This window comes from Rhinolophus hipposideros (genome assembly GCF_964194185.1).
Source record: "Rhinolophus hipposideros genome assembly, chromosome: 24".
Lineage (NCBI taxonomy): Eukaryota > Metazoa > Chordata > Mammalia > Chiroptera > Rhinolophidae > Rhinolophus > Rhinolophus hipposideros.
In genome coordinates, this window is record NC_138070.1 from 19,226,282 (window position 1) to 19,364,883 (window position 138,602).

At 50.6% G+C, this 138,602-nt stretch overlaps 7 protein-coding genes and 1 pseudogene across 21 annotated transcripts in view; 3 read left to right on the plus strand and 5 right to left on the minus strand.

Annotated features, from left to right (window-relative positions):
• Positions 1-50, plus strand: part of MTFP1 (mitochondrial fission process 1) — a 3,289-nt gene extending 3,239 nt beyond the window's left edge. For both annotated transcript variants that reach the window (XM_081037572.1, XM_081037573.1), the window contains exon 4: positions 1-50. This exon is cut by the window's left edge and continues 588 nt beyond it. The gene's annotated coding sequence lies outside the window, so the exon portion shown is untranslated.
• Positions 51-13,202: 13,152 nt separating this feature from the next.
• Positions 13,203-26,803, minus strand: SEC14L3 (SEC14 like lipid binding 3). Of its 2 annotated transcripts, XM_081037510.1 has the most exons (12): positions 26,628-26,803; positions 24,468-24,543; positions 24,168-24,211; positions 23,978-24,037; positions 22,780-22,968; positions 21,742-21,837; positions 21,106-21,166; positions 19,860-19,943; positions 17,572-17,678; positions 17,057-17,196; positions 16,792-16,961; positions 13,203-15,958 (listed from the first exon to the last, which is right to left on the minus strand). In XM_081037510.1, the coding sequence occupies exons 1-12, from the start codon at positions 26,679-26,681 to the stop codon at positions 15,837-15,839; spliced, it is 1,203 nt and encodes a 400-aa protein (XP_080893636.1). In that variant the 5' UTR covers positions 26,682-26,803; the 3' UTR covers positions 13,203-15,836. The 2 variants fall into 2 exon arrangements, with proteins under 2 accessions (XP_080893636.1, XP_080893637.1); XM_081037511.1 differs by lacking the exon at positions 19,860-19,943 and having other exon boundaries at positions 13,254-15,958; positions 26,628-26,760.
• Positions 26,804-34,873: 8,070 nt separating this feature from the next.
• On the minus strand, positions 34,874-47,517 carry LOC308492455 (SEC14-like protein 4). Of its 4 annotated transcripts, none has more exons than XM_081037508.1 (13): positions 47,360-47,517; positions 44,671-44,746; positions 43,289-43,332; positions 42,917-42,976; positions 42,605-42,793; positions 41,130-41,225; positions 40,797-40,857; positions 39,753-39,836; positions 39,321-39,427; positions 39,110-39,249; positions 38,850-39,019; positions 37,565-37,723; positions 34,874-37,352 (listed from the first exon to the last, which is right to left on the minus strand). In XM_081037508.1, the coding sequence occupies exons 1-12, from the start codon at positions 47,411-47,413 to the stop codon at positions 37,584-37,586; spliced, it is 1,221 nt and encodes a 406-aa protein (XP_080893634.1). In that variant the 5' UTR covers positions 47,414-47,517; the 3' UTR covers positions 34,874-37,352; positions 37,565-37,583. The 4 variants fall into 4 exon arrangements, with proteins under 4 accessions (XP_080893634.1, XP_080893635.1, XP_080893633.1 ...); XM_081037509.1 differs by having other exon boundaries at positions 39,110-39,201; positions 47,360-47,492; XM_081037507.1 differs by having other exon boundaries at positions 39,321-39,448; positions 47,360-47,492.
• A 7,225-nt stretch (positions 47,518-54,742) lies between these two features.
• On the minus strand, positions 54,743-61,222 carry LOC308492630 (putative SEC14-like protein 6; annotated as a pseudogene). Its single transcript has 7 exons — positions 61,208-61,222; positions 59,542-59,610; positions 58,923-59,018; positions 57,432-57,498; positions 55,198-55,299; positions 54,997-55,121; positions 54,743-54,906 (listed from the first exon to the last, which is right to left on the minus strand). The product of its transcript is annotated as a putative SEC14-like protein 6 (transcript).
• A 10,231-nt stretch (positions 61,223-71,453) lies between these two features.
• On the minus strand, positions 71,454-84,674 carry GAL3ST1 (galactose-3-O-sulfotransferase 1). 6 transcript variants are annotated; one of them, XM_081037515.1, is made up of 4 exons: positions 84,539-84,674; positions 80,112-80,277; positions 75,074-75,213; positions 71,454-74,275 (listed from the first exon to the last, which is right to left on the minus strand). In XM_081037515.1, exons 3-4 carry the CDS (start codon positions 75,202-75,204, stop codon positions 73,135-73,137), a joined length of 1,272 nt encoding a protein of 423 aa, XP_080893641.1. In that variant the 5' UTR covers positions 75,205-75,213; positions 80,112-80,277; positions 84,539-84,674; the 3' UTR covers positions 71,454-73,134. The 6 variants fall into 6 exon arrangements, with proteins under 6 accessions (XP_080893641.1, XP_080893640.1, XP_080893638.1 ...); XM_081037514.1 differs by having other exon boundaries at positions 71,460-74,278; positions 80,112-80,186; positions 84,539-84,673; XM_081037512.1 differs by lacking the exon at positions 80,112-80,277 and having other exon boundaries at positions 71,460-74,278; positions 84,539-84,668.
• Positions 84,675-86,581: 1,907 nt separating this feature from the next.
• PES1 (pescadillo ribosomal biogenesis factor 1) lies at positions 86,582-101,474 on the minus strand. 3 transcript variants are annotated; one of them, XM_081037667.1, is made up of 15 exons: positions 101,119-101,474; positions 98,470-98,549; positions 97,614-97,767; positions 95,957-96,066; positions 93,546-93,717; positions 93,366-93,455; positions 90,697-90,813; positions 90,508-90,582; positions 90,227-90,313; positions 89,939-90,069; positions 89,444-89,569; positions 89,125-89,309; positions 88,552-88,700; positions 88,305-88,466; positions 86,582-87,085 (listed from the first exon to the last, which is right to left on the minus strand). In XM_081037667.1, the coding sequence occupies exons 1-15, from the start codon at positions 101,140-101,142 to the stop codon at positions 87,002-87,004; spliced, it is 1,746 nt and encodes a 581-aa protein (XP_080893793.1). In that variant the 5' UTR covers positions 101,143-101,474; the 3' UTR covers positions 86,582-87,001. The 3 variants fall into 3 exon arrangements, with proteins under 3 accessions (XP_080893793.1, XP_080893794.1, XP_080893795.1); XM_081037668.1 differs by having other exon boundaries at positions 86,588-87,085; positions 88,305-88,463; positions 101,119-101,261; XM_081037669.1 differs by lacking the exon at positions 101,119-101,474 and adding an exon at positions 100,074-100,190 and having other exon boundaries at positions 86,588-87,085.
• A 10,838-nt stretch (positions 101,475-112,312) lies between these two features.
• Positions 112,313-125,886, plus strand: TCN2 (transcobalamin 2). Of its 2 annotated transcripts, none has more exons than XM_081037222.1 (10): positions 112,313-112,430; positions 112,716-112,929; positions 115,912-116,104; positions 116,923-117,092; positions 118,060-118,221; positions 119,311-119,483; positions 119,596-119,782; positions 120,717-120,888; positions 122,815-122,930; positions 125,283-125,886. In XM_081037222.1, exons 2-10 carry the CDS (start codon positions 112,866-112,868, stop codon positions 125,342-125,344), a joined length of 1,299 nt encoding a protein of 432 aa, XP_080893348.1. In that variant the 5' UTR covers positions 112,313-112,430; positions 112,716-112,865; the 3' UTR covers positions 125,345-125,886. The 2 variants fall into 2 exon arrangements, with proteins under 2 accessions (XP_080893348.1, XP_080893349.1); XM_081037223.1 differs by having other exon boundaries at positions 112,314-112,430; positions 112,719-112,929.
• Positions 125,887-129,877: 3,991 nt separating this feature from the next.
• On the plus strand, positions 129,878-136,364 carry SLC35E4 (solute carrier family 35 member E4). The gene is made up of 2 exons (XM_081037407.1): positions 129,878-131,157; positions 135,397-136,364. Exons 1-2 carry the CDS (start codon positions 130,539-130,541, stop codon positions 135,828-135,830), a joined length of 1,053 nt encoding a protein of 350 aa, XP_080893533.1. The 5' UTR covers positions 129,878-130,538; the 3' UTR covers positions 135,831-136,364.
• Positions 136,365-138,602: the final 2,238 nt, after the last annotated feature.

A 138,602-nucleotide genomic window follows, 5' to 3' on the forward strand; every position in this document is an offset into this window, starting at 1 on the left:
CCTGCCTGGAAGGCAGGACAGCCCTGGTCCAATAAATCCTTACGACATTGCGTTTTCTTCTCCTTTTCTGTTGGGAATGAGCAGCGATGTGGTGGTGAGCAGGGCTGGGGCTGACACCACGGGCCAGGCGTCACTCTGTCTAGCACCGGGTCTGTCTGGCCCCTCCAGTCCACCGGCACTCTCCTGCAGTGGCCTGGGAGTCCACCCTTGGCACTGCAGCTTCCGTGGGGTAAGGCATTGCCCTCTTTCTGCAAGCCTCCTAAGGCACCCACACTTCTGGGAGGGGAGCCTGTTGGGCAGATGCCACCTGAAGTTGCCTGAGATGAAGACAGCCCCCATATGAGTATCACATGGGCCTCCCATTAGGGGACTCAGGAATCCTGGAGAAAAGGGTGATCCAGGGGCTGTCCCCCACCCCACTTACCTGCCTCTCTGCCTGTCCCCCCTTGAAGGTGGGACCTGGGCAGAAGCAGGACCGGGACCCTCATGCTCAGCCCTGCCCCAGCCACAAATCAGTTAGGGTGAAGACCCTGTGGCCCCACCTTCACAGCTCAGGGGCAGCCCACTGGGCTAACCCGTCCCCTAAGAGACCAGCTGATCCTGGATGGGGACTTACAGGGGCTGGGGGGCCATGTAGGACTGTTGGTTAGATAGGACGGGGGCTGGGGGGTTGTGGCTCCTCCTGTTCTTGAGGTGTCTGCAGCTGCAGGGTGAGTCCAGTGGCCTGCCCCAGAGTTGGGGTCCCTGAAGGGTCAGGGTGGGCCTTTCTCTGCGCCCTTTCTCACCCTGCACTGGTAGGGTCCCTTTCCTACTCCCCCATGACCTCTGCCCAGTTTCCTGCTGCTCCCCCAGCTCCCTTAAATGCTCTGAGCCCCCTTACTCCCCAACCCTCTCTCTCCCTCCTCCCACACTGCTCTCTATTCCAGTATCATCTCCCCCCAGGGCCACACCCACACCTGCATCCCTATGACATCTGGGTTCTGCCACCAATTGATGTTCACTTCTCTCCACCTTCTACCCTTTGGGCCCCCACTAAAGCTGGGAGCCATCCAGGTCAGAGTCAGGCTTCTGTGCTCTTGGGCACAGTCTAAGCTCTCAGCCTGGCCCCAGCCTTGTGTGCCTACCTATCACCTGCCATCAGAGCCTCTTCCCCCGCCACGTTCCTCAGCTGGAAATCCTTTTCCTCTTGGCCAGCACTGAACTTCCTTCAGAATCTGCCCCAATGCCCCTTCTGTTGTTGCCCCTCAGCTCTGCCCTACTATGGGTCCCCTCTAGCCTCGGCTGCCCCATTGGTGGTCCTGCTTAGTAAAGAACTACTGGGGTGCAAGTGCCTAGCACATAGTAGGTGCTCACACTTGCAGGCATTCTCAGACTAGGCTAGTGGAGAGAAGATCTGTGGACGGAATGTCTGTGGCAGGGAGAAACTCCCCCCAGCTGTCCCCCAACACACACACCTTACCCCACTCCCTGCTTTGTTCCAGAGATGGACAGGTTGATAGGGGAAGGGCACACTGGGGAAGGTTTCTGGGCAGGGTCTACTGGCCGTGTCCTCACTAAGGCCCTTCTCTGGCTGCACCAGCCTGGGCTGGACTGCCAGGGGATGGTCTCTTGCAGGCATGTAATCAGACGGACATCATCCCAGCGGTGAGGACGGAGCCCCAACTCGATGCCTGCCACCTGTGCCTTGGCACCTGCATGCCCTCCTCGGCCCCTGTCATGCCTGGCTACGTGGTTTTTGTTGCCCCATTCAAAGCTTGTGGCTTCCTCCAGCTGGTGAGGCTAATGGGGACTGCCAGGAGCTGGGGGTACCTGGGAGGTTCTGGGGGAAGTGAGGCAGAGCTGGGGTGTCTGGGCTGGACAAAGGGGTGGAATCAGATCATACTGACTTGCTCTGTGGTCTTGGACAAGTCAGCTTGTCTGAATCTCAGCTCCTTTCTCTAAAAGAAGCAGAGGCCTGGATTGCTACAGAATTGGGTAAGCAGGAGGATGATGTACTCACCATTGATCATCTGTGTTTACATGTGCCCACGACTTGTATTGTTCTTCGCATCCTCAATTAGCCCCACGAGGAGGTAGACCTAACGCCCCCGTTTTCCAGACAATGAAACAGGTTCACCGAAGGGAATGCCCCATCGTCTAACCACCAGCTGCAACTTAGCACATCATTCTCCAGAGCAAAACAGGTTTTTGAGCAAGACAGGGATCTTGAACAGGACTTAGACAGGAAACAGGCCCAGGAAGGGTGATGACGATCAGGCGAGGGCCAAGCTGGGGTTGTACCTGTTCTGGCTTTCTGCACCATCTTAAGGAGCTAGTGTCCCCCCAGATATTCAGGAAGATTCTTTGCTGACATGGTCCATGCCTCCCCACCTACACACTTGGAGCAGACCCCTATTGCCGCCTTTGGCCATCGAGTCCACTGTACAGTCTGGTGGTGAGCACTGCCCAGCCCTTAGCCGGGCTTGGACCCTGACTCCTGGAGGTCCCACAGGAGGAAGAAGGATGGGTTGGGTGGGGTCTTCCCCTCCAGCAAGCGGGGCAGTGGGCACTGACACATGAGCCTCTTGGTGTGAGCCTGATGCAGAGCCGGGTGGGCTCACCTGGGAGCCTGAATTTGGAATCCTTGAATTGTCCTGGCCCCTTCTCTCCTGTCCTCATGCCTGCCTGGACTGCCCTGGGGGACTTGTCATGGGCCTTCTGTGTTTTCTAGATTAGCCCCTACTTTCTTCTCTGCTAGCCCGGAGCTCCCCACCTTGTCCCAGCCTCCTTGAGGGACTGGCTTCCTGGCTGGGGTTGGACATCTGGACTTTAGTGTGCAACTTTAGCCTGGTTCGTCCCTTCCTACAGGTAAGGGACATGGGCTGAGCAGAACACAAGGGAAAGGGAACCCCTGGCTCAGGGACTCCTGTTCCTCCTCTTCTGGTGAGAGCAGGAATAAAGGAAGGGCCAGGTGGCAGGGTCAGAGGGACACTGGGCCTCAAGGGACCTGGCCCTGGTTTGCCTGCTTTTCTCTCTTGCTGGGTGGCCTTGGACAAGCCCTTCAGTGTCTTGGCTTCATGTCCACCCCATCTGGTTTTCTTTCTAGCCCAGGATGGAGCCGTGCTGGAGGCTCCATACCCAGCCGACACCAGCACCATCTTCCTGGGCTCTGAGCTCCATGTGGAATTTTCTATGATTGGTAGCTCCCATCAGCCCTTACAGCTAGATGGGAACTAGTGTGTCACCAGCCCCAGCCAGGATCTGGCAGTGGTGCCTATGCATTACAGCCTCATCAGGCATCATGGGTACTGGACCTAGGGAAGGGTGCAAGGTAGGATGGGACTATTCAAAGGGTGGTGTCTCTGGGAAGGGTGGGACAGGGGCTGTCCCACCAGCCAGGGCCAGAAGGGAAAGATCCCCAGTTGGTGCCCTCTGGGAGTTGTTGGGTGGTCCCCTCCGGGTCAGGGAGCAAGATCCCTTTACTGGCCCTTTGGCCTCTGGAGCCCCTCCGTGAAGTGGGGATAGTGTCAGAATCTTCCCAGCGCTGTTGTGTAGATTGAATGGGGCAAAGCTTAGCTCAGTGCCTGACATGCAGAATTCTCAACAAATGATGGTGTGCGGTGGTGTTGAAGCAGGGCCAGACCAGACCCCATTTCAGGGTTGCTCTCTGGGTTCTGCTGACCTCCTGGCCCGAGCCTTCCAGGTGTCTGGTGCATGGCCAGGATGCCTGTTCCCACTTCCTGCCCCGAGATATCCCCGAGAGATTGAAGCTCTGCTTCCAAGGCTTCAGTTTTATCAATACTCCTGAGATGATGTGAGTGTCCTTAGGGTCTTGGTTTCCTCACCCCCCACTTTCCAAAGATTGCTCAGCCTAGATCTCCTAGGTCCCCACCACAGGTTTATGTACACTGCCAACCACTGGTCTCGGACCCAAAGTTCCCATCTGATGCTGCCAAGAAGTCCTGTTCCTTCCACAGGGATACAAAGAGGCGAGCCACATTTACCAAAGGTGTATTGTATGCCCTACCCTGTAACCAGCATTCGATATACATAACTTCTCTTAATTGCCGGGGAGGTGAGGAAACTGAGGCTTAAAGTGGCTCAGATTAACTTGCAAAAGAGCTTGCCCCTCCTGTAATAGTTTCCCATGGCTGGCTGGATCAACACAAGTGTCTTGGCCTGGAATGGGCAGTGTGAGGTATGTTGGGAATGGACTTTTGGCCCCTCTGGGGTTTGACCAGCCTCTGCCCCTCATACCAGGACGTCTCCCTGGCTCACTGATACTGATGACAGGGCCTCTGCTCATGGTGGTGTTGACATCTCCCTGGCATAGGTTTCCCCATCATCCATCACTCACTGCTGCTGACTCAGGGCCGAGAGCCTTGTGGCACGTCTAACTACAGGTCTGGACAGCGGGGTCTAAGGAGCCCACAGCACCTACCAGTTTTACAATAAAGAGATGTTCACCAATGACTTCAGCACTCGTGATTTTCCTGAGGCAGGGAAACGAGGCCCCCAGAACAGGGGTGAGTGTTGGGCTTCCTGCGAGGTGATGCTCGTAGACATGAGCAGGTCCTGTGTGTGCCACAGGTAGGTTTGGGCAGGAGCAGTGAGGTGATGGGCAAACCTGTGGCCTGCCTGGGCTCAGGGTGCTTCTCTGTTCTTTAATGTTTGCTCAACGGCCCAGCAGCCCCCTAGGGCTGAGGTTGGGCCTTTTCTGGGCCCTCTTGGAGGTCCACTTTGTACGTTCTTTTGCTGTGGGCCAATGCATGGTATGCTAGAGCTGCTCACAGGGGCCAGAACCAATCATTAACATCTCAGGAGTTTCGTGAGCTCCTGGTTAAACACAGCCATTATTAAAAATTAAACAATATAAAAAAATAAACAATGTATAAACTTAGGCTTAAATACATTATATAAGAAAACAAAGCTAGGAATAAGTTCTCATCACAAGAAAAAAAATGTAATTCTGTGTGATGATGAATGTTAACTAGACTTTGGTGGTGATCATTTTGACTGGGCTTTCTCATACTCTGTTCCCTCCAACATATACAAATATCAAATCATTGCTATATACCTGAAATTAGTATGATGTACATATCAATTATATCTCAAAAAACAATTAAGCCAAAAAAAAAAAAAAGCCCCACAGGTAGTAAATATTCAAAATGTATTTATTTAATTTATTTTTTTTAATTGGGGAATAGTGTGTTTTTCCAGGACCCATCAGCTCCGTGCCAAGTCATTGTTTTTCAATCTAGTTGTGGGGGGCGCACCTCAGCTCCAAGTCAAGTTGTTGTTTTTTTTTTCAATCTAGTTTTGGAGGGCACAGCTCACTGGCCCATGTGGGAATTGAACCAGAGACCTTGGTGTTATGAGCGTTGTGCTCTAACCACTGAGGTAACTGGCCACCCCATCAAAATTTATTGCTTCCTAATTATTTTACTAGATTGAACTGTTATCTATACTTTTGAGGTTATTTACATCTCTTGTATTTATTTGGTGGACATGCCTTCTTGTAGTGTACACACTGCTTCTCAACTCTGTGTACCATGAGTTTACTTGGGTAGCTTGACGTAGGCCATGATGGGAATATTTACACCACGGAGATCAACAAATCAGGGTCTCCCTGCTCTGGGGAGCCAGTGGTTAAACATTTACCAGCGCACCACTGTTCTGGCTCTCCTGCTAACCCAGGAGATGGATCAGTAGCACTACTCCCCTTTCCAGACCCCCATTCTAAATATCAGAGAGGCCAAGTGACCTGGCAGAGGCCTCACAGCCTATAGGGTCACAGGTAAGAGGCAGCCCTGGTCTGCTCTATCCTTTCCCAATACAGGGAGAAGAGAAGGCAGCCTGGGCTACAGCCCCGGCTTGTCCAGAACCCTGGCTCCAGGTTTCCTCCCACCCCTGGCTGCGACCCTAGCACCTGATACTTGGGTTCAGACCCTTCTTCCTCCTCCCTGGCTGTTCCCTCTTACTCCTGTAGCTTCTGTCTCCAAGGTTTTGCTATCACATTTCCTATCTGTCCCTTGCAGGCCTGGATGAGGGCAGCAGCCTCGGGCTTGCCCCTTTCCAAGCTTTTCTATCTGGCTAACCACTTCTTCGAACATTCAGAACCAAGTCCAAACTCCTGTGGTGGCTCTCAGAGCCTTGCGTGACCTGGACAACCCCGTCCTTGTCCCCCACCCCCAATTTTATTTCAGCCATGCTGTCCTTTTTGGTTTCTTGGATTTAGCATTTCTCTTGACTGGGCTTTCTCATACACTGTTCCCTCCAATTGGGGCACTTCCTTTCAGCCTCGCCCTTACTCCTTCCTGCCCGCACACCCACCCTCCTCCACGACAAAACACCCTTCCTCAGTTCACCCCTTTAAGGAAGCCTCAGGCCCCTTAGGGGCTGGCTTGGGAGTCTTTTCTGGGGTCCCTCCACACCAACCCTTCCCCCATTGCCTGGGAAGATGCAGCACACCCCTGCTAAGATTGGGGGAGAGCAGTAATTTCCCATCCTCAGCCTTTGTCCTAGAGCACGCTGGGAGGTGCGTCCCTCGGTGGCCACCTTCATGCAATGCTCATCAGCGCCGTAAGGGGGCAGCACCTCCCAACAGGCTTCTGTTGGCTGTTTCAAATTTCCGCCAGGGTTGTTCAGAACAGTATCTGTTAGTGTGTGCCAGGTCCTATGCTAAGTGCTCCCTGTGATGTATCTCATTTACTCTTTACCACCACATCATGGTTAGGTCTCTGTTTCCTGGAGTTGGCATCACTGGCGCAGCTCACATAGTCCCCTCCCACCCTCCTCTCCAGACCTCTGCTCCCTAACCCAGTACTGATTCCATGCCTACTGACTTCCTGCCCATAGTTCTCTACACAGTCAGGGGCAGAGCTGACTTACAGGCTGTGTGACCACGGGCAAATTACCTAACCTCTCTGAACCGGTTTCCTCACTGTACAGAGTTGCCCTCCAGTCTAGCTATGGGGACCCACTGGGCTGACACACTGAAGCTGCTGTGAGGATTACAGGAGAAATGGCTCCAGAGTATTTAGCCATGGGACTCACAGAGAGAACTCCACAAACATTGGGTATTATTAATGTAGCAAGAGACATTACTCCAGGGTGAACGACTAAATTGTTCCATCACGGATTAACCCAGATATAAAGTATGCCAATTATATGGTTCAGGGATTCCACTCCTGGGAATTTATTTACAGGAAATAATTGGATGATTATTAGATGTGTATCTAAGAGTAATTGTCATGGTCTTATTTGTACGAACTAAAATCTTGGGAACTCCTTAAGTGCCAATGCAAAAAGCAACCTTCTAAACTGATCATGCTGATGGCTGAATCTCCCCAGGTGCCCTCCTCTATTCTGACAGCTGCCAGGCCCCAGTCTGAACACCTCAATCTGGCATTCAGAACCTCCAGGCTTGGCAGGCTCATCTCTCACCATGCCACATCCCTGCACCCACAGTCATGCCTCCGCTGACCCCATTCCCTGGGTATACCGGGAATGTGCCTTCTGTGCCTTTGCTCAGGCCATGCCATCTGCCAGGAATGCCCTCTCCATCCCCATTTCCCTCTGTTCCCAGCCTTGAAGGCCCAGCTGTAAGGGTGCCTGCTCCATGAGCCCCTTTAAGCCCCTCAGACAGAATCATCTTGCTGTACAGCAGCCTACATAATCATGGTCCCTCCTCCCTATCGACAGGAGTTAGGAAATGACACCGACAGAGAACATGAATGGAGCTCCTAGTATGTGCCAGGCACTTTGGTAAGCATTGTGTGGTGTTACCTGCATAAGAGCCTGTGATAATGCCACCATTATCGTCCTTAAAAAAATTAGGCAGTGTGGAGTTTCCTCAAAAAATTATGCATAGAATTACCATATGACCCAGCAATCCCTCTCCTGGGTATCCACCCAAAAAATCTGAAGACATTTATCCATAAAGACACGTTGTCATGCAGGGCGGCCTGCGGGGTCTCTGCTCCCGCTCCCCACTTAAGAATGCAGGACCTGGCGAGGCCAAAAAGGAACACCCACGGAGCCATAGGTAGGGGAGTCATACCACTATATTCTCGCTGGCGGCATCCGCCTCTGCAATCCGCTCTTGCTAGCTCAGCCGCCATCTTCTTGCTAGCCTCCATTTCCATTTTTTCTGCTAGCGTAGCCACAGCCGTTATATTAGTGGCCAATGGCTTACGGGTTACAGCTGACGGCCAACTAGCCACAGCTGATGGCCATCCAATCACAGTTGAAGGCCATTTACTACCTGAACCAGCACCTTTCCACGTGAGGCCGAGAGCCTGGAAACTGCACTCCTGGCTCTGTCCCCAAACATGTGTCCTCCAATGTTCATTGCAGCTTTATTTGCGGTGGCCAAGACCTGGAAACAACCAAAATGTCCTTCGATAGATGAATGGATAAAGAAGTTGTGGTATATATACACAATGGAATACTATTCGGCGGTAAGAAAAGATGAAATAGGAACATTTGTGACAACATGGATGGATCTTGAGAGTATAATGCTAAGCGAAATAAGTCAGACAGAAAAAGCAGAGAGACATATGATTTCACTGATATGTGGTATATAAACCAAAAACAACAAAAGAACAAGACAAACAAATGAGAAACAAAAACTCATAGACACAGACAATAGTTTAGTGGTTACCAGAGGCTAAGGGGGGTGGGGGGTGGGAGATGAGGGTAAGGGGGATCAAATATATGGTGATGGAAGGAGAACTGACTCTGAGTGGTGAACACACAATGGGATTTATAGATGATGTAATACAGAATTGTACACCTGAAACCCATGTAACTTTACTAACCATTATCACCCTGATAAAGTTAAAAAAAAAAAAATTAAGTCCGCTATGCTGTAAGTCTTCTATCAGCATTGACTCTTACTATCATTAAATCCTATGTGAGGGAAGAGGACTGAGGAGCCTTCTCTAAAATCAGGAGACATTGCAGGCAGGTAGGGGGCACAGGTAGGGGAATATGGAAGTACGTGGCCTAGGCCCAGCTCAGCTGTGCTTTGGCTCAACTGTGGGCTCCAGGTAAGGCTCGTTCCTTCCCCAGCCTCCTCTGGGCTTATTTAAGGAGGCTTGTGGGGGGCGGGCAGTGTTTCTTTTCATTATGGCCGCCCCTGGGGAGCTTCTGAGGGTTGCCCTGATCTTGCTGTTTGGTAAGGTCTGGGAAATGGGGTTCCCTTGGGAGCTGGGGTGGTAGATGGGAGTCCTCCTCCTGCCTTCCCTGCCCCTGAGCTAAGCATCCGTCCACCAGCCGTGCACCTGGTGAGTCCTCTGGAGGATAACTTGTCCCATCGCACCTGGCCTAGGCTGCTACAGGAGCCAGACTTGGGATCCTGGGGATACAAGGAGGAGGGGACTCCCATCCTGATGGCCTGTGAGTCACTCTGCCAGTGCCCTCCAACACTCAGACCCATCTCCCAATGCTCCCTTCCCCAGAGTCCCTTGCTGTGTCCCCCATTGAGCGCCGAGGACACCAGGACACTGGGTCACCTGTTCTTCTCCCCAGACCTTTACCCTATGTCTGAGAGCCTTTTAGCCCATCCCAGGCTGAGCAGGACCTTCCGGGAGTCCAGGACAGTCCTGCTTCTTGAAGCTTGGGCTCCCCAGCCAGGCCACCCTGGGGGCAGGACCCCACCCTCACCCTGCCCCCCTGGCCTCTAGGGCAGAGACTGGCATGTAGTAGGTGCTCAGCAAATACTCAACAGATGCCTTAACATTTTTCTCCTTTTTATTTTTTAATTTTTTAATTTTTCTCCTTTTTAAAATTGCTCTGTCCTAGGCTCTCTGGGTCGGGACAGTCCCTCAGAGAGGCAGTGTGGCAAGGTGGTCAGGAGCCCAGAGTGTAAAAAGAATGAGCTGGGGGTCATGTTAGGAGTAGGCTTACTCAGAGGCCAGTTGTTCACACAGAGAAGAAGCAGTTACTCCAACTCCAACTCCAACTCTACGTGGATGAGTGTGTAGGCTCCCAGAGCCAATACCTGAACTGCTTCCAGAGGAAGTACACCTTCGTCTTCAATTAGGGGTCTGTGGATTTGCGGGTGGAAAGGCAGGGAGGGCAGAGAGCTCATTCCTACCGTGGGGTCTCACTTAGCTGAGCTACTGGTATAATCACGTGGAGAGGTCTGTCTTGTTGCACTTGGTGGTAAATGACCCACCATTTTTTGTGTCTGGTTTTAATTTACCTGGGTCTCACCTGTCCACCTGGGCTGTCTTTCCCAGCCAGGGTGGCTGCAGTGGCCTTAGAGTCTTGTCACTCATCGCTGACTTTGAAACTTCTGCCCTTTGCTCAGGCAGAACACATCTGTCCCCAAATTCTAGTAATGGGGCAGATATTCTTTAATGTGGTTTTAAGGAGCAAGAAGGTCCCATAGTGTGAGCCTCTCCATGGCTTCCCAGGAATCTCGTTCTGGCCACTCTCCAAGCTGATGAGTCCCTCTGTCACCCTTGACTGTCCCCCTCTCAATGGGCCCCAGGTCTGGCCCTTGGTCCTGGTAGGATAGTGAGATGCTCATGTTTGATGGTGTGGAAGAGGATGAGGGGAGGGCGATATCCTAGGCCCAGAGGGAGGTGTGGAGATTCTCTTCCTGTTACTCTGCCTCCCCTTCCAGGCCTGCTTTGGGCAGAATTGAGGGTCAGCCTAGGAAAGGGGTACTGGATCCCCCCATAGAGTCTCCAGATTTAGCAAATAAAAACACAAGATTTCTGCTTAAATTTGAATTTCAGATAAACAATGGGTTTTGTAGTATAAATATGTCCCAAACATTACATGAGACATATTTATACTAAATTTTAAAGAGTTAAGTGGGTGTCCTATACTTTTATCTGGCAATCCTGACACACGGGAATGGCAGTGGGATAAGGGATTGAGAGCTGAGACCTAGAACCCACAGCCCTGGATCTGGCTTGAGCTCCGACCAAAAGAGAGGCCCTCACGGTCTCACATTTCTATGTGCACAATTAAGTCTGGGATCAGGTGTGGCCCAAGGATCACCAAGGGGATTAGGAAGGCCAGAGAGCTCTTGATAGATGTGATTACGTGTGTGTATGTATGTGTGTGTAACCTGGGTACCATGGCCTCTGATTATCTGGATGCTAAAAGCCTAGGGCTACTTGGAGTTTGTCCTTTCTTTGCAGTCATCCTATGCAGAGAAATGTACTTGATAGTAAGTGGGGAGAGGAAACAGGTCCTGTAATGGCACATATAACCTTGTCATCACGGGAACTACAGAGCACAAAAGACAGCTTACACTGCTTGGAGATTGTCCCAAAATGTTGCTAGAATTTCCTAAATCCGTACATCTCTTTCTAAGAGCCACACTTTTAAGAGCTGTTCTCAATGTTACTCGTTACTTCATTTATAGAACAGAAAATGAAAATCCTGAAACTCAGAGAATCACTAATACTTAGGCATATGCTAAGGTCGTGTTTTATAAAATAGGGTTATATGTGCCATTATAGGACCTGTTTCCCCCCACTTACTATCAAGTACATTTCTCTGCATAGGATGATACGTACATCTTTGTATTCTCCTGTGAAAGCGAACAGCTACATAGAATCCAAGTGTCTGGCCAAACTGTAACTTATCCGGTGCCATATTGTAAAACCACACAAGGGTTCCAATCTGTGCCTGTTCTAAACCAGGGAGGGAGTGAGGAAATAAATACTTGTGCATAAGGGAAAATCAGAAGAATTTTCCCTCCCTTAGAGCTGTTTGCTTCTTGCTGGAGAAGCAGCCTGGGCTGGGTGGCTGCAGAGAAAGAGGTGCCACAGGAGAGGTGCCACAGGTCCAGGGCCTATAATGGGCTGGGGCTGTGACAGTCACAGGTTGACCTGGCTTCCTCCCTGCAGTGCCCATTTGGTGGGAGATAAATGAGGCATAACATAGTTCAACACGGATGGCTGTGTCAAGGACCATGGGAGCCCAGGAGGGGCCTTCTCACCCAGGGCTGGTGTTCTTCCTTCCAGATATGTCATCTGCTGGATGAGCGTGTGGAAATCCTGTTTTTACAACCTGTCCTCATACATGTGAGCACTCCCTGTTTCAAGCTGTGGGATACTGGGCAAACCCTTTCCCTTTTGGGCCTTGGGTCCCTATGTCTGAAATGAAAGCATTGGCCATCATGATGCGTGGGCCCTGGGTTCTGGAATTTGGGCACTAGGGAGAGGCGAAAGGCCTCCGCTGGATCTGTACCAGGATATTTCACCCACACCATGGAACTCTTTATCCTGGAAGTGCAGGCAGCCTCTCCTTGGTAGAGGTAAACCAGGGAAAGGAAGGTGCAGAGAGGCCAACCAACTTCCTGCTTCCACATGGCTAATATGGCCATGCTGGGATTGGGGTTTTGGGCAGGCCCTCTCCCCTGGGCAGACTGTTGTCCCCCTACCTTCCTGACTGGGCATGTCTTTCTGTCTGGACCATCAGAAGCTGGCAGCTTGCAGATGATAAGTGGAAAAGCTTAGTGTGTGACTGCTGTGACTTTGGCTGTTCCCACCCAAAGATAGGATAGCTCCATGGAAAGGTGGGGTGGGGCCAGGTCAGGGGGGCCATGGGGACCTTTGGCTCTGGGGGTCGATAGATGTCATTGAGTTGACCTGAGCATGGGCTGTGTGCTGGGGGCCAACCTCCAGCAAGATGGTGAGTTGGGGGTTGGGGTGGGGCCATGAAGAGATCATGGCTTGGGTGGGGTCAGCTGTGGGCTAGCCAGTGACCTGCAGCTGCTTCTTCTGTCCTGTGGGTGCTTTGAGGAGAAAGGTCACTCTACTTGGTGCCAGGTTCTAGGATGATAAGCTCATAACTTATTCTCCTTCCCCTCTTTACCAAGAAGAAATAACAAGCAAACACCAGGGGTGCCAAAAAATGTGTACACGTGATTTGTATTCATCTTTTGTTATCGGTATATATTGAATATTACAATTTTAATACAGTTTTTTTCCTTTATTAAAGTGTGTGTACATTTTTTTGGCACCCTCTATATATAACCATCCTAGACACTTCAGATACTTCAAAAAGATAAAATCCTACAACCCAGATCTTTGTTAACTAACATCTTAGGGACATCATATCCAGAGAGCCTTTGTTATATATATATATATATATATATATATATATATATATATATATATACACACACATAATGATGCAGTTTTTGTAATATTTTATAACATACTTGTGTAATACTCTGCAGACAATCTCCTGAAGGTCTGTTTTACATTTATTTGTTTGTTTGTTTGTTTATTTATTTATTTAAAATTTTATTAGGGAATGGGAACAGGACTTTATTGGTGAATAATGTGTACTTCCAGGATTTTTTTCCAAGTCAAGTTGTCCTTTCAATCTTAGCTGTGGAGGGCGCAGCTCAGTTCCAGGTCCAGTTGCAGTTGCTAGCTGCCGGGGGCGCAGCCCACCATACCTTGCAGGACTGAGGAGTCAAATTGGCAACCTTGTGGCTGAGAGCCCACTGGCCCATGTGGGAATCGAACAGGCAGCCTTTGGCGTTAGGAGCATGGAGCTCCAACTGCCTGAGCCACCGGCCCAGCCCTTTTTTACATTTATGATGCTATAATAATAATAATCCATGGAATGGAAGTACTGGAATGGAACTAGTACCATGTAAATGGATATTTGTGTTGTTCAGTTATTTTCTCTTAAACCTTGCTAAGGTGACACCTGGCTGCCTCCTGCCCCCATTTAGCAGATAAACACAAACCTGCTTAGGGGAGTAAACCAGCTCTGGGCATCTGCCAGGGGCTGGATGGGGAGGAAGATTCGAAGGCTAACAGCTTCCCCTCCAGAGTTCCTGGGGGAAGAGGATACATATAGGGTAGTGGTGAGGCTGCTGAAGGTCAAGAATCTTCATGGTTTAAAGATAGGTGCAGGGCTGGGAGGCAGCCTAGGCCCTAAAAGGACTGGTCCCTCGTCTACCATCCAGATTTATAGATGTTTGTTCTTGCTCCTGTCCCATCCCCAGCCACACCCAGCTTCCCCACACCCTCCCAGCTTTTATTTTTCTACCTTGGTAATTCTGGGGTCATGGTCAGCTCTAGCTGCCCTGTATAGTCTGCCCCACACCTCCGGGCTCCCCAGTCCTCCTGCAAGATGCTGTTAAACATGCTGGTTGCAGTGCTGGCCTTCAGCTATGTCACTCTGTTGCTGATCCTGTTCCTGCTGAAAGTGCTCAGGGCCTCCTAGCTGTGCTGTCCTCTTGGCTGCCTGGGGACCATGCTCAGGGGGGTGGCCCTGGCCGACCTGGACTTCCAGGAGATAAGGCCAATGGCTGGGGCAATGGAGAGACCTTCTGAGGAGGACATTGATAGGACGTCCCTGTCTAACATCAAGGAAAGCTGGGGTGCGGCGGGCCCTCAAAAAGACAACTAAATAACCCTTTTATACATGTAGAATCAAGTTTTCTATTTCTCTAGTGCTCTGGCCTTGCCTTAGCTCTCGTGTGTTGGTACGATGTGTTGGGGGACAAACCTGACCTCTTAACTTCATGATGTGAAAGTGGATTCTCTGGGGAGGCCACTGTCGCAGAGGGTTCCTGGTGATGGTGGTGGTGATGGTGGTGCAGGCAGGATCTGTTGCGTAATTATCACCAGCGGGATGTTGGTTTATTCTCTGCCCGTGGGTTGCCCTGGCCTGGGGTCTGCACAGTAAGTGGCCTAGACCACCAAAAACATCCCCTCTGCCTAAAAACTGGGATTGGAGAGGGTGACATCCAGGGCACTTCTGGAAGATCTAGGACAAACAAGTTATTCCTTCTCTGCTTAGTAAAAGTAGGGCCATAGGGAGGCCATATTATGGGGCAATTAAGAGCAATGTCTTTGGAGCACAGAAAAAATAATAATAGTAAAAAACCCTTGGGTTTTGGGTCTGCTACTTAAGAGCTGTGTAACATTGGGTGAGTGACTTCACCTCTCTGAGTCTTCATTTCCTTATTCATAAGATGGCCACGATAAATGGCCTTGGAGAAGGCATGAGAATGAAATGAGCTAAACTCATAAATCACTTGGCACCATGTATGGTACATAGAGAGCACTCACTGAATGATAGCTGTGATTTTCTTTTTTTTTAAATTATTATCGCCAGGCAGCAGCTAGAATCAGATGTGACTTCCTTTACTTCCAGGAAGATTCCTTTAATTGCTTCAAACCTCAGCTATGAGTTCCAAGAAAAGGGGACGAGGGTGAGAGTGATGGGTGGGGAAAGCTGTGCGCCCTGGGTCAGAGCCTTATGTAAGCATTTCCTACCTAGGGGTCAGCCACTGCCAGAAATCTGGGGGCTGATTGAGTCTTCAGGAGAGTCCATCATCTCCTCCCTGGCTCTGTTCCTGTCCAAGGTGCTGAAACATGCCCAGGCCCTTTCTTATCATGCATGCCCATGAATCACCAGCTCCCTACCTCCATTTAATTTCACAAGAATACACTGAGCACCTACTATATAAGGGGTAAAAGTATTAATAAAAAGAATTTAAATACAGCTCTAATTCAGGTTGCTCATAGCTCATAGGGAGGGGATTCAAGCACACACAAATGCCTTAAGAGAAGTGAGGGCAAAGGCTAGGGGATTTACTTTCCTATTTCTTGGGTTTCAGTGACATCCACTTCTTGCCTTTTACCCTTGCTTTTTCCTCTTCTGTAACCTTGGTATTCTCCAAGGCTGTGCCTTTCATACCTTTCCTGATTTGACCACATCATATGACTGTTCTCCAAGGCAGCTCTTTCTCTACTCACTAATGTCCGAGAGGAGAACGAACAGTTTCGGGGGGTGGAGGGTATGATATATAGAGATCAAGCAGAGGGTCAGGGGTCTCTGAGAAGTGAGGGAGCTGCCTAGACAGGGGTGAGCTCCTCGTCGTACTTCTGCATGCCCTCGTCTGGGAGCAGCACCTCCACTGTGAAGCTGACTTTCTTGGCATGGACAAAGCTGTAGGTGTTGTCGAAGCGCAGGACATCTGAAGGGACAGAAGGACAAAGGGGTAGTTGGGCCTGGCTTTACACTCCCTGTGTTCCTGCCCCAGCCATGGGGGAGGACATGCTGTTTTCCCACCTGCTGTTTGCCAAGCTGGGCCAAGTTTCCACCACTCCTGTTCCTTTCCCCATAGGAACTGCCACCCCTGAGCGGGGCTTGTAAACGGACACTGACCTCCTCCTGGCATGTTTCCAGACTGGCTTTAGTTTCACAAACTAATATGAGAACAATGGCCACTGCATCCCTTTGTTTCCACACCTGGACACTCGCATAATGGGGGGGCAACGGGGTACAGTTGGGAACATGAGAGGCCTCCCAGCCCCCTTAGATGAAGTGGGGTGCTGGGCCAGGCCTCCTTGTGCCTTCTGCCTCCTCAAAGGCACCCTGAGAGGCAGGGGTTGTAGCCTCTGCTTCACAGGTAAGCAAACCAAGGGTCCACACTGGTAAGACTTTTGCCGAGGGTTACACAGCTACCACAAGGTCGAGGTGAGACCCTGGTACCATACTCAGCTGTGTGACTTTGGACAAGCTGATTTACTTCTCACAGCCCCAGTTTCCTTCTGGGGAGAGTTGCACCTGCTTTATTGTCCCTTGTCGATGTTCTGTGGCCCAAGGACTCTCAAATCCTTCAGGGCCTGTGGGTCGCTGGTGCTTGGCGCACAGTAGGTGCTCGTGAGTGTGGACCAAATGAGTGACTGTGAGAATGAATGGCACTAACCTAGGCTGTGTGTCCCTGGAAGGGGTCCACTCCCCCTCTAAACCATGGACGGATGACTTCAGGCTTCTTGAACTGAGGCCCAGCTGGGGCAGACTTACAGACACCAGCTTCCGAGCAGGTGAGGGACCCATCCTCAGGCACCATGTGGGCATTGTAGCGCTGGCTGGGCAGCACCTCCATCATCTCCCCTGCTCGCTGCCGCTCCCCCATCTTGGTCTTCAGGAAAACCCCGAAGCCGATGTCGGCGCCATCTGATGCAAACTGCCACCTGTGTGGAGGTGGGGGGAAGGGAACAGGTTATTGCTCTAGGTGTCCCTGAGGGGCTAGGCCCCAGCCAGGGGAGGGTCGGTGACCTGTCCCTACCTGAGGACGCAGCCTGGGAGCAGGATCTCATACTCCACCTGGTGCGAGGAGCCGCGGCTGATCTGCACTGAGTGCTCATACTGAGTCTTGACCTGGTCCCGCACGTACATGGCCTTGGGGATTTCCCCACCATAGTTGATCTGTGGACATAGGATGGGATGGGGTTGCTCCCCTTCTCTAGCTATTGCGTTGTTCATGCAATTTCATGCTGTTTCTCCTGCCTGAGACACTTTCACCATCTCCTGGAAGTATCCTGCTCATCCTGTTCTCCCCAACCCCCTGACTCTCCAGTCTGGGTCAGGGCCTCCTTTGGGAGCTTCCTTTTCCAGCTCACCCCTCTGGTTCAAAATTCAGCGAGCTGCTGAGGGCTCCACGAGGGCAGGACTGGGACTGGTTAGTTCAACACCTGGCTAACAGGGGTCTCTCCATAGCATAGACATTTGTGGAATGAATGATGGGTGAGAAAGAAACTCAGATCTACTCCCCTCCCTTTCCTTGTACTGGGGCTCTTGTACCTTAGTTAAACATTTGGGGTTGCCATCTGGGTCTGTCATGGTCCCCCCAAAATGGGCAGGCAGTTCCTCAGGACTGATGAGTTTCAGCAAACCTTCTTTCCAGTTGTCTGGGGACAGAGGAGTTGAAGGGCAGTTATTGGGCATGGAGAGGACATATCACCCCCCGTTCCCACCAGGAGGACCTGAGCTTGGGGAGAAACCATACAGGAGCTAGGCTGCCAGGGCCAATTTCCTGGCCTCCCAGGACTTGGGCTGCAGAAAACATCTTATAGCATGGTGTTGCTATGGAAATACATTTCCTTCTGGCTGATGGGTTTGCACATTTTTGAGGGTCTCCCAGTCAGTACTGAAGATGAGAGTTGTCTAATTGTCTCAAGGAGACTTTAAAGCACAGTTAGGTCAAAGACCTTGTTATGGGCTACACGGTGTTTACAAGGTGTGACAATTAAGTTTGCGAACGTGTTGCAATGATGCTGCTAACCTTTGTTGATATCAGAGGAATTATTCATTATGAATTTGTACCAACTAGACAAACAGTTAACCAAGTTTACTATTTGGAAGTGCTGAAAAGGCTGCGTGAAAAAGTTAGATGACCTGAACTTTTCGCCAACAATTCATGGCTCTTGCATCACGACAATGCACCAGCTCACACAGCACTGTCTGTGAGGGAGTTTTTAGCCAGTAAACAAATAACTGTATTGGAACACCCTCCCTAATCATCTGATCTGGCCCCCAATGACTTCTTTCTTTACCTGAAGATAAAGGAAATAGTGAAAGGAAGACATTTTGATGACATTCAGGACATCAAGGGTAATACGACAACAGTTCTAATGGCCATTCCAGAAAGTTCCAAAACTGCTTTGAAGGGTGGACTAGGCGCTGGCGTCAGTGCATAGCTTCCCAAGGGGAGCACTTCGAAGGTGACTGTAGTGATATTCAGCAATGAGGTATGGAGCACTTTTTCTAGGATGAGTTTGCGAACTTAATTGTCTGACCTTGACCATGTAAGTGGCATACCCAAGTCAGACATCTTGGTGGGGGCAGACAGCCTTGGGTCTTTGAAAGGACACCCCCTGCAGTTGTTAATCACCAACAAACATAATGCCCACTACTGTTCTTTGTTCCCTATGCAAAGCTCTAAGAGTTCTGCGCCCTGGGGTGTCTCTATGGCCCCGGCCCTATGATCAGCCCAGGCTATCTCCCCCACCACCCCACTGTGGTCATGGGAGATTCTTTACCATCAGTGGGATGAGGGTAAAGTCACAGTGCCTGGCACATCGAGGCCAAATGCAGAGCCCTGTGTGCCACCAAATAGGGCAGAGGTCTGGACTTGGTCCTGGAATGTGGTAGTTACTCATACTGCTCGAAGATTTGGTGGGGGGGCTACCTTGTGATCCACCCAGGTCCCTATCCCAGCGGAATTTGGCAGAGCCAGCGACTAAGGAAGGGAGAGAAATCATGGGTTTGTAAGATTCCCCTCCTAGCCCCCAGATCCTCAGATCTCCTGATTTGATGATCTGACCATTCTGCTTGCGAGAAGTTATCCTTCAAGCTCAGGATAATTGGCTTGAGTTTAAGAACTATTTCTCTATTTCTTTCTCTTTCCCTATCATTTAAAACTATAACAAGATTTTCTACTTATAAAAGTAATACATGTTACTATAAAAACTTAGGAAATACATAAAAATACAAAAATAGATTTAAAAACCTCCTGATTTCTTGGCATCCACAAATCAACATTTTATTGTAATCGCTTCTAGAAGTATACTTTTGTTTTTACAAAAATAAGATCATATTATTCACGCCTCTTTATAATCTACTACTTTTTAAAAAGTTACTGACATTCCCCATGACATTCAACCATTTTTCATGGTTGCCCAGTAGTTCACCAAATGGATGCATTATTGTCCAGTCCCTTCTTGTCGAGCCTCCCTTCTCTGAACCATGTCTCCATATCCTGCTCTTCTTCCTCATCCTCCTCATCCCAAATAGCCTTTAGAAGTACTGAGGTGATGAGTGTTAAAAGGAAAGTGAGGCCCATAACTCAGGCTGACTAGCAACCAAATTGAAACCAATAAGGAGGAAGGTGTAGAAAAGCCTTAGTCACCAAGGGCAGGGAATAAGGCAGAGGTACCTGGATAGACTCTATAGTGTAAGACCCATCTCACTTTTGAGAAGGGAGGAGCCTTTGATTCTAGGTGATATGTGGCTCTCTGGATGGGGTGATGGACCAACCTCACTCCAAAGCTCATGCACAGAGGTCAGGGGAGGGAAGTGGAACTACTTACTTCCCAGCACTATAATTTTTCTACGAGTGTCCTCACTCAGGAATGGCTTCATGAGGTTGTAACCCACAGGGAAGAGTTTGGTGGCTGGAGAGATATAAACAAAGATGATGGGGAGAAAATAATTCCATTGGGCCATTCTCTCTTTAATAGTCATAGCCAACAATATGGAGGAATCATGAATTACCTTGGCAAATTCCAATGCCCTCCACCTGACAAATCATTCAATCAACTGGTCACTGGTCAACCAACAAACAAGCAGCCAACTAACCAACCATCCAATCAATCATCCAATCTATCAGCCAACCAATCAACCAGCCAACAAATAGCCAATCAATTAATCTTCTAATCAGCCCACAAATAAGCCTACCAATCATTCAGCCAACCTATGAAATAGTCAAACAACCAATCAACACATCAGCCGATCAGCAAACCAATCAGCCATTTATACAGTCTGCTAACTGCCAAACCAACTGCTCCCTCCAAGCAATGAACCATTCAAACAATCAACAGCCAAACATCCAAGATCAAGCCAAATAACAAACCAGCCAGCCAATGAACCAATCTGCCCACTAGCCACTCACCCACCCACCCAATCAAAATGCCAACTACTCAATCAGTCAAACAAGCTAACAACTATCCAATCATTCAACTATCTAACCAACCACCACCAGTCAGTCAACTAGCCAGCTAGCCAACTGGCTGGTCAACTAGACAACCAACTAAACAACTAATCAACCAGCCAACCATCAGACACCCACCCACCCAAACAACAACCATCCAAATACCCAATGAGCATCCACATGGCTCCAGGCCTGTGAGGGATACAACAAAAGTGGAGAATCAGAGGCCCTGGCTTCAAGGAGTAGACAACCCAGCAAGGGAAATAGGATGAACACACATAAGACAACTGGTGACCCCCAGAAGGGAGCAGACAGAAAAGGCTAGTCTGGGATGTACCAGCTACCAGTGCCAGAGATAGTTTGGGGAGGGAGAGATCAATCTGACAGGAGACGTGAGGGGGCATTCATGGAAGAGCTGGGGTTGGAGCTGCCTCCTCTTGTAGTAAGGCCAACCATAGAAGTTACTATTTATGGAGCACTCACTCTGTTCCAGGCACTCTAAATGATTTGCCTGTAGCCACCAAACAATCTGCCTCCCACAACCCAGGGAAGAAGGCACAATTATCATCCCCAGGGAACAGATGAGGAAATAGAGGCACAGGGAAGTGAAGTCACTTGCTACACACCTTTCACAATGAACATGAACTTCAGAGTCTCTGGATAATTCTCTTCAAGGAGGCCAAAGAACTGTGGAACCAAGAAATACCCCATTAGGGCCCACTCCTCATCTTCTCCTACCCCCATTGCCTTTGCAATCTCCTTTTTGCAGGGTTCAGAGGGCTGTGGGGCATTTCCCTTCCTTCCATCACCTCCAGTGGCACCAAGAGGAGACCTTCTCACCTCAGACTATTGTAACACGCCCTAATAATAATTACATAAAAATTATTTTTAGAGTAGACATTATAGTAATAATGACTACTGTTTATTAAATGTTCACTATTTGCCGAGCTCTGTGTATACACTTTACATATCAACTCAATGAAACATCCCTATATCCCTTTGAAATACAAATTATTGGTACTCCCCATAACTTGCTCAAGTCACAGACTTAGGGATGACCCTGTGAAGGGTTTGGTGGAACCTGGCCCCTATGGTCTCAATACAGTATTGTCCCTGGGGTCTAGGAAACATATTATCTTTGGTTCCTGAATCACAGTGACCTTTTACTTTTACTAAATCTTGTCTGTGAGTAAGCAGCCAGGTCACAGCATGCAGAGCTGGTCATTAAAGCAAGGAGGGGGTGCCTGGGGCTTTCTCCTTACCTCCTGGTACACTTCCACCAGAGGTTTCCAGAAGTGCTTCAACCCCAGGCCCTCACAGTCAAATATCATCACAATGGTATCAATCTTCCTGCCCAGCTGTGAGGATGAGAGCAAGGATCAGTTCCAAGGTTCAGAGTGCAGGCTCAGAACTTGGGCCGTGGTGACCCTAGCACATGACCCCTCAGGGTTTCTCCAAGAATGAGTGGACAAAACAGTGATGACATTAACCCATCTGTCCATCCACCATCTATCCATCATCCATTATCCATTTATCATCCATCCATTTGTCCATTTGTCCATCCATCCATCCATCCATCTTTCCATCTTTCCATCTTTCCATTAATTGACCCATTCCTTCCTTCACCTATCCATCCATTCATACTGCCATAAATTCATTCATTCATCCCTCCCTCCATTTGTTCAACTGTTATTTATTAAGCACCTATTTTGTACCAGATACTGACAGTATAACATATAATGTTCAATAATTTATACTTCTTGTCCTCAAAGAGTACTCGTACACAGTCTGGCTGGGGAGACTGACAAGCAGCCAGGTCACCACAGTCCTGAATAAGTGCTAGGATGGGACAACATGTGAGCTGTGGGAATACATGTTTACTCAGACAAGGGTCACAGAGAAGATGACATCTAAATTTGAAACCTGAAGCATAAAAAAGAGATAGATAGGAGGTATGTGTGTGTGTTGGGAATATGGTTATCCAGACAGAAGGACTAGCAGGTCAAAGACTACATGGGAATAAGAATAACTAGCACTATTGAGAAATATGTTAGGCCCTGTGTGCTAGGCCATATACTTGCATTATCTCATTTAATCTTTGCAACCAGTATTTATTACTGCTGTTTTGTAGGTGAAGAAACAGGCTCATGGAGGCAAGGTGACTCTCCAAGTCTGCACAGCTGGGAAGTGGCAGAGCTGGTGTTTGATCCCAGAGCCCTCTGACCGTAACAGTGGAGAGAACAGGTGCTCTGGCAAACTCCCCTGCCCCCAGCCACCTGCCAACTCATCCTGGGCCTCACCCGCTCCGTCTGCAGGTCACACTCCTGCAGGATGCGCTCGCAGTCCCTCATCTTGGTCTTGAGCAGGTCCTGCTTGGTGACTGAGTAGAGCAGGCCCTTGGGGTCCAGAGGCCCGATGACGTCATACCACACGGGGCAGCCATCACGGTCATAACCGCACAGGCCCCCCGGCATGTACTTCTGGATCACCTAGGCATGGGAAGGAACGTGGAACGTGGCGTGATGCACCTCCCTGGAGAGCCCCCAGACCAGGCTGACCAGGGCGGCCTGAGCTGCACACACCATGTAAAGCCCTGTCTCTCCTGTGGAGTGCGGCGCTATTGTCCAGGTGAGAAAGCTGAGGGGCCTGCAGGGGAGGACTTTGTTCACAGCAGGTAGGCGTGTACACAGCAAAGCCAGGCCTGCCCGAGACCTCTGGGCTCCTTAGTTCTTCCCCCAACGTCTCCCATGTCCCTTTCCATGGAGAGGAGTTGGGCTTAGTGATGGAAAATATGGATTCTGAAGGTCAACAGACCTGGTTCAAATACAGACATTACTGCTTCCCTGCTGTGCATCCTTGAACAAGTGACACCACCTCTCTGAGCCCCATCCCATCTCTTCTGTGAAATGCTTTGGAAAATTCCTCCCTCACAGGACTGTTGGGGAAAGTCCCCAAGACCATATTGGCAAAGCACAGCTCCTGGCTAGAGCCTATGCTCCACCAATGAAGCTATGACCATTGCTTTACTAGGACGCCAGTGAGGGGACTGTCCTCCCTAGTGCTTCGGTGGGCTAAGTTTCCTTCCCACCCAGGAAGGATGCTTTGAGCAAGGCTCTAGAGATGAGGGCGCAGAGACACAGGCTCACTGTGATGGTATAGAGCCCGGGTTCAGGGGACAGGCAGGTCTGAGCTCGGGGGCTTCGGGGACGTGGAACTTTGGGTAAACTCTGATGGGCCTCAGTGTCCTCCTCTGTACAACAGGGACAATAATACCCACCTTACAGGGTTGTGATGATTAAATAAACTCATGAAGTTAAAGTCAACCCAGGTCTGGACCTCATAAGCCCCCAGAAACTACTCAAAATTTTTACAGGACAGGTACCTGCAGGCCCAGGGCGTTCCTCAGGCCTCTCAGGCTGGCTGGTCCGCAATAACCCAGAGGCTGCTTGGGGGGTATGTCTGTGGCACATGGGTTGTGTGGGGGGGCTGTTGGCTCACCTCTGGGGGCTGCCAGTCAAGGATGTGGTCAATGTCCATGGTTTTCCGGAACTCCATGTACTAAAAAGGAGATGAGTAGTAAGGCCCCACTGGGCTCCCAGCACCCCTGAGGAGGGGCTGGAGCAGGGGCTCAAGGCATGGATTGCTCCCACAAAGCCCCTCCCCAAATCTCAGGGGGGATGTGTCTCACCTTGCGGAGCATGGCTTCCGATTTCTGTAGGTCAAAATTCCGAGCTGTGGGAAGATGGAAAGAAGGTGGGAGGTGGGAAAGAGGCTGCCTTGCAGTTCCCTTCTCCTGGTCCTGGGCAGTGGGAGCTATGGAGGCCACTGGGAGCCTGGAGGGGACCTTTCTTTCCTGCCCCCTCCCCTCTCCTGGACCTGGATGTGTGGAACAAGATGGTATGATTGGATCCCGAGAGCCATGAGTAGATCTGGAACCAGTCCCCTCTCACTGTTCCCTCACCCTGAGCTCTCCCACCTCAGCCCTCACCTCGGAGCCAACGCAGAAGGAAATAATCATCAGGGTTGGGCAGGGCAGGCAACACATCCTGGATATTTTCTCGAAACTGGGAACAGAGATGCTGATTAAAGTGGCTTTCACACTGAGCCTTGACCCCCAGCCTTACTGATTGTTTTCCTCACCCATCCTTCTCTTCTGCAGGCCTCTGGCCCCAGATGATGGAAGGATGGGTGGGTAGATGAATAGGAGACATAGCCCATTGCATGGGTAGGTGAATGGAAGGAAAGTTAGATGGGTGAGTAAATGGATAGAAAGAATGGATGGGTGAGTGGGTGGGTGGATGGGAAAAAAAGAAGGAGAAATCAATGAATGGGTGGATGGAGAGGAGAGATGGGAGGGTGAGTAGAAGGAAGGAGAGATTTGTGGGTGAATGGATAGAAGGAGGAATAGATAGATGTGTGGGTGGGGATAGGAGGATAAATGGAAGAAAAGATAAATGGGTGGGTGGGTAAGTGGATTGCAGTATGGGTGTATTGTATTTTCCCGTTATCTGTGGGGATACGCTCCAAGACCCCCAGTGGATGCTTGAAACCATGCGTACTGAACCCTATATACGAGGTCTGACAATTAAGTTCATAAACTCATCCTAGAAAAAGTGCTACATATCTCATTGCTGAATATCACCATGGTCACCTTTGAAGTACTCCCCTTGGGAAGCTATGCACTGACACCAGTGCCTAGTCCACCCTTCAAAGCAATTTTGGAACTCTGTTTCTGGAATGGCCATCAGAGCTGTTGTCATATTACCCTTGATGTTCTGAATGTCATCAAAATGTCTTCCTCTCAATATTTCCTTTATCTTTGGGTAAAGAAAGAAGTCATTGGGGGCCAGATCAGGTGAGCAGGGAGGGTGTTCCAATACAGTTATTTGTTTACTGGCTAAAAACTCCCTCACAGACAGTGCCGTGTGAGCTGGTGCGTTGTCGTGATGCAAGAGCCTTGAATTGTTGACAAAAAGTTCAGGTCGTCTAACTTTTCTATGCAGCCTTGTCAGCACTTCCAAGTAGTAAACTTGGTGAACTGTTTGTTCAGTTGGTACAAATTCATAATGAATAATCCCACTGCTAGCAAAAAAGGTTAACAACATTGTTGCAACAAGTTCCCAAACTTAATTGTCAGATCTCAGTATACCAAGTTTTTTTCCTATACATACATACCTATGATAAAGTTTATTTATGATTTAGACACAAGAAGAGATTAACAACAATAATAGAACAATTATAATATACTGTACCAAAATAGAACAATTATAATATACTGTAACAAAAGTTATGCGATTGTGGTCTGTCTCTTTCTCTCTGATAACCGATCTGATAGCCGATACAATACTGAGTGACTAACGGGCAGACAGCATCTACAGTGTGGATACACTGGACAAAGGGATAATTCATGTCCTGGACAGGACAGAGTGGGAAGGCAAGGATTTCATTATGCCACTCAGAATGGCATGCAATTTAACATTTACAAATTGTTTATTTCTGGAATTTTTCATTTTATATTTTCAGACTACAGTTGATATGCATTTTGTATTTTCAGACTGCAGTTGAAACCTCAAAAGTAAAGCTGAGGATAAGGGGGCGACTACTGTACTGTAGTCTAAATTCTTTTTTATTTATTTTTTTTAATGTGTTAGCCCACCGAGGCTTCTACCTGTTTTTCATCCCATTTTCTACAAAAACATGGTTAAGGATCATGGGTTCTCTTCCCCATTGACTGTGAAGATGATACATCCTGCCCTGTCTCTCTGGCTCTTACAGATAAGTCATTTTTCAGGGTCCTGGCGAAGAAGAGGGACCAGTCAGAGGGCAGGCCATTAGCATCCTTCAGCTCTCTCCTAAGGGGCCTGGGGGGTTGGCAGCTGCCAAATAAAGCTCTCTGAATCTGACTTCTGAATGAGAAGAAGTCAGGCTTGATTTGGAGCCCACGCTATTGATCGTTCCCTCAGCCCCTTCCCTGGGCAGGGCTGATGACACTGGGCACTGTGAGACCTGACCTTGGGGGAGGTGACAGCAAAGAGACAATGTCAAGGACACTATGAAACAACAGCAGAGTGGGGCAGGGTTGCAGCCACCACCCCCCCCTCTGCCCCTCAGCCCTTTTCCCTGGAGCTCCAGGGGAAGGGGCTCTCACCTTGGCCAGGGTCTCTGCCTGCTTGGGGCTCAGGTCTCCAACTCGGCCACTCATGATGCTGGGTGAGGCTGGAGGAGTGGGGACTACTTACTGCAGGCAGAGGCCCAGCCTGGTCTGTGGCCCTGACTCAACCGGGTCTTTTGCCCCCACTCCTGGGTGTGGCTCCTCCTTGGCCAACCGTTGAGTTGCACATTACATAATTGGGATTAAGTGAAGGCCTGTGTTTGGCTCTGGGGCAGGTCTGAGGGGTAGGCCCGTGTGGGAGGGCGTGCTGTGTGGAGGAGCCTGGGAGGAACCGAAGCTCGCCTCCCATGATGTGGGAGCCCAGGCTGAGGGCTTACAGAACAACCGTCAGTGTTCCCAGGCCTCCAGAGGTCACTGGCCCAGAGAAGAGAGGGATTTCAAGGGGAGTGAGGACTGCTCCCTGCAGGCACCCTTTCTCTCACAGCCTCAGTTTCCCCAACTCACTAATGAAGGGATTCTACACCTAGGGTCCCATCCAGCTCTGACAGATAGGGATCAGGAACTTGGTATAATAAACAACAGTTCATTCACTTTGTCAGGGTGGGAGGCTCATATTCTTTTTTTTTTTTTTTTTTTAAACATGCTCTGTTGAACATGAGAGACATTGGTTTAATTTTAATTTTTATTTTTTTAACTGGGGAATATTGGGGAACAGTGTGTGTGTTTTCCAGGACCCATCAATTCCATGGCAAGTCGTTGTTTTTCAATCTAGTTGTGGAGGGCGCAGCTCACAGGCCCATGTGGGGAACGAACCGGCGACCTTAGTGTTATGAGCACTGCGCTCTAACCACTGGACAAACCAGCTGCCCGAGGCTCATATTCTTTTGCAACAAGTGTCCATATTCAAGAAGAGACAGGCTGGGACAGAAAAATGGAATTCAAGTGTCTTTGCCGAAGATTTGTTTTCTCCACAGGGCCAACTCCACTTTTCCTGATGTCTTTCAAATTTTATCGTGCAGTGCTGGCCCTGCACTTTCAACATGGGGAAGGTCTGAGCAGCCCCCCACCCTGCGGCCCTCCCTTCTCATCGCTGAGGTCTTGTCCAGAATCCTGCATCCCCTGGGCCCTAAGGGAGAGGTGGGGCATGTTGATGGCCTTGGGGCAGAGAGGATGTTTCTTGGGATTTTAAACACACAATTAGTGAGGGGTATCCACCATCTATGCGAGGTGATGAGAAAAGCCCAGAAGGTCCCCCATCCTTTGATTTGTCATGTTGGCTGATGTTCCACTTTCCCATAAGACCTCCCTTTTAAGATGGCATCTCAGAGTGTCACTTGCCTCATTGATAAAATGGGGCGGTCAACACTTGCCCTGTCCTCCTGACACAGTTAAAAGAAAGAGCTAGTGAGACATATAGGGTCACGCACATCTAAGGGAGTATTGTCCTCCAGCGGTCAGATGCTCCGAGAGGGCAGAGGCCATGTTGTCAACAGCTGCCTATAAAGAAATTAAAAGTGCATCAGCTTGAGACCACAGCATGTCCATGTGGCCACATTTTCCAGGCCTTGAGCGTTCTGCGTGGGCTGAAACCACCCTTGGGCTAGCCTTGGCCCCAGCAACTGTGCTAGCCCAAGCCACTCTGCCCAGGGCTCTCCTAGGTCTCCCTACCCCCAGGGCATCCTGGGTCCCCACCTCTGGGCTATCTCGGGGCCTCTTTAGACCACCGGATGTGAGTTAGTGCTGGATACCTTTCTTGCTCTGGGCCCCTGATAGAGTTGGGTCCAGAAGGAGAAGGAGGGGCCGTTTCCCTCTGTGTGAGGCACCGGCCACAGGTACTCAGGAACAGTTAGATAACTCTCCACACCCCAGTCCTGCCCCACTTCACATTCCGGCTTCTTTCTGCAAACTCCTGGCTGCGGTCCACACCCACTTCCTGCCAGACTGGCAGCTTGTGGAGATTTGGTTCCTCCACTGCCCTCTTATTAGCCCCTAATCCTGCCTGTTTCTCACCAGTCTCCTCTCTCACCGTAATCCCTCTAATGTGAGGTGCCTCCGTTACTTCTGGGGACATTAGAGGCTGGGCAGGGAGGGCCAGGAGGAGGGTTTGGGGGGTCTTCCCAGGAGCTGTGCTTTTTGTGATCCAGACCACAAATAGGCACAGAGCACCTACTGTGTGCACAGATTATCATCGTCTACAGAGCCATTCAATAGAGCTTTCTGCGATGATGGAAATGTTCTACATCGAGACTGTCCTTGGACAAATCTAGTAGCCACTAGCCATGTGTGAATTATGGTTAGTAAGACTGAGGAACTACAGTTTGAATTGATTTGAATTTTGATTAATTTGACTTTAAATTGCCCCATGTGGCTGTGGCTTCCATGTTGGACAGCTTCCATATTGGACAGGTCTACTGCATTTGCTGAAGGCGTATTATGTGCCAGGCCCCATTCTAAATGCATTATCTCATTTAAATCTCAGAACACCCTTCAGATTAAGTACCATTATTACACACATTTTACAGACAAGTAAACTGCGGCACAGAGAAGTTAAGTAACTTAGCCAGAGTTAAACCCATGAAATTAACCACTCTGCTGTTGTACTGTTAGGCTGATCCACAGTCTTGGTTCCAGAAGCTTCCACCCTAATCAGGGAGAGGACCTAGGCACGGAAGTCACCCTAATAGGATGCAGGGGCATTTGAGCCAGAAGGAAGGGAGGATGTTGATTAGTTGAGATCGGAGGAGAGGCAAGGGCATCCCAAGTGGAGGTGATGGCATAGGCAAACATGTGGAGGTGGGAAAGTGAAAAGCGTGTGGAGGAACAGTTACCAAGATGGATTAGGTCGCTGCCCACACAGAGCACACAGTCCTCCATTTATTGAGCATTTCCTTTGTGCTGAGAATGTTACATCATTATCAAATCATTTGGAATCAGGTAGGGATATCCCCACTTTACAATCAAAGAAATGGAAAACCAGAGAGATTAAGAAACTTTTCTGAGGTCACACAGCCAGTAAAGGGGGAGTCAGGGTTTGAACCCAAGCTTGTCTGACTCTGGAACCATAACCCAGCCCAGCCTTCCCTTGGAGAGCTTAACATTGGGCCTGGAACATTGTAAGTGTTTAATAAATGGTCTAAATCATCATTGTGTGTCCCCTAGGGCTACAAGTGTCTTGAGGCCAACAGAATTAATTTCCCTTCCTGAAAACGAAGGCCCTAGCACAGGAGAAGCCCCACACCCACGCACAGTACACATTTTCTCCAAGATTGTGTTTAGCTGTTAGTTTGCCAAGCTTTCAGGGGACCATGGTGACAATCATGACATAAGTAAACAACCACAGGAGTCTGCCCACACCACACCCTGGAACCTTTCTTTCTAGGCGGTTACTAGGAAATGTGAAAGGGTTGTCCCTGTGGCCCCACTGCTTGGCACATTCCTGTCTGCCTTCCCTTAGATGGGTCATACCAGAACCAGTGGGGTGGCTACAGAAGGGGCCTGGGGGCCGGGCATGGGGTGAGCATTGCTGAGAAGAGGCAAGTGTGTGAGTGGGGTGGTTCAGACCACAGTAAGCTGAGGTGTGGGTGGCCTAAAGAGGGGATTTGTAAAGGGAATTGGTGGAGGGATGCTTCACCAGTCCTGGTGCTGCTCTGGGTAGCACCCTGGGAGACCCAGCGTTCCATCTTTCACCCTTGGGCAGTTTCATTTCCTTATTTTCTAATGAAAAAACTTTGTGTGATATATTTCACATACCATAAATTCACCATTCTTAAAGTGTACAACTCAGTGATTTTTAGTATATTCAAAGGTTGCGCAACTGTCACCGCCATCTAATGACAGAACATTTTCATCACCCCGCGAAAACCCTGCAGCCATTAACGGTCACTGTCCATTTGCTGCTCCCCTGCGCCAGCCTCCGGCAGGCACTAACCTACTTTCTATCTCTATAGATTTCCATATTCTAGATGTGTCATCTGAAAAGAATCATGTAGTACATGATCTTTGGTGGTTGGCTTCTTTCACGCAGCAGAATGTTTTCAAGGTTCATCCATGTTGTAGCGTGTGTCCGTGCTTCATTCCTTTTTATGGCTAAATAATATTCTTTTGTGTGGATATATGTATCACATTTTGTTTATGCATTCATTGGTTGATAGGCGTTTGGGTAGTTAACACTTTTTAGCTATTATGAATAATGCTGTGATGAACTTTTTTTGTACAAGTTTTGGTGGAAACGTACATTTTCAATTCTCTTGTGTATATACGACATCTGACAATTAAGTTCTTGAACTTGTTGCAACAATGTTGTTAACCTTTCTTTGCTATCAGAGGGATTATTCATTATGAATTTGTACCAACTGGACAAACAGTTCACCAAGTTTACTATTTGGAAGTGCTGAAAAGGCTGCATGAAAAAGTTAGATGATTCCTAACAATTGTCACCCCAATAAAATGAAAGGAAGGAAGGAAGGAAGGAAGGAAGGAAGGAAGGAAGGAAGGAAGGAAGGAAGGAAGGAAGGAAAGAAAAAAGGAAAAAAGAAAAAGTTAGACAACTTTTTGTCAACAATTCATGGCTCTTGCATCACGACAATGCACCAGCTCACACGGCACTGTCTGTGAGGGAGTTTTTAGCCAGTAAACAAATAACTGTATTGGAACACTCTCCCTACTCACCTGATCGGGCCTCCAATGACTTCTTTCTTTACCCAAAGATAAAGGAAATATTGAAAGGAAGACATTTGATGACATTCAGAACATCAAGGGTAATATGATGACAGCTCTGATGTCCATTCTAGAAAAAGAGCTCCAAAATTGCTTTGAAGGGTGGACTAGGTGCTGGCATCAGTGCATAGCTTCCCAAGGGGAGCACTTCAAAGGTGACCGTAGTGATATTCAGCAACGAGGTATGGAGCACTTTTTCTAGGATGAGTTCATGAACTTAATTGTCATACCTCGTGTATCCTTAGGAGTGGAATTGTTAGATCATATAGTCATTTTATGTTTATCATTTTTGAGGAACTGCCAAACTGTTTTCCAAAGTGGCTGCACCATTTTACATTCCCACTAGTGACGTGTGAGGGTTCTAATTTCTTCCTACCCTCACCAACATTTATTTTCTGTTTTCTTTTATAAATTATTGTAGCCATCCTAGTGGGTGTCAAGTGGTATCTCATTGTGGTTTTCAATTGCATTTATCTCACGACTAATTGAGCATCTTTTCATGTGCTTATTGGCCATTTGTACATTTTCTATTGAAAAATGTCTGTTCAAATGTTTAAAATGTCTATCTGTTTTGAAATTGTGTTATCTGTCTTTTTATAGTTGACTTGTAAAAATTATATATTCTGGATATGAATCCCTTATCAGATACATAATTTGCAAATAGTTTCTTCCGTTCTGTGGATTGTCTTTTCACTTTCTTTAGTGTCTTGGTGGACAGAAGTTCTAAATTTGATGAAGTCTGACTTATCTACTTTTTCTTCGGTTGCTTGTGCTTTTGGTATCATACCTAAAAAACATTGCCAAATCCAAGGTCACAAAGATTTACCTCCATGGTTTCTTTGGAGAGTTTTATGGTTTTAGCTCTTATATTTAGTTTTTTATAGGGAGGCACATAGCTCTTGAGTCAGACACCTTGAATTCCAATCCTAGCTGAACAAATGACTGTCTCTGAGCCTTACTTTCCTCCCCTATAAAAAGGGATGATTATATTTATTTCACAAAGGTGTTGTCAACGTAAGAAACATCCAAACCTGTAGAGAATTTTTCTAAGTTTTTTTGAGCCAAACTGATGACAATTGCTGGGAAACAAAATCTCAACAGATTGAGAAAATGCTCTGGAGAATGGTAGGTTTGCAGCTTATTTTAGAATAAAAGGAGGAGATGTAAGAAGGGTTACATGAAACCCATTGGTGGTAGATTAAGGGGGCAGGAGAAAGCAAAGCGGGGGAGGGGATCCTCTGGGATTGGATAAAAAGTAAAATGGTGAGATACATAGTTATTTTACATTGATGGGAACAGGATAGTTAATAATAAATATTTACAACACATGGAGATGGTATTTGGGGAATAAGGTAACAGTGAGGGGTTCTGTGTTCTCTTGCCCTGGTTGTGCTCGGAGGGGTCTGGAGAAGAGATTACTCTGACATTTCAAAGGTATGTTATCTTAGATGCAAAAAGACAATAGACAAGCTCACTTAAGGTAAAGACTGACCTTTGTCAAGAAAGCTACAGGCCTAGGATGTGACTACCTGCCATAACTCCGTAACTCACTTCATGTTAGGAATTTTTATATTCAGACTTTTGATCTCTGAGTTTGTAAGGCTGGCCATGCAGGCCTCCCCTGAGCTTTTCAGGTTTAGTATGTGGCCCCTTTTTCATCCACACTGTCATGAAGATTAAGCAAGGTAGCGTAGGTAGGGCAGCAGGCCTACATAGGTGCTCAGTAAATGGCATCTATTATTTTTTGTGAGGCTTTAGTAGGCATCTTGGGAGTGCAGCCTAGACTGGTGACGGGAGTGAATAGGAGACAGATACAGGCAAATGATGACCCTATGGTGTGATGAGCACTGGTCCCGTTGCTCTAAGAGCTTGGAGAAGGGACCCTAACTCTGCTAGGGTCTGGGTGCAGAAGGGGGTTAGGGAAGGCCTTCTAGAAAAGGGCTCCAGGGGCTTTGAGGTTGCACAGAACAAGATTGGGAAGGGAGTCCTAAGCTGAGGGTGTGGCATGAGCAAAGGTAGGGAGGCAGGAAGGAACTTCATGAATTGGTGAATTCAGATCGTTGGGTGAAACTGGAATGGGGGTGTTGTGGCCAGGTCACAGAAGGCCTTGTAAGCCCCCAATGAGACTGGCCTTTCCCTGGGGGAAATGGGGAGCCACTGAAAAGCTTATGCAGGGTGTGGTGTGATCAGATTTTCACTTCAGAAAGATTTTTCTGGCTGCCCTGTGGAGTCAGGACCGGAGGGGGTAGGATGGGTGCAGGGGGACTCATGGACTCCTTCCTAACAATCCAAGGTGGAGGCCCTGATTGAGGCAGTGGCCTGGGGGAGGGAGATGGGGTTCAGGGGTCTTCAGAAAGCAAGCCAGCAAACTGCAGAGCCAGGATCTGAACCCAGGTCGGACCACCTCTTTCTGTCACACTAGACGGCCCCACAAACAGCCTGGGCCTGGTGGAGTTGGTGTATCAGGGCCGCAACCCTGCAAAGCTGCCCTTTTGGAGCTGAAAGCTGGGAGCCCTGTTTATGCTTCCGCGGGGCACAGAGGCATGGTTGGCCCAATGGCGTCCCCTGGTGGTTAAAGATGGAGGTCCCACGAGGGCCACTCAGCTCAGGCCTGCCACGGCAGCCTCCTGATTCGGTACCTCTGTGAAGTGACCAAGTGTGAAGCCCGGCCACCGAGCGTGCTCATTAAGCTCTCATGCTATCTGGATAGATGATGGATTCAGATTCACGTCTGACCTCCTTCCCTTTGTTGTGGGATGTGACAACTTACTTTCTGCCATGAGCCTCGCTCTCCTCATCTGTAAACCGGGGATGATGTTTCCTTCCTCAGCTCAGGCCGGGCACACAGTAGGTGTGCAGGGGAGCTGGCACCGTCACCTCTCACTGAAAGGCACAGGTGCCCGAGCAACTTCCTCCAGACTCTGGGCCCTCCCCTCACCCCAGAAAGCTAGCACCTTGCTCTGACCCACGTGTGCCACCTGTCTCAGGCTGGCTCTCCCTGGCGGGGCCCATTTGCCCTCTCTTTTCCTGAGTGGCATGGTAGGGGCAGCAAACCTGGGTGCTGTCTCTACCTCTGCCATTGGACACTGAGCCTTTGGTTAAGGCACTCCCCATCGTGAGCCTCGGTTTGCTGGCCTGAAAAATGGGGCTATAATCTGTCTGCTTCAGAGCTGCATATAAAAGGGATGTGTAAACTGTGGAGTGCTGTGCCATGGGGCTCTGGTAAAGACCGGCTCTGGGCGCTGTGACTGTCCCACAGTGGTGTCTCCCTCCAGCCTGGCTCTCGGAAGGTGATCTGGACTTGGGTGGAGATTTAGGGGCAGGGAAACTTTCCAACTGCCCTCAAAACACCCATATAGGTTTCCTTTAATCTCCCCTGCCTCCTTTGGAATATCTGTGGTCTTTCCAGTGAGGAAATGGACCAGGAAGTACTGGCCCAGCCTCCATTCCTCTGGACAGATAAAGCCTGGGTATTTCTAAACACCTCATTTTGAGCAAGAGTTTTGATCTGTGGCCTCCTGCCAAGGTTTTGCCATTCTTTCCTGACAAACAACAGACTGTTTTGTAACCTGCTTTATAAAACAGCTTTATTAACAACTAAGTATGCACAGTTTTTCACAAAGAAATAGTAAACCTCAGCCAGCTGTTACCAGTGTCACCCAGCGCCCTTCTGGCTTTCCTCCAGCCTCAAACACCCCACAGCCACCCTTGCCCCATGCCTCAGTCTGGAAGGCTTCCTCACACATGGTCACCCCCACACATGCTGTTGTTCTTCTTTCAGGGGCCCCTTCCTTGGGCAAAGCACATCTGGGTTTCTTTGCCGGATGCTCCCCCAGAATTTGGCTCCTGCCCCTCCAAGCACATGTGGTGACGATATGCCACTCAATAATAGATCATCAGAGTCACTTCTCTCAATATAGGCGACCTTACTGCTAGCAGAGTCTGGTCAGACCAGGGCCCCTGATATACCCAGGGCCTGCAGTGCCTGGTACTAGACAGATACTCATTAAAAATTGATGAATAATTGGATGAACAAAGAAACAAACTTGGGGCAAGACAGCCCCTCCCTGGGCTATTTCTTTGGTAGCTCGCACCAGCCTCCTGCCGCTCACAGCAGCCCAGCTCTCGTGGATGGCACAGCCACCTGAGCCACCAGGCCGCCCCCCCCACCCCTTAGTACTTTCAAGGAAACCAGATGAGGCTGTGCTGATGGGGAAAATCAGCTGTGGATGGTTAGAAAGACCAGGGTCAGGGGTCAAGTCCATGAACCCCCTGTTCTTAAGCAGAGGGCATGAAGGCTCTGTCATGACAACAGGCAGTCCCAGTGAAACCTGGCCCTGGGTCTTCCCAACCCCAGTTGGTCACACCCTCCATAGCCGGCCAAGGGCAGTGGGAAGATGGCTCTGGGACACCTTAGGGCATCAGGGGGCTGCGTCTGGGGAGGCTGTATGGAGGGTGACCACACAGTGCCCTATGGGTGGTGGGAAAACCTGCCACATCTGTGATATGGGGGCAGCTCTGGGACAGGGGCATGTCCTGTGAATTTTGCCTGACAGCCCCAGACTGCCTTCTTGATATTGGCACAATTTTTTTTCTTGCCAAACTACTCACTCTTCTGGACCAAGAGTGCCTCAAGGCACTGGCTTTTGGCGTTTCGTTTCATTGAGTTAGTTTACTTTTGATAGCATCAGAGCCCCTTTTCAGACTCTGTGCTGAAACCATGAATGACCCAGCTGCCACAGGTGGAGGGGCTGGAGGCCCCAAGGGCCTAACATAGCTCACCTGAAGACTCCTACCTTCCCAAGTCATAATTTTCTTGCCAAAAATAGGTCCTGGGAGTTTGAGAAACCTCTTATGAATTGGAGAAAATGAAATCACAGAATCTGAGGGCGGGAAAAAGGCCGGAGTCCAGCTGCTGGCTGGACAGTGAGTCTGCTGAGGCTCCCAGTCTCTGGGAAGGGCCTTGGCAGCCAGAATGCTAATGCTTTGCAGGGAGAACCCTTTTTATAGGGACATTGGACCACTCATTCCAGGAGACATCAACTGGATAGACAGCATTCCTTTGCCCTCTGAGACAGCAGTACAGAGGACAAACAAGGAGCTCGTGGGCAGGGATCCAGGGCCAGGGGCCAAGCCACCCCGGGGTCAGGCCACTGGCTTGGCCAGCCAGAAGGCAGGGGGCAGGGTGGTGAGGGGAAGGGCAGCACAGCCTGCGCTCACAGGCCCCCTTCAATAGCTTCGATGCCATCTGGAATCAACCCGCAGAGCCACACCCAGCTTGGCGGCTTCCTCAGCTCATTCCAGGGCAAGTTCTGCTCTGTTGGGTGCAGGCCACCCAGCAAAGCAGATGACAGTCCTGACTGTGGGCTGTGGGCACAAGGAGAGCCAGCTTTGGAGAAATAGATGCCATCACCGGCCAGTTGCTGGGTCACATGGTAGGGTTGGCAGCCGACCTTCAGCTGCCGCCTCGGGGAGACACAAAGGTGGAGGAAAAGCTGGATGGTTCTCCAAGAAGAAAGTCAGAGACTGAGACGAGCACTCTGAGACGGCAGCTCCACTCTCCACACATCAGCGCGGTCCACCTCGCTCCAGTTACATGCAGAGAATGGGGCCTCCCTGCTCTTAGGGCCCGAAGCTGTGCTCCCTGCAAGGCTGAGGGCTCATGTACTGAGGGTGCCAAAAAAAATGTACACACATTTTAAGAAAGGAAAAACTATTAAAATTGTAATACTCAATATAGACCGATAACAAAAGATGACTACAAGTCACGTTTGACTTCAGCAATTACAAGAGGTGCTCAAAGTGGTGACCGTCAGCGTCCAGACACTTCTGATGATGGCAAACTACTGCTTGAGCAACGTTGACCAAAGTGTCAATTGGTATACGTGTTTTGGCACGCCCGGTATGTGCCCCCAAGCCAGGATACCAGGCATGGGTGAGTCTTGGGACAGGTGGACCTTGTCAGGAGGGATACAGGGCAGCTTCTGCAGTCAGGACCTTCCTCAGTGGATGCTGGTTCATCCTCAGGGTTCTCATTCTCATTCTCTGTGAACAGGGAATAAGATGCTTGTCGGAATCCTCTGGGTGGCTTATGCACTGGGTGTCTCCTTCCTGCCTGGCTACTGTGCCAGGTGGGCCCATGAGGAGCTGAGATGGCGATATGGGGTGAGTGATCTCTGAGGTCACCTCCAGTACCACCCTCCCTGGGAGAGGAGGGGCCAGGGAGTGGGGTGCTAAGGGAATTGGAGAGCACGGACACAGCAGCAGCCAGCGTCTTCATTGTGCTAGAGACGATCCCGTTGCCTCCAGACCCTGAATCTTCTCCTCAGCGGCCTTGTCGGGGAGCAACACCTCCACAGTATAGCTGACCTTCTTGGCGTGTATCAGGCTGTAGGTGTTGTCGAAGCGCAGGACATCTACAAGGACGGAGAAGGAATCAGGCAAGTCGAGTACGGCCCATCTGCACACCTGGTGCCTCCCAGGATGGTGGCTGAGGCTGGAAGGTCAGCCACTGTCCCGTCCCCAGCCCATTGCCCACTGCCATCTCTTTGGATGATGCCTGTGTTCACTAAAGGAATAATAACACCCCCCAGCAGGCCTCAGCCCCTTCTAGGTGCCAGGCATTACATCAGCACTCCTAGCTCCCTCAATCCGCAAGGCAGCCCAAGGAAGGTGCTCTCACCCCCATTACGTGGATGAGGCTTAGAGATGGGTGATGTGACTTTCCACTGAGTACGGAGCAAGGGAGGGCAGGGGCTGGGATTCCCTTATCTTGACGCTCCAACCTAGAGAGGAGCTCTGCTTTCCCCAGAGGAGAGGGCTGAGCTCTATAAACCATGTTTTCATCAAGCTTTTCGTAGAAGGCATGTCCTTCAATGCCAAGGTCCAATGTGGACTCTGGGACGTGTTGAGTCATCCAGTTTCTGTCTCCACTCTCCTAATTCTTCCTCTCCACAAAGGTGAACTGGAGATGTATTTGTAAGCATTAGTAAAACTTGCTCTCCTTCTCCAGAGGAAATCAAGCGTGGGTCCCCCTTCTTCTAGCTCCCTTCCCAGTAAAGATGGGAGGTCCGCAGATTTGCTGGGCAGTTCTGTTTCTCGTAACACTGACCAAACTCTATTTGGTCTGGGTAGCCGGGGAAGGAAGGATAATGGAAGACTCATCTCTTCAGGATGCCCAGAGTGAGGTGGTCCATGCACCTGGGCAGGCTGAGACCTCTGAAGCTAAGACCATGGCTGTTTTATACCTGTCCAGCCCAGTGTAGGGGCTTCCTAGAAGCTGATTCTGCAGCCCCAGGCTGTGAGTCTTGCTTTCCACAATGTGTCTCTGCCCTTGTACCCACACCGAGGGCCACTAGTCAGATCCAACACCCCAAGCCAATGCCCGTGGCACCCATGGGATCTAGGAGCATGCACAGACCCCCACGCCTTCCCTGAGAGCTGGAAGTAGAGGGGAAAGAGAGAAGCCAGACTGGCAACACATGTCAGCTCATTTCTCTGCCAGGAGGAAGGAAAATCTCCAGTGAACCCTGCAGCTCTTACAGACGCCAGGCTTGTGGCAGGTGAGGCTCCCATCCTCTGGCACCATGTGGGCGTTGTAGCGCTGGCTGGACAGCACCTCCGTCATGTCCCCTACCCGCTGCCGCTCCCCCTGCTTGGTCTTCAGGAAAACCCCAAAGCCGATGTCTGCTCCATCTGACGCAAACTGCCACCTGCACGGGACAGGGCCCTTCTGATGACCACCTCCCTGGGCTCCGGGCCCCTCCCATCTGTGCCCAGGTGTGAGTGGCCACCATCCCTACCTGAGCACGCAGCCTGGGAACAGGATCTCATTATCCACCTGCAGGGAGGAGCCGCGGCCCACGGTCGCCGTGTGCTCGTACTGCACCCTCACCTGGTTGTGCAGGTAATAGGTCTTGGGCACCTCGCCCCCATAGTTGATCTGTGGGTGAGGGTGGGTGAGTGGGACCATGGCCATCACCCCTCCCTCCCCGACTTCTGGACACCCTGTACCTTGGTCATGCACTTGGGGTTGCCATCGGGGTCAGTCATGGTCCCCCCATACTCCATGGGTATCTGGTCGGGGCTGATAAACTTTGATATCTCCTGCTTCCAGTTGCCTGTGGGAGTAACAGTGAGGGCTTCGCCGGGACTCAGGAAGGCTGCCAGAGGCAGAGGGAGCCAAGCCCTGGGAGGGGATCTGATGTGCTTTGGCTTGCTCCCTGGGTGCCTACTCCTGAGAGTACCCAAGAGCTTCACATGGCCATTCAGGTTCGGATACAGGGCCCAAAACCTTGCCTGAGTGGACAAAGGCTGACACATGTCAAGCCAAGGTCAGCACCACAGGAAAGAAGACGAATCAGGGAAAAATGGGGCCTTGAGCACTGACTACTGATTCCTAGGCAGATGGGGAGATGGGCACAGCCAGCAGGCCAAGTCACTCACCTCCTAGAATGACTATCTTCTTTTGAGTCACTTCAGTCAAGAATGACTTGACCAAGTTGAAGGCCACAGGGAACAGCCTGGGGGCTGAAACACATGAAACTGCCTTGGGAAGCCAAACCAGACAGGACTTGGATGAAGTCATGCCCAAGGGCATGGGCTGGACAGGAGTTAGGCAGATCTAGATTCTGCCACCCCCTGCTGTGTGACCTTCAGCTAGTTACTCACCCTCTCTGAGTCTTAGTGCTGTTAACTATAAAATGGAGATTAAATCAAACACTATATCCATAATACTTGGCACAGTGTCTGAGTCCCAATAAATGGTTGGCTCCCCTGCTCAGCTATAAGGTTTTGGCAGTGTGGATTCCCCAGTGGTGCCTCTTCCTTTCCACTCTCCAGTTTTTCCCAGGTTGACTTGGAATCCTCTTGGGTGCAAGTAGGTGGGGCATCTGCATTAGACCTCACGGCCCATCTGAATTGTTCATGCTTACTGGGAGCTTTCTGCGGGCCAGGCTCTGTGCTACGCCTTCTCCACAGACTGTCTCATTTAACCTCACAGCTATCTTATGAGAAGGTGCCATTACATCTCCATTTTATAGAATGGAAAAACTGAGACTCAGTGAGGTTCAATAGCTTTGCTCCAAGTCACAGAGCTCGCTGGATTGGAAGCCAGATCATCTGACCTGGAGCACATGCAGGGACCCCTTCGCTATATCCCTGTCACAGACAGGGACCATTCCTGCTCAAAGTGTGCCCACCAACCTAGGTGGTCCATGGACCATCTATTACCAGCCCACACTCAGATAACTAAAGAAAATAATAGCAAACATTTAGAAATTTATAACCTATTTGACATTGCTGCACATGCTTTTGTATATTCCAAAAGTTATTAGTTTATGAAGGACTGAGCTAAAAACAAACAAACACAAACAAACAAACAAACAAAAAAACATTCTTCACAAAAGATGCTTTGAGAAGCCTTGAACTCAGTGGCTTACCCACTGTCCCCCCACATTCCCCACTCCTCCCCCCACCAGTCATCCTCACCTCGAACAACAAGTAAATGCTTTATCGTCTCAGGATAATTTGCTTCCACGAGGGCAAAATACTGTGGAGTTAAGAAGAGTCTGGTCTAGACCACGCTCCCACATCCACGCCTGGATTTGGTGGCCTCTGAGGTTGTGGAGATGAGCCCTCTGCCCCGCTATTCCCTGACCCACCCCATCTTCTGTGATACACTTCCTCCTTGGAGGTGGTATCCTGAGCCAGTTTCACTGGCTGCTCTATGAGCCCCCTGGGGGCTATCCTCCGTCATCCATGAATCAGAAGCTGGTGTAGGCAGTGGCTCCCTATTGTCCCTGAGCCAGCTGCTTACCTTACCTGTTGGTAGACCTCCACAGCTGGCTTCCACAGGTGTTTCAGGCTCAGCCCTTCTAAGTCAAACACCATCACTACTGTCTCGATCTTCCTGCCCAGCTGCATGAGACAGAACAGGTCCATAGGTCAGACAACAGCTTTAGTTGGGAGATCATGGCTAGAGAGGCCTGGGCACCACTCCCACCTTCCTGCCACCCCCACTCCTGGCTGCCCATAGTGTTTTCCAAATAGATTGGACCCATCTAAGCTCTGACAAGATGCTGCATTTGAGCCCTGGCACGGTGGCCCTTACACTATTTGTTCAACACTATTGCCTGGAATTAGTTAACCGTGGAATTAAAGACAGCCTTGGTTGTCCAGTGGGCATCTTTCTGTACAGTAGTATACCACGTCGGCCAGTGTCTGTAGTAACACAGCTGTGTGCAAGCCAGAGCTATGCTGGCAGGCTGTGTGGCCTTGGGTGGGTTTTTTACCCCTCTGAGCCTTCATTTTTTGTGTGTGTGTGAAATGGGGATAATTCCAGGCTCTAATAGAATTGCTGTAAGAACTCGATGAGCCCATGTGCCTGGCACGTGGCTAGTCCCTGGTAAATATCAGCAGATATTGTTAGTAGTATCGTCATCACCATAATCATTGGCTCCAGTTGGGAACATCCATGCCGTGGAAGACGCTGCTTTGACCTATAATATCAGCCATCTTGTTTGAGACACACATCTATTCAAACCAGGAACTAAATACAGTGCTTTACAAGTCTCTCATGCCTGCCACAAATCTCTGTGGAGGTCCTTTGTGTTTAGCGCTGTGCCAGTTGCTGGGGACACAGGCTCTGCCCATGTCATGTGGAGTCAGCCATTCGTCAAATCATCCCACAGTGACATAACAGCTCCCTCTGGGAGTCTTCTCCTTATGCTCGTTATATACTTAGACTCAAACCAACAAGGCATTAGATTCACTCTGAAGGACACAGGCCAGGAAACACAGAGTTAGGGGCAAGGAGGAGATCTGAGAAGGTGGGTGTGGGTCCCTCTTGGCTTAGAAGCCCCATGTCCCACAAGACTGAATCTTTTTTTTTGAAGCAGCTCCATAGTAGCTTCTAGGGACCCACAGGGATGTGCCCAGTTTCCAGGGTCACTGCTCTCGGGGACACCCAAAGCAATGGCTCCCCCGTCAGGTGTTTACAGTTATGCAATTTACAATCAGTGGATGTCTTTTTCATAAGTAAAGCTGACCTTCCACTGTTCCCAGGGTTGCCGGGAAACAGAATCAGAGGCTTCACTGCACACAAGATCAGCATCTCACTCCGGGTCCGAGGAGAGGGGAAAGGGCTTTAGTGACTCTAGGCTCGTGCCAGCAGAGAGCATCAGGCACGTGTTGGATGTGTGTGGATGGGTGACTGGAGGAGAAGCCACGTCCCAGGAGAGCCTGGAGTGCGGGGCTGGGGGAAAGCAGGGACAGGACCCCCTGTGCCAGTCACTCACCTTCTGACTCTGTAGCTCACACTCCTTCAAAAGCAGTTCAAAGGCTTTGATGCGCTTCCGGATCAGTTCCTGCTTGGAAGCTGACAGGAGGAGACCTTTGGGGTCCAGGGCCCCGACTAAGTCGAACCACACGGGGCAGCCTTCATAGTCGTAGCCGCACAGACCACCCGAGTCATACAGCTGGACCACCTGGGTGAGGTACGGATTCAAACCAGCCCACCGGGCCATGTCCCTGCTCCGTCAGGTGTCAGGTGGCCGGACATGGTTGGGGGCAGTGAAGCGGTGGGGAATCAGATGCTGAATGACGCTCACCTCTGAGGCCTGCCATGTGAGGATGTTGTCCAGGTCCTGTTGCTTCCGGAACTCCATGTGCTGTGGAGACACAGCAGGACCTGAAGGCTGCCTGCCCCAACGGCCTTGAGGGCACCTGGGGACATCGGGCCAGGACTCTCACTCACAGTCAGTAAGAACCTGCCAGAGCATCCCCAGGTCCTACTGACAAGGAACTGGGGGTGGGGATGCCAGGAGGAGAGCTGTGGGAACCCGGGTCTGAAGCAGAAAGGGATCCGAGGAGGAAGAAAGAAGAAACACGACAACGGGACAGGGTAAGGGTCCCCCCTCTTGGTCTCTAATTCCTGGGAACAGCCTGTGGAAGGCAGGATGCTGATGAGAATGAGGGCTTACCTTCCGGAGCATGTCCTCGGATTTCTTCAGGTCAAAGTTCTGAGCTGCAAGAAGAGTCGAGGTAAAGAGGAGGCTTGAGGCCAGCTCTAGAACGAGCCGTTCTCTCGAAGCTCGTGAGGAAATAATGGGTTGTCCCAAGGCTTTTCCTGACACGCCAAGAATATATATTGGGGGTCTGGAAAGTTTGTTAAAATGCAGTGATCTTTAATTCTCTAGATGACTTTGGAGGGCCCTTGATTTCAGTTTCCAGGACTTTTAAAACTCAGAGGTAGGTTTAGCTTGTGATATTTGATGTCCCACTGGGAGCAGAGAGAGCCCCTCAGTGTTAGGGGTAGTGAGGAGTCAGGCAGACTTGGCCTTGAATTCTAGTTTTGTCCTTTTATTTGCTGTGCAACTTTGCGCAAGTCACTTACCTTCTCTGAGCCTTAGGTTTTTAAATCTGCTAAATGGGAATAATATCTTTTTCAGCGTTATTAAAAAAATAACATGAGACAAAGTGTACAAAGTGCTTGGCATGTTACCTGGCTCACAGTAAGTTCTCAGTAAACAGTAGCCATTGTTGTGATCACTTATTTTGAAGAAATAAATGCACTTTAATTGAAAATATGGTACTCTGTTTTAGAAATGCCGTGATTGTTGCTCATTGATTCACTGAGGCATTAGTGTAGTGATGGCCTTCAATCAGATCCAGGATCAGAGATTTTCAAATGGAAGGGGCCTGAGATGCTATCAGGCTTCCTCTGCCTTGATCATGAGATACCTCCAGAAAAAAACCACCAAGGCCACCAGCTCTGCCTTGATTATCAAGTTCAAAATTCATTCCATAGGGTGTGCTGAGTTGAAATGAATTTTCCCTAAGCCCTGAGGTGGTTTCTGTTATTATAATAATTTTACACTGTTGCAGCAATTCCTAGAAGCTACTTCTCTACTACATCCACTTCCTGAAGTGTTTGCTGGGCACCTGCTTGGTGCCAGATTCTCTAAGGGGACCACACAGCTTGTCTTCAAGGCACCAGAGATAGACCCAAAGGCAGGTCCTGAAGACGATGTTCAGTGATATCTGACTCAAGGTCAGGACAGGCCTGTCACCCTGAGAACTTCCCAGGTTTAGCTCTAACCTCACATTGACCCTGTGCCCACTTGATGCCAGGCATTACACCCTCTACTTTAACACTCACAACAGTTGGTGGGGAGGTGGCCTCAGGTGGATTAAGAAATTGAGGCTCAGCGGAGATTTTGTGCCACGCCGATTTGAAGGGGAGTTTAGATTCTAACACAAAATGGGCTGATTCCAGAGGTCGCGTTCTTTACCACTCTGTGGCACTATCTCCCCAAATCTCCCACACCTTCTCTTGAGAAACCTCCGAACCTGCCAGCCTTACCTCGCAGCCAGCGCAGGAGGAAGTAGTCATCAGCTTTGGGCATGGTAGGCAGCAGGTCCTGGAGGTTACCCCGGAACTGGGTGGGGTGGGGAATATGATTGTCAGAAGGTTCCCATGATCCCCCGGCCTCCAATTCCATTCCCGACTCGTCCCACCCTTAGTCAGCCAGTCGGCCCTGCCCAGGGACCCTGCAGGTGAGGACTGCATGATTAGCAGCAGCTGCCTGGGCCATTTTGCCACCTGGGAATGGGGCACCCCCCCAGCCCACCATGGTAGGAAGAGTTGAGTCCTTCTCAAACTTTGGAGGATCTCTGCCCCTCAAGACCCTCATTCTATAGGTCTGAGATGGGGCCCTGCCATCCCTATTTTTGCCCAGATCTCTGGTGAATTTCATGCAGGCCAACCAGAGCATTTGGGGAACATTGCCCCTGATACTGCATCATGAGGGCCTGGATTTGGAAGCAAGTTAGTTAACCTCTCTGAACCTCAGTTTCCTCATCTGCGAAGTGGGAACAATGATAAACTTTTGCCAATCAAAAGAACTTGGGCAGGTAAAGCACTTAGCATCAGGCCTGGCTTGCAGCAGGTGCCACATAAATGTGGGCACTCAGCAAAAGTGGACTGCACAGAGTCCTGGACAGTGGAATCTTTGTGGAAACAATCCAAAGCAAAGGTCAGCAGGTAGGGACTGAAAAAGAGGACAGGGCTGCCTCATCGGGGCCCTGTTGGGGCTGGGGGAAGGAGGACGGCTGATCTGCTGGGGGTAACTTTTCCTACTGGCAGAGTTTGGGGAAGCCGCTAGGAATTTGGGTTTGGAACTGAGGCTCAGGTTTCACATAGAAAAGAGACCTCACTCCCATAAGGATGAAAGGAATGAAAGGTGAGGCCTGGGGGGCTGGGTGTGCTGGGGAAATCTGTGACTGAGAATTTGGGATTAGAAACAGGTGCCAGCAGAGCCATAGGAGCTGTCTTGACGGCCACCCATCAAACAAGCTTTAGCACCATAATGATTTTTTAAAATAAGAATGTATTCATGTATTGCGCACACAATTAAAAATAAATAATCAACTTAAACATCTGCGGTGTTAACAACACAAGCAACGACAACTGCTACAGACACCTGGAATGGAGCTTCTTTCACATTGACCAGCTGTAACCTCTGGGCTCCTGAGGAAGTTTTTTCTGGGGTGGGAGGGGACGGACACTGCCTGAGAAACAATAACTCTGCACCACTCAGCCCCTCCAGATTACCAGCTTCCCTCCTTTGAACCTGAAGCCGGAGGGGCAGAGGTCATATTCCTGCTTTGCAGATGAAGGAATTGAGGCTGGGGACGAGGGGTGGAAGGGGAGGGGGTCTTCCCCAGGAACAGAATGAGGCAGTTCCAAGGCCAGGAGGAGTCCATGTCTTCCAATCTCAAGGCCGCTCGACCCTTGGAGCACATGTCAATCAACTAAGAGAAAGCCACTAAGCAGGTGCTGGGAAGGGCTTGGAGCAACTTGGAGGAAAAACTTATCTTAGGATGATGCCAGGTGGAGAAAGGAGCATCTGGCAGTGTGACCACAGGAGGTCACGACTTAGGAAAAAGCGGGAAGGAAATGCTCCCAAGGGACTAGACCTCTGGGACTATCAGTGGCCTTTCCCCCTTCCGACTTTTCTCTTTTTCCCTAATTTTAAAAATAGCATTCATTTCTTTTAAATAATGGTAAAAAGAAGAATAAACTCTTTTTACATTGTTTAAAGCTCTTTGGCCCACAGGCACCTCCACCACAATTCACCCCCAAAGGCCAGGTGTCTAGTCCCTCCTAGGAGCCTAGTATCTGGGGCATCTCTGAGGCCATTGCCAATGGGGAGGGGAGGATTCACCAGGGGACCTTCTTTCCTTCACCTGAGGACCCTTCCTTATCTGGGGACCCTCTGCTTCTGGAACCTTCTCTTTTACCTTGGAATTCACCAGGGACCCCATCATTCATCTGAGACCCTTCTCTCGTTCACTAGGAATTCACTCAGGTCCCCCCACCTCCCTTCACCAGGGGTTCTCATTCCTCCCTGGAGCACCCTTCGGTCTTCCCCAGGTTAGGAGCCTAAAAAGAACTCATTGTCCTGAAGTCTGAAGCTGCCCTTTCACAGGTCCAAAGTGTGAGGCAGGGCGGTGACCCACCCCCACCCCAAACCTGAAGTCCCAGTTTACTGTCCTGGCCATCTGCACACCGAATTAACGCTGTGGCACCTAAGACTTGGGTATGCTTGTCCTTCCCCATGGCCCTGACACTTCTAGGTGTGGTCTTCAGTATTGTCTTGAAATCACCAAAAACTTCTCCATCTCCCTTTAATGAAAACATTGACAACAGGCCCAAAGAGAAACCAAACAAATGTGTTGCAATCTCGGCAGGAGATCTGGGAGTCTGTCTGCCCAAAGCTTCTCAGAAGCCGGATGGATGGCAGCGCCAGGTCACTCACCCGCCTCTCCCCACAACCAGAGAACAAGGGCCTGGAGCGGTCAGGAGTGAAAAGCTGGATTTGCCCAGAGAAGGACTCCTGTCGGGTGTTCTATACACAGCTGCCTCAGCAACTGCACACAGGCACTCTCCAGGGTCCCTCTTCAGTCACAAGATAGAGACTCCAGCCCAGGTGGGCATCGTCAGGCTGCTCGGCCCCTCCCCAAGCCTCCCCACCCACGAAGCCCCTCACCCTGGCCAGCGCCTCCTGCTGCTGGGAGTTCAGGTCCCCGACTCTGCCGCTCATGGTGCCTGTGGTTGCCTGGCTTTGCCACTCGTGGTGCTCATGGACTCCCGGTTTTGCTGGGCACGTCAGATGTTTGTCCCGCCTCGATGGGAGAGAGCTAGCTTCACCCCGCCCTGTCCCGCCGGGCTCTCCTCCCCTCTGGGGTGTTTGCCAAGGCCAGTCGCCAAGACACACCCTACCTGGGCCAAGGAGGTGCCACTTTCCCTCCCAGAGCACAGATTTCAGTTGGGGGAAGCAGGCACCCCCACCCCCCCATCCCAGGGGCTCCTACAGGTTCTGCGTAGCAGTGAAGGGGGAGGGCGTAAAGGACACTTGGGCAAGTTTCAGAGAACACCAAGATCCCCTTCCAGCAAAATGGAGGAACTTTTTATAAACTTGGTTCTACCTTCTAGGTGGTCCTCAGGACTTTATTCCCAAGGGGCCCCCAACCTTCCTCCCCTGACTTTGAACACAGGCTGCACCCTGTTAGTGTTCACTAACTGATAGGAGAGCCCTTATGTGCAAGAGGATTCCAGGCTTCAAGATGGTCTGGAGGATTAGATAAGATAATCCGCCATGGTTCTGCCTGGCATTGCATACCCGGCAAGTGTTGGCTGGTAGGAATATTGTTTCATAATCGTTGCTTTTGAGGCTGTCACTGGAGCAGCAAGCCACAGGGGTAGAGATCCAGGAACGGCTCCCTTGTGAGGTACTGGGTAGGATCCACAGCCCAAAAGCCAGGGAGAGGGAAGTGGCAGTGGGGAAACCCTGGGTGGAGTGATGGAGGGGTTGGGAGGCCAAAGGGTGTTGGGTGGCTGACACAGGTGTCCAGGATGGCATCCAAGAGTCAGGCAAAGGTCACTGGGGAAGGTGAGAAAACTCAAATTGGTTGGGCAGGAATTTTCCAGAGAGAGGAGCAAATGGGAGGTAAAGGTGAACGGGGAGGTACATCAGGCCACCAGAACCTTTCCCCTCTTCCCTCCCTTGGGCTCAAATAAAGGTCTAGGCCAGCGCTGACCAGCCGGGTGGCCACAAGCCACGTGTTGCTATTGAGCTTTGGGAATTTGGCTTGTCACTAGGGAAAATGGAGATGTGCTGTAAGTGTAAAATACACACCAAATTTCAAAGGCCTAATACCCCCAAAATTAAATAGATTCCATTCATTCATTTCTTATATTAATGACATGTTGAAATGATAAATGTTTGGGGGTATATTGGGTCAATAAGATATATTGTTAAAATGAATTTCACCCGTTTCTTTTACTTTTTTATACTTTAGAATTTCTCAAATTCATAAACTTTATTTTTGGGACAGTTTTAGATTCACAGCAAAATTGAGCAGAAAGCATAGAGAGCTCTCATATACCCCCCACCCCCACACACAGAATGCCCCACTACGGACCACACACACCAGAGGGGTACATTTGTTAGAACTCATGAACCTACGTCATTGTCACCCACAGCCTATAGTTTACGGTAGGTTCATTCCTGGTGTTGTACATTCTATGGGTTTGTACAACTGCATAATGACATGTGTTCACCATTGTGGTATCTTGCTGTATCATACAGAATAGGGTCACTACCCTAAAAATTTTCTGTGCTCTATTCTTTTAATTTTTAAAAATGTAGTTACCAGAAAAGTTTAAATTATGGGTGCGACTCAAATTTGCAGCTTGCATTATATTTCATTTGGACAGTGCTGTCCTAGACTTTAAATCGGAGAGAGAGAGAGAGAGAGAGAGAGAGAGAGAGAGAGAGAGAGAGAGAGATATTACAAAAAGCTAAAAGAAAGTAAAAGTGACATCACATCTCTGGAAGGGCATGGTGTGTGCCTAAAAGCAATGACAGAAATTACAAAGGGACGATCAGTTGTAAGGCATTAAGTCAGTCATTGCTGATGTGAAGTTGGGAAAAATAAAATGTACAAAAACTGATATCTTTTAAAGAACGTGTGCAAATTGATACGAAAAATAGTAAGACACTAAGAAATGGACAAAAGACTCAAAACACTAATTATCAGAGAGGAATACAATCATGTGGATAAACGCTCAGCCTCCAGATTATCAAAGAAATGTGTATATAAATAATGAGATACTTTTTTCCTCCACCAAATTAGTATAGCAACAAAACAAACATACACAAAGCCTTTAAAAAAATGGAGTTAGTTAGTTAGAAGTTGGTGAAATGGAGACATTCATACATTGCTGGCAGGGCTAGAAATTGGTTCAGCTTTTCTAGAAAACTATTTGACAATATGCATTAGGATCTTTTAGTAGTTTACCACTTTGCCCAATCATCCTAACTAACATAAAATATTTTCAGCTTAATGTAGTGTGTGCATTATTAACAGGAAAATTGGAAATATTTTTTCAGGAAACCACGATGCTTAATGTGGTTGATAAAGAGTTTATAAAACACATGGAAAAAAATCGAAGGAAACAAGTTGGAAAAGATAGGACAACATTCCATATGCCATATGCTTCTGAAATGTAAAACAAAATCCACTCAATAAAAGAAGGGCCACACGAGAAAAGAAATTTATCCCCAACTTTCTCCAGTGGAGTAGGAAAAGTGATATTTTTAAAATGCCACACGTCACAAGGTAACTTTATTTAACCAGCACTTAAAGGTATTTTCTATGGGCCAGGCCCTGGTCTAAGGATTTTGTAAATATTAGCTCAGCGCTGTCCAACAGATAGGTAGTGGGAGCCATACAGGTAACTTGAAATTCTCCAGCAGGCACATAAAAATATTTAGTTTGAATAATATATTTTATTTAACATAATGTACCCAAAATATCATTTCAACATGTGATCAATGTGACCAATAAATGAGATAAATTAATAATTCATAGTGAGATACCTTGCATTCTTTTTATTTTTGTATCAGCTCTTTGAAATCCAGTGTGCATGTAGCATACTAGCACATTTCAATTCCGACTAGCCACATTTCAAATGCTCAAATAGCCACATGTGGTGCTATGGGTTGAATTGTGTCCCTGCCCCCACATTCAGATATTGAAGTCCTAAACCCCAGCACTTAAGAATGTGGTCTTACTTGGAAACAGGGTCATTGCAGAAGTAATTAGTTAAGATGAGGTCAAAGTGGAATAAGGTGGGCCTCTAATCCAGTATGACCGGTGTCCTTATTAAAGGGGGAAATTTGGAAACAGACACACGCACAGGGAGAATGTTATGTGAAGATGAAGGCAGAGTTTGAGGTAATGCTTCCACAAGCCCAGGAACACCAAAGATTGCCAGCAAATCATCAGAACCTAGGGGAGAGGCGCGGAACAGATTTTTCCTCATCGCCCTTAGAAAGGACCATACCTACTGACACCTTGGTCTTGAACTGCTAGCCTCCCGAATAGTGAGTGAATACGTTCTGTAGTTGGAGCCACTCAGTCTGGGGTACCTTATTATGCAGTCCTAGCAAACTAATACAGGTGGTCAATCCGGCAGTGCAGTGTTAGCTCATTGAATGTTTCGGACACATTCTGAGGGAGGCACAATTATTATCCCTGTTTTTTGGACCAGGAATGTGAAGTTCAGGAGCCTCCTGAGGTCTCACTGTCAGCAAGCACAAAGCCAGGACTGGAATCCAGGCAGGGTGGTGCACGGCCAGCTGCTCACCATGTCATGTCTGCCCAGCTCTGTGGTTCCAGGTCACGCTGAGGTCCCTGTCTTTCCGACACAGAGCAGATGTCCTCCCCTGAGCCTGCAGTATGCTGCCGCTTGCTCAAACTCCAGTTATCACTGGGTGTGGAGGACTTTTGTTCTAACCACCTGGGAGCCAGGGGTTTGGCAGACAGACGACTCCTCTCTTCCATGGTGTGCCTGTCTGCTCCTGCTATCCAAAAGGTGGCACATTCTTTTGGTGCCCCCTGGCGTGTGGGCTGAGAAGCTGGACTGCAATGATGTGTTGCCATGGTACGTAACATAAGTTCACTCACTGACGTATCTCCTGCCCCCTCACTGCCGCGTCTCTCCCTCCCATCTTTCAGGTGCCCCCAAAGCCGTGGCATAGCTCCATGGCCACAGGTGTCTGGCTTGCAGTCCTAATTCAAGCCTATAAGCTGCCAGCTAAAGGAAACTCGGTGGGGTGAATGGCATCTCCATTATTGGGGTGCAGTCAGGCTCTGCAGGAGCCCACACTGTCCGCACATTATGGCTAGATCAGTGCCATGCAGCAGACGTCTAGGATGGGCAGGTGCCATCGAATGCTCCTCCAAATACATAGGGTTTGGACAGGTTGGGAGGAAGTATCTGCTTGGCACAGATGCCAAGGGCAGGGTGGCCTCATGCTTAGGCCTGCCTACGTGGTAGAGATTAGTCTGTAGGGCAGCTTTTGGAGGGTTTCCTTGGCTCCCTCCATTAACTCAGGGTGACCCCAGGGAAAGGAAGGACCTGGTGTGGCCACATCCCCCCTATATTCTGCTCTCCAGGAAGAGAGATGGTCACAAGGCCCTGGGAGCGAGGAGTGGCAAGGGAACACTGACCCATGACCCCAAAGGGAAAAGGGGGGTCTGAGGTCTGGGGCCACAGCTGAATTTCTAGTTTTCTTCCTCTAGAAAACCCAGGAGGTCCCTGATCTTCCCATGCCACAGAGCATCAGGTGGAGAGTTTGTGGAGCGATCTATCTCCCCTTGTTGCTCCCTCCTACCACGGGGCCTTTGCACATGCTATTCCCTCTGACTTAAACACCATTCCCTCACCTTCTCCTTGTGCACTGCCTAGTTAGTGCATCTTTACCATCTCTGATCCCCCAGTTAAATGCTCCAACAGAACCCTACTCCCCTTTTGTAAGCATTATTCTCATTAGACATTGCTTACTTGAACTATTTGACTCACCCCCTTTACATGAAGACATGGAACATAGTTGCTGTGCTCACCACTGTACGCATATGCTCCAAGCTACAGAGGCTGATAAAAGCTAGAGCCAGGGTTTGAACGCTTATCTATCTACCCTCAAGGCCTGGATCCTTTACACTACCTGCCCTGGCTCCCTGAAGATAGACTGTTATAGTAGAGGCCTAAGCAAGTGCACTGCATCAGGGCTTCCACGGAATGTCTCCCAGAGGAGATGGTATTTGAGCTGGGCTTCTAAGGTAGGAATGGAAGGAAGATGTGGCGTTTCTTTAGGTGGAAAAACTGTCCAGAGAAACTCACAGAATAAGAGGGAAGAGAGATGCTATAAAGGCAGGGAGCTCAGAAAGATTGGAGTCACGTCATGAAGGAACTTCAGGCTGTTCTGGGGACTTTGGGACATGTCTTACAGGTATAGGGAGCTTTTGAAGGTTTTAGAGGAAGGGACCGGTGTGAGTCCACCTGTGCCAGGAAGATAACACTGGGCCACGATGGAAGAATGAGGAAGACAGCAGGAGTTCAAAGCAGGGATACTGGTCAGGAGGCTATTGCATAAATCCATGGTGGCTGTGGGAGAGAACTGGGGAGGAGCAGACAGTGAGCAGGGACAGGTCAGAGCCTCACCTCTGTCTGGAGCAGGGGAGGGTGAGCCTGGAGTGGAGGCTTTGAGTGGGAAGATAGTGGAAGAGGAGGCAGGTGGGGTCAGCTGTGGACACCACCATTATCTAGCCTGGCTCTAGCCTTTAGCCTGTTCCCACGGAGAGTGTAGCAAAGGTGTTGAAGTGGATAGCGTGGTGGGTGGGAGGGGCAGATCATGGGGTCAAAGGGCCAGACCCAAGGAGACCCCTCTGTCCTCATCTTGGTTCCCTGGTGCCCTCTTCTAGCCCACTGGACTACAGCCTATGGGGCATTTCTCCAGCACCCCCCACCCCAGCTCCATGGTACCATCTGTGCAGGAGAACATGATAGAATCATGGAGGATGAAAGGAGCCAGCCAATGGATTTTGGAATCAACTGAATAAACTTGTTATCAAAAGTTTGGAATAGATTGTTGAGTAGGGGTGGATGGTGAGCCCTTAAAAATGAAAGCAGTGAACCCTGGGAGCCTACGTGGGGTCACCAAGAGTAAGACCTGTTGAGTGCCCACATTTCCATGTTTAGATAGGATTTCCACGTTTGGACAGGATTTCCAGCAAAGCGGTCAATTAGGGAAGTAGTTTGGCTGTCTTCTGGGGCTACCACGTTGACAGTAAGCTGGGCAATGCATGTGAATAGTGAATGCTTAGGCAGAATCCCTGCTGATGGCACAGCCAGACCCAGGGGCCAGACCCAGGTCAGGGTCAAGCTAGTGGGGTTATGGGGCCTCTGGGGCTCAGAGTGAGGCCGGGTCTGAAATCTGAATCAGGAGCTTGGATGGAGACCCAAGAGTGAACAAATTCTCAGATGCCCTAATACTGGGAAGACAAGTATGTGTGTGTAAGACAGAAACAAGCATCAAAAATACTTTCTAGATAGGGAAAGTTGTGACATTGAATTTCAGTTCAGAGTGGCAACTACAGAGCTGCTTGCTGGGTAATTGTATTAACCATGTCTTTTATTTTCTATATTCTGATGCTTTGATATCTGGAGGTACTGCCCCTCCCAGGAATAGCCAATTCCTAGAGATTGTAAACAACTCGCCCATGAGTGTGCTTTTTGAATACAAACCAACTAATATAGAACCCACATTCTGACCACCTCCTGCGTCAAGCTCCCACACTCTGGGCCACTACTCCTCTGCCCTTGTCACCCTAGGGCCAGGTGCTAGACAACCAGGGACAGCCCTTGTGCCCCAGAGCCCGCTGAAATTATTCAGATTAGCCAATCCTAGTCCTACTTCCCCTGCCTCACCCATTCCTTCCTGTGGAAACCATAACAAAGGCTTTTGCCACAGTTCCTCCCTCTCCCTCCACCTTATGACCCAATGCGGTGCTTCTCCCCGTGGTCCCCTGTAGTATGGCATGCCGCCTTCTCTTGGGAACTGAGTAATACATTATCCTTTCAATGGTAATTGTTTCCAGATCTGTTGGTCTTACTATATGTCAAATTTTCTATTAACACAATATATTTTAGAGCAAGAGCTCATGGCTTGGTATTGGTTCATAGAAAAGGGCCCACAGTTTTTGCTGAGTGTGTGGTCACAGGAGATAATAATCGGGATAGTGTTTTGTGTTGCTTTGCTGTGGGCATCTGGCCACCACTGGGACACTGCCCCAACAGTTTCTACGACGCAGACCTACTGTGACAGCCAGACCTACAACTGGCTGTTGTAGAATCCCATCCAGACCAGGGAGCCATTGCCACCCCTGAGAGCCCAGACCCAACTCTACTCTGTGCCTATGGGAGCCAGGGACCCCCACCTGGTGGGACTGGAGGCACTAGGCACCTACCCTGCCCCCCATCTCCAGGTGGAGCCATTTCCTGCCAACACTTACAGGCGCCAGCCTTAGGTGAGACGGGTGAGGCTCCCATCCTCAGGCACCAGGTGGGCGTTGTAGCGCTGGCTGGGCAGCACCTCCGGCATGTCCCCTACCCACTGCCCACTGCCCCTTCTTGATCTTCAGGAAAGCCCCAAAGCCGGTGTCTGGCCCGTCTGATGAAAACTGCCACCTGCAGGGGACAGGGCCCCTCTGATGACCACCTGCTTGGGCTCCGGGCCCCTGCCAGCTGTGCCCAGGTGTGAGTGGCCACCATCCCTACCTGAGCACACAGCCTGGGAACTTATCCAGCTGCAGGGAGGAGCCGCGGCCCACAGTCACTGTGTGCTCATACTGCACCCTCACCTGGTTGTGCAGGTAATAGCTCTTGGGCACCTCGCCCCGTAGCTGATTTGTGGGTGAGGGTGTGTGAGTGGGACCATGGCCATCGCCTCTCCCTCCATGACCTCTGGGCACCCTGTACCTTGATCAGGCCCTTGGGGTTGCCATCGGGGTCAATCATGGTTCCCCCAGACTCCATGGGTATCAGGGCTGATGAACTTTGGCATCTCCTGCTTCCAGTTGCCTGTGGGGGCAATGGGTGGGGAGCTCCACAGGGACTCAGAGAGGCTTGCCCAAAGGCAGAAGGAGCCAAGCCCAGGGCTGTCCTGTGGTGTACTTTCCACCCTCCCTGGTGTGCTCCTGGTGCCCATTCCCCCAGGATGGAAGTTGAGAAGCTCTGGTCTAGACTGGGAGCTCAGCATATGCTCCTGTGTTGACAAGTTCCTGCCCCCAGGCCTGCCCCTCCAGGCCCGATACCCTGCCCCCATCTGTCTAGGTATTGGCGCAATGGCCATCTGGGTAGGGACTCAGAACAGCACCTCCGGGAGCCTGAGGCTGAGGACAGGCTGGCGCTGACCTGGGTTTTCTTTTCCTTTGGAGACTGAACTCAGCCTTCCTGTCAGCCCATACTCTCAGCTCCTGCAGCTCCAACACCCTCAGAACAGGGGGGCAAACTTGCGATAGCTCCCCATTCCCCCCCCACCCCATCTTCTCTGAAATAGTCAAGGGGGGTCCACAATCAAAGGAATAAGGGCATTGTGGGAACAAAGTAGAAGAAAGCAGAGGTGAATACCCAACATACCCTAGGATAGGTATGGACTGCTTAAGTATAACAGCAACAAAGGGGCTGGCCCGGTGACTCAGGCGGTTGGAGGGCTATGTTCCTGACACCGGTCGGATTCCCACATGGGCCAGTGAGCTGCGCCCTCTACAGCTAAGATTATGAATAACAGCTCTCCCTGGAGCTGGGCTGCCAGGAGGGAGGGAGCAAGCCAGCTGGGGGCGGGGTGAAGAAGGGGAAAAAATAAATAAATAAAAGCAGCCCAGGGCAGCTAAATGGCTGTTGGTTAGAGCGGGTTAGAGCTTGAGCTCTCAATAACAAAGCTGCCATTTTAGTTGATGGTGTGCCCACCAGCAGCTAAGATTGAAAACTGCGACTGGACTTGGACCTGAGCTGTGCCCAGGAGAAACGCACAATATTCCCCAATTAAAAAAAAAAAGGGCAACAGAGAAATCAATGTAAAAGCACCTCCCCCGAATGTGACGACAACCTAACACTAAGTCAAAAATAAGAAATAACAGGAAAACATAAATTTGGGAAAATGTTTGCCACAAATATGACAGAAAAGTTCAATGTGCTTCATATGTAAAGAGCACCTATAAATCAGTAAGAAAAATACTTTTCTAGATGATGGGCTAGTGGGAGCACAATTTAGGTTGGATTTGAATCTGTGTCTTCTGGGCTGCAGCTCTTTTTGTGTAAATAAATGCTTTAATTAAAACAAAAAAGAAAAAAGAAAGAAAGAAAGTGGGTGAGAGATACCAAGAAGCTGTAAACAAACAAAAAAAGTAAAGCATAAAGGAAAATTCTAATCTCACAAGTGAGAAAAGAAATCCAACATATAAAACAATAATAATCATTTTCCATTTTAAAGATGGCAAGAGTCTTTTAAATTATTAAGGGCCAATGTTGGTAAGCTTGAGGAGAAATGGGCACGTTCAAACATAGCTGATGAAGTTAAATTCTGAGCGAGGTGGAACACTACACTGTAAAACGTGTCAGAAGTCCTAATACATGCATTCTCCTTTGGGGAAAAAAAACCTTACCATTTCTAGGATTTTATCCCATGGAAAAAATTCCGGGTGTGTACAAAGATTTATCTATAAAGATCTTCACTACTGACTTTTTCCTAATGTAAAAACATTACAAACAACATAAATTTAAAAACTTTACCAAAGTGGAAAAATGTTTATCACATGATACGTGAACAAAGGTATGTTGCAAAAGGGTGTATGTATGATATAAGCCTATTTTAATTTTTTCAAAAAGTATTTCTCTGAAGAGACAGTAAATGTTAACAGTAGTTTTCTGAATGACAGGATTTCTGCCTCCATCTTTATATATTTCTATATTTTTTGCAAATTTCCAAACTGTATTAGTTGTATAATTTGGAAAACTTGGATCTTATTCTCCCTATTTTACAGATGAGGAAACTGAGGACACAGGCAGGGAACATTACTTACTTACTTGCAGCTAGTAATTGGCAAAGCCAACCCTCAAATCCACATCTCCCAACTCACATCTGCCCCCCTATGCTGCCTCTGGGGGTCTCTCAGAGGCCTCCTGACCCCTCTGTCCTCTGCAAGTGGGCACACTGGCCTCAGCAGTTGATGCCACAAAGCTGTGGGGTCCACATGCTAGTTGGTCCTGGAGCCCAATGCCCTAGGATGCAGAAACCATCAGGTCTGTGGAGGGCCAGACCCAGCCCAGGCTCCAGGCTGGAGAGGAGGCCCAGAGCTGCTCTCACCTCCCAGTATCACCAGCTTTGTGTGTGTCTCCTCCATCATGCATGACTGGCCAGGTGGAAGGCCACAGGAAACAGCTTGGGGGCTGAAACAGGCACTGTTTCAGGGTCTCTTAGGATGTCAGTTCCTCACTCTATTGCCTCATGTCCCCTGCCCCCAACTGAATATCCTGGGCTGGTTTCTCCACCTTTCATAACAATAAATTCTTCAAAATCTCAGGGTCCTTTTTGCAGAGTGCTGTGAGAACTGTGGGACCAAACGCAGGTCAATGCACAAGCTACAGGTATCTCAATAATGACCTTTGTGTCCTCTCCCTCCCCACCCTCCAGGCACCCCAAGGATAGAGTTCTAGTCTCTGCCACCAGCTGTAGGAGGCACCCCAGACACCCAGAACCCACCAGGCAAAAGAAGCCGCCATTTACCAGTTTCTTGGATCCTAGTCACAGGCCTTCTGAAAGCAACTAGTACAGATTCTTGACAGGCTGCAGGGGGACGGCCCCGCCCACTGCAGACCAGAAAAACCTGGAAGGACTATGGAGGGTTCCCCTGCTTATGGCTTGGACAATAGTTCAGCTTTAGGAATGAGACAAACTTTCTTTAGCATAATAAAGATTTCAAGTTACAAGGCACGGCTTTTTTTTTTTCAATTGAGATATAAATCTCATCTTTTCAAAGTGTACATTCAGTAATTTTTTCAATAGAATCACAAAGTTGTGCAACCATTCCCACTATCTAGTTCCAGAACATTTTCATCACTTCACAAGGAAACCCTGAACCCATTAGCAGTCACTCCCCATTCCCCTCTCCCTACAGCCCCTGGCAGCCACTAACCTCTCTGTCGCTATGGATTTGCTTATTCTGGACATTTCCTATCAATGGGCTCATACTATATGTGGTCTTTGGGGTCTGGCTTCTTTAATTTAGTATAATGTTTTCATGGATGCTCTTAAAAATTTTTAAGTTTTAGGGTCTTTGCTATCCTGGGTTGAGCAGAAAGAAAGGGAAGTGTAGTCTGGCTGCTCCTGGTATCCTTGCTTCCTTAGGGCCTCCCTCCCCTCCTCAGAGCTCCTAGAGCTGACTTGCTCCCAGCCCCCTCCCAGAGGAGCAGGAGGGACATTCACAGGGACCCTGGTAGGCCGTGGTGACCTGCTAGGTATGAGATGGTGCCCATGAGATGGTGCTGAGCTGACTTGGTACAGCCCTAAGAGATTGTGGGGTTGAAAACATCCCTGCAAACAGGAAGTAAGCAATGAGGATCCCACCTCCACCCCACATCAACAAGTGGGGTGCAGAGGCCCAGATGTGTGAACCACTCTGCACCCCCTGGTGGGGCTGCCTCACCTCCCGGGCACACTCCTTTTCTGGCTTCCACAGATGTCTCAGGCTCAGACCCTCAACATCAAAAATGGCCCTGATTTTCTGAACCTTCTTCCCCAGCTGCAAGGGAAAGAACGGCAGGGGGACCTCATGAGAGTCTGTCCCACGCACCTGACCCAAGATAGGGTTGGGCCTGAGCTCAGGGCACTAGCCTGGCTTATCTCAGCTCTACCTGGCATGGAAGTCTCATGCCAGCAAGCCAGGTGCCAGAAGGGGCCATCTCAACGGGCATCTCCACACATCTGTCCATGGGTGGGCAAGTCTCTGTGCCTCAGTTTACTCCTCTGTCCAGTGGGGTTAAAACACCTGTCTCCCTCCATCAAATGAAACCACAGAAGGCAAAGTGGTCCAATGGGTTGAGCAGAGCCTCGAGGCCAGTCAAGGGGGAGTGAAACCTGGCTTGGCAACTTACTGGGTTCCTGGCCTCTCTGAGCCTGTGTTCACTCCTCGGTCTAGGAGGAACAAAGGAGCTCAGGAAGGCAGGTGCTGGGTGTGGCGCTCAGGGGAGTGCCCAGTGCCAGAAGGCAGCCTTGGAGGGTGCCAGGCTGAGGCTGCCCAGGGGTGTGGAAGGGCCCCCTGGTACCCTCCCCTCCTGGTTCTGCCACTCCTGCAGGAGCAGCTCACAGCCCAGGAACTTATACCTGAGCAGCTCCTGTTTGGAGACAGAAAGGAGGAGGTCCTGGGGATCCAGGCCTCTGATAACATGGTCCCAGACAGGGCTCCTCTCCCTGTTGTGAAAGCAGATGCCTTTGGTATTGCACAGCCTGACCATCTGGATATAGGAGACAGAAGGCTTGGGGAGCGTGGGTGGGTTTGAGAGAGCGCCAGAATTCCAAAGGGCAGACCATTGGGGACTTGGGGGCTCACCTCCGGTGACTGCCACACAAAGATGTTTTTTAGGTCCTGTTGCTTTCAGAACGCCACATGCTGCAGGCACAGCAGGACCTGAAGACCCTGCCTAAGCTAAAGCTCTCCACAGGGACACCAGACCAGGCCCTCCTGCTTACACCCACTGATAGCCGGCCAGAGTGTAAAATAGAATTGGAGCTGGGGACAGGAGCGGGAGGAGGGAGACATGGTCTGTCTCAGAGGAGGGAGAGAGAGATAAGTGAGGCCTGCACTTGCCAGCTGCTTCTCACTGCATTCTTCTGTCTGCTCCCCACACTCTACGCCCCACATGGCCACCCTGGGAGCTCTGCAAAGCAGGAGTTAGACTCTTCAGTCTCCACCTTCCAGTTGCCCTTAGTCAAAAACCTACATCCCATAAGGAGGCGTGGCGGGCCCGGGGGATGGGCCTGGGCCATCCATGCTGCCTCACCTCTTCCCTTTCTTTCTACAAAACCTCCCTATGTTCCTGGAATACACCAGCTCTGCCTACCTCAGGGCCTTTGCACAGCTGCACCCTCTGCCTCTGATCTTCACATATCTGCCTCCTCTTGGGTATTCATGTCCTAGCTGAAATGCCCCACCTCAGCAGGAAAGGCCTCCCCAACTTCCCTTCTTTCTGTTTTACTGTCTTTGTTGCACTTTCCACGATCAGGAATTGTCTTGTTATTTGTTTATCTGGTGTATTTGCTCTCTCTTTCCACGACTGCACTCTCCCCAGTGCTAGCGCAGGCCAGGCTCACATTGAGGTTCAAAAAATGGGCATTGCATGAATGAATGCCTCAGGCTTGGGATAAAAACCAGGGCCAGGCTAGGCTGGGGGAGATGTTGTTTTCACCTTCTGAAGCATGTCCTCTGATTTCTGCAGGACGAAGCTCTGAGCTCAATGAGGGGATGGAGCTTTGGTTGTGGAATCCTGGAGGCTTGTTCAGGTGTCTGGAGAGTGAGGTCCTTCCTCATCTTCCCATCCAGCTTTGCCTCCTCTTATTCAGAGGCCCTGTTCCTGACATGGGGACCCATGGTGGGGCTCAGTAAGAGCTAAGATACCCTGAACCTCAGGGAGACTTGGATATAGGCCACTTGATTCCCTGGGCTGATGGCAGTGGGCATGCCCTTGTGTAGGACTTGGTGGCCGTGGTAAGTGGAGAGAGAAGCCACTACCTAGGAGAAAGCTAGAAAGAGAAGACGTCCAGAAGAACAGCTCTTTGAATCCCTATCACATCCACGGCCACTGTCAGGACCTTGGAAACTCATGCTGTGCTTGGGACTCTTTTCCTATTGCTCTAGAAAAGTCATTAAGAGATCAGACCCTAGAATCTGGTAGAATCACAGGGCTGGGAATTGTTTAGTCAGGGGTCACTTACACTCTTAAAAGTCATTGCGGATGCCAATGAACTCTTGTTTATTTAGGTTATATTTGTTGATATTTACTATATTAGAAATTAATATTGAGAATTTTTTAAACACAAGAATACACGAGCACATATTTCCTTAGATTCAGAGCATTGATCTCGTTACATCATGTAGCTTCTGGAAAACTCCAGTGTACACTCATGAGAGGATGAGAGTAAAAAAGGCAAATAATATCTATGTGTTATTATGAAAATAGTCCCCCTAAAAGGGTCTTGGGAACCCTTAGGGGTTCCAGGACCACGCTTTGAGAACCACTGGTTCAACTTGTGAATGATTTAAAATACACAGGGAAGATCACCCAAAAGGTCATATTTCAACACTGTCACCAACTGGCTGTGTGACTTTGAGCCACTCCCTTCCCTCTGAGTGCAATTTCTTTACCTCCTAATTAAACCTGCCCGTGACCCAGCAGCCCCATCTCTTGAGGTCCATCTGAGAAAAACACTCACATTTGTGCAAAGGGACGTGTACAGGTTTTCCACACTGAAGTGTTTATAATAACGAGAAATTGGAAACAACCTAAATGTCCATCCGTAGTGGGCTGGTTAAATAAACGTTGGCCCCTGTATGTTGTGAAATACTATGCAACCATTAAAAAGGACAAGACAGAGTAAAATATCCTCATGGACAGATCTCTGAGTCATAAATATTGTCTAATGAAAAGAGTGAGTTGCAGAATACTTACAATATATTAAATCATGTATTCTAGGCATTTCTATTTTATTGTATTGTTTATATTTTGTATATATTATGTGTCACAACATTTAATATATATGTATTTATATATAAATATATATTTTTTTGATATATATTTCTGAGTGTATACATGAGAATGCATTGAGAAAAGTCAGCAGGAGCCATACAAACTGGTGACAATAGTTACTTTGTGTGGCTTAGGAGGCTTCACTGTTATCAGTAGGAAGGTTTGGATTTTTTACAATGAGAATATATTCAGTTGTTCTTTGTATAATTAAACTTTAAAAAAATAACATAACAATAGAGCTTTTCACCATTGCCAGCCACTCTTTAATCCTCAGACCTATAATTCAAATGGTTCATGGAGCAGATGGGACCAGCTCCGTCCAGCTGAGAAAGTAGGGCTGCCAGGAAGGGAGCGTTTAAATCAACCACATAGAGTCAACCCTGCCCCCAGAACATTCCATAGCCTTACAACTACACTAGAGTAGAACTTTTTTAATGACTTGGAGAAATGTTCCTGAAATTACAGTATCAGTGAAAAAAACCCCACAGTATATACAGTATATGCACTCAACCATGTTAAAAAAATTTTATAGGTAAAGTTATCTCATGGTGGTGGTGGGATTACGGATGATTTGTATAACTCGTTTTGTGTGTTTCTTTTTCTACAGTTTCCAATTTTTCCATGATAACCATATTATAATCAGAAAAACACCCAGTGGATGTTATAAACAAATGGGAATTGTGTCCTACTTAGCAGTCCCTGGAGGCAGGCAGGCAATCCAGTCCTGTAAACAATAACAAACACAGCCATTTTAAAATGGAGTTGGAGCTGCCATCCCAGAGGAACTGCCTTGTACATCTTATGCCTCAAATCTTTGGAATGTTAAAACAGGGCATTGTGCCCCAAAAATTGTTTGCAAGGGTAATAAGGAAGTAGTTATTATGACTACTGGAATGATGACTACAGGGCTGAAAATTAAAAACATTGTTTACAATCAGGAAACACTATGTTAGCTTTTCTGCACCCTTAGAAATGTCTTCCTTCTATTGATGTAATTGTTTTCCTCTCCTTCTCATAAATACCTCTTGCCTTTGTTTCCTAATCAGAACACTGTTTGGGTTTCTGCCTGAATCAGTGCATCCTGAAGAGCCATTCTTATTGATCTCAGTAAATGCTTGTTGCCTCTCATTTTGAAAGGTCTTGTTATTTTTGGGTTAGCAGTCTTTTGCCCAAGGCCAGCCCAGCTGCTAGGGCCATTTCTCGGTTCTGGGAGCCAACATTGTCTCTCTTGGCTCACTCCACTGTGACCTGCTTTAGCAGCACTTCCGCTAAGTGCCCTTGGCTGGTGAGAACTGAGTGGTTTCACTTGGTTCCCAGGGCCCCAGGACTGGTCCTCTCATTGCCTTCATTTGGGCTTTATGACAACCTTGAAAGGTAGGACGGGGAGAGAGTCTAGTTCCCCATAAACAGACAAGGAAACTGAAGCCCAACAGTAAGAAGTAACCTGCCCCAGGTTCCATCCAGCTAGTAAGAGGCATAGATAGGATTAGACCCAGGTCTTTTGGGGCTCAGTCAGGATTCTCTTCTGATTTGGTGGCAGTTGAAAGGGCATTCTAGGTGGCGGGAACCACCCAAGCTGGGAGAGTGTCATAACTTATAAAAACTACACACCACGCTTAGGGGCAAGGCTCCCGCACAGGTTTGCAAAGGCTTCTCGTCACATACTAAATATTCTGGGCTATGTCTGTACACTCAGGGAAGTGAATTCCTGTGTAGTCTGAAATAGTTAGGGTAGGTGTGACAATCAACACGGTTTCCTAGTGGTTTCTTCACAGCAACTGAAAACAATTCCAGCCTGTCCTTGTCAGAATGAAGACTGAGTGTGGGAATTCCAGCCACATTCTCAGGGCTGCAGAGAAAGGGTTTTCCTGTCTGCATTCAGATTCCTGGAATTCCAACATTTATCTCAAGAGCAAAGCTCATCCCTATCCTCATTCCCAAACTCTTTCTTTGGGAAGATGTTAAACAATTGGCCTCTAAAGTCCGACTGACCTAGCTTTGCCACTTGCTGACTGAGTGACTTTTGTCATGGCATAACCTCTCTGAGCCACAGTTTCCTCTAGTGCAAAATGGTACCTACCTCATTGGGTTACTGTGGGGGGAAAAAAAAGACAATGATAAACAAATATTGCTTTACCCAGTGCCTGGCACAGAATATGTGCTCAAAAGATGGAAGCAAGCAGCCACTTCCAAGATGGCCCTCAATGATCCTTATCTCCTGGTCTTCATGTCCTTGTGCATTCCCCTCCCACACTGAGCAGGGCTGACCTGTGTAGCCAATAGGATATTGCAAAATGATGCAGTATGAATTCAAGGCTTGGTCATAAAAACATTGCCACTTCCTCCTTGTTCTCTTGGATCATTTACTTTGGGGAAACCAGCTGCCATATTGTAAGGACATGCAGTCCTCTGGAGAGGTCCCTATGACAAGGAGCTGAGACCTCCTGCCAACAGTCAGCACAGACTTGCCAGATACATAAGACATCTTGGGAGCTGAGCCTCCAGCCCAGTCAAATCTTCAAATGACTGCAATCCTGGGTGGCATCTTGACTACGGTATAACCTTATGAGAGGCCCTGAGCCAGAAGCATCCATCTAAACCACTCCATAATTTTTGACCACAGAAACTGGGAGATAATAACTGTTAAAGCTTGTTTTTAACAGCAATGTTTTGGAGTAATTAACTACACAGCAAGAGATACCCACTGTGCTCTTTTTGCCTTTAACCTTCATCCCACTTCACCTCCTATCCTTACCTTGGAGCCAGCATAGGGAGGAAGTAGTCATCGGAGCTAGGCAGGACAGATAGCAAATCCTGGATGTTCTCCTGGAAATAAGAACGGAGCAGGGAGAGACCTGGTCAAAGGGGCTCCAGAGTGCCCTGATGCCATCCGAGGATTGGCCAACCACCCTCAGGCCTACAGATCTCACCTGCCTTTAGGAAAAGGGATGTCTGAGTAGAGAAGGCCCACCAGTGCTGGGAGAGCCAAGCCCTGGGTCGAGTCATAGCAGTTCCCTTTCTCCCTCTGGGAAATGGGACAATAATGAGTCAGCTGTCCAAAGCTTCAGGAAGGATTAAATATGGATTAAATATGGGAGGAGGGGTTTCTTTGCAGGACCTTGATCTCCATCATCAGGAAGCCTCCAGGCCAATTCAAGTGGGAGGGTAAGCTACATGGAGTCTGAGTCTCAGCGAGGTTGAACAATTTGCCCAGTGTCACACAGCCAGCAAATGGCATAGTTGGGGGCAAATCGTACACCTGGTCCAGAGCCCATCATCTAGGCCTGAGTGAAGGGTGGCTTGACGCAGCCTGGGAGACGACCCTCCACAGACAGGTCCCAGGATTTGGTTAGGGCAGTGCCGCAGGCCCCTGGCCCACGCTGGAGGGTCTGAGGGCTGAGGGTGCCACTGTTGCATGAATGTCACTGACTGTGGGCCAAAGCCAGCCTCCAATACTGATGAATCTGGTAGGAGAAAGAGCATTGAACAAGGAGTCAGCAGTCCCAGTGTGGCTTTGCCAGAGACACTTCCGCTGCTCTGGGTCTCAGTCTCCTCAGCCTCCAGATCGGGGCTTGAAGGACTGGCTCTGGGCCACCCACCCCAAACAAACTGGTAGTCTTTTTTTGGGGGGACATGAGGGAGCATTTGGCTCTGGGCTAAGCATTAAGTCAATCCTGACATGATACTGCTATTATATCCATTCCCCAGCTGAGTAAACTGAGGCTTGAATTGATGGTGTGATGTGCTGAGCCAAAATCTCAACCCAATTTTTTTTTTTTAGATTTTTTTTTTTTAATTGGGGAAGGGGAACAGGACTTTATTAGGGAACAGTGTGTACTTCCAGGACTCTTTTCCAAGTCAAGATGTTGTTCTTTCAATCTTTGTTGTGGAGGGTGCCGTTCAGCTTCAAGTTGTTGTCCTTTCTGTCTTAGTTGTGGAGGGCGCAGCTCAGCTCCAGGTCCAGTTGCCATTGCTAGTTGAAGGGGGCGCTGCCCACCATCTCTTCCAGGATTCGAGGAATCGAACTGGCAACCTTGTGGTTGAGAGGATGCTGGCCCATGTGGGAATCGAACCAGCAGCCTTCAGAGTTAGGAGCATGGAGCTCCAACCGCCTGAGCCACCGGACCGGCCCTCAACCCAATTTTGACCCCAGATGTCTCATCAGAGGGCTTATTCCTGACCTGTGTGGAATATGCAGAACCCTCCATGGCCCAGTTACTCCCTCCTTGCTCTTGGAAGTGTGTGAACCTACCCAGAGCCCATACTTATCGTGTACAACCATGAGGGAAAGACCCAAAGAACCCACTGAGGAACCCCTCGCTGGCCAGAGGGGAAACTCATGCCTGTGCCTGCCTCCCCTGGGGTCCTCACTAAGGACTTGCCAGCCTCCCCTACTGGGCCAGCCCTCACCTGCCTTGTCCGATATGATAGCCACTAATGCTTGAAATGTGACCAGTCCAAGTTGAGATCAGCTGCGAGTATGTAGTACACACAGGACTCCAAAAACTTAGCACAAAAAAACCTCAATAATAATTTTTATATTGATTACATGTTGAAGTGATAATTTGGCTCTACAGGGTTAAATAAGTTCTATTATTAAAATTGATTTCACTTGTTTCTTTTTAGTTTTTTAATGTGGCTACTGGAAAATTGGAAATGACATATGTGGCTTATATTTATGACTCAGTTTATATTTTTATTGGATACAGCTTGTGTAGCCTTTGGCCACCAAGACCCTCAAAATTGGGAAGAGACCCAGAACTGCAGATTTCAGAGGGACCACAGGGGCGTTGGGTGCTGCATCTCCTGGGGCAGAAGGAGAAACTGAGGCCAGTGCAGGGCTCTCTTCCCTGACTCACCTGGGCCAGTGTCTTCTCCTGCAATGGACTCAGGTCACCCACTTGTTCACTCATGTTGCCACGGTGATGGGGCTCTCTGCTCCTGGTTCAAGCCCAGTTCTGCCACTTCCTCCAGACCTTCTACATTTGCCCAGCTGGCAGCCCTGCCAATTCCTACCCCTGCCCAGAAGCCCTGCCCCTTCCTGCCAGGCCTCTAGAACCTACCTCCAAGGGCCCTTTCCTCGCTAGGTGCCCAAGGCACTGGCCTGTGGACTGAAGGCCCTTGGTTCAAAACCTCACTTGTAACATGGGGACAGTGATGCTTGCCCCACAGCATTAATGTATATTGAAAGTGACACAATCTGTGTCACATACACACACACACACGAGATACACAGGCTGCTCTCTATCCTGTGTTTCTGTCCCCCACCCTCTACTCCTGTAGTCCCATCAGATGCCCCCTTGAGCCAGCGCAGGCCAACTCTCACTCCCAACAGAGGCCTGGAACCCACTATCATCGTGTCCCTGAACCCACTGTCCTCGTGTCCCCACGCGTCCCAATGTGTCCCAGACTCCATCTACCACCTGGTATATCTGGAGTAACTGCTCATGATTGTTCATAGCTGTTAGGGCACAGGGCTGCAGGGGTGAGGAGAGACTTCCCAGGCCCAGGCCCAGCAGGTGGATGTGCAACCCTGAGCTGGGCCACACCTGGCCTGTGGGGGAGGGGGAGGGGTGGCTGGGCAGTCCTGGCTACCGTCCGCTCCCCCTGACCCAACCCCTGGACAAGCAGAAAGTCATGACCTAAGACGAGGACACGCGAGACCATGCTGTGTGCGTGCGGCCTGGCACACAGTAGGTACTTGTCGTCATCTGTTTCCCCCGGGAGCAGACCCTGAGACCGGAGTTGATTCCCAAGGTGATCCCAGGGAACATAAGTTGGGGAGTGGGAAAGTTAGGCAGAGGACGGGAGGCAGCTGTGCAGGGAAGGTAGTCAAAGAAGTAAGGAAGAGCTCAATCCCACGGGAACAAATGGGAGACCGTGTGGGACACCTCAGAGTCCCCTCCTAAGGCTGAGGGAGCTAAGGGTTTTATACACCAGCTCCACACTGTCCGGGGACTGTCCCCTCTGCTGGCACTTCCGGCCTGCTGTGCACGTGGCTCAGGAGGCTGAAGAAAGGCCGTGGGCAGAGAATGGCGGATGCAGCACTGGGAAGTGGTGAGGTTGACAGAACAGGGGCTGGGCCCCGGCGACTTCAGCTCTAACAGGGGACCATGTGTTTGGCTTTGTGCCCAGTTCTAGGCCAAAGGCTTCACATGCTCTGTGAGCCTCAGACCGTTCCTTTTCATCTGACAGAGCCTGGAAGAGGGAAGCAGAGTGCTTGAGGCCATGCCGCAGCTGGGTAACAATCAGGACTGTCTAACCTTAGCACTTATTCAGGATACTGTATCCCACAAGCACGCACCTGGGTGGCCTGATTGAGCCTCCTGACATCTCCCCTTGGCCTTGTCTGGGGGTAACTGGAGCTCATCTGCCTCTCCTGCAGAATGGGACTCCCTGGCACCCACAGACCTACAGGTTAGAGCTTTAGCCCAAAGGGCAATGCAGGCCACCCTCCCCTGCTCCTTCCCTGGCCAGACCCTTATCCTCTCCCCCTGGTTCCCCACCCCAGCACCTCTTATCCATCTTCTTGAAGCCCGCCTGTGGGTTCATCTCTGCCCTGCTCCAAAGCCTCCTTTGGTGCCTGTCATCCTCAGGAGAAACTACTACCCCTTAGGCTGGAGTGCAAGGCCCTTTGGGGTCCATCCTGAGCTGACTTCTCCTGTTCTCTTTCCTTATTCCAGGCCCCTTACCTCTCCACCAATCCCTGTCCAGCTTTTTCTTATGCTGTTCCCTCTCCCTGGAATGCCCTTCCTTGTGACACCCTGCAGCCCAATCCCTGCCTCCATCAAGCCTATTTCAAATGCCTCCTCTTCTGCAAGGAAGGTCTCTTCTGATTGGTTTAATTTGCTGAAAAGTGGATCTCTCCTCCCTGAAATCCTGCACCCCACTGTTATCTTCTATCTGCCCACAGATTGTGAGCACCTCGCAGGTCCACCCTTAGGCTACTTGAGAGACTGGTTCATCTTTGCACATCCCCACCCAACACCCACCGTGGCATGGTATATGCTCAATAAGAGCTTGTCAAAGGTGAGTTGGCAAGGGAAGCTGAAAAGGGCCACCTCTCCCTTTTTAACTAACCCTATCATTCTCTAGTGCCCCAGGGTGTTCCCAGCCTGCCCAGGGCTTGCCCACTCTCCAGTGCAAGCATTACCCAGGCTCCCTGCCTCTACCCACTCTGTCAAAATTTACCTGACCTGTGTTATGTGGGTTTTCACTCAGTGAACTCATTTTTGCACTTGTGTGCATTGGCTAACATGTTACCCTTCCCAGGGATATGAGGCCATGTCAGTTATAGTAAATATGTTCTGGAAGGCCCTCAAGAGTGGAAATATCTCCCTCTCGTCCTTCTGCCCTATTTTCACCCTCCCTTTTCTCTCCTTTCTCCCTTCCTCCTTTCCGTTCTTCCTTCTTATTTGTCTTTCAATATTTACGAAGAACTGAATGTGTGCCAGGCACTGGACTGGGTACTGCAGGCCAATTGTGTCAATAAGACCCAGTCCCCATCCTGGAGGAGCCCACTGTCTGGAGCTCGCAGACAAGGAAGTCCGCAGGTCTGGCTCTGGGTGAGCAAACTAAGATGGGGGAGCCCGGAGGCCCTAAACTAGACTGGGAGCTGGGGTGCCAGGGAAGGCTGCCCAGAGGAGGCATCAGAGCTTGCTTTGAAACGTATAGCAATATTAGACCTGCAAAGGGAAGGGGGACTTATGGAAGGAAAGCAGCATGTGCAAAGCCACAGAGGTTTTCAGCTGCAGGGCTCATCCCCAAGGGCAAGGGAGAAGGATGGCCTCTGGCATCAGGGGAAGGGTGGCTTGTAGGGGTGAGCCTGGGGGAGGGAGGAGAAGCGGGAGTCCAGGTGAGGGGCAGACACCTGACCCAAGGCAGGCGCAGGGCTTGGCGAGTGTGTTAGTGTCCAGGGGCTGCTATAACAAAGTACCAGAAACTGGGTGGCGTAAAACAGTGGATATTTATTCTTTCACAGTTCTGGAGGCTAGACGTCTGAAATCAAGATGTCAGCAGCCATGTTCCTGCTGAAAGTTTGGGTAGAATTTTTCCTTGGGTCTTCCAGCTTCTGGAGGTGGCCATGGATCATTGGCATTTTTTGGCTTGCAGTTACATCACACAGATCTCTGCCCGTATTCACATGGCATCGTCCCTGTGTGTTTGTCTTTACATGTCATTTCCCCTTCTGATAAAAACACCAGCCATATTGGATTAGGGCCACCCTAATGATCTTGATTACATGTACAGAGACCCTATTTCCAAATAAGGTCAGTTATAAGGAACTTGTGGGGGTAGGGGTAGCATACCAACATATCTATTTAGGGGATACAGTTCAACTCATAACAGAGGAACAGGTGGTTCCACTGAATTTTTCGCACCCATGACCCTGGTTTTGGCTTTCACATGTCAGGCCTACAGATGACTGGTCCCCGTGGGTGTCCCCAGCCCCGACCTGCACAAAATGTCAGGACTGGCCAAGACCAAACTTGGCACCGGGTGCCCCCTGCTGTCCAGGTGTAGCAAGAGCAGTCTGGCTCCTGCAAGACACAAATAGCAGAGACCCTTGGAGACCTCATGTTTTTTAGCCATGGAAGAGCCCCCAGTCCTGAGGCTGAGGTGGCCAACTAGAATGGTATTGAAAGTTTAGAGGCCATGAGTATTGCTTTGGCATCTGACTGACCTGGGTTTTCATTTTACCCCTATGGCTGCCTGGCTGGGTGACTCTGGGGTGGTTGTTCAGGCTCTCTGTGTTTCAGCCACCTTCTGAGGGAAAAAAGGGGATAGTGCATGTTCCAACATGGCTCAGGGCTGGGCACAGAATGGTTGCTCAGTACACGGCAACTACTTACTATAAAAATATTCATTACGTTAACAAAAGAGTTAATAACTACAGTGCTCTTAAAACAAACGAGGCAGATGATAAATGCTAATGAAGTAATTTATATTCTTGGCATCTACGATCTGTCAGATTTGTTCTCCTTGGATCCCTAAGGGCCTAGAAGTGCCAGTATTAATAATAATGAATAATGTCATTATATGTATATTAAAAAAGAAAAAAGCTCATAAATACAGAGAACAGATTGGTGGTTGCCGGAGGTGGAGGGTGGAGGGTGGGAGAAATGGGTAAACTGTTTATTTTTTTTAGTTTAAGTTTATTTTAAAAAACAATATATAATAATATTATTATTGACATTTCTAGGCCCTTAGGGGGATCCAAGGAGATATAATTATGGTGTTCCACAAACCCAGGCTGTTATCATATTGCACTAAGTCACATCTTTGATTAATAAAAGAGAAGGAAAATTATCTCATGGATTTGGGGTCACTAACATTTTTCCTGAGAATAGTCTTAGCTATTGTCAGTATTTACTTTTTATTTATTTATTTATTTATTTATTTATTTATTTATTTATTTATTTATTTATTTATTTATCCTTAGGTCTCTCCTCATGAACTAAATCAAGACTTCAAGGGTGTGCTTATTTCTTACTGCAAAGAAGATTATGAGGGTGCAGGCAATGATTCTAGGGGGTTAATGGGGTCAAACCTCTCCTAGGCTGACCCACCGTCCTGGTTGCTTGGGACCAAGGAGTTTCCTGGGAATGTGGGAACTTTCAGTGCTAAAACTGGGCCCGTCCCAGGAAACTGAGACACTTGGTCACCCTAACCCCTTTATATCCTGCTTGGACCAGAAGCTCACTTCCAGGAGGAAGACTGACTCAAGCCCAGGGAGAGAGGTTAAGAGCTGACTGATCAGACTTTGAATTCTGGCTCTGGCACTAATTAGCTGTGTGACCTTGGGTAGGTCACTTAACCTCTCTGACCTTTGAGCTATAAAGCTGGGAGGCTGCAGATATTCCAATAAGTTGTGCAAGCACTTGGCTTGGAGCCTGGCACAAACAAGTCCCCAAAGGGGTCATTTGGCTGTGGTTTCTGCCTTTCATGTCTGGTCGCTGGCTCCTGGTTAGAGACCCAAGAGTCCCAGAAAGGACCCCTGTTCCCCTGGGGAGGCTGAGGAAGGAAGGTTGGTTAGAGCAGATGCATTCCCACCGTGGTTGGTCATACCTGACTTGCCTTGGTTGTTTGGCCGCCATCTTCCTCTCTGGACATGAGCTCCAGGAGAGCCCTGGGCCAACTTGCTAATTGCTATACACTTAGGGCCAGCTTAGGGCTGGGGTGCACAGAGATATCTGATGAATACCAAATATTTTTGAATTAATATATGAAATCGCAGAGTGTAAGGGGAAAACCAGGGCCTAGGTAGAGTTGGAGCACAAGGATTGGTCGGTGGGGGAGAAGGGGTGAATAGGCACTAGAGATGGAAGGGGTTCAGGGTCCCAGGGAGATGGTTTAGTTTTGGGTTTGATACATGCCCTTGGGCAAGTTCTTTGCCTTCTCAGAATATCAGTTCCCACATCTGCAAAATGGGACAGTTACTGTGCCTGCCTCAAAGGGTTATTGTGAGATTAGAGATTGTACAAAGAACCCTTAGCCTGGGCCCTAGACCTGCTGCTCAATGCCCACAGAGTGCTTCCCACCTCCCTGTCACACACACACATGCACACATATATCACACACACACACACACATGCACACACACACACGATCTTCCAGGTCCTGGTAACTTGTTGGAGTCCTTCAACCACACAGGGCTTCAGCATTTTGGCGCACACCAAATCCTTGCCACACCACGGGTATCTGTCTCACAGATATACTCACATAGGCACCATCGTGCTTTCTTGGGGTCCCCAGTCCCCACCACTCATCACCCACCAGGACCCTGCCAATCACCACCACTGAGGCTGGTTAACAAAAACACAACATCAAATGCCTTTACTTCTCAGGTCTTCCCTGTAAGGGAAGGCATGAACTAGAACATTCTTTTTTGGGAAGGAAGAGGATTTAAATTTTTAAAATTTTAAATTTTTAATCAAATACTGATCTCAGGCCTTCCCTGTGTGCCATGGGCCCAGTGCTGGCTGGCTGCGTCCCCACAGCAGCCCCACCTTACCCCAGGGACCGGGGTGGCACCAGGAGGGGCATGGGGGAGACCAGCAGGTCCCTGCCAGGCCCAGCAAGCAGGCAGGGTGGGGCCGCTGGACTGGCAGGATGTCACCACTGCAGAAAGTCCCGAATGAGCTTCCAGAGCTTGGTGACCCACAGGTTGACGCCAAGGTCCAGCAGGTACTGGATCTCGGGTGTGAGCATGCGACGACAGAGCTGTGCGTGCCTCTGCCCAATGCTCTTCTTGAGGTTGTAGCCCAGGATGGACTTGGCGCCCAGGGGCTGCCAGGGCTGCATGGCCGAGTCCTGGATGGCAGCGGCGTCCACGGCGTGGCCCCCATCGATGCAGATACGCCGCATGTGCTCATTAGCACGTCGCAGAGCGGCCACCTCACGGGCCATGCGCTCCCGCCCGAACGCCTCCACCTTGCGCCAGAAGCTGGCGTTGAAGTGGCGGTAGAGGCGGGCATCCAGCACGTTCCAGGCGGTGGCACGCTGGTACAGCTCGCCGGACAGGCGGGGCACGGCCGAGGCACGGCGGGCATTGAGCTTGAAGTAGAGCACGTCCTCCAGCTCCCAGCACAGCAGGTCTTTGAGCAGCACCAGTGACTCGTCAAAGTACTCCTGCAGGAGCACCAGGTGGAAGCGGCGCTCCACCTCCAGGATGTGCTCCTGCACCAGCGGGCTGCTGGGGTCCAGGCCGCTGTCGTAGCCCAGGTCGAAGAAGAGCAGGTTGCGGAGGTAGTGGGCATTGTAGCCGTTGGGGTCATAGTAGCGGTCAGGGTCCTGCAGGAACTCGGCCAGCTTGTCGTGGCTGGAGAGCTTCCACGTGAAGGGCACCACTGAGCCGAAATAGTGGAAGGAGGACTCAAAAAGGCGAGCAGGGTCACGGAGCACGGTGATGAAGGTGGCGTTGGGTGGCACCAGGCCCCGCACCTCGTCGTAGTGGAAGCGCATATGGTTGCAGATGATGTTAAAACAGGCCCCCGGATGGTAGTCCTGCACCAGGCTGCGGGCGAAGAAGGCTGGGTAGTCGAAGTCGTTGCGGCCATTGGGGAAGGCGAACTTGAGCCCATGCTTCTGGCCGAAGCGGAACAGGATGTTGAGCAGCGTGCTACTGGCCGTCTTGTGTGTCTTCATGAATACGATATCGCGCCGAGGCTGGCACCCTTCCACCGAGCCGTTAGCCGGGGTTGCTCTCTCTGGCTCACCCGGGGCTGGGGAGCAGGGCGCTGCACCCTCTGGGGTCCTGCTGGGGACAGAGTGGTAGGGACAGCTTCAGGGGCTGCTGGGGACACCAGGTGTCAGAGTCCCAAGCCCTGGTGTCTAGAGAACAGGGTTGTTGGGGATAGTGGTGGCAGGGGAGACCGGATGGGAGCCAGATGGAATGCCTGGGCCTATGGTTTGGCCTCTCTGGCCTTATGTTCCTCATCTATGAAAAGGGGGAAATAACAGATCCTATTTGAGGTGTTGGTGTGAGTTCAAAGTGAAATGTGCATGCTGGTTCTTGTCTCATTCATTGTCACTGAGTCCTTGCAGATTTATTATGAATTAGCATTAGGTTGAACCACATGAAATTTTGTAGGTCAAAAATGGTCAATTATCAGTAATTTCCTTTAGTTCAACTTGATACCACCAATGAAGCCCACGGGCTATTCCAGGCATAAGCTAAGCAGCCCCATGGGAGGTGGGATAGCCTCATGGCTAAGAGCCAGGCTTGGAGGCAGACAGAACCCAGTTTAAATTGAAGTCTTGTGCCAGCTGAATGCTCCTGGACAAGTCACCCCCACACCCCCACCTCCCAGCCCCGTTGGAGCCTCAGATGATGGTAATTCAAGCCCTGTACACAGATGGTGTTATCTGATTCTCATGCTACATAAGGCAGGCTCCATTATTATGCCCACTTCACAGATGAGGACACTGAGGCCCAGGGTTACACAGTGAGTTCTGCTCTCAGTGGAATTTCTACTCAGCACAGCATGGTACAGGGTGCAGGGTGCCCCCTCACCTGCACCCCACCTCTTAGCTGCCCAGAAGGGCCACTCACATGGAAGCCAGGCCAGCATGCAGTGGGGGGACGGCATATGAGTACAGCAGCAGCAGGAAGGTGGTGAAGAGTGCTCCCAGCACCAGCCCCTTGGCCATCGACTCCCAGCGCTTCTTTTGTGGCAGCGGCATCTCAGACACCTGTAGGGGGCACAGAGCAGGGCATCAGGAGGCTGGCTCCAGGGACCCCTCACTACTTCCCCAGGCCTGATTGAGTTAAGGGGCAGCCTTTGACATTGGGCCTTGCCTTCACCAGGTCTGTGGCCCCCTAGCAAGGTTCAGACAAGGACAGAGACAAATACATGGAGAGACACAGCAAAAGGGGTGCAGACAGAGATGGTGGGTGAAACCAATGCAGACAGAGGTTGGGGAGTGGGGCAGCAAGTAGGTTCTATTGCCTGGTTCAGTTTTAATTTTTTAAGCTGAGTGGTGGTATGGGTACATGGGTGTTCATTAGTTTACTGTTCATACCTTTTTGGGCTTCATAATGAAATCGTTTTCTAAGAAGGAAAAGAAGACCCTCTCCCATTGCCCCATTCCCTCAGGCGTAGCGCCAGGGCTATCTACAGAGAGGGGCCATGAATCCCTCACCTTTCAGAAACCCCAGACCTACCCATACCCTGTGCCACCCTTCTCAGCTGCTCAGTGATGGGCCAACGTTCCTCATCTCTTCCCTGGGGTCCTGGGTCTGTAGGGAAGGCAGCTGGAGAAACTGAGTCTCAGAGTGAGGAAGGAGAGGACTCAGTCTGCCAAGTCTCTGCCCACACACCCATCTCCTCTACGGTTGCCAGCAGGGAGGGTTGCCCAGGTAAATCTGAATTTCAGATAAACATCAAACAAATTTTTTAAAGTATAAGTATGACCCAAATGTTGCATGGGATATACTTATACTAAAAATTATTCAATGTTTATCTAAAAGTAAAATTTAACTGGGTGTCCTGGTTTTTTATATTTTTTAATTTTTTTTATTTTTAGTTTTGGGGGGGTTGGCATGAGCTGTAACAGAGCAGTTAATGCTGAGGGATGAGGTTCAGGAAAGAGCTGGGGCTCAGTAGCCTTCCCACCTCCCCTTAGCTGTAAGGCCAAGGCACAAAACTTTCCACTCCTGTTCCAGTGCATTCAGCACAGGACCCTGGGCCCAAGGCCACAAGAGGTCATGCGTGCTGCCTTGTGAGCCTGGCACCTGGTGAATGTTTGATGAATGAACCCCCATGACCACGCACATGGCACATCACCACAATTCCTGGGGCCAGAGGGCAAACAGCCCACCTGGAGGAGGACACCACATACTTCACCCTGGAAAAGTTACTCGAGACACCCACAAGCCCTTCCCAGAGAAAGGGTACTCCACGCCCACCCCATCAGCCACAACAGACAGAGTCCTCTGCTCATCATCTAGAAATTTCTCCTCACAGGAAAGGACATGAAGAGGCAATTTGCAGAGGAAGAAAAATATACAAAAGGAAATTTGGCCTCCCTCATGATGATACATCCCTGTTCACTCAAGTGGGCAAAATGGATAGGGTCGGGGGTGGATGGGAGCGTGAGTTTCAGAGGGCGGTTCTATCAAAGGAGAAAGCTACAAACTCTCTGAATTCCAACTATTTTATGGAAATACTTGGGCAAAGTCACACTAGCAAGGGTGTTCATGGCAGTTTGGTCAGAAATACAAAAAAAAATGAGAAACAACCTCAGTGTCCACCAGTGGGAAACTGTTACACAAACCAAGGCCCATTCCCAGGAGTCATCTGCACCCCCCCCCCAAAAAAAAAGAGGCAGAGCTATGTGGATAGGCTAAAAAAACACACCATGATCTATTAATGTGGAAAAAAAGAGAAAGTTCTAGATCAGTACACCCCAAAATCCATATATGCATATAAGTAAATATATATGTAGGCCCAGAAACAACTGGAGGGCTGTATTTAAAATTTTAACAGTGGTATCCTCTGCACAGCTGGGGGAGGGGTATATAAGGAAACATTTTTCTATGTTATGTATTTCGACAATGGTTGCATTTTTTAAAGGAGTATGCATGACGTTTTTAATCAGAAAAAGTCAGTAAAATATATTTAATGTATTTAAATAATAGATCATAAAGTTTGTGAGGTGGGGTAAGCCAATTAGCCATGGTCTGGTCATGGAGGGGCCCCAGGAAGGGGAGGTGCTGACCTCAGTCTCTGAAAGACCCAGTTCTATGTTTCAAACACAGAAACCATTTGGAGCCTCAGTTTTCATCTGTAAAATGGTGGGGGGGGGGGTATCCCCGCTCACTAGCTCTTCCTTTGATGGGGCAGGCAAAGTGATTAGCACATAGTTATCGCTCAGAGTTAGCTGTTCCCCTCCTGAGGCCCCAGGAACCTGCTCTGGGCCTGTCTTTGTCACCCTCAGGGTGGGCCCCCCTGAACAAGGAGTGGCCACTGGGCCTCCCCACCAAGAATAAACCTGCCCCATGCTTCAAGTGCCCCCCATCAGCCTCCTGTTCCCTGAGGGCCCAGAGGAAAACAGGGCAGAGCCCTGGGTAGAGCGAGAGCCACAGATTCAGGCCCAAACTCTGAGTGGAACCCCAGGCCTCAGTTTCTCTGACTTTAAAACGAAGAGGAGTTAGGATTCCCACCTTCAGAAAATCCCCTGGGCCCACCCCTCCCCTAGCAGCCCCACTCACCCGGACGCTTTCCAGAACTCTGGGAGGCTGATAGCAGGGGTTCTGAGGTGACGGCCAGCCAGCAGGGGGCAGGCTAGCCTCCCAGAACCATCAATCAGGCTCTGTCTGACCCCGCCCAGGACAGCCCCCCAACCACCATCAGTGCTTCACTCACTCATTCATTCATTTTCCCACTTGGGCTTCCTCAAACAGTGCTGGACCCTACCAAGTGTCGGGTCCTGGGCCATCCCACCTTCTTTCTTTCTTTATTTATTTAATAATTTTTTTTTTAATTGGGGAAGGGGAACAGGAATTTATTGGGGAACAGTGTGTACTTCCAGGACTTTTTTTTCCCAAGTCAAGTTGTTGTCCTTTCAGTTTTTTAGTTGTGGAGGGCACAGCCCAGCTCCAGGTCCAGTTGCTGTTGCTAGTTGCAGGGGGCACTGCCCACCATCCCTTGCGGGACTCGAGGAGTTGAACTGGCAACCTTGTGGTTGAGAGCCCACTGGGCCATGTGGGAATCGAACCAGCAGCCTTCGGCATTAGAAGCATGGAGAGCTCTAACCTCCTGAGCCACCGGGCCGGTCCCCACCTTCTGGGATCACTTTTTAGCCCCCAGTATGAGCCAAGTGCTAAGCAGGGGCTTCTACAGAGCATTTCACTGACTCCGCCCAGCTATCCCAGAGGGCAGACTCACTGTAACCGGCATTTTGCAGACAGGGAAACTGAGGCTCCAGGAGGTAACTTGCCCAAGGTCATTCAGCAGGACAGGGTTCAGAGCTGGAATTTGAACCCAGGTCTGTCAGCTTCCAATGTGCAGCTTCCACCGTTCTCCATGGCAGCGCCTACCTGGAGTGTCCCAGGTCCAGACCCAAACCGAAGAAAAGGAGGGTGTGTGCAGCCGGAAGTTTTATCACAGGAGGTGGAGGTATGTCCCAGCAGCGCAGTGTGGTCTGCCCTCTGTGGGCTGGGCAGGGCAGCCAGGATGAAGGGTGGGGAAGCAGAGGGGACCCTGGTGGCTGGTCCTTCCTGTCTCGGCAGCCTGAGGCATGCAAGACTGGTGGTTCCCTTCCTGCCTGGCCTTTTTGAACTTGGGTATATGGCTCACCCTCTGCGCGCCTCAGTTTCCTGTGCACAATGGATACACAATAGCAAAATCAGGGCAGACAGCACCCTTAGTGATCATAGGCAGAGCCCCTGGGTAAACTGAGGCAGAAAAAGAAGCTGGCGGGCAGCCAGGAGCTCAACTGGGGGGAAAATAGTTATGAGGTTGTGAGATTTGAATGAGAGAATGCATTCACAGGTGGAGATCAATACATATTAATAATTATTATCACTATTGACCAGGGCCCAGTCCCAGTTCATGGGACTGGGCGTGTGAGAGGAGGGATCCCTTCCATGCCCAGCTACAGGCAAGCCTGATGGTGATTCAGCTCTGAGCTCTTTGAGCCTGGCACCTGGTGAATGTTTGATGCATGAACCCCAATGACCCTCAGGGCAGAATGTGGTGAGGGCTGACAACATATGTGAGAGCTACACACGTCAGTTCTACACGGGAGAGTCACAGTTCTGCACCAGGGTCCTGGGTTTGAATCCCAGCTCTGCTGCTTCCTTGCTGTGTGCCCTAGGTAAGTCTGTGCCCTTCTCTGGCCCTCAATTTCTCCTCCAAAATGGTGATACCAACTCTCCCTCCATGACAGAGTGGTATACAGATCCTCTGTGTCCCACAAGGAAAGTGACGGGCACAAAGGTGGCACAGAGCAGACACTGAGAATTGTTATCATCATCGTTATTATTACCCTCCCAGGGTCCCAGTCGTGGCCCGTTTGAGGTGTGTGTGCCCACTGGCCCACGATGGAGGTTCGCACGCAGCTAATAGCACTAGGTCTAAGGTCATGGGATACTGAGGACAATCTCAGCATGGCCCTCAGCCTCACAGCCTCCAGTCTGGAATATAGCACAGCATGAAGTCTGAGGCTCAGAGAGGGCAGGGCCATCCTCAAAGTCACACAGCACAGCAGCAGCAGACTGGACGAGAACCTGGGTCTCCTTCTTCCTCTGCCTACAGAGGTGAGTGACAGTTTCAGGCACTCAGGGCAGATGGTCCCCCTTCCCTAGCCCACCCCATCTATTCCTGCCCTCCTGGGTTACCCCAGCCACAATGCCCTCCATTTGTGCCAACGTCTGGCTCCAGGCCAGGCCCAGCAATCCTCCAGTTTGGCTGAACCAGCACCCTTCACGGAATGAAGGAGAAACAGGACTCATCCTCCACAACGTGCACACAGGGAAACCAAGCCCAGGATGGTAAACCTTCTGGTCTGGAGCAGGCAGGCCTCAGTCTCGAGGTGTCCTGCTCCCCCAGGGACCCCTGTACATTGATGGAGGAAGAGACACTCACCTTGGGCCGCAGCTGGCTGCCCCTTTCCTCTCCCTGCCTGAGCCACGTATGACTCCCAGGCTGCCTCTCCGGTCACTGGGAAACAGGAACGCTCCAATGACACCCAGCAGTATGGTGGCTGGCTCCCTCACGCTCCAGCGGGTGTGAATATTCATGAGTTCCCTCCCTGGGGACAGCAGGTGGCATGTCTCTGTATCCTGCAGGTGCTGCCCTGGCCTTCTGCCCTCTGGGTGGTCCCTGACCCTCCCTGGACCTCAGTAGCCGGGCAGCTCCTTCATCCAAGAGCTCAACAAGGTCCTGGGTGCCCTTGGACCAAGGACACAAGCAGCCGCAGAGCCCTGCAGAGAGCCTGGGACAGGCTTGAAGGCCGGAGGGACAGAGGCAGGTGGGGTGGGGAGGCTAATGGCTCTTGAAACACATCTCATTTAACACTGCCCTGTATGAAGCACCACCATCAGTCCACTCCCCAGGTGAAGAAACCAAGAAGGCTCAGAGAGACGAACTTACCTGTCTAAGGTCACACAGCAGAGGGCAGAGAGGCAAAAGTCCAAATGTGGACTTGCCACACTCCAGAGCTTAAAGATGCTAAGACATGGACCAGAGCCCAAGGTGTGTCTAAAAATCTGGGGGAGCTCAGAGGGCGAGCAACTCCGCCCAGGCCTCTTGGAGGGAAGCACCTGACCAGGGCTAGGAGGAGGTGTCAGATGAGATTTCGCCTAAGCTCCAAGTCCGTCATCAAATAGGTGCAATACGTAATCCTGCCTCCACCCCTGTATGAGGGATGGCGGCGGAGGTCACCCTGGACTAGCCTTGAGGGATTTAGGCCAAATCAGAGGTGCTGATTCTTCCCAAGGTCTCCAGGAAGAGGCAGTTCTAGGAGGGCTGGCCCCTCAGGCTCAGTAAGGTGCTGGAATCTCTCAGTCCCCACTCTCTCCTCCTTGCCCATGGACAGACTGTGCTCAGAAAAGCTCCCTGCATCCTTCCTTCAGCACTGATGCTCACAGCCCCTACCAATGGCCCAGACATGGGGCTCTAAGTAGGTGTCACCAGCAACTAATAATAATCATTGTGACAGTCATTTATCCCACACTGAGCACTTTCATAGATTGAGCTGCTACCAGCCCCTCCCAGGGAGCAGCAGGCATTTGACACTTTGCTGAGTACTCTTTCCCCCAAAGCCCCGTCTAGCCTGGGAGTAGCTCCCTCGGTACCCATGAAATACCAGAGCTCACACGGCCGCAGGAGAGGCCCAGAGTCCCCATCTGAGTGCTGGATCAGGTCCAGGAGCGGGGGAGAGTTATTTTATCGTTTCCAGGCTGAGAGAGCTTACAGATGACTGTGATGAATCTGGGCAGAAAGGGCATCAAATAGCCAGGATAGTGGTTTATAAGCATGGATTCTGGACCAAACAGAGTCCAGTGCATGCTCAGGACTTCCCATGCATCACTCACCCCCTCATAATCCTCTTGGGGAGCCCCAGTTATCACCCCTACTTTATAGAGGAGGGAGCTGAAGCTTAAGGAGGGGAAGTGACAAAGCCCAGTGTCACACAGGGCTAAGAACCTCATCCACATGAGAGTGGAGCTCAGGTTCTAGAACAAAAGGTGAGCTCATGGGTGGGGTTAAGAAGAGCCATGTGAAGCAAAGCTTTCCAGAGTAGGGAGCACTGATGACAGTGCCCCAGCCCTGCCAAAGGGGTGACCTGAGAGCAGAGCTGGGAGCTAGGGAGGCTATGGTAGGGTCTCTTCCAGAGATATCAGTGACATCAGCTCTAGCTGGTTCTCCTCCCAATGAAAAAAAATTTTTTTTTCAATTTATTGGGGTGACATTTGTGAGTAAAATTACATAGATTTCAAGTGTACAATTCTGTATTACATCATCTATAAATCCCATTGTGTGTTCACCACCCAGAGTCAGTTCTCCTTCCATCACCATATATTTGAGGGGAAAAAAATTTTAATTATAAAAACAGTCCATGCTTGGGGCAGCCGGGTAGCTCAGTTGGTTAGAGCGTGATGCTCGTAACACCAGGGTTGCCGGTTCGATCCCCGCATGGGCCACTGTGAGCTGCGCCCTCCACAACCAGATTGAAACAACTACTTGACTTGGAGCTGATGGGTCCTGGAAAAACACACTTAAAAAAAAACAAAAACAAAAAAAACCAACAACAAAAAAAACAGTCCATGCTCATAAAAAAATTTAGACAATTACAGAAAAATATAAAGAAGACAATGAAAAGAGCTCCATCCCCAGAAGTCACCACCCTTTAAGCTTTAGCATGAGCCTCTTCACATTTTTTCTATCGATATATGCATACAGATGGTGTGAGGGCTCTCTTTGGGGAAGCATATTTTGTTTTTAACTTGCTTTTTTTTCACATATGAATAGATTGTGGACATTGTTTTGTGACACGATGAATTTTAAATTGACGTAGTCACAAGTATTTACTGAGCACCTGCACCTATATTTCCCAGGATCCAGACCCAAGTTCCCTAGCCCTCAGATTTCACATCTGAGGAAACTGAGGCACAGATAGGGAAGGACTCACTTAAGTTCCTATGGCAAGTCAGGGCACCACTGGAACTAAGTGTGGGGTGCCCAAGCCATACCTCATCTCTGCCCTGGAACTGGCAAGAGGCAAAGAAGGCATTCTCTGGGACCCCACTTCCTCCCAACCATCACTTCTCACCTGGTGATTCCACTGGCTCCCAGCCCACTGATTCCCATGGGCACCTCTGCTCTGTCCTGCCTTCCCTGTCTGGAGTAGGATAGGGCTCCTAACCAGGGCTTGTCCATATTCCTCACTCATCAAAGCAAGAAGTTCTTCAAGATCCTGTTGCCATGCCTGGAATTCCACCATCTGTACATCATTCTCCCCGTTAATCATTGCCTCTTTCTCCAGGGTGGTACACTTAGTCCCTTAGACCCCAGAGAGAGGGAGGGACCGTAGGGGACACTCCTCCCTCGTTGGGTGACACGAGGGCATCAGACCCACGCTCTCAAACACTGACCCATGCCCATCGGACAAGGGGATGCCTAGGAAGCAAACAGGCTTCTTTGTCCACAGGGCGCTTCCTTCAGGCAGGATTCTGCCTGAGGGAGAAGCAGGGAATAAAGCCGCCTGAGGTGGCAGCTGGGAACAGAGCTCTGTTGTTTCTGATCTCAGGGTAGCAAACTGCTCACCCCCCAAGTGTCAGGCAGAGCTGGGAGCTAAGGAGGCTAGGGGGGTGGGGTCCTGACCTGGGGGTTTGGGACTGCCCAGGCAGATCCAAGAGGCTAAGGCCCCAGAGGGGCATAGAGGTCTTGAACAGGGCTGGGGTCCTGAGATGCAGACCAGGACAAACATCCTGTGGTTTGCAGCCACCTTTGAACTATGTGACCTTGGGAAAGTCCCTGAATCTCCTTGAGCCTCAGTTTCCCCCTCAGGATAATGAGAATAGTAGCAATGCCTCCTTCGCAGGGCGAGGTGCAGTGCAGCTGCATAGGGACTGCTCTGGCCCAGGCCTGCCCTGGCCCTTATGCTCTCTGGGGCCTCAGGTCACCCCCTTGGTAAAGGAAGAGGTTGGATTCTCCCAACTGGACTGTCCTTATGAGGATTGCCATGGCACCTGTCACCTCGGCAACCCAGGTGATCAGGTGTCAGGCCTGCCACCCTCCCTCCCTCCCTCCCACTGGTGTGGGTTACTGCAGCCAGATGTGTGCCCATCACTCTCCTGCTTCCCCATTGGGAAGGGACCACAGTCTTGCCCTGTGCTGTCACCAAAGTGCTGGCGTGGTACTGAGGGGGGCAGGCCACGCTGGTCCGCCTTCCTGGGCACTGGTCCAGGTAGCAGGGGAACTGCTGAAGTTCCTAGGGGACCCCTACTGGGTACCAGGGTTTGTCCGATTCCCACAAGCCTCTCCTCGGTGGTCTTGCCCCTCTGTGGTCTTGCCCCTCTGTGGTACAGGACATGGCCTTCCCCAAGCAGAGGGTGCCCATCCCTTACCCGGCCCCTAGCCCCTGCTCTGACAGCCCCCCTTCCGGGGAGGGTTGGTGGGAAAAGGGTAGATTCCTGCCCCTCCTCCCCCAGGGTGCTGGCTGCTGGGTCCAACATTAATCATTAATGGACTTCCAGCTCAGCCCCACCCATCCCGTCTAGGGACTGAGTAAACCCTGGAAATGGGGACCCTAGGAAAGAAACCAAGGGCAAGGTGAGCACCAACCTGCACCCTCCCTAGCCTCAGCCTGCCCGCTGAGACTATCCATCCGCTGTCCGCGGGACCCTGACGCTGTAGTGTAGTAAGCACTCCCGTACCACTCAGGTCCGAGAGTCTGTCTGACTCGCGCGATCCCAATTTGGAGGTTAGGGTAGTTCAGGTCGGGACCCAAGGGGGTAGACTGAGGCAGGGTGCCAGCTGGTGATGGGTGCTGGGCCCCTAAGACGTACCTGGTCCCCTTCCTCCTCGGCCTTTGCGTCCTGGCTCGGCCCGGGCCGCGCCGCCCGGGCGCTTACTAGGCGGCGGGGCGTACCCGCCGGAGCCCCCCGCTCCACCGGGCCTGGACCATGCTCCCGCCCCGCCCCCGCCGCCGCGCCGGCTCGGGCCAGGTGCGGCCGCCAGCCTCGCCCAGCCCCCGGAGCCGCGGCCAATGGGCTCCCGGTACTCCCGGCCCCTCCCAGCCCCTCCGCGCGCGCCCGGGACGCACAGAAGCCGCATTCAGCGTGTCCGGGGCTGCGCTGCGCCCCCGCCGGCGGCCCAACAAGGCGCGTTTGTCTCCGACGCGCCAACGGGGCCATTGTCCCGCCGCCGGACCCTGAGGCTCAGTCGAGCTCCCAGCCCCGGAGGGGATTCGAGGGTGCCTGAAAACGGGGTGGCGTGGTGGCAGTGAGGGCAGTCCAGCTCTGGGGAAAAAGGAGGTGGCGAGGCTAGTTGGTTTTTATTGGGGGTTCTGTATCCCCTAGAGGATCCAACGGAAAGTGTGGTCGCTGCTCCCGTGAGTGCAATCGAAGGACACGTTTTTGGCTTCTGAAATACGGATGGGGTGGGGATGGGGTGCCAGTTTCCCTGGGAAGTTCCAGCCAGGGACCCATCTCCAACTGGTCAGCCACATGGAGATCTCAGCTGACCCCATCTCTCCAAGGCACCAATCAGGGCTAGCACAGCAGCATCAGGATGCAGGTGCCCCATCCCGGATCCACCCTTTTCCATTCCAGGGCTTCCCTCCTTCACCCCAGGGGACTAATGCCTGCCTGGAGTTGGGAATGCTCAGCTGTGGGCAGTGCAAAAGTAGCTGGCTGCACAGTGGGGCATGGGTCACGTCGGAGCCCAACTGCCCCCGCCATAACTGGGCGACTCTGGAATGGGGAAAATTCCACATCAGCGTGACTGCCAGATATTTCCTTGTCTGATGGACCCGCTCTCCAGCCTTACCTTGGCACCCCTGCCACAGCCCTGGGATGCGCATGCGTGCACCCAGGCAGGCCTGTTACCACCCAGGGCAGCAGGCTTTGGCTCCGGAGGCACTGCCCCACCGCCAAGAACATACGAGTAGAATGCAGCCCTTTCCTACACCCAGTGACGACCAGCGAGACGGGCCTGGGTTCTCTGCTCCCTCAGCCAGAGCCGGCCCAAGCTCTTGCCTTCCTCCTACAAAGGCTGGGCCTGTAGCCACTGACCAGAAAACTTCTAGAGCCTGGGCATGGTGAAAGCCAGAGGACCAAGGCCTCCCGGTGCCTCGCTTTGGGGAAGGAGGAGCCAGCTCCAAACCCACTTCCTCACTGGGCCCCTGCTCCCAACAGCACTCAGCCCATTGGGGGACCCTGGAGGAGGGGATTCAGAAACTCTCTGCCTACCCTGGGAGGGGTTGTGACCATTGTGAGCCAAGGATTCTGACCCTGGCTCTGCCATGAGGCACTGCCAGTCCCAGGCAAGGGCTTGTTCCCCCTGGACCTCAGCAAGGGCACTGCCAGGATCAGGTGGGACACTGTAGGCGGCCTACCCAGCAAGGGTAACAAGTCAGGCTGTGGCAACATTCACACTGGGGGTTCCTGGGAGATAAAGCTCAGTACCCTCAACTCAGGCCCCACAGATTTTTCAGGCACTTGCTCTTATCTTCTTGTGCTGACTCAAGCAGGAAGTGATGACAATCAGTTGGTGTTTACCAAGCACTTTATTCCACACCTCACACTACTGAGTCTGAGTAACACCTTACATCCCTGGGAGGCAGGCTCCAGAATTTCTACCCCTAATTTACACGAGGAAGCAGGTGCACAGAGAAAAAGCATTTGGGCTGGACTGTGAACCAATGGCAGATTGACCTCAGAGCCCAAGCCCAGAACCTCTGCACCTACCTTCTGGCATCCTTGGCCCCAAAGGGGTCCTTGGACATCCAGAGAGCTCTGAGCAATGACCAGTCCCTTCTCAGTAAATATCCAGCCTGGAGTCAGGGCACGAGGTGGCCTTTCTCCAACCCCACAAAGGCTCATGAACACAGAATTCAATTGGCTGCAAAACTTCAGCCGTTTATTAACAAATGCTTTCTTACCCTCCCACAGCCCCTCCTCACAGCACCAGGAGAAACGTGGGTGTAACTATGTGTGTGTGTGTGGGGGGGGGGGGGGACCACAGAAAGCCAGGATGAATGGGAGCAGCTGGTGAAGCGCTGGCTGGGACCCTCCTCTCGACGTTGCTGACTCCTGGGAGGAGATAGTCAGTTTGGGCAGAGGCCTATTCTCTGCCCAGTCACAACCAGAGCTCCATCCAAGGGAGGCCAGGCTGCCCACGGGCCCAGCCAGAGAGCATGAAAGGAAGCTGGGGCTGGCGGGAGTAGGAGGGGGAGGAAAACAGAAGAGACTCTGGGTCTGCCACCCAGCCTGGGTCCTCTGGCCTTTCTATCAAGAGGCTGCCACCACTCACACTGGCCTTGCCTTCTTGGCCTTCTTCTCAGACCTCACGGACTCATCGTGGGCTTTCCGCTTCTCCGCTAGTTTGTTGGCCTATGAGGAGGAAGGGAAGGACCAAGCTGTGATGGGGGCAAATGAGCAGGGAAGGGGGTTCCCCCTTTTCCTACTTGAGGCCATCCCTTAAAAGCAGAGCTTCCAGAGAAGTTAACAGGCAATTACCACAGGGAAAAACAAATCAGAACAACCTCAGATAGGGAAATAAGCCTTCACGTCTGCTTTTAAAACTATTATTTTATGGGCCCACAGCAAGTTAGGAGGACCCCTGGCTCCCAGAGCTGGAGGCAATTGCTCTGTGGGAAAGCTGAGAGCCACTCAAATCTTTACCAGGAGCTGCTGTGGAAGGGTCAAATTGGAACAGTCTTTCCCCCAGGGCCATCTATCTGGCAACACCTATTATAAAACAGGTAGGCCTTGCAACCTGGAAATTATACTCCTAAGAATTAACCCTGCAGAGACATGGGAAGGTAGGCAGGGACAGCTCAAGGATATTTTCTAAGAATGAGTAAAAGTGGAAAACAATCTAATCCTATCAGCAGGAACAGGTCAGGTATGGTACGACATTCATGCTATGATTAAATGAAAAACACGCCACAAAACAATCTCTATGTAGCGTGACACCCCCAAAATAAGGTCTATTATTACACGCACACAAGAAACCTGGGCGGCTGTTACTACAGACCACCCCAAGGGCAGCACTGTGAGCCACTTCCACGCCATCCAAAAGTCCTGATGTGCAGAGAACTTATATTTTTGCACTTTTTTTACAGTATTAGGTTGGTGCAACATTGCATTTTAAAAGGTTAAAAATAATTGCAAAAACCGCAATGACTTTCGCACCAACCTCACATATGTGGCTTTGTGAACAAGAGGAAAAGAGGAAAGAAAACAGAAGCTTAACCAAAACCTCCCGCGGGTCCTCCTGTTCTTGGCACTTAAAGCAGGCTTCTCTTAAGAGGCCTCTGTGCCCAGTCCACCTCTATTCACACAAGCAGGCCCTGACGCTGCTGGTACAGCCCTGTCCCCAGAGCCCAGCCGACTCCGAAACAGCCAGGTGTAGGAAGGAGACGGAAGCCTGAAGAAAACCCGGTTGAGAGCTGCTGATTCCGAGATGGGCCAGGCTAGGAGGGCAACCTCAGAACCAGGCTAGGAGAGGGCCCGGAATCTGCCCAGAGAGCCAGCAGGCCCGAAGTTCACCTGTGCAGCCACACCAGGTGGCCACACCTGGGGTCTCAGGTGGGTGACAGGGACTGACCTCGCGGACTCTGCGCCGCTTGCCAAACATGATCTTGTTGTAGAGATACTTCTCCCGTTTCTTCATCATCATGACGGCCAGGCGCTTGGCCTCACTCTCCTCCTCCTGGGCCAGCCGCTGCTTGTCCTCCAGCTTCACGGTGCCTGCCATCACCCTGGGCTTCTGGGGACACAAGGGGGACCCTCATGGAGGCAAGTCCCCACACTCACCCCTGCCGGGGCCAGGGCTTCCCAGGCTGCGCCGTTACCTTCCCCTCCATCCTCTGCTCCTCCAGGGCTGTGAGGTGGGCTTCTTCCTCCTTTTCTGAACCAGCCTCCACATCCTCCTCCTCCTCCTCTTCATCACTATCACCATCATTGTCTTCCTCCTCTTCCTCTTCAGATTCATTCAAATTTCCTATAAACAGCCGACAGCTTCTGAACGCCCTGAGAGCCTGCTCCGCCCCTGGTGGGGCGAAAACTAGCACCTCTTCGGCCCAGGCGCCCCCCACAGGCAGTGCTGGGCTGTCCCAACCATGTCCCTCCGACCACATCCCAGCTGCCTTCAGAGGCAACTCTAGGCCCCCCACTCCTGAGCTCCACACCTATGTAAACGTCAACGACAATTTCTAGACCTTTCTTCTGCTCAGTTACTCTGAACATCCAGGAACACCTGATTGTTAAGACAAAGACGTTCCCTTCTTCTAAGACTTACTCCAAAGGTGGGTTTAAAGTGCTTTGTGCCTCTGCTACCCTTTCCTCTGGAGCTTGCCACCTTTGAAGCCAAGAAGGGAACCAGGCAGCTGAAGCCCAGGGAGCCCACGCCAGCTTCTCCCACTCACCTGGGTGCTCTCCTCGCTGCAGGGCCAGCAACTTCAGCTTCTCAGGCGGCACGTAATCTCCTTCCTTCTCTGACACGAAGGGTGAAAGGTGTGGGGGCAGCTGCACCCCAGGGAAGTAGTCTGCCACGGGGAGCAGCAGCCGGGCATTTACAGAGTCAAACACCCACTGGGGCTGCACATAGTACCTGGTGCAAAATGGAGGCAGAGAGAGGTCATGGGGGCCACCCGAGGTCCCACTGCATCTGCAGGGGCCTTGAGACAGACCCCTGAACCTAGAGCCCCAAACAGGCGGAGGGAGACGAAGGCCGTGGGGGTCTACCTGCCGATGACAGGGGTCTGCTGCCCGGGCCGGTCGACAATCTGGTGGGTGATGCAGGAGTCTGTGACGTCGTAGGTGGCCCCGATGCACAGAGACTTGTCCCAGGACACATCCCCTCCAAAACTCCTATAGGCACAGGGGAGCCACACAAGCACTCAAATGAGGTACTACCTTGCCTTGGGACCCACTGACCCACAAGCTCACCCTTCTAGGACACGCCTGTCCCCTCCCCACCCCAGGATCCCCCGGCTGACCTACAACTTCAGTGCTGGCCCAGTGGAGACCTTCTGCCCTAAGCTGGTGAGAAAGTGACACCAGCTGCCCCCTGATGAGTACTTCCTGTGTGCTCGGGGCGTGCTGAGCACTTTCCACGCATCCTTCCATTGAATCCTCACAACAGCCCTAAGAAGGGGATACTGGGCGGTGTGCAGGGCCGCCCTGCAGGGAAAGACCCAGCCCAGGGTGTGGCAGAGCCAGTGCTGTTGGGCTCCCTACCTGATGATGAAAGAAAGGGCCTCACGGGGCACCTCACGGTTCAGGAAGAACTTCAGGCCCTCAAAGAGCTTCTTATGCTTCTCCTGTGCCTCCAGCTCCTTCCTGCGGTCCTCCTCTTGTCCCGTCATCTCCTGCCGAGAAAGGGACCAGTCTCACACCATCGAGTCCGCTTGCACTCCCACTGGAGGGCAAGGGTTGGAGATGACCCCCCCGCCCCACTTCCTTCTAGATCCCTCAGCCCCAGGGCCCCCCACCCTGCCCACTCCTGGAAGGCAGCCCAGTTCTCACCCCATCAGCAGGAAACTCGTCCACCTCGGCCTCCTCCTCTGCAGGCAACACCGCGCGGGCCAGGCTGGCGCTCAGGGCTGCCAGTTTCTACAGAAAAGAAGCAGGGCTGCGGGGCTGCTGCTTGCAGGTGGGGGAGGGGTAGCGACAGTTCTGGGACATCAGTGGTTTGGATTCTGAGGGAAGCCCTGAGACCACATATGTAGCCATGACCCTCCCCACCCCTGGACCAGGGACCACCCTTCTAGGGGATGCAGGGCCAGTGTTCTAGAAGCCCCTCTCACCTCCATAGAGCTCTCAGAGTCCAACGCGTAGCTGTCCTCACGGGCCTTTGCCTCTGTGTGGGCCTGATTCTCGAGCTGGGAGGCAGGGGAAGGTCAGAGGAAGAGGATTCCCACAGCCCCCAACCTCGTGTGGGATAGAAGGGCTGTGCCCCTGCACAGGGAGGAGGTGGGGCGGGGCTGGGGCCCTACCTTGGGCGGGTAGTGCAGGTTGAGTGACTGGTAGAGACGGAAGTTGACGAAGCCCAGCAGGGTGGTATAGAACTCAGTGAAGGTGGCCATGACCCTATAGTCCACGTCTGTCGGGTGCTGGGGGGCACAAGAGGTGCTTCAGCAGGGTGGGGGCAAAGACAACACTGACAAGCTACACGGGGTGAGAGGCTGCCTGCCCAAGAACCAGGAGCTCTTCCAAGGTGGCCCATCCTTTGGAGTTCTGCCCTACGGGAAGGGACTGTGTAGCGTGTCCCCATCCAGGAGCATTGTGGGCACCAGTGAGGCTCTGGACAGGGGTCCCTGCAGTTAAGGGTGTCCTGGAAGCCAGAGCCAGATCCCCACGTCATAAAGGGGAAGCCAGGAGTGAGCAAAGGGATGCCTTCGTCATGCTGTTCCCAGGAATGGCAGGCACCCTCCTTTTCCTGCCCCAGCTCTCCCCTCATCCTGCAAGTCCCAGCTCAGACTTCTGCCCCTGCAGAGGCCACTTTCTCTGCCCAGTCTGGTCAGAGCTCATGCCTTCTCCATTGCCCATCCCAAACTCTTCATTTAATGTCTTCTCCAGGGCTAGCCTGTGAACGCCTGATTGGGGGAGCAGTATTTCCAGAGCCCAGAACCATCACTGGCCCAGCTGGGAGAGGTGGCCCTGGAGCAGTCCGTCTGCCCTGTGGGGGTTGGGGTGGATGGCACTCAGTGCCCCCAAGCCCTGGCAGGAGCCTTGGGATGGACACTCGGGATTCAGGGCCCAGGCCTAGGGCCCAAGCCAGAGAGGGCTGGGGTAGCGGCCTGACTTAGCCCCAGGGACCTCTGGAGAAATGGTGGGCAGAAAGGCTGCCTGCTTGGGGCAAAGGCAGAGCCACCCCCCTCAAGCTGTCAACCCAGCAAGCAGGGGACATGGAAGGGCTCGTCTTTGACCTTGAGGAATCGATACAGCAAAACATGGCATCGATCAGAGACCTAAACCAAAGCAGCTGAACTCTTGAGAAGCACTGCCCCCCCGTCAACCAGGGAGGCTGGGGCTAGCCCAGTCCTGCTGACCCCCGGACCTGGACAGGAGGCCACAACGCCGAGCAACGTCCAGATCGGCAGCGATCACAATGTCCCGTTTGTACTGGGCATGCCTATGACTCTGAGCTGTTTCTCCATCCTGTCATTAGGCAGTGACCTGGGCTGTACAGGCATAGCGCCAAGAGGTACACCACCTGTCCCCCCACTCACACACCGCTGTCCTCCCAAGAGCATCTGCCAGGGCCCTTAATGGGCCTGGAGAGCACCTGAGCGCCTACTCCATTTCCCACAGCAGAGCACTGAGAGGCCCCCACCTGCTTGGGTCCTACTTTGGGGAGCCCAGCACTGGCTGCTCGGGGATGGGGCACATCAGAGCCTCAGCTACAACCCAGGACCAGTCCCCCATCTGCTGAGAGGAAGTAGAGGTAGTGGGCTGGCCAGGGAGAAAGGAAGAACGGGTGGCCATTCCCTTCCCCCAGGCCAGCTGTGTGGAGGCGGGCCTCCAAAGGGCCCTATTCACGACCCGGGAGGACACACAAAGACCAGTCTGAGCAGCATGGGGGTGGGACATCAGAGAAAAGGAAGGAGCAGAGGGCTAGAGAGGAAGGAGGGAAGGCAGGAAGGAGGAGGAAAGGAGGAAACAGAATGGGGAAGAGGAAGAGCCATGGGCTCTGGCACATATGCCTGTCCCAGGGAGTGGGAACAGACTACAGCCTGCCACCAAACGTCATCGCTGCTCCATATTCAGGGGTTCTGGCCTTCAAACCCCCTCCAGCCCAGGCTAAAAGAGAGGAACCCAGACCCCGGCTCACTGCCGCGCACCTGATAACCTAGTCAGCAAACCCACTGTCCAGCCAGGCTGGCACGTGTGCTCTCCACTAGAGGCACCAGTTCCCACTCAATGCAGAAGCGGGCAGCTGTGCAAACGCAGGCCCACAGAATGAGAAGGTGGCAAGCCTGGCTGAGCCCCTGCGGGGACTAGAGGCCAACGATGCCCCATAAGGAGGCAAAACCAGGATTTCTCTCCACGGATCCCTGCCCCAAATTCCCAGGCTAAAAAGAACAAATAAGTAGTGCCACATATTAAACACTTCCCTTGCGTTCACCCTCCCCGATCTCCCCCCCCGATCCCCCAGCCCTATGGGGGTGATAGGAGTAGGAGAAGCTGAGGAGTTGAGCAAGCAGCTTGGCCAAGGTCTGGCAGCTGCCAGCGACACAGCAGGATGAGGACCCCAGTGGGTCCGAGGGTAGGGCTGGGCTTGGTCTCTGTCCAGACCCCCACAGCTGCTCACTATTCATTCAGCAACCCCCAAAGGCCAAGCACCAGGCACTCTGAACAATTTTGTTCATAAATTCTCACAACAATGCATAGAAAGTGGAAGCACATCATACATGAAGGACATAGAGGTGAAGAATCATGTTCAAGGTCACCCAGCTGGGGGTGCTGGAGCCAGGCTGGCTCGAGCTTGTATTACCACGCTGTGCAGCATGTTTCCCACCCGACCTCACACACCCACCAACACTTAGGAACCCAACCTCTGCAGGAGAACAAACTCCCCGTTCCGCTTTGCTCATGCCCTCATCTCTGTCTAGGAGCCGGAGCGAACAGCAGCCCAGCACAAGCCCTTGCCGTGGGCACTCACGTCGTGGGAGAAGGCATAGGGAGTGATCCACACAATGGGCTGCCCCAGCACCTCAGCCTGGTAGTACACGCCTTTGATGGACAGGAAGACCTGGGGGGAGGGAGAGGACAGCATGGTGAAAACCAAGGGGACAGCGCGGGCGGGAGCAGGCGGGGCCCCGCCGTGTGGCCCTGGGCTCACCTTGCGCAGGGCCCGGGCAGCGATGACATAGTGCAGGAACTCCACAGTGAGCCGGCGGCACAGCTGAATGGTCTGCACGTGGCACTTGCCGGTCCGGGGAAAGGTGGAGAAGAGGAAGCACATGGACAGGGCGTCGTCCAGGTCCCGCAGAGCGTCTATGAACGTAGGGTACCTGCATGGCCAGAAGGGGAGCACTCCTTGCAAGCTCAGTCAGGGCCACCCCTGGAGGCCCCAACCCCCACGCCTGACCAGAGTGGGGCAGTGCCCAGGGGCCTGGTAACACCAGCTTCCCCATAGCCCTGCGAGGAACCACAGTACCTGAACATGCCCACTTAGCTCTGAGGTCAGAGAAATCCTGACGGGGATCCCCAAGATAGCCACTGTAAACTAAGGACTCGGCCTCGACCCCCTTCCACACGCTGTGGTCAAAGATTGCAGACCAAGTCCATGGCTCTTTCTTTCTCAAGATGGAAACTTCTTTCAAAGGAAATCTTTCAAGGCAGATGGCAGAAAAATGTGACCCTGCCCTAGGGCACCAGGGCAAAGGGTGGGGGCACGCCTGCTCTCAGCAGCACCTCTGCCCTGACATGGCCACAGGTCACCAGAGTGGGTTGTCCTATCTCTCATCACCCAGACCTCTGTCTCGTTTACAGAACCAATTAGAGCCAGACAGTAATCATGCTGGAAGTGGGTCCTGGGCCAGGAAGAGCCAGAACAAGAAAGTGCTCCCAGGAACCCCGTCGCAAATCAGGAAGCCGATGAGAACGAGCCTTCCCTGGCACAATCCACTACTGCATGGCTGCTCCACTGAGGGACAGAGGCATGCGTCACGGAGAGGACACTGGGGTACGAGTATTGACACTTCAATTCCAGTCCCGGCTACGACCCTGGGTGCTAACCACCCTATAGCCCAACCCCAGCGGTCTCCTTTGGAAAATGACACCATTGGACCAGACTGTTGTTTAAAACCGGGCTCTTGCCGCTCCCTGGAAGCACCTGGGGACAAGTGGACACACAGGGCTTCAAGTCTCCCTCCTCGGCCAAAGCAGCTGTCAGAGCCTCTGGCATCCAAAACGCCTTCCAGAAAGCTTCCTTTTGCAGAAAGGCTTCTGCTGCTTTAAGAAGGGATTCTGAAAGCCATGGGACCAGAGATGGCCAAGGTCTTTCTAGCCCTCAACGGCATTACTCTCTGAAAACAAGTCAGGAGGGGCCTGCCAGGTCTTCCGACCCCGACCAAGATGGAGGAAAGGCTGCAGGGATTTCATGCAAGGCAACGAACAGGAGAAGAGGCATCCTGTTTCCTGGCGCCTCCGAGTTTCCTCACTCCCCACCTCCCAGACAAACCCACCAACCCAGGCCTTTTGTAGAAACAGCACTAACCATTTCTGAGCCACCTGCTTTTCTTTCTTAACCAATGGCTAAGAAGGCAGGGCAGGGGAGGGTAACACAGAATGGGACCCCCAATCATACTGCCCTGTGTGCAAGAATCCAGACACTTGCTTTTTTTCCATGTTCCACATCATAGCTGTGTGTCACAGGCAGGACAGGACCTACCGTCACCTCTCTGTTAGAGAGGAGGGCCCGCTAGGAGCAGAACTGTTCTGGGGCCGCCCAGCTTGTGGGCTACAGGGCTGGGGTAAGAATCGCAGCTGTCAGGCTCCTAGGCCAGGGTTCTTCCTGCACGAGCACACGGCTGGTTTGACTCAATGAAGCCAAGTCCATCCAGCCTGAAGCTAAGTGTTCCCAGGTCATCAGCCCGAGAGGATGGACATTCACTCAGTCCAGGGTTTCTGAACCTTATCATATTAACATTCTGGGCTAGGTTGCTATGTGTTGTGGGGACTGTCCTATGCACTGTAGGGTGGTTAGCAGCAGCCCTGGTCTTTACCCACTAGAAACCAATAGATCCCCACCCCCCATTCAAGTCATGACAAGCAGAAGTGTCTCCAGACTTTGCCAAATATCCCCTGGTTAAGAGCCATCACGCCTGGTTAAGAAACCCTGACTTAGACAATGCATGAGCGGGACTGAGAAGGTGGGGCAAGGGACAGCTAAGACAGGTATCCAGCCACGTCCCCCAGGTCTGACCATGCACCTGGTGTGCACTCCCCAGATCTCTGGCTCTCTTACCCCAGGACCTTTGCATCTGCTGTTCCCATGGTTGGATGGTGCTTCCCCTGGCTGGCTCAGACGTCTCCCCTCAGAGACGTCCTCTGACAAGCCTGTAACTAACATGTCCCCCTGTTCCCTGCACACAGTTAGCATACATCATGGCACTCCGTGTGACTTGCAATCAGTTTGGCAGTTTGGTTTTTGGTCTGCTTCCTCCAAAAGGATGCCAGCGGCTTGAGCAGGGTCTCGGGCTTGTTCCCCACAGTCTCCCCAGTGCTCAGACTGAGCCCCCCACGCACCGCTCCTTGACGATGTGGTCAAGCTTGTAGTTGGGCTTGTTGTCCTTCAGACGCTCCACAGTGTTCCACTCACTCTTCCCATAGGCCTTTCGCAGCTTCCGGACGAACACCTGGAAGAGAGGACACCATGGATTCTGGTGCCAAGGGCCCCTGGAGACCCCTCGTCCATGAAGGAGGGACACATGGGGCAGGAGGACTCCCGAGCCTGCCCGGCCATGTCATCTGCGCCCTCAGCCAGGACCTGCAGAACAGCCAACTCTAGGGAACATCAAAACACGCCCCTCTGATGAGCAGAGCCCACATAACATTTCAGTCAACAGACTGCATATGGCAGTGGTCCCATGAGACCATAATGGAGCTGGAAAACTCCTCTCACCTAGTGATGGGCCAGCCCTCATCACGTCGTAGTGCAATGTCTGTGGTGATGCTGGTGTAAACACGCCTACTGCACTGCCAGTCGTACAAACGGATAGCATCTTGTGGATAACACGTCACAGTTGATAATGATAATAAACCACTGTGTTACTGGTTTATGTATTTACTATACTATACTTTATATTGTTATTTTAGAGCATACTCTTTCTACTTACTAAAATAAGTTTGCTGTAGAGCAGTATGCCGTGTTACACCACAGCAGACTCATACATCTCTTAATCGCCCCATTTTGTCTTGTGCTTGATTTAATCTCGTGGTGTTTTGTACAGTAACATGCTGTACAGATTTGTAGCCTAGGAGCTACAGGCTACCCCATACCGATAGGTGTGTAGCAGGCTAGAACATCTAGGTTTGTGTAAGCACACTCTGCGATGTTCACACGAGGAAATCACCTAAGGCAATTCTCAGAACGTATCCCCATTGTTAAGCGGTGTATGACTGCAGCAGCAAAATAGGGCCAGCCATCCACCTCAGTGGACTTGGCCAAGGGGGCCAGGAGCAGTTGCTGGCCAGTCCCCTGTGGCCACCAGGTGGCGCCCCACCCTCCCATCAAGGGCCTTAGCCTGGCTCTGCTTCACCAACTGTCTATTTTTCTTTCATTCGTTTTTTCTTTTTATTGGGGAACAGTGTGTTTCTCCAGGGCCCATAAGCTCCAAGCCGTTGTCCTTCAATCTAGTTGTGGAGAGTACACCTCATTGGCCCATGTGGGAATTGAACCCATCAACACTGTTGCTCAGAGCTTACGCTCTAACCAACTGAGCCATCCAGCCGCCTCAAACAGTCTATTTTCAATTATCTGCATTTGGTATAAACAGGTTTCTACCTTCCCCATGGTATTTAAGTATTTAATGGTTTCTATTTGTGGAATGAAAAGCTTGGTCTCTTGGGACCAATTCTAGAAAGAATCTCAATAGGAGCGGTTTCTTTGCCAGAGAACACACCTGAGGGCCTCTGAAATAGCACCATCTTTGTCTCAGAAGCAATAAATTTATGCTTTTTCAAAACAACCAGAGAAAAAGTACAATAGGTAAAGTATTAATCATTTGCCAGATTCCGTGCAAACATTTTCCGCAGGTGAGCTCAGTCAATCCTTGAGACACTCCTTTGAGGTAGAATTGCTTGCTCAGAGAGACTAAACAATGTGCCTAAGGTCACAGTTAGTAAGTGGCGTCACAGAGCTGTGACGGGCCCATCCAAACACACCCTAGAGCCCAGGCCTCACCTTGTATTCCCGGAACTTGTTGACAATGGGTTCATGGAGGAGGAATCTGATGTCTTTGATGAGGTAAAAAGTCCGGGCTGCCGTGGAGCCCTTGTTAACCTTCTTCTTGTGTTTGGGTTCATGGGGATAAATGCCCTTCAGGATACACAGCCGCCTGCAAGACAAAGGCCATTCCTTCTGTCAACAAACATGCTAAGCCTGGGAAACAGCAGTAAACAGGGAACATGGGGGCCTGCCTCTGGAGAAGTCACATTCTAGTGCAGGTGCCAATGACCAGTTCCCCCAAAATCACATAACGCAGACTGTTCCAAGCACCAGAGAGAAAACAATCAGGATGTTGATGGGGCCAGACGGCAAGTACCCCTTTTAGTAAGAGGAGTCAGGAAAGGCCTTGCTGAGAACCCGACATTTCAGCCATATAAAAGGTGGAAGGAAGAGCATTCTGAAAAGGACAAGGGCTGTGAGGGTGAAAAGTGCTGGGCACACCTGAAGGACTATAGTAAGCTAGGTGGCAGTGCCCACAGGCCATGTAGGAGTCTGGATTTGACTCTACGGGGAGTTGAGAACTCCTAGGTATAGGGTCAGGGGTCTCTTCTGCCAGAAGAGACGGGATGAGAGACAAAAACCCAGACAGAGAGCAGCAGTGTGTTGTATGGGTGGGCCCATTCTGATGACTGAAGGCAGTGACCCAGGTCTCCTACAGCTTCCCCACAGACCACACCTGGTAAAGCACAGCTCACTAAGGCAAGGCCAGAGGAGAAAGAGGAGGGGTATCAGAATTCCAGACGGAGTTTGTGGCAGCGCAGGGAGAACAAGGATTCACTCCCCAAGCACCCCCGAGGGCCCCCTAACACACCTGAAGTCGGGCAGGCTCAGCTGCAGCTTCTTCCGGGCTTTGTTTCGGGTGATGTAGTTGGTGGCAGAGCCTCGTTCATACTTGGGGAGAAAAAAAGCAATGACTGCAGTGACTGATATCACTCTGTGGGCATGCTTTGTGCCACAGGCAACGGTCAGTCTGGATAAGTCGCCGAGAGGCTTCTGGGATAGGAAACACCACGGGGAGGGAGCCCACCTGCCTGAATGAATTCTGCACTGTCCTTGCAGTGGTCAGTATAAAGGACACATACATCTCCATGGTGCCAGGGACCATGAGGTTGGAATGATCAGGTGCTGTGCCAGGCACTTAACAGTAGCTCTAAGTACTGGCCATGATGGGAAGCAATTTCCACACGTTGTTTCATTTAATCCCCACAACACTGTGAGGTGGGTGCCATTAAAACACCTACTATTTCACGTGGGAGGAGACGTCTCAGTGAAATACTTTGCCCAGGTCACATAGCTTTATAAGGGCTGGGGCTGGGATTCAAACCTAGGTCTGGGTCCAGAGCCTGAATGCCTAATTCACTACGCCAATGTTTTCATTTTTTTTTTTTTAATTATTACCACCCCACCACCAGCAGAAGCCTTTTTAGACTTTTCCTCCCCTTAATCGCCCCCTTTCACAGCCCCAAGAAATGTTATAATACCACCGATGTACTGTAGATCAGTTTATGTAATGTGGTCCTTTAGAGGGCCACGACCACCCCACACCAATTTTTGTCCCCTTGGGGGTGATATCATCTGGCTGGGAATGCATTCTCTAAGCCAGAAAGCCTCTCCCCTTCCCCATTCATTGATTCACTCCTTCAACAGACAATAACAGGATCTCTACAACGTTCCGAGCATTAAGCTAGATGTTGTAAGGGCAATCGAGACAAAAGCCCTGCTCTCTATCTGCTTCCAAGGAGAATGCTGTGCAACCATCTGGATGTGTGTGGTCCCAAGCTGCTGCCTCACGCTCACATCTCTGTGAGTGTAGCAGTGCACTGTACCAAGCACCGTGCCGTGCGCACCAAGCACATCCTTTCTAAACAAGATCTTCCTCTGGAGGAAGAAAGCAGGGGCCTCGATGGCCAGCTGCAGCTCTCAAGATAAGACACCGGTAGCCTCCCGAGGGATGTGTTTGTGAATAACCCCACAGTCACGAAACATACCCTTCATTCACTCTTTCCTTCAGGCATTGATTATCTACTGGGGATCATTGATTATCTACTGGGATCAGGGCCATTGCAAGTCCTGGGGATACAGTTTCAGACTGTCTCAGAAAGTTGAGTTTTCATTAAAAGTATTTTCCATTGCCTTATGCCTCACATACGTCTGTCACCACGCTTATCCTGTGAAACAGTAAGGGGTAAGTAGTTCTTGGCTGGGGGACTTTACTCCGTGGGTGAGTGTGTGTGTGGGGGGGGGATTAGGCATTTTGGGCTGTTGGGTGCTACTGGCATCTAGTGGGTTAAGAGGCCAGAGATGCTGCTAATCATCCTACAATGCACAGGACCGCCGTTCCCACAACAAAACTTTATCTGGCTCAAAGGGGTAGTGAAACCCAGCTTTAAAAACTGTCGTGATTTGTTTATATACCTGCATCTGTGACGCAAGGCAGGCTTTCCCATCTTACATCTTTGTAGTTCCAATCACGAGCACCCACTGGGTGCTCAACAGTGTGTCGGGTGAAACACAAATTGGCAAAAGAAACTTTCAAGCTGAAAGAAACACTGGAGTCAAGGACATCTTCCTCCCCCTCATTCCTTCCCCAACCTTTTCCTAACACCACAGCAATTCTCCAGACGGCAACAAGAACTCCGTCAAAAACTGACCATGTCACTCCCCCCTTTAGTTGAGTCCTACTGGGCTTATATTGAAAGCCAAAGCCCTGTCACCGTGGCTGACAGGACTCGCGTGATCCAGTCCCTCTCCAACCCCAATCTCGGCTGATGCCATTCTTCCCTTGGCTCATCATACCCCAGCAATCATGACGTCTTTCCAATTCCTTGCGCTCAGCAAGCCTTCCGCACCTAAAGGCCGCGCACTCAGTTTCCCCTGTCCCGCGTCCCTGACCCCATCCGAGGTCTTCTAAGCTTTCAGATTTCCGCTTAAATGCTATGACTCGGAGACATCTCCCAAGACAAGTAAGTACCCACGGCCGTTCTCCATCCTCATCCCTCGCGCCGCATCCTTCACAGCGCACTTCACCACCGGTGATCGTTTTATTTGGTCACCTAAGAGTCCACCGTCCCCACTAGCCAATGAGCTCGGGAAAAGCAGGACCACAACTGGCTGCTTACGTTTCCCTCCCCAGTGTCCGGGGCAAGGGCTGGTTCCAGAGAAAAGGACGTGAGTCTTAGGTGACAGCTGGCCTTCGGCGAGGCCTGCTTCTGGGGGGAAGCTATGCTTGGTACGCAACTCTCTCACAGCCCGAATGCAGCGTGCTTTCCCGGAGGTCCCCGGACGAGTACTCGCCCATCTTCGGACCCCTTCTCACGGCTGTCTCCCGTCGCGTGCAGCCCGATCGTTTCTGTGCCCACGAGGGACCGAGGCCGGAGAAAGGTGCAGTCCCCAAGCTGCGTCGCGTTCCTGTCTCCCACCTCCCACCTCGCCACCCCGCGCCGGCATCTCCCCGACTCACCTTCTTCTTCTCCAGGCCTCCCATGGCTCCACGCTGAAGGCGCTACGACTGACGCGCGGGCGGAGAGCGCCGCTTCCTCCCGTGCGTGCCTTGCCTAGGACCCCGAGGACCTCCGCGCCGCCGGGCTGTGCGGGCTGCCCAATGAGGTGCCTGAGCGAATCGAGGAAAAGATGGGCTTTCTTCCTCGAGATTGAAAACTAAACCCTCCCCCCAAAAATCGCTATGACGGCCCTTTCGAGATCTTTTCTACCTATGAGGCTACTGCAGACAGTTTTGAGGTTTAAACAAAGGAGTATAGTCAAGCACTTCTATAATCATCTCGACGACGAACGCATGGCGTTTGAGCCCCGTTGCATGTTGGGATGGAGGAGGGCGGAAATCTTAAAGGCAACGCAGTGCCTTCTGGGATGCAGAGGGGAGCATTTACTCCGAGGAGCGTGGGCGCGAGTTTCGTTGTCCTAGTAACAGTTGCTAGGCGGCGTTGGAACCTGGCTCCCCGAGCTGAAAACCCGCCGCCAGGGGCGCTAAGTGAGGCTGCGGGCCATCGGCTTGGCTTTTCCTTTGGTTTGTTCGCTGTTCCGGGGATAAAGTAAAGCAAAAGCAGACATTTTGCTTAGAGACCTGAGAAGCCACTTATATTTTATGAGCCTTAGCGATGGGTTGGAAAATGACGAAAGGCCAAGCGGAGTTATACAACTCGTAGTGTATTTTAAATGTACATTTAAAACTTTTCATATTGTGTTCCTCAAAGGATAATTACAACATTTATACAAATATTCACACCAAGATGTTGTGGTTTGCGAAGTAAAGTTTTAAGGTTGTTTGGTCTTTTCTTCCTTTAGGCCTCCAAACTCGATTTGAAGATTGCTCCCAATTTTTCAATTTGAGGCTCTTGGGAATGTGTACTGGCCTAAGGTTATGGTCATAGCACTCACCCTTTAGTGGCAGATAACAGACGTTAAGCACTGGCCAATGCTTGTTTTGAACAATGTGAACTATATTATCTACTTTAAAGCTAAAATAAAACCCAGCGATTTCACAAACAATAAAAAATAAAACGAAAACTGGGTAGGGGAAGGTAAGCTGGCAGAGAGTTTGAAGAAACTTGCCAGAAAGATGTGAAGAAAAATAAAGTGTTCAAAGCAGAAGACAGAGGAATGTTCCAAAAAGGTTCTGAGGACAAAAGGGGTGGAGCTGGCAAAGAGAAAGAAGAGACCACCCAGGCCAGAAACAAATGCTTGGGGGATTCCACGTGAGAAAAGTCCGTCATGACTGGAGGAGCATAGAGGGTGTGACTGGACGAGAAGAGAGAGATGCATCTGAGAGGGCAGTAGCGGGTGACTCATGAAAGCATCACTGGAGCAAGGCCAGTTTTGTTAGAGGCATGGGACCTGAGCAGTTGCCCACAGCCCTGTGCTTGATGCAATGCTCCCTCGCTGTCTTGAAATTCTGAACAATTTTTAAACAAGGCACTCTGCATTTTCATTTCTCACTGTGCCTCATAAATCATGTAGCTGGTTCTGAACAGGAGGGACTCTGCTTTGTTCATATTGATTTTGAGAGATGAGTGGAAGACGCAGATCACGGTATCTAGGAAAGCAGTATACATTCAGGTCTGGAATTCAAAATAGAGGTCATGTAGGTACCAGATTTTACAGATAAGGAAATTGAGGCTCAGGGAAGTGCAGTGACTCACCTCAAGGTCACTCAGCTGCTATGTAGTGGAAAATGGACTTTCATTAGGCAGTTCGGCTGCAGAACCCGCTGCTGAAATCACACTTCACTGCCTAATGAGCTGTGGAAAGACCTGGGCACACCAATTAATTGCCTCTTCTCTGTCTTGTGGAAAATGTGTAAGTCTAGGACCATGTGAGGCAGTTGAATCCCATAAAGGGAAGTGGTTTTTAACCATAGAGCTGTCCATTCATGGAATACTTTGTGAAATACCAAGCTTTGGTCATCATTGTAATGAAGAGCCCAGACTCTGCAGACAGACATTCCTGGCTTTTTACCTCCAAGCTATGGACAAGCCACTTTACCTCACTGTACTTCTCTTCCTCATTTGTAAAATAGGGACAACACCAACTACATAAAGTAGTTGTCAATTCAAATATTTTAAAATTATTTTAAAAAATAATAGCGGTACAACTACTTTGGAAGACAGTCTGGCAGTTTTTTATAAAGCTAAACGTGGTCGTACTATTCAATCCAACAATGGTATTCCTAGGTATTTACTCAACTGATGTGAATACTAAATGTTCACAAAAACCTGCATGTGAATTTTTGTAGCAGCTTTATTCATAATTGCCAAAATTTAGAAGCAACCAAGATTTCCTTCAATAGGTGAATGGATAAACACACTGTGGTATATCCATACAATGGAATATTCAGCAATAAAAATAAATGAGTTATCAGCTGTGAAAAGACGTATAAATCTTAAATGCATATTGCTAAGTGAAAGAAACCAGTCTACAAAAGCTACATATTACAAGATTTCAATATTATGACATTCTGGAAAAGGAAAACTACAGATGGTTAAAAGATCAATGGTTGACGGGGTTGATGGTAGAGGGAAGGAAGGTTGAATAGATGAAGGGTTTTTTTGGGGGGTGGTGATACTTATGTATGATACTATACTGGAGGGTTTATGACCCTATGTATTTGTCAAAACCATAGAATGTCACAACACAAAGAGTATATCTTGTATGCAAATAAACAAAAATCACTTAGGAGGTCAGTGGAATCCCAGGGTGGCATGCAGAATGTGACAAAACAATCTAACAGGTTTTTTGTTTCTTTTTAGATTTTATTTGGGAAGGGGAACAGGACTTTATTGGGGAACAATGTGTACTTCCAGGACTTTTGTTTCCAAGTCAAGTTGTTACCCTTTCAATCTTAGCTGTGGAGGGCACAGCTCAGCTCCAGGTCCAGTTGCTGTTGCTAGTTGCAGGGGGTGCTGCCCAGCATCCTTTGTGGGAGTCAAGGAATCGAACTGGCAACCTTGTGGTTGAGAGCCCACTGGGCCATGTGGGAATCGAACCGGCAGCCTTCGGAGTTAGGAGCCCGGAGCTCCAACCACCTGAGCCACCGGGCCGACCCCAATCTAACAGTTTTACAAATGTGTGAAACAACCATATCGAAGAGAGTGGGAAAAAAAGGTGATGACATAAGTAATCAATTGACTATATATGTGAGGGTTTATTTCAAAACATAGTAAGTTTTGAAATCAAGAGTGTGAATCTTCAAACTTTGTTCTTCCTTTTCAGTATTGTTTTAGTTATTTAGGGCCCCTTGCAATTCCATATGAATTGAGGATAAGCTCTTTTACCTTTGCAAAGAAGGCCATTGGAATTTGATAGAGATTGCATTAAATCTGTAGATTTCTTTGGGTAGTATTGCCATCTTAAGTCTCCCAAACTATGAACATGGGATGTCTTCCCATTCATTTAGGTCTTTTAAAATTTCATTCAGCAATGTTTTACAGTTTTCAGTGTACAAGTCTTTCGCCTCATTGATTAAATTTATCCCCAGGTATTTTATAACTTTACATACTTTGTAAATAAAATTGTTTTCTTAATTTCCTTTCTATATTGTTCACTGCTGAGACTCTGTGTTTCCCTGCAGGATCATGGAAAAGAAATGCTATGAGGATCATGGGAGAGAAGTAGAGTAAAATGCTTTGGAAACCATAAAGTGCTGAAAAAAATTAAGGTGTTAGGATTATTACCGAAGAATAAAGCCTCTGGACCTGCATCATCCAATATGGTAGCCAGCAGCCACATGTGACTGTTTAAATTTAAAATAAAACCAAATAAAAATTAAATCCCTCAATCACAGTAGCCATATTTCAAGGGAAGAATAAGTAAGATAACCCACGTGAAGTACTTGATACCTAGTAAGTTCTCAAGGACCCTTGGGTGCAGGATTCTACCCATGTCCATAAGTCTAAACTTTTTAATTATTTATTCATATATTTTTCTCCTTACTGATTTTGAAAATCTTTTTGTTGAAAACTAACCGACATACAGAAAAGTGGAGAAAGGTGGTGGCTATGAAATGCACCTCTCAGGTCTCCTGCATAGAGCACAAGGGTCAAACCTACATTACTGACTGCTGCTTTCCCAACTTCCCAGCTCCCTTCCATTTTCTTCACGGGCATTTCCCCAATAAATCTTTTGCACATCCAATTCTGTCTTGGCATCTGCTTCCTGCAGGACCTAGGTAACACAAATGGTACCAGTAGTGGTCCTTTGACCACTAAACTTGTGGTAAGATGGGGATCCAGGACTGGCTCACTCACTGATTGGCAAGCCAAGAGGATACCAGGCTAGTTGCTAGATGGGACATAGAGAGTCCTTGGCACAAGGTGGCAGCTCAATTGCAAAAGATTTCACAGGTGGTAACCTAGGAAAGTATCTGAGTGTAGGGAAGTAGCAGGAGCACTGATTGCAGTATTTGAAAGATATGAGGGAGGAGTAAGCAATGCTTACAAGAGAAGAGAGTCGGCTGGTTGTTGCCAAGTTGTATGGATGCCCTGTGAAGGGAAAATGAGAGACCAGAGCTTATTAACAAGCAATTACTGGCTAATTGTTAAAGTCAGAGGGCCCCTGAGTTATCTTACAAGGCAGACTTTATCTCCTGCATTGGAAAAGTAGACAAAGCTGAGCAGCAGTAATCCAGTGTTATTTGAATGCTCGCCAAAGCAGGTCGTCTAGGCTAAGGTCAGGGCTGAGTAGGGTAAATCTGGGACCTGAAATATGGGAAAAAGGTATTGAATGTTGATTCTGCAGATCTCTGGGCTTGCAGAGGTGGTCCATTCTTCCCTAGTAGGAATGTATGCTGTGCTGGAAGAAGCTATAGAAATATCACCACACACACACACACACACACACACACACACACACCAGCAACAACAACACACCCTACCCCATAAAAGATATCCTCCGCACGATTTTTCTGGGCGCCAGGCCAAAAACTAGGGCTGACTTTAGGAGAGGAGGTTATAGAACTGAGCTCATTAGTATCCATGGGAATGATACTCCTTTTCCCCCATCTCCAGAGTGGTCCAACAAGAGTGATGCTTAACATCTATAACAACAAAACAAAGGTAAGAAGGGATGAGCAGAAAGCTGAGGGCAATTGACTCTATAAAAAGTCATGATTCTTTGCTCGGTTTCAAGACCTAAAGCAGTTTTCAGATGTAGAACCCATTGACTAAAGAGGTGGCCAGGTCCCTAGGAGACAGGACCCTTCAGTACCATGACATATAAAAATTATAATGATTTACTCCAGTCCTTCCCCAAAGGGACCTGTGGCCATTTACTCAGGTGACTACACACTGGGGAAAAGGAAATACCCAAACATTTGGAGGAATACAGTGGTACCTCGGTTTTCGAGCATCTCTATTGATGAACATTTCGGTTTACGAACACCATAAATTTTATGGATCTGTGGTATCATTAGATAGTAAAATTCATGCTAAATTTGCAGTTTTAGGGGTTGATTTTAAAGGTCTGAAATGGATTAATCCATTTTGCATTACTGTCTATGGGGAAACGGTGCCTTGGTTGTCGAACATTTCAGAACTCGAAAGGTCTTCTGGAACGGATTACGTTTGAAAACCAAGGTCCCACTGTATTAGACAAAGCGTCTGATATGACATTGAAACTCACAGACCCAATGGTCATCGGTTTAGGGCCTTCCTGTTAGAGAAGGGGCTTACAAGTAAAAAAATGGAATCCTAGCTCTAGTCTAGCTCCTGGTAGGCCCACTGGGTCTGAAGACCCACCCAGAGGTCATTTCCCAAGCCATGAGCATATAACTGGCATTGATATACTAGTCAGGAGGAATCCCATATTGGTCCCCTGAAATGTGGGGCAAAAGATCTCATAGTGGGGAAGACCAAACAGAAACTTCTGAAATTGTCCTCTGCCCCAGCCAAAATGATAAATCAAAAACAATATTGAATAAATAAAATACAGGCTACAGATTGGGGAAAAATATTTCCAAATAATACATCTGATAAAAGTCTTGTATTCAGAACTCTTAAAACACAATAAGATTATAGGTAAATGATTTGAAGATACTTTTTAGACAGCAAATAAGTACGTGAAAGTGTGCTCAACTTCATCAGCATTTAAATTAAAACTTCAAATAAAACCACAATGAGCTAATCTCACTACATACCAATTAGAATGGATGAAATTCAAAAGATTGACCATATCAAGTTTTGGTGAGGATATGGATCAACTAGAACTCTCACACACTACTGATAGAATGTAAAATTGTATCACCGCGTTGGAAAACAATTGGGCAGTTTCTATAAAGCTATATACATAAAATTTATATTTATATTTATATTTATATTTAACCAATCACTCCATTCTTAGGTGTATACCAAAATAAATGGTAGCATGTATTCACACAAAGATTTGTACATGAATGTTCTTGACAGCTTTATTTGTAATAGCCAAAACGTAGAAATAACCCAGATGTCCATCAATAAGTGAGTGGAGAAACAAATTGTGGTATATCCATACAATGGAATATTACTCAGCAATAAAAAGAAACAAAATACTGATACATTGGGCAATATGGATAAATCTCAGAACAATTATGCTGGATGAAAGAAGCCAGAAAAAACCCTACATCCTGAATTATTCCATTTATTTAAAGGTCTGGGAAGTGTAATTTGCAGTGGTAGAATGTAGATCAATGGTTGCCTTGGAGTGGAGAAGGCGTAGGGTAAGAGGGAGGCATTCCAAAGGGGCAGGAAGAAACTTTTCAGGGTGATGGGTGTGTTCATTGTCTTGATTGTGGTAATGATTTCAAAGTTGCATACATTTGTCAACACGTATTAAATGAGACCCTTTAAAAATGTACAGTTTACTGTATGTTCATTTTACCTCAGGAAAGCTATAATAAAACGTTTTCAAAAATCATTGTTGCATCTGGGAGCAGGAGAGAGGGGAGGATGGAAGAGATTAGTGCCACCATTAAAGTCCTAAAAGGTGCAGAGGTGGTAGTCTCTACCACATCTCTGTGTAATTCATCAGTCTGGCCTTGGCAGACACTGGATTGCTTCTGGAGAAGGACTGTAGACTACAGTGGACGCAAGCAAGTGGTAGCCCTGATCACAGTTGCTGTGGGAATGGTATCATTGCTAGAGCAGATTAATAATGCTTGAGGTCTGTGGTGTGCTGCCATTGATTTAGCAATAGTGGATTCCTTTTCATTCCACTTAGAAAAGAAGATCCGAAACAGTTGTCATTCTCATGGAACTGACAAAAATATTCATTTAGAGTTTTACATCAGGGCTACGTTAATTCTCCTCTCCTCTGTCATGATATACTTTGAAAAGTCCTAGATCACGTGGACAACCCACAGACCATCACACTGATCTATTATTAGACTGATACGCTGATCAGTCAGGACAAGCAGAGAAAGGGCTCTGGCTGCAGAGCAAACAGCATGCCATTTGGACCATCAGATCCAGTTGACACTGTGGTTTTGGAGTCAGTGGTTGGAAAGATGTGGTATGCAGCTTATGGCAAGCCCCAGTGGGAGAATCTCAATGTAAGCCTCTGGAATTCTGGGGCCAGGTCATGCCATCCACTGCAGAGACTTATGTACCATTTGCGAAAAAGTTCCTGGCTTGGCCCTGATTCCTGGTAGAGACATCGTCTCTTCAAAAGGCAAATAATGTCTTAGTATTATTTTTGAAAGTAATTTAAAACTCACAGACCCCCAGGGATCCACAGACGACACTTTGAGAACTCCCCTCTAGGTGATGGAACTAACAATTTTCTTTTTCTTTTCTTTCTCCCCACCATCGTCCACCTCCTCACTCTTCCTTTTCCTTCTCCTCCTCCTCATTTTCCTTCTCCTTCTTCCTTCAACAAATCTGCCTTTTCTAATGTTTTTGTGCAATCAACTAGTGTTACTTATGTAATTTAAAAAATTTAAGATTAATTATGAACATCTTTCTACAGGAAATGTGCTCTAAAATAATAATTTTGTATGTTTACATATTTGATTAATGAAATGGATATTCCATATATAACCATGCAGTCATGTATTTGTTGTATCCATTTGTGTCATGAACCTTCCTGCACACAATTTTATTTTTCTCTGTTGGATTCTTTCTTTGGCTATGTCTTAGCCAGTCAGCTTCAGTAAGACCCTCAGGAACAAACCTTTAGGCTGACAGTCAGCTTTGTTGACCCATTGCAATGTGGGAAACTGCCCAGCAGGGGAATTGTGGGGGTCTGACCACACAAAGGGAAAAGTTATTAAAGTTTTGGGGGAAGTTTGAGGTTAGATGCCCTGTAAACCAAGCAATGTTTTGATAGGCTCAGCGCAAGGCAGGGCCGCCTGAGAAAAATCAGCTTCAGATGTAGATATCAAAGTGGACCCAGAGTCCTGTTCCCTTGGAAACTACAAAGTTAAGATAGGTGTGGAATGTTGTTGAGTGCAGAAACTGTTGACCTGAAGCTGCTTCTCTGTGTCACAGCGACTTAGCGCCTCCAGGCATGTTTCATTCTTAGTAATATGATTTCAAACAGCAAATTCCTGATAGTTTGTGGTTTTAGGGAAAAAAGGAAACCTTAGTAAAAAAGTAATAGTCATTCCAAGAACATGGTTATTGGGACACTTTACAGTTGTAACTTGACCTTGGGAGAAGTTATGATTCCTGTTAACGTTGCAGCTGGATTTATCTGCGCCTGTTCTGATGCATGGGCAGGCAGACTTGACTTGCTCATTCCAAGCTAATTTTTACTTTCTCAGCTATAGTCTCCCAAATAGAAATCCTGAACCAAATGATTTAGTCATCTTTCTCTTTTACTTTCCCTGACCATATTGCCTAAACAGCCCAGCTTCACCCTCAGTCATTCTATTTCTAACAGCTATGGGAAATGTACCTGTACCCACTAGTCAATGAAGTACCTTCAAGTCCTCGGGGATCAGAGGTGACCTTCCCAAAGGAAACTTCTCACCAGAGGTCAGGCCATGGGGAGTCTCTCCACTATGGCCGCCTCTTCCAGATTGCCCTCCTAGAGGTGGCAGGAACAAGCATCGCCACCACCCACCACAGAGGGTTGGGGGGGCCAGGGCAGTCCTGTCTCGGATCAAGGCAGCTCCACGCACACAAACTGCTGAGGCTTCTCTGGAGTTCTGAACTGGAGGATCTGCAGAAGTTGGGCCTCCTTCCTTCTCCAGAACCTCACCTGGATGGACCACACCCAACCTTCCTGCACTGGACTGTCTAATTTTAAATTTATAAAGTACTTCCGTAAACAGATGCACATCTCTGTATAGTCATGTACAGCTATGTGCTGAGAAATGCATCATAGGCAATCACATCACTCTGATGTGAACATCATAGAGTGATTTACACAAACCTAGATGGTACAACCTACTTCACTCCTAGGCTACAAATTTGTACAACATATTACTCTGTACCGAATACTGTAGGCAATTATAACACAATGATAAGTATTTGTATATTTAAACATATCTAAACATAGAAAAGGTACAGTAAAAATACAATATAGAAGATATGGTCCGCCTGTACAGGGCACTTACCATGAATGGAGCTTACAGGACTGGAAACTTCTCTGGGTGAGTCAGTGAGTAAGAGGTGAGTGAATGTGAAGGCCCAGGACACGACTGTCCACTGCTGTAGACGCTATAAACACTCTACACTTAGGCTGCACTACATTTATAAAAAATATTTTCCATTCTTCAATAATAAATTAACCCTAACTTACTGTAACTTTTTCACTTGATAAACTTTAATTTTTTTAACCTTTTGACTTTCTTATAGCACTGAGCTTAAGACACAAACACATTGTACATCTCTACAAAAATATTTGCTTTCTTTATGTCCTTATTCTATGTTTTTTTCCTATTTACGTGTTTTTGGTGTTTTTTTTTTACTTTTTACACTTTTTGGTTGAAAACGAAGACAAACACACACATAAGCCTAGGCCAGGGTCAGGTTCACCAATATGACTGTCTTCCATTTCCACCTCCTGTCCCATTGGAAGGTCTCCAGGAGAAATAACACACGTGGAGTTGTCATTTCCTATGATAGCCATGCCTTCTTCTGAAATACTTCCTGAAGGACCTGCCTGAGGCTCTTCTTCAGGAGGTTTAACTCTTAGAAATATTTCCATGGTGGTTTGCTTGGTTTGTGTCTTTTTTCATTATAGATTTGCTTGCAAGCAGATAATGCACCATGAACATTCCTCTCTAATGAAAACCTTTCGGTGTTGGGGTCCACCATGTTTTCAAACTTTTAAAGGAGCTTGTTGAGGTCTGAAAGCTTTTGCTAAACCCTTCACTGTGAATTTTCTTGGGTGTTCTTTTTCTTCTGAAGTTTCCTGTTTTTGGCCTCTTGTTCAGCTATGTGTTCCTGTTCCAGTTCCAACAACCTCTCATTAGTCAGTTCCTGAGGAACCACGTCTAGGAACCCCCCAGCGACATCCTATCCACACCCAGGTTAAAATTGTTTGCCATCTCCCACAGCTTTGTTGATTTTTGCAATATTTGCGCTATGATGTTATGATGGCTATAATATCACTAGGCAACAGGTATTTTTCAGATCCATTATAATTTTATGGGACCACCGCCGTATATGCACCATCGACCGAAATGTCATCATGCTGTGTATGACTATATTTATCTATATGAAGAGCTTGACTTGTGATAAGTCAGGCACAGAAACAGATTATCTTGAAAGAATGATTGCCATGAAATGATTGCAATAAAAAGCTTATTTGGAAATGATTAGAGGTGATTTAAGGTCTTAACATCTTCACAAGTAGAGCTGGAAGGGAGCTTAGTTAGAATGATTTTTTCCAACTCTCTCATCGCACACAGGAGAAACTATTTCAAATTCGGAGAGGTTAAGCGACCTGGCCAAGGTCACACAACACCACCAGAGTTAACTCATACATTGATTCTCCTGTGGGGCCCGGCAGATAGGAATCTTTGTCCTCTCTCCTTGCATAGATTTTTTTAGGTTACTTCCCTAGTCCTGAAAAATAACCCTGCTACTCATGGCTTTGTGTCTCAAATGATTAAATCCAGTTCCTTAACTTGTTTTGTCTCCCGGAGGCTCCCAGCTTTCCGGTTGGTTAAGAAAACTAGCCTGCTTGGTTCCAGCACAGCCAGCCCCACCCCTCTGGGCGGAGGACAACAGCTGACTAAAGCAGTCTCCCTCATGTGACCACTGTAACTCCCGCTTCCACTCCCTGTCCCAGGCCAGGATTGACACTTCAAGGGGCTCCTTCTGTGAGGGGCAACAGGTAGGCACCCCAGCACTGCCTGTGCCCCGCTGGAACAGCTATGAAGATACCAGACAGGCGCAGTCAGACAGACTTGGGCAGAGCTGGTGGCGGGCTCTTTAGGCAGTGGGGAGGAATGTGGCTGACCTCAAGATTTCTCACACTACCCCTATGTGCCCTCCCCTTCCCTTTGTGCCCCCCCCCCCACCAGGAAAGCTGCTCTGCCCTTCCTTCCTTCCTCTGTTCTTTGGCCTTCCTTTCCCCTCAGCTACAGATGGTTTCCCCCTTTTCTCTTTGCTGACTTAGCAGCGTGCTGCCAGGCGTGGAGAGATTAATCAGTGACAGAAAGCTGCCACTTTCGGATCTGTGACCAGCTGTGGTCAGGACAGCCTCTGCAAGGCGAACCCCAGGAGTCTGTCCATCTTCCCACCTGCTGCTCACCCTCCTGCTGCTACCATGGGGCACCTTGGGACCCTCCTCTTCCTGCTGGGGGCCCTGGGGGCTCTCGCTGACATCTGCAGTAAGTAACCATAGCTACCCTGTGCCTCTTTTTTCCTGTGTCCTTAGGAGGGAGCACCATCTTGTCCAAGCCCCTCATTATATAGTTGGGGAAACTGAGGCTCTGGTGTGGGGGGAGGTACAACTTATCTGTCCCGATGGGCTCCCATAGCAGTTTGGGGTTAGCTGGACCTCAGTGTTTAAGCACGTTGTATGACTGACTCCCCGCCAGACATGACTGCCTCCACTAATTCAGTCATTTGTTCACTTATTCATTCGATGCACATTGATTGAGATGTCTCTGTGACAGGTGCAGTGTTAAGCTTTGGGGAAAGAGCAAAGAGCAAGACAGATCCAGTCTCTGCCCTTCTAGAGCTTCCGTTCTAGTGAAGGAGACAGACAAAGGAAGTCAAGGGGCAAATGGGTGCTGTGTTTGGGGGCCGTGGTATGTGTCACAGGAAGCTAAGCAGGCGCAAAGTCCACTGATTCAGGGAGAGAGGATGGGGAAGGATTTCCAAGGACCAGGGGATGACAGGGGAACTGAAATGTGAAGAAGGAAAAGGAAGTGGCAAGAAAAGGGGGAAAAGCTTCCAAGGTAGAGGGAAGTAAGTGTGGAGACCCTGGTGGGGAGATGAGCCCCAGAGGGTAGGATGGGCCATGGTGAGATATTTGCATTATACGAGTATTCTTTGCTCAGGCTCTGTGTCCCAGCGCTGGCTGGCCCCCAGGGGCCTCTCAGGACCTGTCTGTGAGTCTGAGTGCACAGGCTTGGTCTACCTGGGCATAGGGGCCAGGCAGGAAGCAGAAACCAGGAAGGGAAGCCTCTGAACCCCGGGCCCACCCACCTCTTTTCTCCCCTCATATACTCTGTCAACGGCATTATGCTCTGCAATATGCTTTTACCACCAGGGTCTCTTACGATCCTTGGAGAAACTGAGAAGCAGGTTTAGTCATGTCTAGATGATAGATGAAGCAGTCAAGGGTCAAAAGGGGCCAGGTGACCTGCCCAAGGCGCTCCAGCTTTGCAGGGCTTTGCCAGACTCAGTTCTCAGAAGTCCAGGACAAGGTCTCTGGTACCAGGAGCCTTCGGCCTGTGTTCCACAAGTGCAACCAGACCCCGCAGCCCTTGGCTCTTGGTTCTAGTCTAGACAGTTTCCAGGGGAGACCTGGGACTTGGTCCTCAACCTCGCTGGTCGTGAACATTTCAATGATTGGCCCGTAGGCCTGACCCCATGAGAGTCCCCTCCCTGTGGGGCTTGGAGAGCCCTGGACTGGTACAGCTCACTGCTGCTGAGCCACTTAGTCTCTCCCAGCCTCGTTCCCTCGCCTGCAAAGTGAGCTAAGAATGCTCCCTGGCCTCCCTCCTTTGTGTGGTGCCAGGATCCCACACACCAGCTTTACCAGCTTAACGCTGTGAAATTGACAGGCATACTGCACCAATGCTCATGTCAGGTGAACTCCTTTGCCTCGGAATGTCAATGCCAGTCAGGCCTCAGCTGGCAGAGCTGGGCGGCCTTGTGAGCAGGAGGCCCTGGTGGGGAGAGAGCTCACCCAGGGGCACTTTTATTACCCTGTGTGAATCTGCCTGGTTCCTTCCTTCTAAGGAGGCTGTTTACAGATCCTGCTCCTCTTCTTATCACTTCTAACCTCAGAGATGACTCACCTGCTGGCGGTCGGAGCACAGGGTGGGGGCAGGGACTCCCTCACCAGTTTGAAGAAAAGGGAGCGGGGAAAGAGAAGTGCAGAGGGAGAGATATCCAGAGAGATGGGCTGAGCCTTGTAGAGACTGAGACAAACAGAGAGAGAGAGAGAGAGAGAAAGAGAGAGAAAGAGAGAGAGAGAGATTCTGAGAGAGAGAAAGGGCGAGAAAAGCAACTCCTCCTTACCTCCCCCCATCCTATTCCACCTACCCTCCTGCTGTCATAGCAACAGATATCTGTGAAATTGGGGAAAACAGACATCAAACCATCAGAGATGGGGCTTTGTGAGAGGAACCCTGGCCCTCGTGCCAAGAGGCCCAGGAGGCACTCTGCCCAGCAGTTCCTTTGCTCAGTCCCCTGGGAGGGGCAGCCTGTGCAGTATCTTGGGACAGGGCACAGAAGAGACAGCTAGAGCCCTGCAGTGACCTGGAGGCAGTAAATGGGGAAAAGTCCAAAGTCACTGCAAGGCCACCACTCAGCTCAAGTCCCTTCCCTAAGCAAGAAGGTGAACGGAGGTCAGAGGGAGCTGGGAAATAGCCCTGAGGCTTCTGCTTCCTGGATACTCCAGGTATTCCCATATTTTAGCCACGCAGTTTCAGGTGAATCCCAAAGCACACAGATGAATGGTTGAAAATATAATAGCTTTGTCACGATTCACCTCACAATCTCAGGTCCTCTTCTAAACAGAGGTGGCAGGCAAAGGTTATTTTGAGATCTGCGCATAGGAAGTTCACCAGGCAGCCCCAGGTAACCAGTGGGCAGGGGGCAGTACTTTAAAATTGGATGTGTAACATGTTCCATGTGTGGGTGGAAGCTGTTGTAATGAGTAGAGCAAATGTTCGGCAGAGCATCAAAGCGCGCGGGCTTCGCAGGCAGGCCCATTGGTGGTTCCGCAGCCTCCCATAAGATGTGACATGACTTTGAACATCTGTTTCCTCTTTTGTGCAAAGCAATGATGACAGTGCCTACTTGTGTGATAGAGCCGGCATGAGGACCTAGTGAGGTCTGGTGGTGCCCAGGACACACCGTGCGGCTTGGCATTTCGTCTCTCTGTTACTCCTGATAGGCAGAGTTTTTGCCTGGCTCCAGCTTCCTGAGCCCTGGGCCCATGACCCCTCCCTGACCCTCTCTAACTGCTCTTTTGGGATACCTACTTTCCCCCCTTTACCCTCTGCCTTTCATTACAGCCAGATTTTCCCATGAGTAGGGTGTGTAGTGGGTCCTATTCCCAGGAGAAGGCCCTGGTAAGGTAAAAGCAATGGCTCTGGCCCTGCGACCTCACTTGGCCTGTTCTCTTTTCTAAGACATACCAGAGGTGGACAGCACGCTGGTGCAGAAACTGGGCCAGCATCTCTTGCCCTGGATGGATCAGCTCTCCCTGGAGCACCTGAACCCCAGTATCTACGTGGGCCTGCGCCTCTCCAGCCTACAGGCTGGAACCAATGAGGACCTCTACCTGCACAGCCTCAAGCTCAATTACCAGCAGAGCCTCCTGGGGTATTGCCACTCTCTCTCTTCTCCTTTTCCCATGTCTTGCTCCACATCCTAAGAGACAGAAGACCTGTGTTCTGGTTTGTGCCTGTTGCTGCTTGGTTGGGAGACTTTAGGAAAGTTTCATCTTGTCTGGGTCTTTCTCCATCTGCAGAATGGAGTTGGTCTGACTAGAATGGAAATGCCAATACAGGGCCCTTGCGCTACTTCTACACGCCCCCATACCTGAGGCAGACATCACTAATCCATGACCACACTTCCATACTGAGCCCAGAGGCAGCAGCTGTGTGTGCTCCCCTCCCACGCCTGAAGCAGACATCACTAATCCATGCCTGTGCTCTTCCATACTGAGTCCAGAAGCAGCATCTGACTCTGTGTTCCCTTTCTAGGTGATTAAGAGGTGGGGGGCTCTTCTGAGGTCCAGTGTGGGAATTTGAATTAGAGATAAACGATCAGGAGTACCAAAAAGCATCTCTTGCTTGGACTCCCTCTTGAGAAGTGTACGCAGGGCAGGGAGAGGAAAGAAAAGGGAGTGTGCATGGGTGAAGCATGACCAAAATAGTAGGGCAAGCACAGGCCATTTGGATGGGAGAACCCTCAGAGTTTGTCCTTGAGTTTAATTTTTCATCTTTATGAAATATGTGTGGCACACACCTCACAACTTACATAGCTGACTACATCTGCTTTTGGGGAAGTTCTAGCACATTTTCCAACTGCTAGGATTTCTTGCCACTTTGTGATGTTAGTGGGGGTCACCCCTACTAGCCAGTCTTACCTGGGTACTACTTTTTCCTGGAAGTGTTGTTAACTAGCTTTGTCCCTAGGTCTGCCTCCAGCGATGACAACAGCGACATCCAGGCCAAGCCCTCCATGGGCCACCTGGCCCTCTACCTGCTCGCTCTCAGGTCCAACTGCGAGTTTGTTGGCGGCCGCAAGGGGGACAGGCTGGTCTCACAGTTGAAGAGGTTCCTGGAGGATGAGAAGAGGGCAATTGGTAAGAGGAGACTGTCTGCTTGGGGTGGAGAGGGCTCATCAGAACTTTGGGTTTTCTCCCCAGGCTCTTTCCTGCCCTCCATTCTGCCTATCTCACTATCCACCTAGAGGCCCGGGCCTGCCCCAGTAGCCATCCTTGATCAAGCCTTTTCTGCACCCCACATGTACTGCATCAGCAAGTTTTGCTGCTCAGCCACCAAGATTGGCCTAAGTATCCACCTCTGGGACAATCGCACAGCCTTCTTACTACTTATTCCTCAGCCTCTCTCTGCTAACTTTCTTACCTCCTAACTCAACCCAGCACACACAAAGCAAGAGTTTTGAATATAAATCTGATCTTTTAGCACTGCTTAAACCCTGCAGAGGCTGCTCACTGCTGTGTTCACAGCCCTTACGCGTAGCCTGTCTGCCCTTTTCTCCTCTCGAGTTCTGTCCACCCACTGTCTGGCTTACCACACTCACCTGCCCCTTGCTGGGCTCCAGCCACAATGGCATTCTCTTAGCTTGCAAACCAGGGTCTCCATATATTTTCCCTCTATCTGGAAGGTTTCCTTCACTTTCACGTTGTTTCCTGTCCCATCTCCCCAGCATCACTGCCTTGGAGACTCCTGTCCTGATGCCCTAGCTACTCAAAGTCCTCTGTTATATGGCCCCACAGACCTCGGTTCATGTTTCAGTTCTAATCGTACTCTCATGAGTGTGGGTTGTGTTATTGTCGGAGGCCCTGGCTGCACTGTGCCTGGCCTGTTGTCATTGTTTCATTACCTCCAAGCACAGCAACTGACACTTAGTGGAACCTCAGCAAGTATGGGTTGAGGGCAAAAGGATCTCATGACCCAAAGGAGGGTGTTGGAAAATATCAGCCATGGGGATCTATGTGCTAATGGGGCAGGTGGCTGGGAGGGGGCAGAGAGGCCACCCCTCGGGCCTGGCATGACACCCCCGCCCCTCCGTTTTCTGCCTCTCAGGGGACCATCACAAGGGGCACCCCCACACCAGCTACTACCAGTATGGCCTGAGCATCCTGGCCCTGTGTGTCCACCAGAAGCGGGTCCATGACAGCGTGGTAGGCAAACTCCTGTATGCCGTGGAACACGACCACCATCCCCACCAAGGCCACCTCTCTGTGGGTGAGTGAGCCAGGCCTTGCGAGGCCAGGCTGGCACTCCTCCAGCCCCAAGCCCCAACTGAAGGCCCTGCTCAGCTTTCCTTGGGCCCCCTCCTTATCAAGTCCATTAGGAGTGAAATGGTGAGGGCTTGTGTGGAGTGTGGCAGCTGTGAGCCAGCACTGGAGCTGGACTGACATTCTGAAACCCAGCTCCATGGCACATGCTCATTGTAGGATGCCTGGCCAAGTCAGCTGGCCTTTCGGATTCAGCTTCTCCTGTAAAATAACCTTCTAGCAGCACCTTGATAAATGATGCCTTGGAAGTAAAAGGCTTAGCACAGTGCCTGGCATAGAGAAAGTTCTGGATATATAGCTATGATCTTATCATTGTATGAGCTAGGAAGCCCGAGGCCTGGATCCCGGATCTGCTTCCTCACTGGGCGACCTTGGGCCTCCAGTGCCCTTTCTTGTTGTGATTCAAGGTCCCTTCTGGGCTTGGTTCTGTGAGTGAGTGTGTGTGCCTCGCATAGAGTGGGGTAGGATGGAGTAAGGGAGATGGGTAGGTGGCCAGAGAGAAGAGGGCAGCAGGGCCCCTGCCATCAGGGGGCTTGTTCTGCCTCAGGAGCTTGTAGAAAAACCATGTGGACACTTTAAATCACCTTGGGGTGGGGGGAGTCTTTAAACCCAAGCAGCATCCTGGACCTATTAAATCAGACCATCTGGGGGTGAATCCAGGCATCGGTTCATCTAAAACTTGCCTAGTGATTCCAATGTGCCGGCAGATTTTGGAATGAGCGGTGTAGGATAAATTCCTGTTGGGCCTCCCTTCTCCAGTCTCTCTCCCAACCTCTAACCTGTAAACAGTAGACAGGAATAGGGTGACCAACCATCCTGGTTTGCCTGGGACTAGGGGTTTCCCAGGACACTGGACTTACAGTGCCCAAACTAGGGAAGTCCTGAGCAAACTGGGCAGGGTTGGTCCCCCTAGCTAGCGGAAACTTTCTAAAATGCTGATCTGACCATGTTGACCCCTCTTCTTCAACCCTCCTGTGGCCACCCATGGCCCCTAGGCCCTGCCTGGGCTGACCCCAATTGGCTCTGTCCCCTGCAGACACGATGGCCATGGCAGGCTTGGCCTTCACCTGCCTGAAGCGCTCCCACTTCAACCCCGATCAGAGAAACCGGATGACTCTGGCCATCAGGAAAGTGCAAGAAAAGCTCCTGAAGGCCCAGACTCCAGAGGGCCACTTTGGGAATGTCTACAGCACCCCTCTGGCGCTACAGGTGGGTGGTCCTCCCTGGTGGCTGGTGGGGTGGGCTGGTCAGGGACTGGAGGACCTGGTTTCTCCCCGCTGGCTGACCCACCTCCTTCTTCTCTACCTCACTCTGTCACCAGTTGTTAGTGACCTCCCATATGCCTGGCGTGGAGCTGGGCACAGCATGCCTCAAAGCAACGACTGCTCTGTTGGCCAGCCTGCAAGATGAGGCCGTCCAGAATGTTCTCATGATTTCCCAGCTGCTGCCTGTCCTGAACCAAAGGAGCTATGTGGATCTCATCTCCCCAGACTGCCTGGCACCAAGAGGTAGCCAAGCCTTTCAAGGAAGCCTGGCTGTTTTTAACTGCAGTGACTGCAGGGCACTCACTGAGGTCTGCATGGCCTAGTGAGGGATGGTTGTTTGGTCCTGATTTACTGAGTCAACAGGGATTTGTGGGTGTATGTGTGACACACTGACAGCTAAGATGTGGTCACAGCTTCTAGAAGCTCACACTGTGGGGAGGGAGACACCAAATGGAGGGTTCTGGGTGGGCCAGGAATTTCCAGCCCCTTCTGTGATAACCTAGTACAGAAATGTTTGGATAGATGGAGGGAGGGAAGGAGGGAAGGAGGAAGGAAGGGAGGGAGGCAAGGATGGATAGATGGATAGATGGATGGGGAGTGACACATTTTGCTTAGCTCTTATCCATCATAATGAGTCCCAATGAGCAGCTTGAATCAGGGCTTCCTCTGGGAGAGGGACTTGACTTGGTGAGTCAGATTTGCCGGTAGCAAAGAGAGAAGGAAGGCAGAGCAGAGAAGAGGCAGCAAGAAAAAAGGCACAGAGGTGGAAAGACTAGAATTTGGGAGAAAGGTCATGCTAAAGAGTGGGGTTGGAGAGAATGAGCTGGAGTGGCAGGCAGAGAATGAAAAGGAGAGGAGGTCCTCAGCGGGAAAGGGGAGTGACATGAGCAAATGTATATTCTAGAAAGAGCCCTCTTGGATGCCATGTGGCAGGTAAGTGGGAGGCAGGGAAACCAATGAGGGGCTTGACCTGGGCAGCCGGGGATGTGGGGACTGAGGTTACGGGCAGGTTAGGATGGCAGCCAGGTTTTGGCTGTGTAGGCGATGACTGTTGAGTGAGATGGGACCTTAGGGAGGGAGGAGTTCACAATGGTCCACAGTGTCTTTAAGGGAAGAAAGAACTAACACCCAGCCTCCCTGCCCTCACACCAGCTGCCCCTTTTTCTCTCCCTGGCAGTTATGTTGGAACCAGCTGTGGAGACCACTTCACAGAGCCAAGTCCCAGAAGTCATTCATGTCATGTTGAAAGTCCCCAGTGTCTGGCCACCATATACGCACTCCGTCTCCGTCCCTGCCGGGTCCTCTTTGGAAGACGTCCTGAAGAAGGCGCAGGAGCTCGGAGGATTCATGTGAGACATTCACCTCCCAGCCCTCACCCCACCGACTCCACATCTCTGAAATGGGATCATGCCTAAATAAGTCGGGAAGCATGCTCATGTTGCCAATGGGGAATCTGGTCCAGAAAAGACGAGTGCCTTCCACCACGTCACCTGGACCCCAGACTTCTTGTCCAGAAATATATGCCTCCGTTTGAGAGGGCTCCAATTTCTGTCCCCAACTGGATTTCCCAGAGGATGCAGCCAGGAATGGCCCACAGCTGGTGCCTTGGGGTCATCTGGGCTCAGGGAATTTCAGGCCAGAGATATGCAAAGACCCATACCTTGAAAGGACAAACATTCTCCTAGAGCCCAGGTTAACTTACTTCTGTTTTAATGACTTAGATGTGTACTAATGTGTTTACTCTTAAAAGTCCTTTCTGGCTCAAGACAGCTATACATCCTAGACAACTTTGCAAATTAAATGCAAAGAACACTAAAGCCGATACATCCAAATAAGGACTATCTGCCAGGTGTAGGGTGAGCCCGAGGCTCTCAGCAATCCCTTAGAGTGAGCTGCCGTCAAACCTGAGTTGGTAGAGGCAGCTGTGGCTTTGTCGGCTCGTCCCTGGCCCTGAACACTCCATTCACTGCGAAGCCACGGTGCTCTTCCCAGGAGCCTGCAGTGCATACAGTTGGACTGCTGGGGCCAACATAGTCCAGACAGCCACACAGGTGAGACCCTTGGCAGGTCTCAGGCTGGCAGATTACCCAGAACCTGCTGGCATTCATGTTTGGATATTGTCATCAAAATGAAAAAGATAGAACTTAACATTTTTGTGCAGGACTCCAGGACCTCTGAGAAGACATCAGGGGCACCAGTCTGAGAAATAATTAGCTTGTTAGTAGGGGTGGATGCCTGACGGGGTTGAGGGGACAGGCAGGAAGGCCAAGTTCAAGGCACAGGAATGCACAGCAGAGAAAGCTGGGCTGCAGAAAGAGAGCGAGAAAGGGAGAGATGGAGACAGACAGACAGACAGAAAGAGAAGAGAGAAAAACAGAGACAGGCAGACAGACAGGCAGGCAGGCAGGTAGACAGCACTCAGAGAGAAGTGCTGCGAGCATCCATGCGGCCCCACAGAGTTAGGGAATGACTGGGGAAAGGGGGCTGCTCCATGACAACCCCTAAAACAATACTTTCCCTTTGCCTAAATCACCCTGAATGGGTTTCTGTTTCTTCGAACTATAAAAACCCACCTTCTCTAAAACCAAAACCATTGATAAGCCTTTTGGAGAGAGAAGGGACATGACCCATGGAAGTTTAAGAGGACGCTTTTGCTGTGGCATCCAGATGGGTTGGAGAAATGCAAAGTTGGAGTCAAGGAGCTCAGGAAGGGAGGGGTGAGTAAGGAGATTTTGGATGCAAGGGCCAGAAATATAACTCCAGTGCTCTCTGGTAATGAGGAGCGTGGTGTATGTAGAGTCAGATAGTAAACTGAACAGCCACAAGAAGGGAGTGCCATCGAACCACAGAAACTTCCAGAACCAGAGACCCAATGCCACCACCAGGGTCTCTGTCTCTGTCCCCCATATTTCGACTTCTCTCTGCACACTGGTTTCACCCTCTCTCCCTGGACATTTTATGTGTGATGCCTGCAACTTCTGATTCTCACCCCTACAACATCAGCCCTCATAAAGGGCCCAGTTGCTGGGTTGATCACGTAGGTGCCCCTTCCTGCAGGCCATGGTCATGGTCAGCACAGAAGGGATGAAGTCCCCTGAAAGGGCAGTGTCAGTGGGCCTGGAGAGGAGGGGTGGAGGTGAGACCCAGGGTGAGGTGGCTCAGGAAGGGTTTGGCTAGTGCTGGCCCTGAGGATATGTGGGTGAGCTCCACTTCTACCCTTGGGTGGATGGGAGCAAAAGGCACCTTTTCTCCCTCTTCACCTGTCCCTTTGGTAGGTATGGAACACAGGCCACATTGTCTGGCCCTTACCTGACCTCCGTGATGGGGAAAGAAGTCGGGGAACGTGAGTTCTGGCAGCTCATCCGAGCCCCTGACACCCCGCTGCAACAAGGTGAGTCTGGTGGCTGGAACACACCTCTGGATGTGTTCCCTACCCCAGCCCTATCCTAGCAAGGAGGCGTCATCCACGCGCCCCAGCTTTCCCCGGAACGTTCTTGGGCCTCAGCGTAGGATAATCATTGATGCGCAAGGTTGCACAGTTTACTTAACTGAATTCTTAAGAAATTTTATGTACATTACTATGACAATGCTAGGAAATCAGATAGGCAAAAAAGAAGACAATTCAAATCATAATTTGCTACCCAGGAATAACTTCTTTTAACTTTTGATGTATTTTCTTCCAGATAAGTTTTAAACATCTAAGTCTGTTGATTCATAACAAATGAAGCCATGCTTTATAGCAATGCTGGCTGATAGAAATAAAATGGGAGCCACACGTGTAATGCTAAATTTTCTAGTTGATGAAACTAATATTAATAATATATCTTAGTTAACCAGTATATTCTAAATAGTATCACTCCAAGATGTAATCAATTAAAATTATTAATGACATATTTGGCATGCTTTTTTTTGTACTAAGAGTGCAAGTGTTTAGTGGCCAGGTATGACTAATGGATGGCATATTGGGCAGTACAGGTCTATATACTGTTTTGCAACTTATTTTTTTGTTCTAAATATATTATAGGCATCTTTCTATGTTAGTGTATGTAGATCTTCCCCTTTCTTTGTGATGGCCACAGAATATGTTATCTACTAGGAAGCTTTGAGCTGCAAGTAACAGGAAATGCAACGCAAACCAGCGTCCACAATATAACATTGGTTGGCTCCTGTGACGAGTCCAGAGGGAGTGAGGACTTCAGGGCTGATATAACCTGGGCTGTAGGCTGTAGGAAGTACACCAGTACTTCCCCCGATTCCATCCCCCTCTCTTGGTTGGCTTCCTCCTCCAAAGAGGTCTTTCTGTGTCTTCCCAGGGCTGCTCTCTTTTATGATTCAGGAAATTTGTCTGAATACCCAGCAAACTTCTCCTGGAGTCTTGAAGGTGGAATTGGGACACAAGTGTATTCCTGGACCTATTCCTGTTGCTAGGAGATAGCCACATTCTGCGACCACATTGTCTAGAGAGAAGCCAGATCACATGACTGGCTTAGGCCAATCCCACCGCTAGACCACTCCCTGGACTAGGTGCTGCTCTACAGAGCGTGGAGTGGGATGGGTGGGCTGCAGCCTGCTGGACCTTTAGGGTGTCTCCAGTTTTAAATCTTACACCCCAAGCTGTCATGAGCATCCTTGTGCATCAGTCTAGTCACCAGACAGACTCTTAAAGGTCATCTGTCCCTGCTCCTTCTACCTGGAACATCTACTGGGCATTTACCGTGTACTAGGCATTGGGCCTTTTGGAAGGTGGGAACTTTCTGAGGTTGCCCAATAAGAAGCATTGTCTTTCCCTGCCTGGCTTCTGAACAAATTGAGAAATAAAACAAAAGGGTAGCAGATGGAGACCCCTTTATCTATTACTGATAAAGGCTGGATTAGAGGATAGAGCCGAGGGAGAAAGCCCGATGGACTCGCGCATGAGGCAGACGTAAGTGGCTGTGTCCTCTACCTCCCATCCTCTCTGCAGCCCCAGTCCAACAGGAAGCCCACTCCCACGAGAAGAAGGAGGGCCCCCAGTTGGTGATATCTTTATTATCCTCATTTCAGAAATGGGCACACCAGCACTCACAGAGGTTAAATAATTGCCCAAAGTCACACTGCTAATGAGTGACAAAGCTGGGGTTTGACCCCAGGTGTCATGCTGGAAGCTAGGTTGTCTCCAGTGAGCAAAGTGAGCTCCTTCAGACCATTTGTGGTCCAAGTTCTCCCTCCAGACCACAATGAGGACCCTCTTCCTGCCGGCCCCTCGGAGGCTATGAAGACAGTCACCTTCAGGTGCTGTTTTGGTTTCGGGGAAACGTCCCTGGCAGTGGTGATGTTGATTACCGCTTAGGGCGCATGTACTTGCTGGACACTTTCTTGCATAAGTTTGAGGTGGTTGATATTTCTGTTGTCGTCTCTGCTTTACAGATAAGCAAACTGGTACTCAAGGAAGAAAAGTGACCCACTTCAGTGTTCAGGGTCTCTGGTTCCTTTTGACCCTTGTTGGTTATCCATGCTGTCCTCTACTCCTTACCCTCTATTACCTCCCCACTGTAAAATGAGCCTGTGGGCTTCAGGGAGCCTAGGTCACAGCTGAGTTTAGAGTCTCTGCAGTGGCTCTGGATAGTCCCCAGTTTCCCACCACCAAGCTCTGAACGAATCTGACAGACCGTAGCCTCAGGTTGGGGGGTCCAGAAGAGAAGGTCGGGGGCTGGGACACTCTGCTCTGTTAACACCTCCTTCCCCACTCAACCTATTTCTGCAGGTATTGCTGACTACAGACCCCAGGACAGAGAAACCATCGAGCTGAGGCTGGTTATCTGGTAGCTTCCCGGCTCACCCACCCCATCAGCTTCGCACAATCCCTGTACTTCCACCCTCCCTCCAGACATCCTTGTAACAGGCACACGCCTGACCCTGCTGCCACCTCATGTGCGCTTGGAGCAATGTCCCCAGATCACCCCAGCCACCACCCCTGCGAGGCTCCTAAGCCACCACCATCCAGGAGCAGGGAGCCAAGCACCTTCCCCGGGAGGTCTGTCTGCCTGGGTCTGGCCCAGCCTGGCCCCACAGGTGTCCTGTGAAGACCATTCATAGTCTGAAGGGCATGGTGCTTCTCAGACCCCTGGGCACAAGGAGAAGTCCACGGGCTGCTGACGTTGTGAGTACTGCCTGCTCTGGGATTGGGGTCCCGCAAGGAGACCTCTGCAGCCAGGGCTGGGGCCCTGAGCCCAGCTCTCCAGTCCGCTGTTAGAGCGGCAGCCCCGGAGCTCGCTGTGACATAGCAACTGGTGAGGGCTCTGCGGCTCTGCAGGGCTGCTCAAAACCTACCTCCAAAATGATTAAAGTGTTGATTGTGCTCATGCCCCAGCGTCCTGATGCGTCATGCTAGCGAGTAAGTGCAGGGGCTGTGAGCAGAGAAAGGGGAGATACCTCCAGGCGGGGAGCAGGGAGGGTTAGTAAGCGTCTGGGTCCGGGAAACGTCCCTGGCAGTGGTGTTGATTACCGCTTAGGGCTCATGTACTTGCTGGACACTTTCTTGCATAACTTTGAGGTGGTTGATATTTTCATTGTCATCTCTGCTCTACAGATAAGGAAACTGGTACTCAAAGAGGAAAAGTGACCCATTCCTGTGTCAAGCAGGGGACATGGCTTAGGAGAGAGACAGACCTGGCCTGGGGTGGCTTCCTGGCTCCTTCAGTGACTGTTATGATTACAAGGCAGAGCCCAAATTTAGCTGGAGGCCCAGGAACGCAGAGCTTGGTCTCTCACTCCTGGCTTTTCCCCAATGCAGTCAGGGTACTACCCTAAGTGTCAGCAGCCAAGGTGCCAGGACCCTGCTTCTCAGTGGGAGGGCCCTGGCCTCTGGGCTGCCCTCTGCGAACTGGGGTTTAGGCCAGGGAGGAAACCTGCATGCCCTACCCCACCGAGGTTAGGAAGGAAGGCTGCCTTCGAAGGGGTCCTGACAGACAGCATGTAGAGTGATTCTCGAAGCTGCAGATTAAACAGATACTTCTTTCTAGAGCACCAGTTTCAAATATTTAGGGTCTGGGCAGGTAGGAGAAGTAGGTGATTTAGAAAATTCTTTTTTATTTTGAAATAAGCATCAAAGTATCAGAAAGCCCACTGAAAAAGTAGCCTCTGTTTCTAAGGTGAATTGTCTGTGCCCAGAACCCAGAGTGTTTGTTCACTTGTCATTCCTTAATCACAGCCAGGGGCTCTTCCGGGAGGATTCAGGACCTGCCCTGTGTTGCAGAAGGGTAGAGAATCAGAGAGGTCTTGGCTTGCCTCGGGTCACACAGCCTAGAGGTAGCAGAGCCCAGATCCTCATCCCTTGACTCCATCCTTTGCCTCTTGCCACTGCACCACCCTGCCATCTCCTCACCCCTTGAGACAGCAACTGAGAAAGCCACGAGCCCCTCCCATACAGGGGAGGCAGGCTGTGGCAGGTCTCAGGCCAGGTTAGAGAGAGGGTAGATGGTAACTACAGCGGATATCCCTGCTGCGGGCTCTCAAGAGTCCATGAGCTTGGTGTGATCCACCCTCCAGTGAAGAATAGGAAGCTACTGAATATTGCTCAAATCAAAAGATATTTGCTGACAAGACCCGGCCCACCAACTCAGGGGCAACCAAGGGCGGTGGAGAAATGGAAGTTGGGATTCAGGGCTCCGTTGCTTCCACTATCCTCGGGCCTTCTCTGAGTCCTCCCCATCAGTCAGCTTTCTCCGAGTACGAACCCAGCAGTCACTCTGCCACCTTTCAGTTCAAGTCCCTAGCCCTCTCCTATTTTGTTAGCCTGTATCCCAAAGCCTAGGCAGAGGTCTGACTGGCACAGCCAACCAATGGACACTGGGTCAGGCATCAGTCTGACACAATTGATTGGGACCCTGAGAATGGGTGTGGGTGAGAGGACAGTCACGTCTGGTGCAGACCCCCACAGTAAGCGTCTGCTAAACAAAGGTACTCCCTGGGGACTGGGGTCTAGGATTGTGTCTAGCCTGTGTTTCGATCTGAATGACTCCAGGCGAGCCACTTCCCCTCTCAGCCTATTTCCTAAGTCATAGCTCTAGGATGGCACTTTGGCTTACATAGCATGTTCATGCCTATCCGCTCATCATAGATCACAGATGAGGAAACTGAGGCCCCAGCAGTGAAGTGATTTGTCTAGGGACATGCAGCGACAAGAGGAGAGGCCCGTCCCACAGCCTCTATAGCCCAGTTGCTGGAAATGGATTCTTCTCCCCTCCCAGTGCTTCCCATAGTCTCTCCCCAAGTCACCTGTTTCCACAGCAACAGTCTGAGTCCCCAAAGGGCAGCACTCAGATCTGGGGCGTTTGGGAGCCCGTGGGCAAGGGCAGGGTGCCCTGGGCTGCTCTGGGCTTTCAGGTGGACCTCAAAGAGTGAGTGGGAGCCCCCTGCAGCCCTCTATGAAGCTGGATGCCCCGCCCACCCCACCCCCATTCTCCACAAAGGAATAACCTGTGGGGAGCCCAGGTTAGAAAGTGGAGCTCTGGAGCCAGACAGACCTGGTCTAAATCCCCCACAACACACCTGGGCATGTTGATTCCTTCCTCTCACCGAGCTCTCTGTGGCCTCCAGCTCCAGGAGTAACTGTGCAGAGTGGTTAGAATGGAGAGCTCTCTGTCCCTGGCAGCCAGTGGTGTGATGTCTTTCTGTACCCTGGCCCTTCTGGACTCCCATGTAGGTCATCTGCTAGATCACCTTGGGGTTCTGCCCTCAGCCTCCCTCCTGTCCCCCACCCACAGTGCGCAGTTCTCTCCATCCTACCAATGCACCCAGGCCTCACCTTGGTTAACCCTTATTCCCCATAGCCCACCCCTCACCAGACAGGGCAGGTGGGAGCAGCTTTGTGGCAGTCATGGAGGAGGGGTAGACAGAGTTTCACTGTCCACCACTCCCCGCCAGCAAAGCCCTGAGGAGGTCAGGGTGTTTATTATTTTTTTAATTTATAATTATTTTTTATTAAAGGAAACTTACTGGGAAACTGACAGAATCCCAAAAAGAATATAACCTTTAGAAGGCCCTGATTCCTACTCTTCAGGAAAGGTGGGTGGAGGGGTATGTCCCCTTGGCTGGCTCAGTTTCCCTCCTACAACCCCTCCTAGAGAAAGCCTGTCTAAATGCCCCCATATTTTGGTGCTTGGCCTAGAAATCCTCTGACATACAGTTCGGGCTATTCAGCAGTGATTTGCAGTCTTCAGCGGGCATCAGGATCACCAGAGGCAAATGTAAAAATGCAGATTCCTGAGCTCACCACGGAGCGTCTGAGTCAGTAGGTCTCCAGTGAGGCTGGGGCTTTTAATACACGTCCAAGGTTTGTATTGGGGGTTGAGGGACACTTGCAGCCATTCCGCCGTCTGACCACCAGAGGGCGCCTCAGACCCCTGCGGTCTTGTTTTTCTAGACAGGCTGCTGTCATCACAGACTAGGGGTTAGCGGAGGCAGGAGCTCCCGCAGGGAAGGCAGCCCGACGTCAGGAAAGAGGCTGGTACTAAGCACTTGGCTGGGAGCTCAGAGAGGCCAGGGCTGGGCCTAGAATCTAGATCTATTTGTCCTGCCTGGGGTATCCGTCTTTCAGATGGGAACACCGAGACCTAGGAAGAGGCAAGGGCTTAGTGGCAGCTGCTCTGCCTCCCAGACCACCCAGGACATTTGTCCTGCCACGGCTGCGGGCAGAGGGTGGATCCTAGAAAGTCCAATTATGAGTCAGCTCTGAGTGCCCAGGGGATGGGGCAGGGAATGGATGCTGGCCAGCGGTACCCTGCTTCCGCAACTGTGGTGGAGTTAGTGATTCAGCTTCCCTCTGCCTGCCTAGAGGTGCCCGCCCCGGGATGGAAGAGGGAGGAGGTGCTGGGACTAGGGAGGGGCAGTGGAGGGGCCTTAAGGGGCCCGGTGGTCCAACTCTTCTGGAAGCTGAGGTCCCACGGGATAACTGTGGCCAGAGATCGGGTGGTCCCGAGACCGGTCCTGGAGTGGAGGCCCCTTGGAGGGGGCTGGTCCTAGAAGGCGGAGTCTCCTGTGAAGCTGGAGTTTCATCGGGCTCCCTCAGAAAAATACCCGCGTCTCCCACCTTGTTTCGATCTCTATGGGGGACTCGCCTTGGCTCTGGGTGGGGTGGGGCCTGATCTCCCGCCAGTGGGGGAAGGGGGACAAACAGGCTGACCATTTCAGCTGGGGGATGTCAACTGATGGAGGGAACGCAAGGCCGACGGAGGAGGGTGGGCCAGCCGGTGGCGTGGAGGCGGGGCGAGACGTCCCTTGCGGCTCCGGGGGCGGGGCCTGGACAGGGGCGGGGCCGGGAGCTCAGCCCAACTTTCCGGGTGGGGCGCGGGCGGCGGTGGCGGAGGCGGGGCCAAGAGCGCAAGGACTCTCCCCGCGGCCCGGGCCGGGGCTGGAGCCGAACGGGAGCTGCTGCCGGGAGCCGGAGCTGGAGGGCAGGCCCTGCCGGAGCCGAGCCGAGCCGAGCTCACCGCCTGGCACCGGCCGGAACTAGGACCGGCGTGTCAGCCGCTGGGCCTGGTCACTGTGGGAAGCAGCGAGCCACAACCATTGGGTACCACCCGGCTCGGGAGCCTGGATCGCCCCTGCCAGGCCTGGGCACAGCCTGAACACGCAGGAGAACTGGGGATCTGGACCGAAGAGGCAACAGAACCAAGATTCCATCTATGCATTGTGCGAACACTAGGCGGGGAGAAGAGTGAAGGCTTCACCAGGCACTGGGCAGAGGAGCCCGGAGCTTACTAGGCCAGACTTGAGCACCAAAGAGCCTGGCATCGTAACAGCCACGACCTGCGCTCTGCCCTTCCTGAGCCGGGAACACAGCATAGCTCCTGGACCTCGGCTGACACAGGCCGGGCACAAGAAGCAGTTTTCTCACCTGTCTGAGTGGAGGGCTGGGATCAGAGGAACCAGGATCTGGCTTGGCCCTAAGGGGGGCTCTCTGGTGGCCTAGAGCTGGCCACTGGGGAGCTGGCCTCCTGCCCCAGCCCCACTGGTACGGATGTGCCACTGTCCTTTGGAGCATCATGACGGCAGGATGACCTCTGCTGAGGCAGTGGCAGTGGCTAGAGGTGCTCGGGTGTCTGAATCCCCCGAGTGGCCCCCCACTATTCCTCAGGCCCTTGGACGGCCTGGCCGGGCCCGGGTGGCCATAGCAGCCCTGGTATGGCTGCTGGCAGGAGCCAGCATGTCCAGCCTCAACAAATGGATTTTCACAGTGCATGGCTTTGGGCGGCCCCTGCTGCTCTCAGCACTTCACATGCTGGCAGCAGCACTGGCATGCCACCGGGGGGCACGGCGCCCCATGCCCAGTGGTACCCGTCGTCAAGTGCTGCTGCTCAGCCTTACGTTTGGCACCTCGATGGCCTGTGGCAACGTGGGCCTGAGTGCTATGCCCCTGGACCTAGCACAGCTGGCCACCACTACCACGCCACTGATCACACTGGCCCTGTCGGCACTGCTGCTTGGCCGTCGCCACCACCCACTACAGTTTGCCGCCATGGGCCCACTCTGCCTGGGGGCTGCCTGCAGCCTGGCCGGTGAACTCCGGACACCTCCCGCTGGCTGTGGCTTCCTGCTGGCAGCCACCTGCCTCCGTGGCCTCAAGTCCGTTCAGCAGAGTAAGTGCCTGGGTCACTGGCCAAGGAGGTGGGGATCAGGGTGGGTATGTGGCCTGGATGGCCCTGTAAGGGCTATGGCATTTTACAGAAGAAGAAACTGAGTCCTCATGGTTTTGGAAGAAGCAGAAACTGAGGCTCAGAAAGGTTCAATAGCTCAGTGAGTTCCAGGCCCCAAACTTAGGCTCTAGAGGTCCAACAAATATTTAATAATAGTTGCCATTGATCTGTGTCCCATGTTTTGTCTCTTTATCTCGCTGGATCTCCAGACTGCCCTGATCAAGGAACTCACTGTACTGTCTGCATTTGACAGGTAGGGGCTTGTCCTGGGCCTTGTGGCCAGTGAGCGCGAAGTAAGATTTGAACCCAGGCAGTAAGTCTCTATGCTGTCCAAGGTGTGGCAGCAGGCAGTGGATGCAGAGGGAAGCCTGGTAGTGGGGACAACTGAGAGAGAAGGTGGGCAAAGACTTGAGCTGGGATTTGGAAGGCCAGGGGTTTGGCTAAGTCTGGGATGATTCATGTTTACTGGGAGCTGCAGTGCAACAGGTCCCATGCTGGGTATTGACCTTGAGTAGTCATGGCAACCAACACCTTCACCCCCATTCTATAGATGCTGGCACTGAGACCCGCAGAGTTACATTATTTGCCCAGGGTCACTTACCTCTGATGAAAGTAGACAGGGGAACTCTGAGCAGAGGGTGGAGTAGAGGCTCCAGGACTAGACTCTGCTAAATCACTCTGTGACAGGCAGACTGGAGGCGGCCGCCTTTCTGCCTGTCCTGAGGGGAACTGAATCACAGACTCATCCTTTCTCTGCCTGAACCCAAAGGAGCTGTGGGAGAGGCCAGGGCCCCCACTCGGGGCAGGGAGGCATGGTTTCCAGCCACACATTTGCTTACGTGCTGGGTGACCTTGGGCAGGTCCAGGTTTTACCTGGGCTTCAGTCTCCCCGTCTGTTCAGTGGAGGAGGGTTGGAGTTGAAAGAGTCCTAGGGGCCTCTTGCTTTCACTTCCTTCCAGCTCTAAAATTCTGTGACCCAGGCCTGGGAGAAGGAAGGGGATACTCCAAGGGCACTGGGCTGGAGTTGGGAGCAGCCTGCAGCCATGGAAGGCTGAAGTCAGAGTGTAGCCCTGCCCTGGCATCTTTAGAGCCAGGAACCAGAGGTCCTGTCCCTATCCTCCCAGGCCCTGTGGTAGGGACGAAGCCCAGTTCTATTTTTGCCCTCAGGTTACATGAGAGCTGGTGACTGAGCTCGGGCGTGAGTTCTGGGCCATGGGAAACCTGACCACACGGGCACACCCACTCCCCACCCCAGCCTAGACAGGGTCACAAGGCTAGGAAGGCCCCAGTCTCACCCCAGTCTCACTGCTAAGGCCCAGTGTTCCTCACCCAGAAGGAGCCCCAGCCTGCAGGATGGGCTGTGGCCGGCCAGGCCTCAGGCACACTGGCACGGAGTGGCAGGTGCCTGGCATCAGGCCATCTTGGCCTCTGCCAGCTCACTCCACCTCTCCTGTGTCAACTACGTGGCCCCTGAGGTGTGTTGGGTGCTCACTCCAGACTCCCGCAGCACCCTCTGCTTTCCGAATCAAGACTCTGAATGCCCTGTTTTATAGCCATTTGGTTACCTGTCTGCCTCCCACCAGACAGGAGCTCTGAGAGGCCATAGACTAGCTTGGGGCATCTCTGTGTTCCCAGCACCTGGCCTGCCGCCTGGCACAGGGCACGTACTCCTTAAGTGGTGGATTTGTTAAAGGCTCTGACAGCTGGCCGATTAGGCTATATGGCTCAGGGTGCTAAGGAGGGGGAACTTAGAAGGCTAGAGACCCCACCAACAGAGATGGGGTCTGGCAGAGATGGGGAGAAACAGATTGGAACCAAGGGAGTAACATGGGTTTTGGACAAGAGGAGGTTTCTACTTCCTGAGATTCCAGGAAAAGCACCAGGACCAGATTCAGACTAGAGTGTAAATGGCTCACACCAGATTCTATCTTGAGAGCCGACTCCATGGGAGCAGAGGATGAGAGTCCAGGAAGAGGAACACCCAGGCAGCCATAGGCAAGGTCAGCAGCCTTCTTCCTACCTGAGCCAGTTGCAGACCCAGGGGGCTACAGTGGGGAGAGGAGTGATGCCAACCTCCCACTCACAGAAAGGCTGGGAAGTGGGGTGCCAGCTTGTTGAGCTTGTTCTCAGCTGTACTCACCTGTGCGTACATCAGGGGGCAGCCTGATCCGATCCCTGTCCTCTGAGCTCTCAGGCTGTTGGGAAGATACACTTAGAAACACATCACAACAGCAGAAGAGAAGCTCTAGGGCCAAGCGGACAAAGGTGTGGTGAGAGCAGTTACTTCTAAGAGGAACCAGAGAAGGCTGCCTGGGGAGGAGGCACGCAGTGATGACAATAACAGTAGTGTAATAATAGCAGCAAACACTATGTACCCATGCTGTACCCAGCTCTTCATACAGCCAGAGCAGGAAAGGGCATTCTGGGAGCGGGAAACAGGGTGTCAGCCAGCAGGAGCAGAATGTGGGGGATTCAGACAGCTGCTGTAGTGTGCAGTTACTGCTGGGCATTAGGCCCTGTGTGTGTGTGTGGGGGGGGATGTTGTCACTCTCCTCCTGCTACACACAAGGAGACAAGGCCATGAGAGGGTGACTTGCCTCATACCACACAGCTAGTAAAGGAGTAAGGGAGAAGCCAGTAGCCAGCAGAACAGGGTCTAGACAACGTTTGTCTGCATGTAGCAGAAGCTTGGGTATGTTCAGATGCTGAAACAAAAGTGTCTATGAAGAAGGAGAGGTGGAGGGCGCGGTGGGGAGGTTAGGACCTTCCTGCCTGGCAGCCTCAAAGAATTGACGTTCACCTGAAATCCTAAACACTCACTAGTGATTAGATCTTTAATATGCAGGCCACAGGCAGCTCGTAACTGCTACATTTGGAGTGAATGAGCAGGAGGCATTCCAATTATCTGATCATTTCTAGAAATGCTGGAGCTGGAGGGACTGTTGCCTAGAGAACAAAGCCAAAACATCAGGTTGACATCGAGAGAGAAGTAGGATTTCCTAATCTAAGCATAGCCTATGAGTAAGCTCCTCTGTGGCTCTTTGGAAAGTGTTTGTCAGAAAATGCACAGAGGCTCAGTGAGCCCCTAGATCGATTACTCATCTCTCTCCTCAAAAACTTGAACAAGGCCCCAAACAGTCATTGCCCTCTTGCAAATACTCCCAGTCACCTGTGTCTGATTTTGATGATGGGCATTTCCTTTGTGAACCAGCTGGGTGGTAATGTGCGTATGTGTGCGTACACACACACATACACAGGCATGACTGCATTCACACATATGCAAGGTGGTAGGATCCCCTCTTTCCTTGCAAAGCTAAAAGGTTTCCTTTTAGTCCTGGATCTCAACAAGCCCCAGTGTTGGTAGCAAAAGATGCTGATTTAGTGAGTGAGAGCCAAGCATAATTTTTTGTTGTTTCCTCATCATCCCAGTGGTCAAAAGTGAATGAAACATGAGTGGACCCAACCTTTGACTCAAACAATTTATTTTAAAACTCCCTCTCTCTCTTTTCTTAAATGTGAAGGCCACATAGTTAGTAAATGACAGAGCTGGGACCTTCTGCTGGCCTGTCCCTGCTATTGTGTTGGGAGCTGCACTGTGGGTGTGATAAGGCTGAGGCCAAGAAAGGTAGGTTTAGGGCCTTTAACGGTAGTTCAGAGCCTAGGATAGTTTTCTCCAGGGCCTGGGGAGCGCCTGAAGATTTTTTTGTTTGTTTTTGTGTTTTTTTCTTTTCAGTCACATTTCATATTTATTGATCATTTGGTATCACAAGGACAGTATTGTTTCCGCCTACGGAAGGCAGTTTGAAGTGGGTGATAACAGGCCTATTTATTTTATTTTATCTTTTTAGTTTTATTGTAAAGCACGTACCTCATACGGGCTTTATGTATATTATCTATTTTGATCTTTATAAAACCCCTGTGTATTAGGTTTTATTACCACCCAACTTGGCAGGTGAGGGAACCTAGGCCTCTAGAGGGGAAGTGCCAGGTCACAGCTAGTAAGGAGTAGATACCGGTCACAATCCAGGAAGTTGGATGCCAGATTCTTGACGTTACAGAGCAGGAGCCACTAACTCTGCCAGAGGGGCAGGCTTCCCGGAGGATGGGCCTCGGAGGTCATGCTGGTTGGCTGAGTGGGGGTTGTCTCCCACTGTGTGCTGATGGCTGCTCTCCTGGTTGCAGGTGCCCTGCTGCAAGAGGAGAGGCTGGACGCAGTGACCCTGCTGTATGCCACCTCGCTGCCCAGCTTTTGCCTGCTGGCGGGCGCGGCCCTGGTGCTGGAGGCCGGGGTGGCACTGCCGCCTGCACCCACTGACTCCCGCCTCTGGGCCTGCATCCTGCTCAGCTGCCTCCTGTCTGTGCTCTACAACCTGGCCAGCTTCTCCCTGCTGGCCCTCACCTCTGCCCTCACCGTCCACGTCCTGGGCAACCTCACTGTTGTGGGCAACCTCGTCCTGTCCCGGCTCCTGTTTGGTAGTCACCTCAGTGCTCTCAGCTACATGGGCATTGCACTCACCCTTTCAGGAATGTTCCTTTACCACAACTGTGAGTTAGTGGCCTCCTGGGCTGCCCACCGGGGCTTCTGGAGGAGGGACCAGCCTGACAAGGGTCACTGAGACCTGGGAGAGTGCACGGGCCACCTAGGACAGCCCCAGCCTGAATCCAACCTTGGCCAGTGGCTGTGGGAAAAGTGGAGAGTAGGCAGCTGCTGGACACGTGGGAGGGAGAGGTGCCTTTGGAAGGGCCTCCTTGGAGGCTGGAATGGGGCCTCCTGGCGAGACTCACCTGTCCCTGTCTGCTTCTCCTCATCACAGACCCCACTCACCACGGGATGGTGGGTCTAAGCCTGGCACAGTCACTGTGTAATTACACAGTCAGAGTAATTATTATTAATATCAACTACTATGCCGAAAATTGCTGGCCAAACTTTGAGAACCTCACCACGTTCTGATGACAACGGTGACGATTCTTGGTAGTTGCACAATCCTTCCTCCAGGAAGTGGAGGAGGCAGCTAGGGGGCCCCGGGAGGGGCTTCTTTGCTGCGCGGCTCCCCTGAAGAGGTGGGGTCGTCTGTGCCAACTCCTGGCAGCTGCTGTGGCCTCACCCAATTTTGGGTCTTCTGTCCTCAAATAAACTATTTTTGTTTGTATACCTGTGTCATTCCTCAGGGTTACAGCAAAGGAACTATAGGGAGAGTGATGGGCTCCCTGGCCACTAGCCACCCACAGAGAAACGCGGACATCTTCCCTTAACCACCATGTCCTATCTAGGTCCCCAATCTAGTTCTGTTCTCTAATATCCCTTCACTGGCCCGGTGGCCATTGCCCATCTTCTGGATGGCGGCAGTGGCTTCCTCCTCGCTCTGTTCTGGGCCCTCGACTCATCTTCCACGTGACCCCAAGGAGATCTTTCTAAAACATACACCTTCTGTGGCTCCACACTGCTTTTGGGACAAAGTCAGAACTTCCTGCCCCAGATCACAAGGCCCTCAGATCTGGCACCTGTGGCCTCTCCAGGCTCCTGTCTTGCTTCTCTCCCTGGGCTTCACTTTCCAGCCTCACTGACTTCCTTCAGGTCTCCCATGACCACAGGCCCACTCACTGGAGCCTTTGCACATGCAGTTCCCTCTGTCTGGTATCCTCTCTCCCTACCATGGCTAAACCTTTGCCTGGGGGAGAAAACCCAAACATGCAACTCTCCTTTAAAAGAAAACCAAAAAAGGAAGCGTGATGAAACAAAGGTCTCGACCAGGGGCCATACCCAGGGCTGTGAGTGCAGGGTGACTTCATGGAAGAGGGAGCACTCAGCAGAGAGGGCCTGGTGGGCTGACCCAGGGGCCCAGAACCCAGGACCGTGCTCCTAATCCGTGGAGCTAGCCCAGACCGTCCCTGACCAGCTGGCTGAACTCAGCTTCATCCCTTCTCCTCTCTCATCCTTTCCATGACTCTGTACATTTAACTCCCCCCAGCCAGCTGCGTCTGCTGGAGGCTGCCTGTTAAAGACCAAGAGAACCCTGCCTGGATTAGGGAGAACTGGGACCTAATCCTGCTCTTCCCACCTCAATGTGTACCTTAGGTAGGTAGCCTCCCTTCTCTGAACTTCAGTTTCCATATCTGCAAAATGGGGATGATGATCCCCATGGACAGGTTTCCAATGAGGAGCCTGGTAGGGCCGGGAGAAGAGAGGTGATGGTGTCAGCTGGCTTGGTCCTTATCTTGGGCTATCATCCTATCATCCACTCTCTCTGAGGCTCCAGGCCCATCTGGAAAGTGGGAACAGTCTTGCCTTTCTGTGTGAGGATGGGAGCTAGACCAGGCTGGGGGTGGGGTCTAGGGGCCTGGGACTCAGGGAGGAATCATTCACTCCTTCACACAGCCCAAATTCATGGGGGACCACTGTGCCAGCCAGTGCGAGATGGGTGAGCCCAAGGCTGGAGGTGGAGGCAGGGAGGGTCTGGGAGGCACTTGACCCAGGGAGGACTGGTGCAGGGTTTCCTGGCCCTGCCCTCCACTTGGGAGGGGAAGTGGGCCCAGGCTGAGTCACTCACCACCCACCTCCCTATGACTCAGATGCCACTGGTCCAGCCCTGTCTCTGTGTAACCTGGGTATCTCCAGGCTCCACTCTGAGGCTTGGCTAGATAGGACAGAGGATACATGGCTTTGGGTGGGCAGAGCCTCCTTGGTACTCAGGACCCTTCCACATTCAAGGGAGCCCATTGCCACAGTAGGAGCCACCCTGCAGTACCCTCGCCTCAGCGCCTGGGCTCCACGGAATGCCTGACTTAAGAGTGAGCCTGTGGGGCGTCCAGTTAGCTCAGTTGGTTAGAGCGTGGTGCTATTAACAACAAAGTTGCTGGGTCGATCCCCACATGGGCCACCGTGAGCTGTGCCCTCCACAACTAGATTGAAACAACTACCTGACTTGGAGCTGAGGGGTCCTGGAAAAACACACTTAAATAAATACAAGTTTTAGAAAATATATTTAAAAAAAAGAGTGAGCCTACTTTCAGATCAAAGCCAGCCCATGGTGGTTGTAGGGGCAGGGCGGGGGGGAATTGGAGGGGTGCTTGATTTGGGGGCTGGCTTGTCACCAGATTCAGGACCATCCAGCACTGAGGTGATTTTCCCAAGTTCATAGATGAAGCCCTCCCAATCACTTTTCCCAATCACGGTGATTGTGCCCAATCACCGTGGGCACAGAGAGCACTCGCCTCGGAGTCAGAAAGCCTGGGTTTGTGTCTTGGCCCCCTCCTCACGGTGTGACCTGTCTAGTTTCTCTTGGCTTCACAGTGTTGTTGGGAGTGATGATCACGAGATCACCAGCAGGAAGGGCTTAGCGGCTAATTCCCACTGCCAGGCCACTGTCCCTCTAGGCTCTGTCTCTTAC

Bases quoted from the DNA above. Each gene is read 5' to 3' on its own strand.
- SEC14L3 (XM_081037510.1), bottom strand. From the start codon at position 26,681: ATGAGTGGCCGAGTTGGAGACCTGAGCCCCAAGCAGGCAGAGACCCTG. The intron at 22,969-23,977 runs GTGAGCCAACAG...TCCCATGCCTAG, and splicing joins TTGACTGGCAGCCCCCAGAG to GTGATCCAGAAGTACATGCC. The intron at 21,167-21,741 runs GTAAGGAGAAAG...TTGGTTCCACAG, and splicing joins TGGTGGAAGTGTACCAGGAG to TTCTTTGGCCTCCTTGAAGA.
- LOC308492455 (XM_081037507.1), bottom strand. From the start codon at position 47,413: ATGAGCGGCAGAGTCGGGGACCTGAACTCCCAGCAGCAGGAGGCGCTG. The intron at 43,333-44,670 runs GTAAGGCTGGCA...CTCTTCTTGCAG, and splicing joins CCTCCTGCGCTGGCTGCGAG to CTCAGAACTTTGACCTGAAG. The intron at 39,020-39,109 runs GTAGGGATGGTG...TGTCCCGTGCAG, and splicing joins TTCCCAGGCTGCGTGCTCAG to GTGGCAGTTTGCGTCAGATG.
- GAL3ST1 (XM_081037514.1), bottom strand. From the start codon at position 75,204: ATGCCGCTGCCACAAAAGAAGCGCTGGGAGTCGATGGCCAAGGGGCTG. The intron at 74,279-75,073 runs GTGAGTGGCCCT...CTCTGTCCCCAG, and splicing joins CATGCTGGCCTGGCTTCCAT to CAGGACCCCAGAGGGTGCAG.
- PES1 (XM_081037667.1), bottom strand. From the start codon at position 101,142: ATGGGAGGCCTGGAGAAGAAGAAG. The intron at 89,310-89,443 runs GTAGACCCCCAC...ATTTTGCACCAG, and splicing joins CAGACCCCTGTCATCGGCAG to GTACTATGTGCAGCCCCAGT. The intron at 88,701-89,124 runs GTGAGTGGGAGA...GGCTGTTTATAG, and splicing joins GCAGCGAGGAGAGCACCCAG to GAAATTTGAATGAATCTGAA.
- TCN2 (XM_081037222.1), top strand. From the start codon at position 112,866: ATGGGGCACCTTGGGACCCTCCTCTTCCTGCTGGGGGCCCTGGGGGCT. The intron at 116,105-116,922 runs GTATTGCCACTC...CTTTGTCCCTAG, and splicing joins TACCAGCAGAGCCTCCTGGG to GTCTGCCTCCAGCGATGACA. The intron at 118,222-119,310 runs GTGAGTGAGCCA...TGTCCCCTGCAG, and splicing joins CCAAGGCCACCTCTCTGTGG to ACACGATGGCCATGGCAGGC.
- SLC35E4 (XM_081037407.1), top strand. From the start codon at position 130,539: ATGTGCCACTGTCCTTTGGAGCATCATGACGGCAGGATGACCTCTGCT. The intron at 131,158-135,396 runs GTAAGTGCCTGG...TCCTGGTTGCAG, and splicing joins CCTCAAGTCCGTTCAGCAGA to GTGCCCTGCTGCAAGAGGAG.